The sequence below is a fragment of the Ambystoma mexicanum genome, chromosome 2q, assembly GCF_040938575.1.
Source record: "Ambystoma mexicanum isolate Mex_15411 chromosome 2q, UKY_AmexF1_1, whole genome shotgun sequence".
NCBI lineage: Eukaryota > Metazoa > Chordata > Amphibia > Caudata > Ambystomatidae > Ambystoma > Ambystoma mexicanum.
Genome location: NC_090924.1, coordinates 713,229,143 through 713,373,321, shown reverse-complemented (window position 1 = coordinate 713,373,321; position 144,179 = coordinate 713,229,143).

Genomic DNA, 144,179 nt, shown 5'->3' with positions numbered 1-144,179 from the left:
CCATAGCAAGGAAACCATCCCGTTCGTCCCCTTCGGGAATATGTTCAGCCGCTAACGCAACACAGTTCCACAGAGTGTGCGTGAAACGAGAGAAGGCACAAATGGAGTTGGCCGCCTGAAGCGCCATACCACCAGAAGAAAACACTTTCTTCGCCCAGCCATCAAAACGTTTGTTGTCCCTATCAGGAGGGATGGTAGGGTATGACGCCTGCTTTGCCGGGGCCGTGGCCGCCTGCACCACCAAACTCTCCGGAGTGGGGTGCCTGGTCAAGTAGCAGGGGTCGCTAATGGCTGGACGGTATTTTCGCGACAAGGATCTGCCCACCGCCGGGAGACTCTCCGGAGCAGTCCAAGCCGCCGCCACCCTTCTCTGTAAAGCCATATGGAACGGCAGTACCGGGTCAGTTGGGGGACCAACATCAAGGATGTCCGTCAGATCATCCTGCACAAACTCCCCTGGGGGAGCAGACCATCCCAGGTACTCAGAAACCCTAGCCATAAGGCGCCGGTACGAGGAATCGGCATGAGAGCCAGGCTCAGGCCTACAAAACTCCACCTCCGGAGAGGAGTCCAGTCCACTGGCATCATGCAGTGACTGCCTCAAATCGTCAAACTGACTATGGCCCGAGACAATTTCATCTGGAACCTGACTAGGAACCAGGCCATCAGAATCCTCATCCGCCTCTGAAATATACTCCAGGTGGCGAAAAGAAGGCCCTCGAGAGTGCTTGCTCTTAACCAGAGCCTTCCTAGGGGGTTCGCCCGTGCCACGGGGTACCTCCGACACGAAAGGCGTCGAGCGAATCGGCGCCGAGAGAACCGGCATCGGCGCCGAGAGGATCGGCGTCGAGGAAATCGGCGTCGACGTCAGATGCAGCGCCTCCAGCATCGGCGGCGTCGACACAGCCCTCGAAGCCGGAGCCCCGAGCGTGTCCCTCGACGACCTGAGCGTCGACGGCTTCGACGACTTCCTCGGAGCCGGAGCCTCGAGAAAGCCTGTTGACGCCCTCGACGCCTCAGACGTCGATGTCTTCCTCGAAGACCTCACAGGTGCACACAGTCTCGAACGCGTTGAGGACCGGGACCTGGAACGGGTGCGTTGAGAATGAGTCTCCTTGTCTGAACGGGACCTCTCCCGTGACTCGTGCCGACCACTCTTGCGAGCGGTGTCTCTCGACCTCTCATGGCCGACCCCACTCGGGGGCGCGGACGGCTTAGTACCCTGCGACTCAAGAATCGCCAGCATTTTCTTCCCAAAGGAAGCCCATTCCTCCGGCGTCGCACGGCTGGTGGGGTAAGCGACGTGCCGGGCAGAGTCCTCCGAAGAGGACCTGGAAGACGACCGATGTCGGCGCTTCCGAGAATGCCTCGAAGAGGCTGAGGAGTGGCGAGACCAACTCCTAGAAGGAGACCCACGAGACTTCCGACGATGACGCGGAGAGTCACCCCTCAAATCATCCGTCGAAAGCCCAGCAGACTTCGACTTCCGGGGCTTGGACACCCGACCTACCGACAACTTCTTCTTACGTTCGCGTAAGGCTTTGGACGTGAGCGACTGGCAGTCGATACAGTCATCCGTGTCGTGGGCCTCCCTGAGGCACCAGAGGCAGGCGTCGTGCGAGTCCGTCACCGACATCTTGGACCCACACTCCCCGCACTTCTTGAAGCCCGGACGCGGGGTCGAAGACGAAGTAGAAGACATCTTCACACGAAGGATTTTCACAAAACGAACAGGTTCGAAGAACCGAGAAGAACAGAACTCCAAAGAGTCGAGGCATTTAACCGAGAAACACGAAGCAACACGTTCGCGGAAAAAACAGAACTGAGGCTACGGGCGTCGTGCGTCCTACTTATCACATCGGATGACGTCGGACGTCGGAGGAGGTCCTCGACGACGGCGCATCGACGTCATCGACGCAGGACGCAGACGCCAGGAAAAAAGTTTCCGAAGCAGCACAGCTGTGGTGATTACATGTCATAGATATGGAATACGTCGGAGGACCCAATCCCCTCGAAATTGGAACCCCTTAACCATGAGAAATGTGGCATGAGACCTGTGGATGCAGAACATTTTAACAGAATGTGCCCAATACTACTTCAGTGCATGGAGGCTTCTCGCTATAGAATCGCAAATTTTCTTTTCATTAGCAGCAAGAAAATGTAATTATTTTCTGGATGTGGACTACATGTCCCATAATTGCATAATGTACATCCATTGAGATTGTCCACATAGAGTCTGTCCAATTTTCTTGCAGGTGCACTGAAAGAAAGTTAAGTATTTATATTTAAATGAGTACCTGGGGCAAGGAATGGCAGCGTCTCAGCCAATGAGGAGGCTCGGAACAGGGGCATTACCAGCGGTAATCCCCTCGCTCCGAGCAGCCTCACAGCAGGCCACAATCTTCCCCCACCGGGGAATGTAAGTGGTGTGGTGTCCCACTTCCCCTCCCCACCCCCTCAGAATTCTCTCCCTGCCCACCATCCCCACTTGCCTTGGTTGAAGTCCATTTCGGGAGCGGACACGCTGGGAACACTTCGCATGGGCCTTTAACTATGGGCCCCGGGGCACTACCTGACTCGGTAATGCCCCCATGGCTCTGGCTTATTGCTTAATTATTGTTCTGCTGAAAAGGTTAGACTTTGACATGTCCATTTACTGCCCATACACACGAGTGAATATGTTGCTTTGCTTTTACATGACCAGCCTTCCCCTCACATGAAGTCGTTCACCCTTTTGATTCTGAGGCCCACATCACCCAAGTCTTCTCTCGCTAAATTCTCTGGGGGATTAAGTACCCCGAGAGCATATCAAAATCCAAATTTGGTGGTGTTTGTTTTTAAAATATGAAGTAAAAAGATTTAATAAAAATTGCTGGAGATACATATCCTAGTGTTTTTCCTTTAAATATTCAAATAGGCTATCATTTATTGTTCGAAATCCAGTCCTAAAATGTTTGGGTAAACTTCTGCAAGTCAGACCTGTATACGTGGAGCTACATGAAGCTGCCGGGGTGAGAGTTGAGTGGGTTGGGGAGAAATGTGCATAGTCTGTGGGAATCACCATTTCAGAACTATCCAAAAGGTTACTGCAGTGCTCCTTGCATCGATTAATAGCCCTTTGCTAAACAACGTAGAGCAATTCAGAATTGAAGAGGAGTGCTATCTATATTACCGAAGACTGTGGCAGGCCACTGGGAGATGGAGCCTCCCCGTCCTGGACAGAGGCCATTGTTCCCTTGGAAAAAAATCAGGCATCTACAATGCCCAGGACAGTAATATGGCCACCTCGCTTTCTTCCCCCTCCACAGAGATTGGACAGTCCCGTCGCCCATAAGTGCCTTAAATTCACTTCCAAGGGACTTGAGTAAGGGCGTGGCAAGGAGGGGTGCTCACCCAGTCCACGTAAAACTACACACAACAGAAAATATGGTGATTGCACAAGGGATGGATGCAGTGTCCTCCATTCTAAGACTTCATGCCCCTGGACAATGATGATGGTAGCTCCCTCTGGAAGGGGTCCCTTCCATTCATGAGCCCCCGGCCAAGAAGCGAGACGGATGCCGGCGGCGAGAGCACAGATGCTTCCTGCTCCGATTGCATGCCTATTGGACCCTACTACAGACCTGCTGGCAGTGAGAGACATAAACCATCTGCAGATGAACCTCAAAATCCTAGTAGAGAAACGTATATGCCTGGAAAAGTGGCTTCCTGGTGGACTGGAATAATTTGCTCAATCTAAAGCCAACTAATCATGTGTGCTCATGTGTTCGCAGATGATGTATATTTGGTATATTACAGTCTCAGTTGTTAGGCTGGCTGCAGGAGTCTGGTGGGCATATTGGCTCTGCATGTGGAAGAGTGCTTTTTTAGAGGAGCCTAAAGCCTACACTAGAAGCCCCGCCCCCAACCTGCCTATACGTTGGGAACCAGAGATATTGATAAAGGCGACGCCTGTAATGATGCCAATAACACGAGCAGCCATTGAAGCAAAGTATCCATTGCGAAAGCCATTTTTATGTATCCAAGAAGAGCCGACAGCCTCTTAGGAAAGATCCCTGAAGAGCGGGAGGAGGTTAATGAAAGAGCAGACTGATGATGTCACATGATGCAACGTGACACACTGAGAAGAGATAACAGTGGAGAAAGTAAAGAGAAGATATAGAATCCATTAACCAAGTAAAGAGTCGAGTAATCTGTGAAGTGTAAGATTAAGAAGAGCACGGAAGAAAATGCATAACAGTTTTATAAATTATACAAAGCCAGCAACGCAAGTAGACCAAGTGATCATAGAAGCTAGCAATACGTAGTATATAGACTGCAGGCGGTATCGCCAAGGTAAATGTAAGCATAAAATATCTGGATGTTCCACATCGTGTTTTAGCAAACTAGGATTCCAGGAGCAGGAAGCCTGAAGTGTGTCGCAGTTCACAAACAGTAGTTGAAGAGTAAGAAAGAATCAAGGAGGCTTGTCTGGCCAAGTGTCAAGAAGGCCAGTGCAGCCAGTGCAGCCGAGAAATGGTCGTCTATTCAAAGGATACAATTAATACAAGAGACGAGCCAAGCTCCTGCAAAGGTGCAGCTGAGAGACAATGAGTGCCAAGTTCTATTTGTTTTAATAACATTTATTAGACTTAAGCAGACGCTGCAGAGACCAGAAGATAAGAGCATACACACACTCCTTAATATTCCCAGGAGTGGTGAAGCCTACAAGGCCATGTTCAAAGGCTAATTGAATGACAGAACGTAAGAGTGATGATAGATGTTGGGCTAATTGGGTGGGGAGGTACGGTCCAGAACAAACCCACCAGCACCTGGAGTACCAGCTTCTGTGCTGCTAGCGAGTGGGATATTCCAGAAGGGTACAAGTGTGCCAACCAATTATAGAGGGCCACATATCAAAGAGCCCTATAGTTTGAGATCCAATAGATCGTCGTGTATTTTGTGATGATGACTTGCACTAGAGGAGGGCTTAGTTGCCCACCTGACAGTAGAGACACAATCACAACTTAAACCCCCATATAAAGTATATGTAGATGTTCCCAGTTACCCAACCACAGCACCACATTGGTTTTTACAGTTTGCCACGTAGTATGACGTCAATGATGACAAATCTGTTTATGTAAATCGAAGAGAATTTGCTATGAGACGTCCATCGATGTCCGTTGTACTCCTTGTTTTAGATAACGGTTAATAAAACAGCGTACACCGTGCCAACTTCTTGAGTCGACCTTAGTATTGATGTTTGAGTAATTTCTGCATCCCCATCCTTCCCATAAGAGCGCCGCCTCATCTTAAAGAATCTTCTCAGGTTCAAGTGGTAGAAGGTCAGATGGTTAAATGAAAGGTCTGTTGATTTAGTAGACTCGAGATTCTCAGATAATCCGATACCCTGTGCCCTCTAGCTGGAAGGATGCAAAGTTTCCTGTGGAGAATGCGTGAAATAGTCAAGCTTGCAAGTAAAGAAGAAACAGGTGGGATGGGTCCCTCTTTGACGAAATCCCTCCTGGTTTCTACAGGCGCTGAGCGGACTAAAGGCGACAGTGGCCAGATTGCAGGAGGGGAAACGATACCGAGAGCCTTCAGCTGAAAAATAAATGGCGAGTAGACGAAGACTGGCAAAAGTGTGGGGAAAGGGATTGAAATAATATAAAGTAACAGGAGTTTGGGTTTTAGTGTGTGACGGAGAACGTCAAAAGTATATGATAAAGTGTTAAGGTGAGACGTATAGTGTCTGAAAGCTGGTAGTCCTCATTCAAGGAGCGTAGAAGTCATTTCAAAATCCGAGTGGATAAAATAGGCTACACGCAGATAGATCTGCGAAAGGAATTGACTTACGAGTAGCTTAGGGGCTAGTGAAAAGTGGCATCATGACGTGTATGTAAGAGTCAACTAAGTTTGTCTGTTTGTGGATTTTATGTTTTAAAGAAGTGTTGGAAGAGATGGCAAAGATAAACTTTGTTGAAAAGAGACAAAGGTTATTATCTATTCTAGGTCTTTGTCTGCGCCGACCGTAGAGTAAATTGAAATTATTAAGTAAAGGCTTTGAGCAGCGAGTGTGGAGCACACTCATATTTATTTATTTTAAATGTATTTTTGAATAAATACTGGTAGGTATAGACAGTCGATTGAGACTTGTCAAAATGGGAGAGGACACACCACTGATGTACATGTGCAAGACATTGCCCAAACACATGCCCAAGATCAAAAAGTACAGTGCAGAATCGGTAAGAGACACAGCAGATCAGATGTTCATGCCGTGGCCACAAGGGGGATCACTGTCGAAAGTAGTTTTGCAACACATGACCACATTCCTGCATGCAGCATTCACTGGAAAGAAATTAGAGAAAGCATTAGCTATTTTAGAGCTCTGGAAAATCTACCAGGTGGAGCAAGAGGAATGGATGCTTAACCAGAGTAAGGAGAACACTACTGAGCCTTCTGCTCCCCCTACTGCGTCAGAAATAAACAGCGATAGTACAGAAGATATAGGACTGTATCCACCAACGGAACTAAAAGCAGCGACAGGGTATACTAATCTGATATACAAACTACCTGCATATAAGCAGTGGCGATAGTTCAGAGGAAAGTAAGAGAAAGGAAGAAAACATTAAGGCCTTGCGGAACAAGGAGGAAAAAAGTGAATGATTGAGCATGACCATAGAGATAGAACGAGAGATTAAGTGATGGAAAGGGGAAAAGGATAAAGCCAACGAGATAACGCTCATACAGAACAAATGGATGGATATTGCTTAAACTTGATAGGAAAAGCATAGAGGAAGTTAAGCAAGGGGAACATCAAGCCAAACAAGATAAAAATGCAAGGACTGAGAAAGAAGGCTGAGGGAAGATGAGAACAAAAGAAATAGACAACGAGAACAGATGCATCAGGAAGAACAGCAAAGAAAGGAAGAAAGGGCAGAGCAACAAATGAAGTATGACAAAAGGCAAAGAGCACTCACAGAACAATACAGATTACAAAGGAAGAGAAGAGGAAGAAGAACAGAAATTGAGAGATAAAAGAATGCAAAGACAAAGAGATGAGGAAGCACGTAGAGCAAATGAGAAAAGGGACGAAAAACAGGAGGAGGAGGAAAGATTTAGATGGGAAGCAAAGAAACAAAAAGGGAATTAGACAAAGAAATTGAGCAAAAAAAGGACCCAGAGAGCATGTGACATCGATCGCATTCAGAAAGAGCTCATGGAACCAAGTCCAGTACTATCATGGAGTCATATAGAGAAGTTTCTCCCATAGCAGGGAGCGACAACAGAGCCACTTACAATAAACTAAGAAGAGTTTCTTCCATCAAAGGAAGCAATTCCTGGGTCATCCAGGGTAGACAGAGGAGAATTTTGATATGGCAAGTATCAGAAATAGACTTTATCGATTCTATCAAGACATGAGGACAAAGGGTGAATCGGGAAGCAGGGGAAAAGATCGATCCAAAATTGCCCAATCGCGGGCCATGGAAGGAAGACTAGTTAGTTTTGAGCACAGAGCCTTGTCTTTGGACAGGTTAACTTTGGATAAAAATGACAGGGACGAAAGTCATACTAGTTGGAGACTAGATATGTCAGACGACAAAGGGAAGCCTTTCAAGGGGAGGGGGGGGGAGAAAGCACATGTTGAAAGGGGTCCCTTACGTCTATGGAAACAAGGCGAGTCACCACACACGATAGATACTCCAGACACGAGGTTGTATTCCCAAAGCTAGGGTTTATTGCAAAGCAAAAAGTCTCAGTTGGCCAACTCGGTCTCACGCCCCGCGACGTGCATCTCTAGACCTCGAGGCACGCAAGAGAGTGAATTACGTACATCAGTTACATATATACAAAATGCATATCAAATAATCAGCTATGACATGTTTAACACCCCCCTTTATTGAGTATCTTTGAACTTGGTGTGATGATGGACACTTTCGACAATTATGACACCTTCACATATCTATTCTAGTAACAATTTGCAATTTGTAAATGCAGAGGCATCTTTCAGTTGTTGAACAGAACACAGTGCTTCTGTTCTTGGAAGCGAGCTGCATACGGGGGAAGAGTTGCATTCCAGACCTTGCTATCTATGAGGTGCTATTTGTGTCCTGGGAGCCGACACACTCTAACAGGGCTCAGTAAAGGGGGGCCGTACGAAGAGCATAATTCAAGCCTTTAGCTGCTTTATTTTAACATATTCCAAAATATAACGAGACTGTCTGGCAGCTGCGAAATGATTAAATGCCCTGCAGCTCTGCTTCAAGGCTACATTTGGGAGGGAGCCGGGCATTCTTCCTGGCGCTGCCTACATTGTGTTTCAATGAACTCTTGTTATCCTCGCGGCCCTGCCCTTTTACGTGCAGACAACAATGTTTTACAGTCGAGCAGTATACGCAGAAAATGTACTGCGAAGCAATAAGAACAGAAAGCAATGAGCAATGGTTAGAAAACAAAATGGCGATTCTTGTTACATCAAAATGGCCGTTCATTGGCAAACTCGGAAACCTATATTCTGTTATAACGTGCATGAGACGGATGGCCCACGGACATCAAAATACGTTTGCCGTTACATAAGAGAGGTATCCATTTTTCTAGACTGACAAACCCTCCTTTGGCCGTATGCCAAACGTCTCATCCATTTATTGTATCCTCCTCTAATGACGATAAGTCTGAAGTACTTATGTCTGAATTTTGCATGCTATCGTAAACATCATCATCTTCATTAATATCTATAGCCATCAATTATTTTACTGTTTTCATCTCATTTGTGTCTTGGTCAGCCCGACCATGAGTTTGTTTTCTTTTTGTCATCATATGCATACATCCCTTAGTACATCCCTCAGTTACGTCAGCGCAAACTATTGGTAGGCAGTGTATGCAACAACAGCACGTTATGAATATTCCAAACAGCACTACTAATATCGAAAACAACTTCCATCCCCAAGAACGCAGTATTCCCCAAAACCAAGACCCTATTCCCCAGCCTCCTTCTCCAGTAGGAAGTTCAGAACTTAGGACATGCATTTTCTTTATTGCTTCAAAGAGTGTAGGGGAATAGTCATCTACAAATACACAACACGCTGATCCCACTATTTTGCAAATTCCCCCACGATCAACCAGGATCACATCGAGAGCCATTCTATTTTGCAGCGTCATCAACCTAATTCCTTTTTCTTCCAACGTCATGTTAAATAGTATATCTGTCGTTGTGTTTATGGTATTTTTTAGTATCCTGGACAGCTGCCTTATATTATAGGAGTTCACTATCTGCCCCAAGAATGGAATGAATGATTTTGCTACGTCAGTCGCTATCAAAACACCATCGCTACTCCTTTTGACTCTAGATCTGGATAGTCTGGCTATGTCTGCTGTTTCCAAGAGGAACACTCCTAGGAACAGTAGACCTAGGTAACATGTACCTCCCCAGTTTCTGGGCAACCAAGGATATGCTTTCTCTCCACATATTAAATAAACTGGATCTCCCACATATACTGGTTCTATTTGCCATTTCAATACCACTGTATTCATGCATCCAGTAAATGTTCAGACGGAAAAGGAGCCTTTCTTTTTTAGACAAAAAGGGACAGTTCTTGGGTTATAATTCACCGTGTAAGAAGTGGGAATTGCATCTTTGTCCCCGTCTGTTCTTACACGAAACGTCATCACAGATGTTTTACCTGGTGGGGACAATCTATCTCGTCTATTTTGTCGTGTTATCTTTTGCGTACTTTTCCTCGTAGGCTCTGGGGTCATTACTTGTGCTTTATGAAATATGGAACAACCCACAGGCCTCATTATTATTTCCTCAAACTCATTCATGTTGGTTCTGTCTAATTGACCCGTACTACTCTCATTCCATTTCCCATAGAACATTGCACTTAAAGATGCACTACATGCAGAACTTAATGGTAATGGCTGTACATACCAACCTATTCCTTTCCCAGCATGCTGTGGTAAATGGGCACATACACAGCAATTTGTTTTCTTCAGAATTGCATGTGTCATATTCATAATTAATAACAACGTGTTGTTACCAAACCCTTCCCTTTGTCTTTCTTCCACTGGGGACAGCGTATAAGTAATCACCTGGACCGGGCTTTCAGTAGTGGATATATTAACTATTTGTAAAAACATTTCCAATGGGTGTATCGATTCCACATACCATAATACTAGTGCTGCCGTTATCGGTGCTACGACGCTCATAAAGCACATAATTATTGTCAGTACCAGCATACAATTCTTTTTACCATGCGTTTTCCTTAAGCTTACAGTCTCTACAATGGATTCATTCTCAGCAGTGGTGCAGGAGGAGACTGGAACCAGTCCCGACATGTTTCTCATCGTCCTTCTTCCTTATTACAGTTCGTCGTGGATATCTCTCTTCGTTGCACTTGCTCTGATGTCAATAAGTTCAACGGAATTGTCACAGTTCAGTTCTGCCAGTCCTTTATAGCCTGGATTTTCTTATTTATTTTTAGGCAAGATCACTTGTCCTTTCTCATACTGCTCAGAGGACTTTTGATCAGTTATCTTATTGCCTTAGTACCATGTGCGCCCAGCTTGTCCACTCTGGTTCAGGACACATGTACTTTTTATGATCGCACCGAGGAGCCGCGAGTCTTGAATTGTCCGACTTGCACAGATCTCACACTTCTCTCCTCTACACCTCTAGTTCCTTCTCCGTCCATGAGCAGAACCAGAGGTTGACATAAACACCAAAGAACTGTGGATCACTTTGTCTTTCGAGACCGCAAATTGTATCGCCTTACTCCTGGTATTGTGTAATCCGTGAACAGTGCCGGTGCACTTCCAGATTCAGGCTCAAAGTCAGCCTGTGGCGCTACTGTAGATGCTGGTATGCGCCGCGCCAGTGATGCAGATTCGGTGTTTGGCGTGCTGGTGGGCGCCAAAGGGGTACACGTTTAGTTTCTGCTGGTATTTGCAAGGCAGATTTCGTGTCGGCCAACAGTGATGTCGATTCTGCTGGGCAACGTTGGGGCACTCTTTGCTCTTTCCCCTTTTTGGCAATCGTTTCAGGCTTTGTTTCAAGTTTTACTTCTCGCTTGGGCAGATTTGGTGGCGGCTTACTGGCAACAGTTTCTTCCGTTTCTGGGACTGCTGTCTCTTTCCGGTTGTCTGGGTCAGGCAAGTCTTTTAGTGAAGTTGGAATCTTTGGCATGGGTGGCATGGATCCACGACTTCCGTCCATCCACCCGTATCGCCGTCTGCGTTGCCAAGAGTACTTGATAGGGGCCGTGCCACCTGGGTGCCAACGATGACTTTCTTTCAAAAATTTTAAGCAGCACCCAGTCTCCTGGCTCCAGCGCGTGCCCCAGACCGGTGTATCTCACTGGTAATGCCTCCCGCACCTGCTGATGAATCAAACGCAATTTCTGCATTAAAAGGCCACAATAAGTACTAAGCACAGGATGTTCTACCTCTCCAAGTCGTTTTGGCTGAGGTGCGCACCAAACATTTGCTGGCCTCCCCATTACGATTTCGTACGGGGAGAGCCCAGTTTTAGCCTGTACAGACATACGCATGCATAATAGCGCTATTGGTAATGCATCCACCCAACTCAACTTGCTTCCTGCACATATTTTGCTGATTTTTGACTTGAGAATCCCATTGTGCCTCTCCACAAGACCGGCCGAACTCGGATGCCTTGAACTATGGAATCTCTTATCAATCTGAAAACCCGCACATATATCTGTAACACCACTGCACCCACAAAATGCGGGCCATTATCTGACCATAAAACACGGGGCAAGCCAAAACGGGAAAAATATTCTTTAAGCATTACTTTTGCCGTGCTCATTGCTGTGCAGTCTTTTAAGGGATATGCCTCCACCCACTTACTGAATGCACAGATCACCACTAAGACATATTTCAAATTTTGGCATCTCTCCATTTCTATGAAATGAAAATGGATCACCTCAAAAGGCATAGAGGGCGGGCCAAAACTGCCTATTGGAGTCACTGTTCCCTTTCCTACATTGTGTTGTAAACACGTGATACAGTTCTGCACCAAACTCTGCACTCTTCTTTATGTTCACATTCTGCCATACTGTAGATAGGTGCTGTATTATCTTTTTCGCACAGATGTAAGTAGGGCTGTGGGCCATTGCGACCATTGCAGTCACATATGAATTTGGCAACATCCAGTTTCTAGTTCCCTTGTCCACCCAACAACCCTCCAGATCTAACTCAGCAGAGCCCTCTGCCCACCCTTGTATTTCATCGGTCGTAGCTTCGTCCTGCATTTCTTTGACAGTGGCAACTCCATTTTCTATCATACAGGATACTTCCTCAGTCTGCACCGTCAACATTTTGGTATTTAAATCAGTGGCAGTTTGTTTCGCAATTCTGTCTGCAAACGCGTTTCCCTCTCCTACTTTGCATGTTACCTTTTTGTGTGCCTCGCATTTCACTATTGCTAGGTGCTTTGAAAGCGTGAGTGCAGACAGCAATCGTACAATCAAAAAGGGCCATGTTGAATTCTGGCACCATGTGATGTCAAAAACCCTCTCTCAGCCCAGAGTCGACCAAAGTTATGAACCACCCCAAAAGCATACTGACTATCAGTATATATATTCACATTCAAATTTTCATAAATCTTGCAGGCTCTGGTCAATGCTATTATCTCTGCGGCTTGTGCCGAGTTGTAGGGGATTCTTTTGCTTTCTACAACACTCTCTAGGGTAGTGATCGCATATGCGGCAGTTGTTGTGTCGTCAGGCAATTTAAAACATGAGCCGTCACAAAATAACTCTCCATCTGGCTCTTTCTGTGGGGTATCACTTAAATCAACTCTCTCCTTGGTTTCTTCCTCAGTGACCCTTAAGCAATCATGGGGGGGGGTGATTCATTCTCCCCAATTTCTTTTATGGGTAGTGGCATTAATTCTGCAGGATTCAAAGCGCTACACCTCATAATTTGGATATGGGACGCGAACAAGATAATCTCATATCTTGTCAATCTAGCAGAGGTGAGGTGTTGCGTCTGTGTTCTATTTAATAGAACGTCTATGGCATGTGGCACCATCAGAATTAAAGTATGCCCCAATACCATCCCTTCCGTTTGTTTCACTGACGCAGCAGCTGCCGCAACAGATTGCAAACATCGTGGTAGTACGCGCGCTACAGGGTCCAGCGCAGAAGAAAAATAGCCGCATGGCCTATTTCTTCCACCTTGTTCCTGTGTCAAAACCGCCAATGCACATCCTTCACTTTCACACACAAACAGTCTAAAAACCTTCTCATAATTCAGCGTGCCCAAAACTGGAGCCGAACATAATGCAGTTTTCAATTGATCAAATGATTTCTGACATTCCTCATCCCACTGTAAAGGCATAACTGCATCCTTTCTAGTCAAATTCACCATCGGTTTCACAATTAACGCAAAATTACCAATTCATTGTCGGCAATATGAAGCCATGCCTATTATGTCTCTGACTCCTTTCTGTGTCTTTGGAATAGGCATACAAGAAATACTTTCTATGCGTTCTGGCGTTAGCCTTCTCCCTTCTTTCGAAAGTAGGTAGCCCAAATAGGCCACCTCCTTTCGATTATATTGAAATTTCTTCAAACTAGCTAATGGCCATGTGCTGCTATGTGTGACAGTAGTAATACAGTGCTTTCTTTACAAATCTCCTCTGTGTCAGCAGCTAATAATAGATCGTCTATGTATTGCAAGAGTCCGCAACCTACTTGTAAGTCTAGCATGTCTAGCTGCTTTTTCAATGCTCTACTGTAAATACTCGGACTTTCCGTGTAACCTTGCGGAATCCGCGTGAATGTAAATAATCGTCCTCCTAATGTGAACGCGAACAAATATCTGCTGTCCTTGTCCACCGGAATGCTAAAGAACGCATTTTTCAGATCAACTACACTAAAGTATTCTGCTGAAACAGGTATCATTGTCAATATTGTAGTGACATCTGGCACTAAAGGAAATTGTGGATCTACTACTTTGTTTAATGCACGCAAATCAATTATAAAACGGTATGGTACTTCATTGCCTCCTTTTTTATAAACTGGAAGAATCGGGCTGTTGCATGTACTGCCTGTAATTTCTTCAATTACCCCTATTTTCACCAAATCTGTAACAATACTCTTCAATCCTTTCTCACCTTCAGTTGAAATTCTGTATTGGGGAATTCGCGGTAGGGTAACACCCTCTTTCAAAATGATCTTTACTGGCTCCATTTTCAAGCATCCTACATCGTTGTCATGCATTGCCCATATACAGGCTGGCACTTTACTTCTCCTGGTAAAGTTTCAGACATGAATTCTGAGACAGGGGCATCTTGTGGCCAAATCGTTAGGAACACCCCATCTGCCGTGCAATGTATAACGGAACCTAATTTTTTCAACAAATTTAATCCCAACAAGTTCTCCCCACAATTTTCTGTTAAAAGGAAAGGACAATGTTCAGTGAATGGTCCTATAGTAACTGGAACTGGTTGGGACACTGAGTTTATGACTGGAGTACCTGCGAACCCTACGGAAACATTATTTTGCCCCGACAGTGGTACATCCGGAACCAAGTGATGGTCTATTGAACACTTTTGCGCTCCTGTATCTACAAGAAAGCGGTGCTCCTCATTCACAACACTCATTTCTACGTAGGGTGCTCTCCGATTCACGGGAAGAGAGACTGGTTCCGACCCCTGTCCTGGGCTGTCCTATTGGGGAAATAACACATCGTCCGATGTATAATCATTACTGTAATACGTGTTTAGCTGTGCATCGAAAAGGTTCCCACTCTTCCCTCTATTTCCCCCCACTCTGGTTTCCATACTGTTGGTTTTGCTGTCCCCGACTCTGGTTAGGGGCACTTTGGTTTCGGGCTTGGTTTTGATTACCTCCATTATTGTGGTGCTGCTGCATACTATTCCTATTTGGTCCATTCGCTCCTTAGTGTCCTCTACGCAGTCTCCTCTGACCAGACCCATTTCTATTCTACAGATGCGGACATTGCGCTCGCCAGTGTCCTTCCCCCTTACAATACGCACACTGATTTGGTCCCACTGTTACCCCATGCATATTCAAATTACTCCGTCCTTGTGCGTTCCCTCTCCCTCTATTGTGTCCTACTACTTGCTGCAGTAGCACCTGCGTTTTCAGTAGGCATGCTTTCAAGTCTGCCTCCATCTGTTTTAACAACGATAATTCGTCCACCATTGCCTTCTGCCCCGGCGATGGCAACTGCTGTCGTCCATTAGGTGACCCCTGCATTCCCTTCCGATGTCTCCCGATATCCTTACCCCCCTGTACCCAGGTGTAGTAATCATTTCAGCATAATCATTATCTAATTCATCTTTAAGTTCAAAAAGTCCATATACATGTTCTCTCACTTCTTCATCCCTCTCCCTACATCGTGCTAATGCATTCAAATCTAACAATCGCTGCAGTGGTAATTTCCCAATTAACTGTTTCCATTTCTTCACCAAATATTCACCCGTGCATTCCAACACTACCTGTCTTTCGTTGCTTCCTCGGAAGTCATACATCGAAGACAATGCTTCCGTCCCATCATTCCCGTCTATATACATCTCTGCCTGTTGCTGCAATTTCACCTTCCCTTCTTTGCTGATCGCACTGCGAGTTACCCTTGTGCATCCACGTTGTTCAGTCCCGCCTCTCGCCCCCGTGGTTTCAACTTTAACCCCGGGAGGAACGGACGGTACCGAGTCTGTGTCTAAGGCGGGAGGAACAGATGGGACAATGGGAACAGGGAGTGTCTATTGTAGGCCTGGTTGGCCAATAGGAAGTATTACGTGCGCAGTCTGTGGCTATGGGAGGGCTTGAGCTACAGGAGGGAGAGTTTGGGCTACAGGCGGGGTTTGGGCACTAGTTACTGACGTGTCTGGCCTCACTTCTGATCTTGGGCCTTGTTTTGTATGGGTCAATATGTTTTTTATGGGTCAATAGTATAAAACTATAGTTCCTGAAAAAAGCATCATTTGGGACAAGCTTACGGCCTGTGTCCAAGGAAAGTCTGAGGGTGCCACCGAGTTCTTCAATCGTCTTTTAACAGGTATTTTCAGATTTCAGTGGACAAGACTTAGGCGCAGAGTCAGGGAAAAGGCTGTTTGTCGACAAATTTGTACGAGGATTGCTGCCTGACATCCAGTTACAGATTATGTCCTCCGAAAGCGCTTGGCAGGCGAATTCTCAATCAGAAGTACTGCACATGGCTCAGTACTATGAAAATCATGTAAATAATGAAAAGGAAAAACTTGAGAAAAAAAAAAAAAGGGTGACCTAAAAACAAAAGTACTATTGCAGCAGATCGTTAGAAACCCTAGAGGAGGTAATCAATTTAGAGGTCAATAAATTCCACAGGGAAGTAAGCCCCTGGCGCCGGTAACCATTAACCAGTGTGCCTATTGTCGACAGGAAGGTCACTGGTGCGCACAATGTCCGACCTTGCAGCAAAGGTCATTTGGGAATATGGGTAGATGATCCAGAGGTCGTCCAGGTGCAGGGGGCCCTGGCAGAGGTCAGTTTGCACCAGAATCACAGCAACCTCCTTCACAGGATAAACAAGTGTCGAATGTGGATAATAGAAACATTTTTGATCACCCTTCTGCCGCGTACCTCTCTGAAGAGCTTCCTTTTGATAACATTCTGTTTCGTTAGGATTGCCCGAAACAGGATTTGGAACCAACGCCTATTACCATTCATCAGAAAGGCCCCTACGTTGAGATGGCGGTGGGAAATAGGTAGCATCTTGTTCCATTGACCATTCATCAGTTCCAAACATTTCCCTGTCAGGGCAGTCCAACGTTTCTGTAGGGTTTTCAGGCACACCTGTAGTTTGTCCGGTCTCTTTGCCGGTACCGATAACACTGGGCCCCTTCACGGAGCAGTGTCCATTTGTACTTACTACAAACTGTGGGGAGAATTTGCTGGGGTTGAATTTGTTGAAGGAATTGAATGCAGTAATACACTGCTCCCCGGACAGAGTTCGGTTAACAATTTCACCTCAGCAATCACTCGCCTCTCAGTTTTTGACTTGACCTTTACCGCCAGAATTTAGTAACATTCCAGAATGTTTATGGGCAATTGATGATAATGATGTGGGCATTCTTCAAATTGAACCTGTTCAAATTATTCTGAAACATGGAGTAAAATTGCCTCGCATCCCGCAGTACAAGATCTCAGTTGAAGGCGAACAGGCTTTGAAATGTATAGTTTCTGATTTTGTACATCGTGGAGTAATTGAGGAAATTACAGGCAGTGTGTGTAATAGCCCGATTTTGCCAGTATATAAAAAGGTGATAATGCGATTCCTTTTCCATTTAGAATTGATTTGCGTGCTATTAACAAAATTGTGGCTCCTCAATTTCCCATTGTACCTGATGCTACTACGATACCAACTATGATTCCGGCTTCTGCCACTCACTTTAACGTTGTTGACCTTAAAAACACGTTTTTCAGTATTCCTATACATAAGGATAGTAGGTATTTGTTCGCGTTTACCCTAGGTGGACACTCGTCCACATTCACTCGTGCACCACAAGTGTACACTGAGTCCAAGTATTTATAGTAGAGCATTGAAAGAGCAACTCGATACTCTCAAGTTGCCCACTACTTGCACGTTACTACAGTATGTAGATGATATCCTCTTGGCTGCTGATTCTGAGAGTGCCTGTAAAGTAGGCACTGTGTTGCTGCTTTGTCATCTAGCAAAACATGGCCACAAAGCTTCACTCAAGAAATTCCAATATTGTTGTCAGTAGGTCGCCTATTTAGGCTATCTCCTGTCAAAGGAGGGAAGAAGGTTGACATCTGAACGGATAAAAACTATTTCTGGCATGTCTGTCCCAAATACGCAAAAGGAAGTTAGAGCCCTGATAGGTATGGCGTTTTACTGCAGATTGTGGATCCCTAAATTTTCGTTAACGATTAAACCAATGCTGGCTTTGACAAAGAAGGGCATTTCTTTGCCATTGCCATGGACTTTGGAACACCAGACAGCATTTGATTTGCTCAAAACCATGCTGCATTCGGCACCGGTTTTAGGAACTCCAAATTATGAAAAGGCTTTCGTGTTGTATGTGCATGAACGTGATGGATGTGCTTTGGCTGTGTTAACGCAGGAACATGGAGGGAAGAATAGGCCATTTCTCATCCATCCTTGATCTTGTTGCATGCGCTTTGCCGAGATGTTTGAGAGCTGTCGCTGCTGCTGCTACGTCTGTAAAACAGAGCGAGGGAATGGTCCTGGGTCATGCATTAACCCTAATGGTACCTCACTCTGTAGATATTTTATTGAATAGAGCTCAAACGCAAGACCTCACTTCCACACGATTGACAAGATACAAATTGATCTTGTTTGCTCCCCACATTCAAATTCAGATGTGTTGTGTATTAAATCCGGCTGAACTTTTACCTGTCCCGCAAGATACTGTTGATGGTGACGAAACGTCACACGATTGCCTTTACACTACAGAACAAGAGACTAAAAAGGTAGAATTGATCTGAAAGACACGCATTTGAATAGCCCACAAGGAGAGCTATTTTGTGATGGCTCTTGTTTCAAACTTCCAAATGGTATATCCACGGCTGCTTATGCCGTCACTACTTTAAGCACGATTGTGGAAACCAAAAGAATTATGCATAATTCCACGCAGGCCGCAGAAATTAAAGCGTTAACTCGAGCTTGTGAACTTTCTGAAGGGCTTACAGTAAATATATATACACCGACAGTCAGTATGCCTTTGGGGTAGTTCACAACTTCGCTAGATGTGGAAAGAACGAGGTTTCTTGACCTCACATGGCACGGAAATACAGCAAGGCACTTTAATAGTACAATTACTTTCAGCGCTCGCACTCCCTGTTCAGTTAGCCATTATAAAATGTACAGCGCATCAAAAGGTTACAGACGATATAGGAAAAGGGAATGCTTTCGCTGATCAGATAGCTAAACAAACTGCTACTGATTTTAGTTCAGAAATGTATGCTGTAAGGGAAACTGTAAATGTTTGCACTTTTGGTGAAAGTATCGATTCTGTAAAAGACATTCAAGCAGATGCTATTGTAGAGGAGACCAAGAAATGGGTCGAGGGTGCAGGAAGATTGGATGGTGATGGGTGTTGGGTGGACAATGTTGAAGGAAAATGGTTACTCCCTGACGCCTATATTACAATGATGGTCATTATGGCTGCCCATGTCTGCGCACGTAAATTGACTAAAATGTTACACAGTGTATGGGCCATTGATAACATTTTCAAAATTGTGGAGTGCTTTTTCCAAGGGTGCATGGTCTGCTTGCAGCACAATGTAGGAAAAGGTACCTCGACTCCTAGAGGAAGTTTCGCTCCACCTTCTGTTCCGTTTGAAGTTATCCACTTTGATTTTATTGAGATGGAACGTTGCAACAATCTTAAATATGTGTTGGTTGTCATTTGTGCATTTAGCAAGTGGGTTGAGGCCTTCCCTGTCAGAGATGCAACGGCCATAACCACGGCAAAAACTCTGTTGAAAGAGTTCTTTCCTTGGTTTGGGCTGCCGAGAGTCATCTGGTCGGATAATGGGCCACACTTTATCGCTGCCGTAATCCTACAAATATGCGAAGGATTGCAGATTGATAAACGGTTCCATTCGGCCAGACATGCCGAAAGTGCCGGATTATTGGAAAGGCACAACGGCATTATAAAGAACAAGCTCGCTAAGACGTGTGCTGGCACCAAGTTAAAATGGCCGGACGCCTTACCGATCGTGTTGCTGTCGATGAGAACAACCCCTCAAACTAAGACTGGGCTCTCTCCCTTTGAGGTGGTAATGGGAGGCCTGATAATGCCTGGGGTATGCCAAAAAGTCGCTTGTTGCGGGATATAGAGAATGTGCTTCTTTCAGATTACTGTAACCAGTTGACTAAAAATCTATTTTCAATTTGACACCAGGTGCGAGAGGCATTACCTGTACGGTACGAGGGTCCTGGTCACAGTCTACAACCGGGGGACTGGATCCTCATGAAAGTTTGAGAGGTCGTCTTGCCTTGCACCTCGTTGGAGGGGTCCCTACCAGATCCTGCTAGTCACCCAGACTGCTGTGCAGGTAGCAGGGCGAAAGAACTGGATCCACGCGACACACACCAAACGGATCCCGCAGCCCGTGCCATACGATACAGAAGACACAGAATCCCTTTCCAATGATGTAACCAACACGCCCGAAACAGCAACAATCTAAAGAGATTATTGGAGACCGTTCCAGAGTTCGTAAGGCCGGACAAAACGGCCATCTTGTCTCCGCACTCTCCAACAGTGGTACTTCCGGATCAATCATTTTCTGATTCCATTTCCGTTCACTCGCCACCTCCAGTGGGAAGTGACGACATACTTTTCTCTGACCCTTCAGGATCGGAAATTGTGAAATATAATTTACGTCCAAGAAGATAGACGTACGGCACGGTTTGACTGTGTGATCGAGTAAATCATTTGAGGGCTTGCCTTTTGACACGACTGTACGAAAGGATTCTGTTGGCTAAGGGTTGTGGGAAAGACATTAGGACGAAACGCGACTGGATGTTACGCTCACTTGGCTCCCACAGGGGCGTCGGTCGGACCCGGACAGCTGTGGTCTCCACCCACGTGATGCGTAGTGCAGCGATGACTGACTGGATCTGCCCTCCTAATCTTGTCTGCTTAACCCGTAGAAATATTCTCCTGCAATTGGAGAGATGGATTTAGCCACTTGTGGATTCAGGTGATGGCACTCCCACAGTCCTCCCCAACTAATCACCTCCGAAATGCCCTCACAGCAATCTCACCTTATATTCTTGAAAGATGAGCTCTCCATCCTGCGTGGATTTGCAGGGGTGCATCGATTCCAGTTCCTTCACTGGTTTGAAGGCTCGGGAGAGTTCCGGAGAGTATTGACTCCGAGGTTCCTGGTGAGGACCAGTAAGTATTAAGTTCAATATGTCCGATGTTCACTCTTGTTCCCCCCTTCCTTTCTTATCTTGCAGCTGGCTCGTGAAAAGATGCTCTTGTGGCAGCTGGTGGCACTCAGGTAAGAGTCTGTATTACCCAGCGCTGTCCGGGAAAATGTTGCACGAGGAAAACGTGTTTTGTCTCTCTTTACAGATGCAGCACGTGAAAATATGGAGAGTCACAAAAGGATGCCTCCGGTGGTAAATCAGGTAAGTCTATGGTGGTAAGAATTATATTTGTTGGTTCCCTCGGCTCACCTTGTGGTTTTCTTTTGTCTCCTAGGTGCCGAAGTTCGGCGAAGAAATGATGAAGGCACCACCGACCCGAAGGATGCTGTGAAGACTGGTGAGTATGGCCCGGTGCTGCAGCTGGAGGTGCGGCACGTGCAGCAATGATTGTCTTTACAGGTCCGGAGACAAGATGGATCCAGAATCAGGTCCAACAAGTTTGTTTTCTAACCTTGTCCCTTTCTTTCCTCTTTGTTTTAGGAGCTCCGGTATTCGAGGCGGGCGTGGCAGAAGACTGGATGCAGGCTGCAGGCACGGTGAGTGTTACGCTGCTGGATGCAGAATAACGCGAAGCGTGTGTTGCTGGTCAGGCGTGGTTTAAATAGCCTCAAAAGTAGTCCCAGGTAAGACGTCCCTAGAACCACACCCGAGTAAAAAAATAGTCCCTGTAGAAAAATAGTCCCTTTCAGGCTTCATGTTGGATTGGAGACATTTGCAGCATGGTCTGCCTGAGGTAAGCAATGACTATGAGCCTGGCGCCTTAGGCGCCAGGATGGATTCCTACTATGAGCCTGGTGCCTAAGGCGCCAGGACTGAACCCAGATAGCCCCTAGCTGGGGCTGCTGAGGTTTTACTAAATGTCTAGATGCCTGCTCCCAGGGCTGATGGGCTTGGTCCGGATGCCTGGGGGTAGCATCATGACACTGGAGTCACCAGCAAACGAACAATTGGTGTTTTTCGATTGAAGACGACGATGCCTGCAACTGCTACCGCTCGCACTGAACTTTTAGATAAATTTGTGGCTAGCAGAGACAATGACCAAGCGTGTAAGGGGACCCCGAAAATGTATTGTTGCCTTTTAGTAATAATAACTGGGTTTGTATTAACTATTGGTTTTGGGTTATGGTATCTGGAGGAAGCATATCAGCTAGAGGACTTTTTACCTGTTGAAAATGTATCTGTTTTCCCCACTCCTTCCGTGCAATTGCATACCTTGTCGCCTAGAGATTCTTCGCATAGACGGAATTATCAGAATAATACTCTTTTGTTAATAATGAATGCCACTCATGCAATTTTGAATAGGGCCAACTGCTGGATCTGCTCACATCTACCGCAACATGGGGATAAGGGGCTAGGTTGGTACATTCATCCTTTACCTTTGACAACTGCTTCTTATGCTTCTCTTAGAGCACTATGCTTTGCCCGATGGAATGACAGCATCTTGGGGAACTTTGATGGTACAAATTTGAATAGTTTTGAAAAACGTGTTTTGATGTCCTTGGGATGCTTTCTTTTTGCAAATAGGAGTAAGCCAAACATTGCTTCTGTTAGGCCCTCTGATAGATTGTCTCGTCCTTTTCAGTCTTTGATCTCTTTCAAAATGGCTCCTATAGGCAATAAGGATGCCACGCCTCCATCTTATTCTGTTAACCATAGCCCCGATTCAGTTTCCTTCTGCATACAGAGGAATGGAACACGGTCAATGGGTAATTTTAGAAAATGTATGTAGGTGAACCTGTCTATTTCGTTTGCGGTAATGTGGCATTTCCATGGTTGCCCAGGGATTGGCAAGGAACCTGCTGTTTAGGGATTTTATTACCTGGGGTATTTATTGCCAGTACCGCAGATATTTTGAAGACTCGTCCACGACGAGATGTGAAGGGGGATACTCCAGCGCAAACTCTAGGAGACTTAATGAAATCCTTTGTGCCATTTTTTGGACAAATAACGAATTCAGATCAGGGGACTAGCAAGAGTACTGGAGAGAACCATCAACCGGACCACTGACATACTCTATAATATGATGTTAGAACAGAAAGCGATAAGATTAGTAGCTCTTCAGAACCGGATAGCATTAGATGTCATTCTGGCAGAGCGTGGAGGAGTATGTAAATTAGTGGGGTCCGCTTGCTGCGTTTACGTACCAGACTCCTCTCTAACAATCTTTAGGGTGATCCAAAATCTACATGTTCTTAGTTCGGAAGTACATGTTCCTGAGGGAAATTGGGAACTTAGTGCATGGTTTTGGGACCTCCTACGGTCATGGAGATGGAAGTTGTTTTCAGCCCTGCTGATTATCTTGGGTAGTTTTCTATTCCTTTGTTGTTGTATACAGTGTCTCCCTGGTATATGTTCGGTATTAGGGGGGTGTTGCGCGCAAGCAACAAGTGTATTAGGGCATAAAATATACACCCCAGATAAGGTTTCCAAGGAGTATGTGTTGAAAGAAACTCTAGTGTCTGATCTGATGGCAATAGATATGTCTGATAATGATTCAGGGTGTATAGAGGTTGAAATCTGGAGTTAGTCGTAAAGTGATTGGAGGTAGTTTAGCGTTTGGCATAGGCCAAAAGGAGGGTTTGTTAAAACTGATATAATATTGTTTCGTCCTCATTGTATATGTTGGCCTTTGCCCAGTCGCTATGCGAGAAAATCCACATTGCAAGGTCGTAACCTTAAGTTAATCGAGCCTCCATTTTAGGTCAAAGCCGCCATTTTAGTTATTCGTGCAAAGTCACCCTGTGACCTAAAATGGCTGAGCAGCGTTCTCTTGTTCTTACCTAACCTCTTCAACCTCTGTAAGAGAGGTAATGTCCAACCTGCCTGCAGGCTACATGTTAGGGTCATGTAGACCTTGTCCTTTGTTGACCTCGGGATCAGGGGATTATTTGAATCGGCAATGTTAACCTGCAAGTATACAAGAACAATGACGCTGTTTAAACATGTCATACGAAACATCTGTTTGACCTGCATTAAAGCAAATGTGTAAAGAGTGTAAAGTTAAACCCAGAGAATAATAGTGTTTGTTAGTAAATTCATTAAGAAATAAACCGCATGCACGAGATATGTAAATTAGGAATGAACCTGGCGCTACCCTAGCCCAGTACATGATTAACTTGTAGGAGGCTGGACATCGTTATGAAGAAATTGTATAAATACGCTGATGTCCAGCTAGCAATTCCTGTTCACTGCTCACATTGAACCTGCTGGTAGTCTCTGATGTACTGATGGCCAAATAGCTATTTGTATACTTTGTTTTGTAAATTGTACAGTATTGCAATAAAGATTCTGGGAATCTTTACAAGCCCGTGTTGGTGTATTTCTCTTTGCATGGTGTAAAAGCCTTAATATTGTATTGTCTGATTCCACAGGATGAGCATATATCCACAATAGGACAGCTCACAGGGCGACTTGATGTGTTCAGTACTATCATTAACACTGGATGCTCAAGAGGAACCGAGGGTTGATGCATTGATAGGAGGCAAATTATTTTCTTTTTTAGTAGACACTGGTGCAACTCACTCATGTATATGTGAGGGCAAATATCCAATGTCAGGAAATGTCATGAATACTCGGCGGTTCTCTGGACCTACAAGTAGAGAGTTCCTTTTACTGATGAATTGCCAATTTCTGTGGGAGAATGTGACATGACTGCGCCTTTATTGTATTCACGGCAGACACCAGTCAATATTCTAGGGTGAGATTTCATGACAAAGCTGAACATGATGATTTTGTTTACTGATGATGGCATAGTGTGTTCCACTCCTGGGATACACTATTTAAACGTGAGTGAATTTATAATGGCATATGGCTCTGCGAGGAGTGCCACTCGAAGTTTTTCTGTATGGGATACGCATTTTGCTAACATGGTTGCCTGGCTAAGTGGCGAAAACTATGATAATACCCGATGAGTTTCTGTTTAGACCACAGATACCGAGGGGGGGGGACGAGTGGTTCCTCTAGAACTAGTCGCAGCTGTAGTACAAGGGGAATTGGCCATTTTCGAAGGATGGGATCAGGGCAGGCCATGAAGAATAGCCATTGCCATTGGGGAAAGGGAATAGATTGACCGATGTCACAGATGAGGATTTGTTTAAAGACGATCCAGCAGATGAGGAGTTGATATTTGAAATGAATATTACATATTGGATTAAAATAGAAAAAAGAGAGGTCCCACAGCAGATGATGATAGTACAGCAGCATCCAGAATATTTTGACGAGGACTTAGAAAAGGTGACAACCTCGTTATGTACTACAGGCCCCTATGACGTAGGCCTATTGAAGGGGTTAAGCAAAATCCATATTAAGCTCAAACCAGGAGTAATTTTACCTCAAGCAAGGCAGTATCCCATGTCTCGAGAGGCAGATGAAGGAATATTTAAGAACATTTCCGCATTAATGGAAAAGGGTATTCTAGTGATGTCAGAGTAACCGTGCAACACCACAGCATATCCGATTCAAAAACAGAAGGGAGGATCATGGCGTTTAATCCAGGACATAAGGCCGATTAACCAGATTGTAGAGGCAGAGTTTCCTCTAGTTCCAAATCCTGCGACGATATGGTGTAGTATTCCCATTGAGCACGATATTTCACAGTGATTGACTTGCAAAATTCGTTTTTGTCAATCCCGTTGCATAAAGACTCTCAAGATCTGATGTCATTTATGTTCCGTCAGACGAAGCTGAAAAGCACAAGATTACCTCAGGGGTACTGCGAGATGCCATCGATCTTTAATATGATCCTTCAGATGGACCTAGGCAATATTGAATTAAAAAGGGAAAAGTGATTTACTGCAATACGTAGATGAGATTTTAGTTTGCAGCACGACAGAAGAGGAGTGCAGAGAAGACCCGATTCAGTTAATGATTATTCAAGCAGAAAAAGGATATAAAAGGGGGATAAGGAAAAATTACAGTATTGCCAAAAGGAGGTTTTGGACATCGGTGAGTTGATTTCACATGAGGGGGGAAAAAAAGGTCACCTGAAAGAGCAGAGGCAATTATGAAAACAGCAAAACCGTACACGATAAAGGAGATGCAACTGTTCCTGGGACTGTGCAACTATGTTAGAGCATGGGCATATGATTATAGTTCATACATAAAACCACTTTTACAGGCTCTCAAAAAGGCACAAGTAAACACAGAAAATAGAATGGACTGATGGGATGGAAGAAGGATTTGAGGAGTTAAAGAAAGCAATTTGCACAGCTCCAGTTTTAGGGATTTCCAATTATTCTGAAGAGTTTTACCTGTTTCTGCATACAAATGGGACAGTTATGACAGCAGTGTTGACAAAAAGGACTACTCTGGGATATAAACCTCTAGCATATTACAGTGGGATTTTAGACCCACTTATGAAGGGCACTTTCCTTGTGAACAATCGCTTGCTGCAGCTGCGTTCGCTATTAAGAAGGCTACAAATATAGTGATGGGATGCGCTACAACATTTGTTGAGCATGCCTTGTTTACTATTTTGGAAAAACCTAAAGGCACATTGATACACCAGAAAGCTTCTGCATATGAGGTAGTCATATCAAATCCTGCAATTAAGATAGTCAGATGCAAGATAGTGAATTTGTAGCTGATTCAGTAGCAGAGGGTGAACATGTGCATGATTGCACTAGCTATGAAGAATCATATGATGACATACCACGTGTAAGTGAAACACATTGTCGGGAGGAGAGATTCACTTTATTGATGGTTCATCAAAAATTGATCAAAATGAGAAAAGGCAGACTGGATCAGCTGTAGTGAGATACAGGGAATATTCCTAAGGCTGCCATTTCATTTTTCAGCAAAGGCTTCAGAATTGGGGGCGCTTATTATCGCGCTTGAGAAATACAAAAGGAGAGGAAGTGACGGTGTACAGTGACTGCCTAGGTGACGTTGACCATGCATGCAGGACTAGCATGTTGGAAGAGGAGGTGCAACACACAGTATTATTGGACAGGCTTATTAAGGCACTGCAGCACACAGCAGCCATTGCAATTGTTAAATGCGCAGCACATGCTAAGAGAACTTATTTTATTTCACGCAGAAATGAAGTTGCAGACCGAGAGGCCAAAAGGGTTGCAGATTCTTCAGATATTTCAAGTTTTAATACTCCAAGTGTAAGGAGGAGGGTGACTGGCTATGGTAATGCAAGAAGGATTTAATGGTTTGCCAAAAACACAGTTGATGGAAATTCAAGGAAATGCTCCACAGGATGAGAAGGAGCTATGGGAACGGCGGCGATGTTATTCCCCACCGAAGCCTTATGGCGACAATACACCACTGGAAACAAGTGATGCCAGTAGCATTGTTAAAGGTAGCGCTTGAACAGCTGCACTAGCGAGCGCATGTAACTAGGGAGAGTCTGGATGAAACTATTGCAGAAGACTTGTTTGTACCGAAACTTTTAGACATGTTGCATTTTATCTAGTAAATTGCATCATATGTCAAAGGTTTACTGCTGGGCATACACTGAACAATCAGGGGAGTAATACCTAGACCGAGCTGTTCTTTTCCGCATTTACATATTGACTATGTTGACATTCTGCAGATATGTAGTGGATACAGGTATATGATAGTGGTAGTCTGCCCCTTTTCAAGATGGATTGAGGCCGGTCCATGCACACATTCTGATGCCACTTGCGCAGCAAACTTTGTAGTCCGACAGGTATTTGCTAGATGGGGGGGTATGTGAAGTGCTGAGGTCCAACAATGGACCACATTTTTTGAATTAACTGTTTGAGCAGATAAGTGTGTTATTAAATATTAAGTACAAGTTTTCTTCTGCTTATCACCGCAAGAGAACAGGATATGAGACTCAACCGTCTTCTCAAGGAGAGAATTGCTACATTGAACTTGACACGGAAGAAGAAATGGCTGAATTGCCTAGCCCTAGCATTATGTGCATTAAGGAATCAGCCCGGGTCGTACCATCACCTCACACCCCATGAACTAGTTACTGGGAGGCGGATGAGAACGCCTCTGACTCCTCCATCAAGGAATAGAAGTGATGCCCAGAAGACAGCTGAAATGTTACGAAATGAGATAAGGGACTATTTGACATGTATGACCGCTAGTATCTCTGTCATTTCAGATCAATACAGCAGCAAGAGTTGTCGGTGTCAGGATGCAAGCAAAGACCATTCAGCAATCTGACTACCAGAATTACTACCTGTACCTAGACTATTCATGGGAGACCCAATCCTAGTTGAAATTTGACTAGGAAGTGGCATGAGCCCCGTTTTATTGGTCCCTTTATAACTGAAAATATTACCCCTTCAGCAGTAAAAGTACAGGAAAAATGAGCCTTGATACATTTGAGCGACATCAAGCCATATGTGGGGGGAGGAGACCGATCCACCCACTCGTTGATTCGGAAGCAAGTCGACACGAAGTAGTTCAGCACGTGCAGACTATCGATGACGAGGAAGAAGGACGCAGAAAGTGCCGAGTATATAAATGCAAGTGTGCATTTGGACTGTGCTCCCCTTGAACACTCCTTATAGATATTATAGCAGGCATGAAAACCCGTTGCTTCAACCACAGAGATCTTTTAGAAATATGGACTTTAGAAAAGCATTGAAGTCCTGAGAAAGTATGGCAGATCTTGAGTTTCTATTTGACGACTGCAAAAGGGAGCAGTTTCCCAATTCATTTCTCCCCGAGTTCTTGTTCGGTCTCCCTAATGGTGTTGTCTGATGTCAACACTCATCGGCTCGTATTTGCTGTTTTTCTTTTTATTCTGCGAGCGTATCCTGCACTGGTGGGGAGAAATACTGATATATATGTTTTCAAGCAAGATCCTAAAAATGATCCAATCGTAAGGAGATTGCTCTCAGTAATAATTGAACAAATTCTAAAACTTCCAGAACTTCCAGAGCATCTGACAAACTTCCCTGATTTAAAAATGTTTTTCCTTCCTTAAATAAATAGCTTACAGGCATAATGTGGAGTCCTAATAGTGATACTGTAGCAGACAACGAGAGCACAGCAACGTACAAGGAATCACTGTCAGTGGGGATTGATGTACAATATATGCATGCACCACATTCATTATGGTTTTCCTGTTTCTCGCGATACACACTGTTTATCTTGTTGGTCAGAGGAAGGCAGCAGTTCCCTTGATCCTTCCCACACAAGTGACTGTTGCAGATATAACTGTTTCACGAAGGCAAAGGCCATATGTGATTGTCACTACACCAGTGGCACATGTGAAATCACCTAGCTCTCTGACAAGTGTCCCGATGATTCCCCCTATAGAAAGGACAGAGTCTGATACGTTTCATGAGTTACTTGCACATTCTGTTCTTGCAAGGAAGAGACCCAAAAGAGGGTTAAGAGAAGAGGATTATGAGTTAAATAATTATCTTAAAAGTACAGCACATTTGGAGAACAACATGTGGTATGAGCACATGAAAGAAGTAGGCAAAAGTACATCATAGGAGAGGTGCTATGTTTGTGCTCTCCTGCCTTATGCATTGGGGAACTAACATATTTATAGTTATCGAAGTAGATGTCCAGACAGCTCACTGCCGGACTCGCCTTGCACTCTGAGATACAAGAGGTCAATTCCATGGCTGAACAGCATCTTTAGTCTGGGTAACAGAATGGTCAGCGCCAGAAGATGATTATGTTTAGGATTTGAAAAAAAAGAGCAAGATCACACCCAGGAATCATGTGACAAGATGCGAACAGCCTAGAATAAAAGGAGCAGGAATCAGATGGGAGGTAAAAAAAAAAAGAAACAAAAAAAAGCTTAATTGCCAAGGGAAGACTCAAGAGGAAATCTGAAATTGCAAAGAGAACAAATGCAGATTTGTGGAACAGTACTGTCACCAGATGGATGGGAAGAAGGCGTAGTTGTATGCAGAGCACGGCAGTAGCAGGATCTCGCAAATCTACTGTAGAGCATGTGGAAAGGATATGCAAACCTCTATGGCCGAAACTTGCCATGCTGCTAACCTGGGTTGAAGACAGAGGAGGCCCAGTGCATATAGTGCCTTGGGCAAATGCAGAACTGTATTTCAGAAACCATAGCACAAGAAAAGTTGGAGAAAATCAACAGTGCGACCGAATCTTCGATCTACCAAGAACAAAGAATGGGACAGTAGTGTTAATGGACCACTACTGGGCCTGTGGACCCAGAACATGCATGAAGTTGCCCAAGGACTGGGGTGGACTTTGTTCCATAGCAATCATTCATGTTCCAGCACTAGTAATTCCAAAAAGTGACCTGAAAATTGGAGAATTTTCCAAGGCTGATGCTCATCTAAGAAAGAAGAGATCACTTGAAAGTCTCTAACGGATGAAGAGGCCCCAATCTAAGTCAAACTCCTAGTCTCGGCCGCCCACTTGACACAATGCTTGATTAAGTCTTTTGCATAGTCACGGCCTTTGCACAGATTAATTCTCACCAGTCATTTCGACTTCCTTTTGACTTAGATTGGGGCCTCTGACATCTGCAGACTGACCCCCTCAGCCGCAATTCCTGTAGCTGCTCTTTTACTCAGACCACAGCCATGGCGCTTATCAACGTCGATATGGTAGGTCCTTCGCCTTGCTCTTCTCACCATCAGTGGACATGCTTTATTCTCACTGGTTTTAACATAGCCTCTTTTACTATAGGACGACGCCTTACTCATTCACCAAGTCTGAACTCGACCCCCAAGTCCTGAAGACAGTTCGGTATCCTCAGTGCAGCGCTGCTCCATTTCCATCAGCCACTGCCTCATGTCATCTAATCACCGAACCAGAAACACAAACTCAAGTGTCGACATCGTTAATGTGTTGTGAGAGTTAACAACACATAAAATAGACTGTCACTACTATATACTAATCCACTATAATGCAGATTTATTGTATGCATATATGCCACACAATGGCACAAAACAACTCAAAAACGTCTTCCTGTTAAATAAATGTATATTGTTTTGTTCCTCCACTGTGATTTTTTGTTCTGAGCTAGCAGCAATCTAGCTCTTTTGCAAGGCCTTAGCGACCTCCTGTCAAGCTATTGGCTTGGGAAGCCTTTGACTCAACCCCCTCGTATTTCAGCTGTGGCTGAGCAGCCAGACTTATCTCAAGAGGGAGATGAGCAGTATTCAGGGTTTACAAAATAGGACTACAATACCATGTAACAAGGAAAGACTGACCAAAGCTTTGTATCAAAAAGAATATATATATTTATTTTACACAGTTAATTCCACACATAAATCACTATCATTAAGGCAAGTTAAAAACAGTCAAGAAAAGTATACACAACTCCCTAATTAAATTGTAGACAAGTTTGAGCAAGAGTGAAAACAAGCAAAATGGCACAGTCTAAGACCAAGCAGAAATGGCACTCTGATAATTTCTTCAGAGGGAGGGAAAGGTCAAGTTATACAGGGTTAGACTCCTAAACACCCCAGCAACACTTCCCAATTGGATTGTGAACAAGTTAGGCAAGGCAGTACTTTAGCTATACTTGGTGAAAACTGAGCAAAATGGCACTTCACAATATTTAAAGGGGAAGGAAAAGGAGGTTATAAGAGTTTAGGTGCACCAACACATTTCTTTGAGAAAAAGCAATCTAGATAAGGCAGTTGTAACAGATTTAGCCAGAGTCAATAGGCCTGTGTCAGAGCCAGTGGTACAAGGCAAAGTGCCCAAGCTCAAACGGTTCTAGTAGCTGCAGTCAAGTCTTTGTTTAAAGGTTCAAAAGGAGGGTGCAGAAGGTCAAAAGACAATGTTAGACGAAAGGGGCAGCCAGCCCAGAAGGTAAGTAAAGGATTTAAAACACCTTTAGCATTACCCAACAAAATGGGAGGCCTGGCGGAACAATATAGGTGGAGGAGGCTCCTGTGGTGGCGGTAGTTCCCGGCAGTTCGGGAGATCCAGCAGAGGAACAGAGGCTCTCATCGGGGAGGAAGGTTTGAGTCACTGCACTGCCCAGGGATGAAGCCTGCCGCGGTGATGCCCAAAATGGAATAAAAGGTATGCTCCTTTAAATCGCGGTCGTGGTGGACGGGTGCCTGGCTATCTGGTCTCCGAGTGCTTGGCACTGGCGATTCGACCAAGGCAGGTCCTGGAAGACAATTTGCGAACTGGTTGGCCCCACAAGCTCAAGGGAAGAAGACTCTTGTAGGTGAAGATCTTCTCGGGTCGTTGAAGAAAAGTGGTGAGGATCTGCAGCAGAGCTTCACCGGTGGTTCAGACATTGCAGATGTCTTCGGCTTCTCTCCTCTTTGGATTTCTTAGGTCCAGTGGTGACGTCTTGTCCTCCAAGCACAGCTTTAATGCAGAAAAACCCCCATTCATACAGCATAGCTGTCACTCACACAGTGGGGTGGTCATCCTGGCGGGATAACCCCCCAGCCTATCAGGGCAGAGTGCGACTTGGGTTGCTTAGGCAACCCTGTCTAGGGTGCCTATTCCCCCTCCCACACATCCCGTCTACCCCAGACTCAGTGGCGCCGAAAGGAGGGCTTCTGTGCAGAAGCCCACCAAAAAGGACGAACAAAGGATCCCCGACCTGGGTTAGGATTTAAGAGAAAGACACGAGAAAGAAATATGATTAAAGATCTGGCAATTAAAAAAAAAACAGATTAAAGTTAATAATAAAATAAACCAGCGGTTTGTTAGAAGCTGTCAGTAGAAGTGTAAGCCTCAAACAAGAAATCCCATAGGAAAATATTTGCGGTCGAATATTTATGGTAGTAACCACTGCCACCAGCCAGAAACTTTGGAGAGAGGGACTGGACGATACTCTCTCGAAAATGAACACTAGGGAAAAACTATTAACCCTTTCCAGTACTTCCATAGTAAGATGGGTTGTACTGATTTGGTTCATAACTATTGACTAGCAAAGTCAATGGGGACTTTACATGCCCTGGGAGACAGTAGTCAGTCCTAGGGTATGGAGTCTATGTTTGGGGGTCACCATGACACCCCTGTGTTACTGCACTGATGTGATGTGTAGCACACATGTATAAAAAAAAATGATGATCCCTATGGGGGCGAGAAAAACCCCATAGACCATAAGCACAAAAATAGCCTAAAACACACATCAGCAATCTGTCTAAGAGTGGGAAAAAGAGTCTCACTCTTAGCGGAGAAAAAAAATAAACCCTTAAAATCCAGCAAAGCTGCTGGGGGACTCTATAGGTAAGGGAAATTAGCCTTTTAAGAGAATTCTCCCTAACAAGTGGTTGATGAATCAACCAGAGGGTGGTCAGGGTGGGTGTAGAGGAGGAGCCAAAAGCCACCACTAGAAGCCCCTCTGCCAACCTGGCTGTGTGTTGGGAACCAGAGATAGTGACAAAGGCGTAACCTGTAATGATGTCAATAACATAAGCAGCCTTTGAAGCAAAGTATCCATTGAGAAAGCCATTCTTTATGTATCCACGAAGAGCTGTCTGTAACGCTCACCTGATTCCCGTAGAGGCACCCGTCTTGACTGGGCGTATACCGTATCTTCAAAGGTGATGTGTAACACACGGCTGGCTCTTTGGGCTGGACCTCTGTGCACTGTATGTCTGACTCAAAGGGTAAGATGTCTGCAGATAGAAAATATGGGATTAAGGAACTGGGTTATTGAATGTCTCTCTCTTCTTCCCTTTCTCTTCTCCTGTAGAACCCCAAAGGTTAACGCTCTCACCTTAGGTAAGTGAACGCCGTGCTCTCCATCTGCCTCGGGGCAGGGTGCTGTAACCAGTTTCTTCACTGGATAAGGGGAGCAGGCCTCTTGACTTCAGAGGACTGCTGTCCGTCGTTTACTGCACGAACGGTAAGTTTCGAGTAATCCTAATGTCTTTAAAGTCTTTAGTAATGATGTCTCTTGTTTTGCAGGGTTCCGGCGATGGCGGATGACGGGCTGAAGTGAGTTGAAGATGGAGCCCGTGTGATGAATAGAAGCGCCTTGAAGCACGTAAGTAAGCGCTTGTTGCCTGCTTCACGATGCGCTCTAACTGTCTTTTTATGTTGCAGGTACAAGTTCGGAGCGGCTGCAGGGTGCCGGAATACCCACTGGGTTAGATGTGGAAAGGAGTAATGGCACGTGAGTATTAAAGTTCCCCAATGTCTTTAAACGCACCTTGTTTTGTCTTTCAGATGCGGGATGCAGCGCCGAAGGCCTCCGGAGCGTGCGAAGAGTTGGTAAGCTTTTGTCTTTCAGATGCCGGAATGCAGTGTGAAGACCTCCGGAGCGCACGAAGAGTAGGTAAGCCTTTGTCTTTCAGATGCCGGAATGCAGCGCGAGGCGTTGGTGACAGCCGATGGACCAGGTAAGTGAAGAGCTGTCACTGAAGACCGTAATGCTAACCTGTTCTTTCTTGTCTTTATAGGTGTTGCTGAAGACTGGATTCAGGATGGTAAGCCTTTTTCCTTAGGCCCAGGATCAGATGCAGAAGACACGATGAGCGTTCTGCTGCAGAGGATGCAGAATAACGCAAAGCAAGATTCATCCATCGGGTGTGGTTTAAATAGCCTCCTGTAGTGCTTAGGTGTCTCCTTCCATAGCCACGCCTAGGTAAGAAAAGAGTTCCTGCTTTCCAGAAGAGTTCCAGTGTTCTGAATCTAGGGAGTGGCTCCTGCCCCATCCAACAGGAAAAGTAGTTCCAAACAGAAGAGGATCAGAGGCTCAACTGGCAGGCAAGTAAGCAGCATGGTCTGCTGCAGGTAAGTCCACCCAAGCATTATGAGCCCGGCGCTTCCAGCGCTGGGACTGGGCATATTTATGAGCCTGGTGCCACTGGCGCCAGCACTGGGTCCAAAAGGTCCCAATTGGGACTGGATGGCACTCGGAACCTGGGTTATGGATCTGCTTCCAAGGGAGTTGGGAAAACCCTGACCTTTTGGAAGCAGAGATCATGACACTGACAGCCTCTTAAGAAAGATCCCTGAAGAGCGGGAGAAGATGAAAGAAAGAGCAGACTGGTGATGTCATATGATGTAACGTGACACACTGAGAAAGATACCAGTAGAGAAAGTAAAGAGAACATAAAGAAACCAATAACTAAGTAAAGAGTAGAGTAATCTGTTACATGTAAAAAGAAGATTACACATGTGAAGAGCATGGAAGAAAATGCAAAACCGTTCTATAATTGTACAAAGCCAGCAACACAAGTAGACCAAGTGATCATAGAAGCTAGCTATGCAGGCGATGCCGCCTAGGTATATGTAAGCAAAAGAAATCTGGATGTTCCACATCATGTTTTAGCAAACTAGGATTCCAGGAACAGGAAGCCTGAAGTGTGTCGCAGTAAACAAACAGTAGCTGAAGAGCAGGAAAGATTCAAGGAGGCTTGTCTGGCCTAGTGCAACCGAGAACTGGTTGTCTGTTCAAAGGATACAATTAATACAAGAGACAAGCCAAGCTCCTGCCAAGGTGCAGCTGATAGACAATGAGTGCCAAGTTCTATTAATTTGAATACCATTTAATATTGAAATGAAGCTCAAAACAAGGTTGTCAGTCATGTGACCTGGATGGAAATAGACTTAAGCAGACTCTGCAGAGAGCAGAAGACAATAGCATGCACACACTCCCAAATATTCCCAGGAGTTGTGAAGCCTACAAGGCCATGTTCAAAGGCTAATTGAATGACAGAAAGTAAGAGTGATGATAGATGTTGGGCTAATTGCATGGGGAGGTATGGTCAAGACCAAACCCACCAACACCTGGAATATCAGCTTGTGCGCTGCTAGCAAGTGGAATATTCCAGAAGGGTACAAGTGTGCCAATCAATTATAGAGGGCCATGTATCAAAGAGCCCTATAGTTTGAGATCCAATAGATCATTGTGTATTTTGTGATGACGAAGATGACTTGCACTAGAGGAGGGCTTAGTTGCCCACCTGACAGTAGAGACCCAAGCACAACTACACCCCCATAGAAAGTATTTGTAGATGTTCCCTGTTACCCAACCATAGCGCCACATAGGTGTTTACAGTTTGCCACGTAGTTTGAGATCAATGATGATGAATTTTTGTTATAAAAGGATGTTTATGTAAATCGGTGAGAATTTGCTATGAGACGTCTGTTGTACTCCTTGTTTTAGATCATTGGTAATAGCACAGCGCACACCTTGCCAACTTCTTGAGTCAACCTTATTATTGATGTTGGAGTAATTTCTGCATCCCCATCCTTCCCATAAAAGCGCCACCTCGTCTTAAAGAGCCCCCCCCAGGTTCACTTTGGAGAGAAGACTGTTACTAACATAAAACTTTCATATCAACCCCTCCCACTCCATCAAAGGGCATCACAATGATACAAAGCATGACAAAGAAGCCTTCCAAGTTCCTAAACACCCCCCCTGAGAACTTGTGGATTTTGTTTAGTTCTGCTAAGCTATACACTTCCCAGTGGCGTACCGAGCAGACTGAAGGGGGGTAGCTTGCCCCAATGGCTTTTTTTAGGGCGAGACCGGGACAATGAGGGTGCCGAATTGGAGCATGCTATTCCTGCTCAGAACCCTAATTGTTCTGGCGGCAGGACACCTTTCCCCGTTGGAGCTCCTCTCACAGGGCCCTGGAGCCTATGGGCATTGCCACTCAATAGATATAGAACTGACACATTGTTCTGTGTTAACAGAGCATTACAATGGGAGCCATTAGGCACAGATGGAAGGGCAGGGGGACAATTTGCGGGACTTTTGTTCCTTAAGAAATGTGAACAGGTTGGGGAGGGAGGCGACTTTGGATGCAGGATGGGGAGAATAAAACTAAAGCCATACTCATTGCTCAACGTATTTCTATGACCATGTATAGAGTGTACAGTTAGTTTATTAAAACGCTAGTTTATTATGTAATGTGGGTCCCTTCCAGGGCATTGCTATAATTAAAGTAATATTTAAATGCAAAGCAAAACCTTAATAAATGTCTATATCAACTAAAGCTGTGAAAATGTATTCAATTGCTTAAATTGTCCACATCTTGGTTTCACCATTTAACCAAAGTGTGTGATCCTGGGCAAATCGTTTAATAGCACTGCTTCTTATCTGGAGCTCCGTAGGTGATTCACTTTATAGCTTATGCTAATATATCATGCAATTACTAAATAAATGCCTAATGACTATAGAGTTGCTCCATAAAAAGAGTGCAAATTTAGGTATTTTGCACCAAAGTTATTTGCCACTTGGCTTACTTATGGCAACTTATTCTAAAGTTACTTCCACCACAGTGACTCAAAGTATCAGTCTGATGATGCTCCTTGTAATGTCCTTTTCTGTGAAGTCACTTCCGTTGGTGCAATCGATATCCAAATTAGGAGGAGTACATCTATGGTATGTGTTATTACTTGGCTAGACTGGCATTTGGGGACAGCCAGTCTAGCCCCTTCTTACTGTGGCATGCCTTTTTTTCTGTGCATCCAGCCCGGGACAGCAGTGTTACTGTGTCCTCCTGCTTGGCATGGCTGCCTGTAGAACAGCGGTCTGGAAAAGGACACGGACAGCAGTGGGGCTGTATGCTCCTGCTCTGCACCCTGCGTGCCCAATGGGGGGCATAGCAGGAGAACGCCCTCTGTCCCACTCCAGGCTGTTGACTGCACTTCATGCCCAATAAGGGGCAGGGCCAGATGCAGAGCAGGAGCACACAGATCCATGCCCCACTCTTGTCTGAATGTTGCAGGGAGAGGGGCCGGAGTCAAGTCATCAGGAATGATTATGTGCCAGTTTAGGATTCATTTTCTAAGGTGCATTTGGAGTGCAAGTAGCAGGAATGTTTTCGTGCCCCCTCCAACACCCCCGCGCACCTCTTGCAATGCACGTCCCACTGCGATGGGCAATCACCCGCACTCATCTGGGGCTACTATTCTATTTTCTCTTGAGGAACTTAATTGATTTTACAAACTCAGAACAAAACATCACAACTCTCAAAAGTTTTTTCTCCCAAAAAGTTACGTTTCCATAGTCACAAAACAATATGAAACATAGCACCTGCATTTCTCCACCGCTGTGTGAAACCGTTCTAAAAATGTGGGTTTTTTTTATACAATGCTGTCACCCCGAGTACAAACCTGAGATGCACGAGGTCATCGCAGCGATGCTGTGGCAATAGCCAAACTGTACTTTTCAAGCAGAAAGAAAAGGACATTTAAGGCAGAACAGTAGCGGCTCCACACAGAATGCCTCAGCTCCGACTTGCTTAATGAATATGCAAAGGCCTGCCCCGCGTGTCAATCTAAAAACCTATCAATCCATCCATCTGCCATAATCAATAATGACCCGGCGTGCAATCAGCAACACTTGTAGAGGTAATTACCACGAGCCCTCAAGCACCTGCAGAGGGTTTCATTAAGGAGTCAATGACGCAGGAGGAACCCGTGCGGCGTTATCTTCAAGTTATGGGGCGGCAAAAAACTGCAAATCCCAGAATGCATGTGTGATTAAATAAAAGGTAAGTGGAAAGTAGCGTCCACCTAACAAGTGATCGGGGCCAACATCATACTGAGTGGGGAATACTGCGCTTCACACATCTTACAATAGCAATATCTAGATGTTGCATTTTTGGTTTCCATGTTGAAAAAGTCACTAAAAATATATATTTTATTAATGAAAAGATGAGCTGCTATGAATGACTTAGGCGAGTTTGCAATGCCGGGTCTCCTGTGGGAAAGAAAGCAGCCTTCCTTTGTATAGGGCGCAAACAGTCGAGCCTCCAAGCGTACAGAACGACTCATTCACAAAAAACACCAGCGCCTGGCGGATTTGGCTCAGAGTCCGCACATGGAGGCACGTATTTTATTTCCAGGACCCTGAAAGACGTCAACAATTTTAGCTCGCTTTTATTCAGCGTCACGGCCAGGGGACTTCTTCCAGCATTCCAAAAATACAACCCACGCTACCCATGAACGCACGAAAACAGCCTCAGCTCTTTTGTCAGTCAACAGTTTAATGCTACAATTCACACAACCGCGCCAGTGAGAAAACCTAGAAACGCCGGTTTTTCTCGGAAGCCGCACTTGCCTGTGCTTTACCCGCTTAACAAACCGTTTAACGCACACCACCGTGCAGTGTGTTTAGAGGTCCTGCCAGTGCAGCAGCGTAGGGCCGTTCAGGACACTGTCAAACGGTCAAGTGACTTAATTCCTCGTACCATGCAGCATTTAACAAGCAGTTGACCAAATCCAAGCAGGTTACTGAGAGCCAAACGTTCACTCAAAACAGACCAGGCGCTGCAGTGCACGTGAGAGAGGGCAACGTGTTTGCAATTAAAATAACGGTTAAGGACACAACAACATTGGTGTGTTTTTTATTCCCCAGTTACCAGACAGCTGAGAACTAGTGTCGTTTCCTGCCGACCACAAAAGTTGTTCAATTACGCAGTTGTGTCCCTGCTTTTCCACGAGGCTGGGGTCGAACCTGGTTCGCAGCCCTGTGCGGTAAAGCGCCGAGAAGCGGTCAGGCTTGCATAAAGCAATATAGCATTTTGACCGATGTGCAGGGGAATAGGTCTACGCCTGCCTGCTGGCGAGTGCGGGATCTACAGAGGGTGGTGGGAGGAGGGGGTGCGGGGGGATTTGGATTCCCCCATGCGCTTCCACCTGCAATGTCAGTCTGGGGCGTGTCCCCAAACACTACAGCGCTTTGCACCCTGTCATCACCAAACCATCGCTGGAAACAATAGACGACCACATTTCTAGTGCTAATCCCAAAACCGCAACTCGTTTTCTCCTAGTTCTCCTCAGAGACGCGAGCACTGAATGCAGACACACACTGCGCTTTTGAGAAGTGGTGTGCGGGTCGTTGCTTCGGGTGCAGTGACAGGTCACACAGTCGCAGCCCCCTCCCACATTGCTGGAGTCACTCACCATTACGTTGCCCTGCATTTTCGCCGTTTTGATCATCGGCTTCTCCTTCGTGTTTGCCTTCATGTTTGCCCGAGGATGGGAGGTCCTGTCACTGCTCCGCCAATGCCTTCATCCACATGTCTTGGTGCACTCTCGCCCCTCTCCTGGGTTGTGCCAGGCAGTGTTTGGTTAGTATTGCTCCTTCACATCAAGGGGAGGGAGCCCTGGTTGCTATTTGTTCCCTCACGGTTTTTGTTTTAATTTGGTCAGTGGAAAGGTGCCCAAGTGATGTGATTGCTTTATTTCCCAAGTCCACCTTCTGAGCTGTTCCAGCCGGAGTGGTGATCCATTGGATATCCCCTCACAGCTCACTGTTTCAGGACTCCACCCACCTCCTCAAATACCTCGCAGCTCCAGCTGCTGTGGCTCTGTGTTGCCAGGTCTAGCTGGGAAAAGGAGTGTAACGAGTTGTGAAAAGAAGCCCAGAAGAGGCCACACCCACAAAACGAGTAGATAGGATAAAAATTCGATTTCCTAAACAAAAGAGCACACCAAGTGGTTTCATTGGAAGACGTCTGGAAGTTGGCAATACACATGTCATTCCAATGCTCCAAACACCAGTCTCTTAAGGGCTAGGATAGTATAAGTTGTCATCACTTACACACAACCCAACCTGCCTTTCAAGAATTTGCAACATTAAATTAATATTTTAGTGTGCCATTTGGATCTATGTCATTCTACCATTTAGTTGTTGTTCCCGAAGATCTTCACTAATCGGCCTCCGTTATTATGAGTTTTCCCTTATGGAAGGGTGCCCTCTCTCATGCATTATATATTCTCTTACTTACCTCTTCACATTCATATAGACTGCAGCACATTACCTTTCCCTGCACCCTTCCTTTTTTCACTTTTCTTAAACAGTATTTTGGTGAGCATGTGCTCGGAAAATACCATTCGTCTACATATTATTGTTAAAAAAGCAGCATCGTCTCCATTTCAATGAACATGTGCTAATTGTCAGTTAGTGTCCATAATTGCATTGTATTTTATAAAGCCTTCGACAAATATAACTCTCCTACACGCTTTTAAACGAATGCTGCTATTTCGAATCTCTACTCGAAATAGATAGTCTGGTATTGTTGCCAGATAACCACAAAGCATGTCTTTTGTCTCCAGCCAGGGCTAGCTTTGCATTCTGCGGCTCTTTGTTTCACGTTTTCCTTCTTGTTAATGGGTCTATGGCTTATGTACCAACAGGTATTGGCCGCGCAAAAGATATTTGGGGCAATTCGTTGCAGCCTCAGCCACTGCAATCCGGCTCAACCATCTAAAAAAATGCAGTGCTCCTCCCTCCTCACCCGCCACTATTCTCTATGGTGGTTCTCAGAAAACAGGACTACTGCTTGAACGTACTGTCTGGCCTTCCCCTTTATCCCTTCACGCCCCTAAAGAAAGTTCTCAACTTGATCATGTGCACCCTCTACCACCTACACAGATCATTCCCTCCCTCCCCATGCAAACCGACACCATGCGGTATGGCACTCCGTAGATAATCAATAGGAGAGACAGCAGGGTAAACCGCATGAGGAACGAGCAGGGAGCCTGGCCCTGGTCCAACCGGCTTCCGAACACCTTCTTGCCTTGATGGGCAGAATTCCCTGCAGGCCACAGAGCACAGCATCTGATCACGGTAGAAGATGTTTTGAGTTATTTCTCAGCCTGCCAACCAGTATCCTAAGCAATTCAAAATGGATGACTGTGTCCCCGAAAATCAAGAAGCCCTTTCTCTAACTTTGCCTCCCACAACCCTTAGCTGTAGTTTATGATGATCGAGTGGAGTTCCAGATGACCCTTTCCACACATCTGCTAACTCGCAGATGCTTGTTTTGTTGCACATAGGATACATTGTAACAATGTGAGAAAGGAGAGACGGATTGAGAGTGGCATTGTGAGCTAGTGAAATGGGACATGTATGCAAGAGGTCAGTGGTGGGAGTGCAAGGTTACAGGTTGTTTTGCCTTGTAAGGTCTACTTACCCATTTCCATGACTAACCATCTCCTCTCCAACACGTTCTACCCATAATCTGCTTATTTTTCAGTTAATTTCCCCGTTTGCACTTTCTAAATGCAATTTTCCTTGCCATTTTCACTGAATATATGTTATGTGTGTGTGTGGGGTAGGGGGTTAGTGGTGGTGAGTGGCGGGTAATGAGGTAGGGATGGGTGCTATAGGACAGGCTGGGAGGAATCCCCTATTTAATATAACAAACATGGTGAAAACAAGCAAAACTGCACAAAGAAAGTGCAAACAAAGAAAGTGAACATGAAAAACACAAGTAGAACCGTCCTACCACCTTACACTACGCATACTGTCATAATTTATTAGACAGTCATTTTCAGCTCAGGGATTTCCTTTCCCCCCCAAGAAAGGTGGCCCGCACCCAAAGTGCTTATATCGATTCAACTCTAGTGAGGGCTCCAACCTATTTTGCACCACCCCAGCAAATAACCTCTGCACTATCAATGAGCCAGGAACCAGGGCGGTGTATAGTAAGAATATATATTTATTTAATTTAATTTTTTGCAAAGAATAATAGGCAATCACCAAAACATCAACCACCAATGTTGTGGCACTACACACCAGCAGAAAATCAAATGGCTTGCAACAATTGACTAACCTAGATTTAAAGGACTTTCAGATTCTATAAGACATAGGTAAAATGTTGGCATTTGCAGTCAAAATATACATCAGATTTCTTGTAACTTAACCAGTAGGAAAAATACAAAACACACAGTGATTGCTTAGTTTGGCACAATATTCCTTTCTCCCAGCAACTCCCACACTCCAGGCATCAATTAGATATGAACCCTCTGTTTTGAAGGCAAGGTACAGGGAGTGGTAACACAATGGAACAATCGTTTTGGATTTTTATTTAGGTAAAATGCAATGTTTTGGGATTCTGATTTGGGATACAAGGGAATACATGGGGAATTTCGCTTTGTGTTACGTGCACAGACGTGTGCAAAGCAAGTGTGGCGTATGATAGAGTATACGCATTTGCTACTTAACCCCTTAAATGCCAAGGACGAGGTATCTCGTCCTTGACATTACGTTTGTAGTGTCAAGGACGAGATACCTCGTCCTTTTTGGCACTGCACTTTGTGCGATCCATGCAAAGCAGAGATCACACAAAAGTGTTATCCAACCCCTGGGCTATGTGAGGAGGAAGTTCCTCCTCATGGCCCGGCGGGTTGGATTTCCTTCAGTTTCACAGCAGCACATTCGTAATGCACACTGATGTGATATGATATGTTTATTTGTATCGCGCTCGTACACAAGGGTTTCAGAGCACGACAAGGCAAGGGAGGGGAACAGGGGAGAACAAAAACAACGATCTTGCCAGGCCCAGTGACATTGAGAATGTGCAAGTGCATGGGAAAGGGAAAGTGGAAAAAGTGCATGGAAGGGATAGAGTGGAAAGTACGGAGCAGAGGAGAACAGATAAATAATAATACATACAAATAAATAGATAATAGAAGCAATAAACGGTGGTAGTGCAGCCAGAAAGTGGTAAGTGCTGTGTTTAAGACAGCAGACTGGGTAAGTCTGATAAGTGCTGAAAAAGAAGAATAAAAATGGGGTGGGTGGGTGGTAGGGGACTGTATGGGTACAGATACAGTCCCCGGTGCAAGGGGTGGGCGGGAGGCAGTGCAGGAGGGTGGCAGGGTGAGCAGGTACCTGGTCCCAGGGGACAGAGGGTGGCCAGGTGCACACTGCCAAGAGAAAGCAGATCAGCAGGGGAGAGGGGGAGCGAAGGCAGAAGCAAAGAGGAAGGTCTTGAGGTGCTTCCGGAACGGAGATGGTTCTCCTCAAGTGTTAGAGCGGCATGGAGGCTGTTCCAAAGGGAGGCCCCAGCCGAAGACAGAGATCTACCCCCTGCTTGTTTCTTTGAAAAACGACGGACACATGGAGAGTTAGAGGTCGAGGAGCGCAGAGCTCGAGTGGGGAGGTATTTGCGGAGGAATAGCTGAAGGTATTTTGGACCTAGGCCCCAGAAAGCATTGTGGACAATGCAGAGGGTTTTGAATGTAATCCTTGCATCCACTGGGAGCCAATGGAGAAATTTCAGAGCTCGAGAGATACGATCCTAGGGCTTGAGGCCAAGGACAATTTTTGCAGTCCTGTTCTGGATTAGTTGAAGGGGCAGAGACTAGAGGCAGGTAGATTTAGAAAGAGGCTGTTACAATAGTCCAACCTAGAGAGAAACAGAGCTTGGGAGACAGTAAGCTTCTGGGGAAGGAGAGGAAAGGCAGAGTGCCTCTGAGGAGGTGCAGTAGGAAGTTTGACTTTTTAGAGATCTCCGAGATGTGGGCAGAGAAGGAAAGTGTGGAGTCCCGAAGTTCTTAGCCTCGCAGGTGGAGGTAGGAGGAGGGCCAAGGGAGACCGGCCAGAGAGTGAGGGGAAAGGATGGTGAAGGTGTGCCTATGAGAAGGATCTCTATCCTGCTGGCATTCAGACAAAGATCATTGGTGGCACACCAATCTTGAATGGCAGTTAGGCAATCAGAGATGAGAGAGGGAGAAGAGGTGGCTGAGGGCAACCTGAAAATTAGTTGAGTGTCGTCAGTGTAGCACTGGAAATTTGAGCAAAACATGGCAATGCAGTGGGTGAGAGTTGCCAGGTATTGGTTGAAAAGCCAGTGTGAGAGGTTAGACCCCTGGGGGACATCAGAGGTAGAGCGGAAGATAGATGATAGAAAGGACCCAAGTTGGACCTGGGAGGGTCGTTAGAGAGGAAAGAGGTCAGCCAGGCCAGAGCCTGATCAGTGATACCCAGGTTATCACGAGACAGTTGAGCAGGATGGTATGGTTGGCCGTGTCAAAGGCAGAAGAGAGATTGAGTAGGATGAGGACAGAGGGAATGTTAGAGTCAAGGTTGGAGCGCAGCTCTTCATGGATGTTCAGAAGAGCAGTTTCCGTGCTTCTGGCGACTCTGAAGCCAGACTGGTGGCCGTGAAGACATCCAACAGAATTGGAATGAAGGTTAAGCAGAGAATTGCAATTAACAAAGGGGGTCCTGAGAGACTCTCTGCCAGACATTAGTCCTGGTTACAAGTGCCTTATCCAGAGTCTTTGAGCTAAAGACTCTGGGTAAGGCTCTTGTAACCAGGACTTATGTCTGGCAGAGAGTCTCCCAGGACCCCCCTTGTTATTTGGATAAGCAGAGAATTGGCCAACTTTTCAAGGACTTTGCCCAGAAAGGGAGTAATGGAAATTGGGCGATAGTTAGCCAGACAAGAAGACCAGCTGTGGGTTTCTTGAGAAGATGATGCACAAGGGAGTGCTTCAGAGGGGAGGGGAAGGATCCAGAGGCAAATGAGAGGTTGCAAAAATTGGCAACGGCTGGAGCGAGGGTATCAATGTGGTCCTTGATGGTTTGAGAGGAGCAGAGATGAACCTGTTTTGACAAGGCTTTCATACACCGGACTTGTCTAGCGACCTCATCAGGGGAGAAAAGAGGAAAGGACGAGAAGTAGGGTGGGGGGGTGCTTGAAGGAGGGTCAGCAACCACAGCTTGAGAGAGAATAGGAGGGGGAAGCGAGGAGAGGGTGGACAGATGTCCTCGGTTTTTGAGATAAACTGAGAGGCAAGGGCATTACAGAGAGCCTGGGAGTCAAGAGGTGGGGCAGAGACTGCAGCAGGGTTGGCCAGCTCCTTGCAGATTTTAAAGAGTTCAGCCGAGTTGTTAGATGCTGCAGAGACACAGGCTTGAATGTGGACTCTCTTCTTGGTGCGGACAAAGAGTCGGTATTGCCTTTGGAGCAGGCAACAGGCCGGTTTGTCAGAGGGTGAACAAGAGGCACTCCATTTCTTCTCAGCCGCCCTACACTTATGTTTAAGTGTAACTAGGTCGGAGTCATACCGGGAATTGCACTTGACTTTGGACTTCAAGCAGATCCTCATGACAGGGGCAAGAGCATCAAGAGTATCAGAAATAGAAGAGTAGAGAAGGGACAGGGCTGTGTCGGGGTGTGAGTCAGCAAGAGGAGGAGGAAGGGAGAGAAGGTGGCAGTGAAAGCCTCAACTGACACACGCTTCATGAGCTGGATGTCAGAGAAGGTAGGTGGCAGTGTTGGGGTAGGCTTGGCTTGGGGGGGGAGAAAGTGAGAGATGAGAGGAGAGAAGGGAGTGGAGGCATGAGAAACTGTAAGTGAATTTCACTGTGGCAGCCATTTTCGGCTGCCGTAGTGAAAAGAGAAGGTGAGTGTCCACCTTCCTCTACCTTGATCTCAGGCATTATTCAGCCATTGCAAATAATTTCCCCCGGGGGAAATTCTGTAACACAGCCCAGCCCACACTCCAGGATGGTCGGGGGTGATGTCCCTGGCCTTGGGCACCCGTCTCCCACGTGGTTTGACTGTTCCCAATCCCAGCAGCAATTCCAGGGCGCCCCGGCAGGGTCCCGGACATTTCCCAGAGGGAGAAGCTGTAACGCAGGCCAGCCATAGCTCCAGGATAGTCGAGTGTAATGTGCCTGGCTTTGGGCGGCTGTTCCTCATGTGGGTTGACCATCCACAAGCCCAGCAGTGGCTTCATGGAGCCTCAGCAGGGTCCCAGTCCTTTCCCAGAGGGAGAACCTGTAACGCAACACAGCTAGCGCTCCAGGTTGGTAGGGGGTCATATCCCTGGCCATGGGCAGCTGACTCCCATGGGGATTGAACATCCCCAAGCCCAGAGGTGGTTCCAGGGAGGCCCGGGACATTCCCCGTCCTTTCCCGCAGGAAGAAGTTGTGACGCATCCCAGCCAGACCTCCAGGATGGTTGGGGGGGATGTCCCTGGCCTTGGGTACCCGTCTCCCATGCGGGTGCCTTACCCCCTGAGTATCTGGACTATCAGGATGTGTTCCAAAAGGAGCAAGTAAACACCCTGCCTCCACATAGGCCTTACGACTGCCAGATTGACCTGGTCCCTGGAGTGCAAATACCTTGCAGTCAAATTTATGCTTTAACAGAGCAAGAAAATCAACATCTCAAGACTTACCTAGATCAGTACCTAGCTAACCGATTCATCCGCCCGTCTAAGTCTCCTGCCTCCTCTGCTCTCTTCTTCGTACTCAAGAAGGAGGGCAACCTCAGAACGTGTATAGATTATAGGGCATTGAATCAAATCACTGTTAAGAACCGATACCCTCTGCCGCTCATTCCCGAATTGCTCGATCAGGTAAAGAATGCTAGAATCTATACAAAGCTAGACCTACAAGGAGCCTATCACCTTGTGAGAGTTAAATGGGGCAACAAGTGGAAAACAGCCTTCTGAACCAAATATGGGATTTTCGAATATCAGATGATGCCCTTTGGGCTATGCAATGCCCGGCAACGTTCCAGTTCTTCATGAACGATATGCTTCACGAACTGTTGGACGTCTGCGTCCTTGTTTACATCGATGATATCCTTATTTACTCAACATCCAAAGAAGACCATGTTGGCCATGTGAGGGCGGTTCTGGAAAAGCTTTGTCAGCACAGGCTGTTTGCCAAATTAGAAAAATGCTTCTTCCATGTCACAGAAGTCGAGTTTTTGGGCTTCATGCTTACCCCACAAGGAGTTCATATGGACACACGCAAGGTCAATGCTATTCTTCAGTGGCCATCCCCTACAACTACCAAAGGAGTGCAAAGCGTGCTTGGTTTGGTCATTTTTACAGATTATTTATTCCAAGATTTTCACAGATCGTCCATCCAATCACCTCTCTCCTGAGAAAGAATAAAAAATTCTTCTGGTCTTCCGAAGCAGAGAATGCCTCCAAGAATGAAAACAGGCCTTCACCTCAGCACCTGTTCTGCGACATCCCTGACCTGACCTGCCTTATGTGGTTGAAACAGATGCCTCCAGTGTTGCCATGGGGGCAGTGTTATCACAAAAGGACCCAGGACAGCTACATCCCATTGCATTTTGGTCCCGTAAAGTTTCCGCACCAGAAATGAACTATGCAATCACGGACAAGGAACTACTGGCCATTAAGGGAGCTTTCAAAACTTGGAGGCACTACCTTCTAGGGGCAAGACACATGGTCACTGTTATCACGGATCACCGTAACCTGCAATATTTGAAAACTGCTAAAGCCCAATCATTGCGTCAGCTGCGCTGGGCTCTTTTCTTTGCCGAATACGATTTCATTATTACTTACAGAGCCGGAGTGCGTAACGGCAAAGCAGACACCCTATCACATATGGGAGAGGACAAAAACACCTTCACTCCATCTGAGCCAGTAGCCATTATTCCCGAAGAACAGATTCAAAATCAGATTGCTGCAACCGCCTGCTGGGAAGACTTGAAGATCGATCTGCAATCCCGAATGGACCAGGCAGCCCAGCAGGAATGGTTGGGTAAGGGGAACCAGTACTCCATCCAGGATAACTTACTTTATTTTCAGGGAAAGCTATATATCTAAGACAAAGAAGTACAAAACAAAATAATAGCCAACCACCAAGAGTAATTAGTGGAAGGACATCCTGGAATTTCTAAGACTTGAGCCAAGTTCCAAAATAATTATTGGTGGCCAACCTGGAGAAAAGACGTTGCCCAGTTTATCACAACTTGCGGTGTTTGCACGCAACACAAATCCCATAAGTTAAGTCCCACAGGGTTGTTGCGTCCATTAACAGTACCACCAGCACCATGGCATACATTGTCTATGGATGTTATTACCGATCTGCTGCCCTGTGATGGATTTAACACAATCCTGGTCGTGGTAGACCTATTTTCCAGAATGGCACATTTTATTCCACTAAAAGGGCTTCCCTCTGCTGCTACTCTGGCCACAGTAGTCTTGGAACAAATTTTCAAATTACACGGTTTCCCGTCTGCATTGGTTTCTGACAGTGGAACTCAATTCATCTCAGCTTTCTGGAGGAGGTGTTGTAAGATAGCTCAAATCGATCTTCGTTTATCCACGAGTCACCATCCTCAAACCGATGGTCAAACTGAAAGAACCAATCAGACTCTGGAGCAATACTTGAGGTGTATGTTACAACAGATGGAAGGGTCCTGGAAAAGTATTCTCTGGTTAACTGAATTTGCCTACAATAACTCTATTCATACTAGCACAGGACAGACCCTGTTCTACACAATGAATGAACGACTTCCTCAGACATCCTCCTTTGATCCGCTTGATGAATTGGAAATGCCAGCAATCACCTCCTTACATAAAACCATTACTCAGTCCCTTAAAAAGGCTACCGAGAACTTGAACCGAGCCAAGGAACAACAAAAAAAGTTTTCAGACAGACACAAAAGGGAGGCTCTGCGTTATCAAGTCGGGGACAAAGTATGGCTGGCATCAAAAAACATTCCTTTGAAGGGATCTCGGGCCTTCCGTCCAAGATACCTTGGACCTTATCCCATAAAAGCCATCATCAACCCTGCCGCGATGAAATTGGATCTACCAGCCAATATGTGGATCCATCCAGTGTTACATGTTTCCCTTCTAAAACCAATGAAACCCGACACTCGGATTACAACACCACCTGAGCCATAGATCACAGAAGGAGAACCAGAATATGAAGTCAACAGCATTCTGGATTCCAAGATACTGCGATCAAAACTATACTACTTGATCGACTGGAAAGGTTATGGGACCCAAGATCGCACATGGGAACCTGTTGAATTTGTCCATGCTCCACGACTAGTCAAGCAATTCCATCGAGACAATCCTGCCAAACCAGGACCAGGAAGGGGAACGCCCGTGAGAAGGGCCTTGAGTGGGAGTGCTGTCATGGCCACTGGTCAAGGGCCACTACCGATATACTCCAAAAGGGTTAAAATGGACCCAATCCTGGCACCTTTGGCGCCAGGCTCATAAGAAAGTGTACTATGCACACTTTATGGTTAAGGCACATGCTTCCAGGCGAGGCGTGGCCAATGGAAAGCATTGGAAGGCATGTGCAGAAGTCTGTGGGAGTGGCAAGGTGCAGCCACAAGGTGAGGCTAAAGGGGAGTGGCTTGGGCCAGGCTATTTAAGCCAGCCCCACCCACATGCAGGCGCTTCGCGTTAGTCTGCTGTGTGCAGCGTAACGCTTACCGCCGTCTGAAGCTCTTACCTGTTTCCAGCTCAGCACGCTCCTCATCAGGTTCTGGAACATCATCTTCAGCACGCATCTTACCTGACTCCAGCCATACCCATACCATCGCTCGAGCGCAGCTTACCTGATTCCAACTCTGCATCTTCAGCGCGCATCTTACTTGACTCCAACCATACCATCGCTCGAGCGCAGCTTACCTGACTCCAACTCTGCATCTTCAGCGCACATCTTACCTGACCCCAACCATACCATCGCTCGAGCGCAGCTTACCTGAGAGCAACTCTGCATCTTCAGCACGCATTTTATCTGACTCTGCAAACCCATCGCCTGCAGCGTGTAGCTTCTTACCAGATTCCCAGAACCATTGGAGTCGGGCAGCATCCTCACCTGTTCCAGCATCCGCTCGGATCCATCCATCTGGCACCCGCTGACAAGTCCTCGGATCAGTCCCTGCCAGGTCATCCCTGCAAGAGAAAAGGAACGCTCAGGTTAGACACTGCATAAACATCTTACGCTTGGCCGCGCAACACATAAGCCTTGCATGCAACCTAAAACTGTACTTATCTTCGAGTGAGGCCCGCTCAATTCCCCTTTGGCACCGTTTGGACTCACTTCCAACACCGCGACACTACGTGCCCATCTTTACACCTATTGGGGGAGAGAAAGACATTACAAGAATTACAGACAATAATCCTTGAGAAAAGACATTGCAAAGGTTACTGACATTAATCATTGGGAAAAGTAATTGCAATTGATACAGACAATAATCATCGTTACGAACACTTACCTACAAAGTGGATTGGTCACAGCCGGACTCGGCCACCACTCACACGGACCAGTGAAGCGACTAGGTCCTCAACGGCGCCCCTGCTGATGAGAACGGAACACGGAGAGCTCTTCCTTACAAAACAATAGGTGAGATCATATGGGAAAACGTATGCTCATTTCACTCTAGAATGAAGGGTTCGAGGGGGATCGCAATTCAACGGCAGCATTTTCACTGCCTCTTACCTTCTCCCAAGGGCATTGCCAGCAACCAGAGCAATCCGCACTACAGCAGCTGGGGACAGAGACTGATCCAGGGGAGCCGATTCTAGGGAGGGCTCCAACCATGCCCCAACGTCCCCGCAGAGACCAGGTGAGCTTAACAGGTGGGTGTACTGCCAGCAGGGCTGTACTGGCGTTGAGTACGACATACTTGACATGTTGGCCTACTGCTTTGAGGGAGCAAGGTGTGTGATCTGTTATTGGGCTTATGGGGACTCACCAGCCTCATCAGATGTAGGAACTGCAGCCTCCACATCTCCAACTCCCTCGATAGCCTCCAGGTGCATGATACTGCTGCAGGTTTCTTCCTAGGCCTGGAGTTTGATGGGTGATGCTGGTCCGCCTCCTGTGGCCATGCCCTGGACGCGCTGTGTAGAAAGCAAGTTCTGCACCTAGAGTCGTAGCTCGTCCCATCTCTTGCGACAGTCCCTGACTGTTCTGGTGGCTGACCTGACCACTGACACCTTCCGGGTCACCTCCTCCCAGATGGTCTTTTTCCTTACTTGTGTTTGCTGGCATAGATCGCTGCGGAAGACTTCTCCTGAGTTCTCCACTAGCGTGTCGGCCAACATGTTCAGTTCAGCTTCACTGAAACGTGGTTTGCGCCTCCCTGCAACTGGTTGCCTTGAGGACATGTCTGGGGGACTTTGTCAGTGCTTGGGATATGGTTCTGACTCCTGTGCACTGAGGGTTGCAATGGACTGTGTTTTGTTAATGGCTGCGGTACATTTCCTGTTCTGGCGATCATATTATTTCCGGTCACAGTAATACCGGTACCGGTAACAACGTTACTGGTAGGTCTGGGGTCACGGAGCCGGAATCGCAGTCAGTGGCAGCTAGGCTGCGGGTATGTTTTTTTTGGGGTTGTTTGTTGGTGTTACCGGCATGCCAGTGCTACCGTGTCTGGCATGCCGGAAAGCACATGCACATCAACACGGAATCAACTGTTGATTTTGGCAGCAGTGCCACACGGACACGGTAGCACCGGCATGCCAGTAATTCCGATTTTCTACTGGAAAGCTTGTAATGAGGCCCATTGTCTATGAACACACTGAACATCCTCCTCCACTTCCTCTTTCTTTTCTGCTCGGCAGTGAGTTAAGTACACATTCATTTTTTCCTTATGATGTTATGACGTGCGCGCAGCGTGGGTATTGGCGGAGCATATCCGCACTAGTGAGGACAGAAACCATTGCGGCCACAACAGGGCTGGTGCTCCGGCGATCGCAACACCGCTGTGAAGCCACAGAGTGCAGCAGGGTCACGGAAGAAGGAGTGCGACGGGACAGCATAGTTCCAGCGGTTCCTTCATTCCGGCTACCGTATTCAACGCTGAGTGAGAGTCGTAGAGCAATTACTTCCTATTGAATACATATAAACTAGGAGCAGGAGAGCGCTCACGCTTTAAAGATCGCTGACATTACCAGTAGCACGACCGCGATCCGCAAGTGCTGAGAACAGCACCCCTGCAGGCCACAAAAAGCCACTGCAGCTCTTACCTCTTTTGACGGGCACAGTCCCAGGTAAAACCTGATACTATATATACATAAATAATCCTGGCTGACTTGGAAAGAGTCATATATTGGAATCTTAATGGGATTAAACCCATTAAACCTCCTGGCAATATTATAATCCCTGGTGTCTGTGTTAACATGAGCTCCTCCAGTGCTGAGGGTAAGGCTAGCATTAGCCAAAAGAGGAGCCACATGGAAATGACTCTGGTCCTGCAGAAAGCTCAAATGGATTAAAGGGGAGAGTGAAAGGGGGCAAAAAACAGCCCGTCAGGCAGATGAGGCCCCAACCCTCTCCCCCGGGCACTCCACCAAAAAAGAAGGGTGGTAAAAGAATGAAAGTGAGAGCCAGAGCAAGGCCTAGCAGGTGGCACGATGGATCATCCGATACCTCGGAAGAGGAGGATGATGGTTGGGGGGATGATTACTCTGAAGAAGAGGTTTTCTCAATATCCTCCTCGGATGAAGAAGGCTGTAAAGCGCCAAAGAAAAAGAAAGTTGACATCGAGGAGGACAGGAGATGACTTCTCCCCTGAGGCATTGATACACCCCCGGTCTTCCGATAGGCATCCGCCGAAAAAGATATCAGCCTATCTTAAAAAATGCCTCAGGGCACAGCTTGCGAAAGAAGTCAGAAACAAATTGAGGGCAGAATTTCCAAGACCATACCTCCCTGAAGGAGCTGCTGAGACTCCCGAGATAGATGAGAAAATTGTCAAATTTATGGGAAAATATGTAAAGGATGTGAGAAAGGTCTGGAAAGGTCCTGGTGCCCATGCCAGGACAAGATGTTGGATATGGTAGGACAACTCACTAAAATATTGCAGATGAGCGAAGAGGCCAGAGATAAGAGCGAGCCGGGGGACGCAATGGTATTGGTACATTTTTATGCTAGGTAAAGCAAACTGTGCTATTACCACAGAGAGGAGGAGATCACTACTTGTGAAAATAGACCAAAATTGAGTGAATTAGCCTCCTCTGAGACAGAAACTGCAACGAAGGGGAAATTCTTTGGGGATTCATTCATCAAAAAAAGAAATACATTTGCTAATTCCTACTCAGCACTGGATAAGGCACAAGCGTCTCTCAAGACAGTGTTCGGGAAACACATTTTTGAGAAGGCTGGCAGAGGAAGGGGTCGCTCTTCCAGCCGCTTCCCATACAACAGGCTCTATAGGGATAGGACACACCTGCGAGATCAAGAGGATCGGAGACAGAACCCTTTCTTTCCCTCCAGGGGTAGAGGAAGGGGCAGAGGCTGGCGACATGGAGATCGTTAACAGAATTCCACAGGTGAGGGCAAGCAACCTGATGTCCTGCCTGGAGGCAGTGGCACCGATATAGGTGGGGCGGCCATTGAATATTCCACCACGTCTGTCCTTGCTAGTTATGGTGGTGGTCTAGTCTTTTTCACTGCTTTCTGTTTGGCGTGCGGTATGCCGGGAAGTATTTAGTTTCCTTGCTCCCAGCATTCCACACGTTGCAACATCGGAGTTTTGCGTGCTGATTTTCCTGTACTTGGTTACAGCGCTCTACTCTCTTTTGTGCTTTGCACTGTTTGTGCTTTCTCACTGCTGTGCCTTTGCCCGCGGTGGCTCCTGTCACACTCTCTCTTTCTCTCTCTCTATTACCCTGCTACTCTTCGGCACTTTGCCGTGCCGGTTTTTCCCCTTGTTTTCCTCCGCTCGGCATCTTTCCTCTTCCCATTTTCTTTGGAGTTTCCGTTTACTTACTTTTCTCTGTTTCCTTGTGCTCAGATCCCACCCGAGAGGTCTACTCCATTTTTCTGGTTCCTCTTCGGTCTGCCTCTAGCGGTCGCCCATCAGCTTCCTTCCTGCCGCAGAAGGACTTTGTTTACCATTCTCCATTGTGTTCATTTGTCGGAGCTACGGATCCTCTAGTGCTGTGTACCGGAAATTGTCCTGATTCTTCCACCTGCTTCTGGAATCGCTATACCACTTCCTGCTCTTCCCAATTATCTTCAACTGCCAGACTCATCGGACTTCGGGTTTTTTTGTAGCCTAAGGCTTTTTCCCGACTTTCTTACCTGTTTCGGTGGTGTAGCCACAGGAGGCTACAGCTTACAGGTAGCAACTGTGGCTTCCCATCGAGGTAGGTTTCAGTCATCCGCTTCATATCAATATCGTGAACCAGTTGGATACAATACGGAGTCCAGTTCCACAGGTGAGGAGTCAAAGGAGGGTAGTGGATCAGAAGAAATTGAAGTGTACTGTGATAGTTGTGAGAGTTTGCAACACCCACCAGAGATGGCTTCACAAGAACAAGTCCAAGAAATCTTGAATGCAGTGCATACTCTCTCGCAGGAGGTACAAACCTTGAAAAATGAAAACCAAATGCTCCAGCAGATGTCCCAGGAAGTCCAGACCTTAAAGGCAGAGAATGTAGTACTTAAACAGATGATTACCCATCGGGAACCCCAACCTACACCTGAATTACCCGCAATGCCCTTGTCTTCGGGAAAGTTTGACAGAACCTCCAGGACGGTTAGGGAATTTCTGGATGCATGTAAGATATACTTTACCTTCAGACCCACACTATATGCCACAAATCAAGCCAAAGTAGGATTTCTCATTTCCAATATGACTGGAAACACCTTAGCATGGGCTACTCCCTTGGTTATCGGAGAAGACCCCATACTACTAGACTACAAAGGGTTTCGGACACTCATTAAACAAACCTTCGAAAGAACAGAGATCACATTCACAGCTTGTGAAGATTGTTAGACGCCCATCAAGGCTCCATGGATGTGCTGTCATATATCTTGGTCTTTAAGACCCTGGCATCTCAGGCAGGATGGCCTGAACAGGCCCAGTACGGAAATTTTAGGCGCGGTCTTAAAGAAGAGACCAAAGATGAGCTGGCCAGAATTCCAAGGCCTTTCCGAGTTATTGTCTTCAGTACTTCAAATTGAGCATCGCATCATGGAAAGACGAAGTGAACGCAGAAGACTCAAAAACAAACCAACTTTTGGACTTATACCTTACTCCCTGACTTCCTCCTTACCTGTGACGCGAGAAGAACCTTTGCAAATTGGAACTACAAGAGGACCATTGACAGCAGAGGAAAGAAGACGCTGAAGAGAAAGAGGCCTGTGTGCGTATTGCGCCTCAGAGAACCATACTATTGTGTGGGAGCGAGGGGCCAATGGGCCCCTCTCTACCATCACTTCTCAGTACAAAACTCGGACCAAGTGCCTCTAGTGGTGGGTACGCCCCTCGCCCTTATGCGATGTAACTTTGGGTTACATTCGCGTAGATGGGACCACCAAGCAGGACACAGGGCATCCATTTTTTGTACCCCCTTTCGACTCCATCTTGGTAACCAAGCCTCACTGCAATAGTACAAAATGCATCTCTCCCTTGTGCCCGCCGCAGTAGCTCGGAGCACATGGCCCCCACCCTCACCCCCACTCCAACTGGAAAACTCCACAGGTCCATTCTCACACTGAAGCCAGAGCTGCTTGCAACAAATAATAAATGTAACACATCCCTTTTACTCTGAGATCACTGTCCTGCATGTGAACCATCATGATCCAAGCACACAGCTCGTCCATCTCCACAAATGTGTCCTTGCCCTCTTACCCTCGCCAGTTGAAACTTATTGCCATTCTAACCCTGTGTCCTTGCAAGGCATTCCTTTCATGTGCCAGACTGCCAACCATGCTATGAAGGCCACCCAACAGACCCCCAACTAACATTATACCCCTGCTGCAGTATATCGTGCCCAATACTAACAAGGGCCACATACCTGAGTTTCTTGTGAAACTAACCCTATAGTTCAATGACAGTATTATAGTGGTCAAGGCCCATAAACCTGTGACCTGTATAACCCAAATGTTGTAGATCATATAAACTCTTGAGTGATTTGTACAATGACATGATACACTACTGAGGGTCTTTTGATCAACTATTATTTAGTGCATGCATCACTCAGAATGTATTTTCTTAGCTTAGATAGTGACCATCAAGTTTCACAGCGACCTGACCTTCACCCATCCGGAGCACAGATGTCTGACGTCAATCCTTCCACCAACCAAGCAAACAACCCAGAGGAAGAGATGATGCCCACATCTAAGACAGCACCCTGGCTGACCAATCCAGGTCCAACGTAGAAGCATATGTTAAAGATGTCAATGTACTATATACGTGTATTGTAACCTTGATATGGTCAGAGCGCTCTCAGAGATCTAGATAAACTTTTCCTTGAACTCTCGCACCCTGCTCTTTTGTGCCTTAATCCCTGTCCAGGGAGTGTCTGTATTATTCATTTTACACGTGTAAGACAGGGAGGGCACAAACACTATTCAAAATTGTTAGGAGTTACCATCACGTAGGTCAGGAAATGACAAATCTCGGAACTAAAAGGGACTAGTATCCGAGGGGCTGCTCATACCTCAAGTCCCTACGTTTCTTTATCTATTTCTCCTTCTACACAAACCAATACTGAAGATTCACGACTCATGGTGATAACAGTACAGGTGAAGAGCAAGGTAGATTGGATTGAGGTGCCTGCCTTACTGGACTGCGGAGCTGCTGGTAATTTTGTTGACATCCACTGGGCGGAGCTGATGGGTATACCACAAATTGAAAAGCTGGAAGACCAGAAAGTAGAAGGAGTAGATGGTTCCCCGTTGTCCTCTGGTCCCATAACTCATATGACCGACGCTCTACACATAAAGATATTTCAACATACCGAGCTCATCTCATTTGACCTGATCTGCGCCGCTCATTTCCCCATCATCCTGGGAATTACGTGGCTCCGCAAGCACAATCCCCAAATTGACTGGGCTCACAACCAGTTGGCTTTCATTTATGAGTATTGTAAAGACCATTGCTTTCTCAACCTAACGTAGCCAAAGTACAAGCCTCTAACACCCTCCAAGGTGAGTCTCTAGGAATAAATACCTTACCTGTGGAATTCTCTCACTACCAACATGTGTTCTCCGATCAACCATTCCTGGAACTCCCTCCTCATAGGTCGGAAGACTGCGAAATTGATCTTGTACCGGGGGCCTTAGTTCCTTTTGGTCGCATGTTTTCCCTATCCCAAATTGAAAAGAAGGCGCTCCGCACTTATTTGGACAACAACCTAAAGAATGGTCTCATTCAACCTTCCAAATCCCCCGCGGGGGCTTCCTTGTTTTTCATTCCCAAACGGGATTCAGCCGAATTAAGACCATGTATAGATTTCTGTGGGCTTAATCAGGTGACAATTTGAGACCGGTACCCTATGCCGCTTATCACGGATATCCTGGAGGCAGTGCAGGGAGCTAAAAAATTCACTAAGCTGGATCTTTTCAGTGCATACCACCTTCTACGAATTCTTCAGGGAGATTAATGGAAGACAGCGTTTCGCACCCCCTTCTGACTATTTGAATATCGAGTGATGCCCTTTGGCCTAGTCAATGCTCCAGCCATCATCCAGAGGGTTATGGACCAAGTTTTCTCTGACCTGATGTTCATTACAGTAATCATATATCAAGATGATATTTTGGTATTCTCCAAGGACCCATCTCAAAATTTGCAACATGTTTTGGAAGTACTTCAACGCCTCCAGTCTCACCATCTTCTGGCTAAATTGGAAAAGTGCGAATTTGGAGTCACTAAAGTACAATACCTAGGTTTTGTCCTTTCCGAAGAGGGGAACGCTATGGACAAAAGGAAGGTTACGGCCATTCTTGACTGGAAGTCTCTTACATCTGTAAAAGAGATTCAAAGATTCTTGGGCCTGGTGAATTTTTATCGCAGATTTATCCCCAATAATTCAGAGGAAGTGCTGCCCATTACCTCCCTATTAAAGAAGACCTCAGGACCATTCCATTGGACCGAAGAAGCTGAAAGAAGTTTCCAGCATCTCAAAACATTGTTCTGCTCAGCACTAATTCTCAATCAACCGGATCAATCTCAACGCTTTATCATAGAGACAGATGCTTCAGCCGCAGCCATTGGAGCGGTTTTACTTCAGGAAGAGAATAGGATCGAACATCCAATCGCCTACCTCTCCAAGACTTTAAATCCCAGCCAAAGAAATTATTCCGTATTGGAAAAGGTGTTGCTTGCTATGAAGCAAGCTTGTGAAGAATGGCGACATCTACTTCAAGGAAGTATTCAACCCTTTACAATACATACAGACCACCACAATCTCAAGGTGCTAGAATCAATGGAGTGCATCAATTCCCATCAGGCTAGATGGACTCACTTCTTTGCGCAATATGACTTTTATATCAGTCACTACCCTGGTAGTAGGAATGTGTTGGCTGACGCGCTCTCCAGGAGAGAGACTTCAGGAGAATCACCTAAGTTTGTTCCAGAACGCATGTTCCCCAAACCTCTGGTTATAGCTTCGGTAGATACCTTCTTACAACAGATAAAACAAGCCACTGCTCAGGAGCACCAAGATCAAAGTTCAGTACCAGCAGGCATCAAGGAAGAAGATGGGCTCTGGTTCAGGAATGGCCTTCTTTACATTCCTAAGGGCAACCTCCGCAAATTGGTGCTAAACTGGTGCCATGATCTGCCGGCGGCAGGGCATCGAGGAGTAGCAGGTACCTTGGACTTACTTCAGCGTTCCTATTATTGGCCCAATTTCAGAAAGGAGGTGACCGAATATGTCAAAAGATGTCCAACTTGTGCCAAGAGCAAATATCCATCCGGCAAACCTATTGGACTTTGGGAACAATCTTCCCCCCCCTACTTGTCCGTGGAGTATTATCACTACAGACTTCATAGTGGAATTACCACCCTCCAACTCATGTACCTGTATCATGGTCACCGTAGATATGTACACTAAGATGGCACACTTTTATCTTTTACCTCAGCTTCCAACGGCAGAAGAGATGGCAAGTGTTTTCCTTCGAGACATATTCCGCCTACATGGCTTACCGGATAAAATAATATCAGACAGAGGAACACAATATACCTCTCGGTTTTGGAAGGCGGTGTGCCAACAACTGGGAATAGAAAGAGCGCTGTCGTCGGGATTCCACCCATAGACCAACGGGCAAACTGAGAGGGTGAATGCCACTCTGGAACAGTATCTCCGCTGCTACTGCAATCGGCAACAAGATAACTGGGTGCCGTTACTTCCAACAGCTGAATTTCCGTATAGCAATGCAAAACACTCCACCATTAACATGTCCCCCTTCTATTGTACTTATGGGATGCATCCTAAAAACCTTAACCCAGTACCAAGAAGACCAACGAATTTGCCTGCCATTGAGACTATCATTGACAGGATCAAAGAAGCACATCGAACAGCCTGGGCTAGCCTTGATTCTACAGCACAAACCTACAAAAGACAAGCAGACACTCATTGTCAAAAAGGACCTGATTGGAATGTAGGTTCCAAAGTTTGGCTCTCAACCAAATGCCTTCCAAGATGAGCTCACCCTTCTAAACTGTCACCTCGGTTTTTGGGTCCTTTTCCTATTCTCACTAAGATAAATCCAGTGGCCTATAAACTGGGGTTACCTCACAATCTGAGGCCGATTCACACTGTCTTTCATTCCTCTTGGCTCAAACCTTGTTTTTCCCATTCAAATGGCTGCTCAACAACCAATTACAAATGCCTATTGGCTGATCCAGAAGAGGAGTATGAGGTGTCTCACATCTATGACTCCGATACCACAAAGGAAGAATAAAATATCTCATTGGTTGGAAGGGGTTTCCCCGATCTGAAGATTCGTGGGAACCATTGTCCCATGTGCATGCTCCAATTTTGCTTGCAGGGTTTCATAGGAACCATCAGGGGAAGCCTGGGGAAGCAGGTATAAGACGGGGACATACTGTCATGTGTGCCGGCTCCTGGAGGCAGTGGCAGCGATATAGGTGGGGGGGCCATTGAATATTCCACCACGTCTGTCCTTGCTAGTTATGGTGGCAGTCTAGTCTTTTTCACTGCTTTCTGTTTGGCATGCGGTATGCCGGGAAGTATTTAGTTTCCTTGCTCCCAGCATTCCACACGTTGCAATGTCAGAGTTCCGCATGCCGATTTTCCTGTGCTTGGTTACAACGCTCTCCTCTCTTTCGTGCTTTGCACTGTTCGTGCTTTCTCACCGCCGTGCCTTTGCCCGCTGCAGCTCCTTCCACGCTCTCTCTCTCTCTCTCTCTTACCCTGCAACTCTTCGGCACTTTGCTGTGCGGGTTTGTCCCCTTGTTTTCCTCCACTCGGCATCTTTCCTCTTCCCATTTTCTTTGGAGTTTCCGTTTACTTACTTTTCTCTGTTTCCTTGTGCTCAGATCGCATCCGAGAGGTCTAATCAATTTTTCTCATTCCTCTTCTGTATGCCTCTAGCGGTCGCCCATCGGCTTCCTTCCTGCTGCAGAAGGACTTTGTTTAACATTCTCCATTGTAGTCATTTTTCGGAGGTACCGATCCTGCAGTGCAGTGTACCGGAAATTGTCCTGATTCTTCCACCTGCTTCTGGAATCGCTACACCACTCCCTGCTCTTCCCAATTATCTTCAACTGCCGGACTCATCAGACTTCAGGGTTTTTTGTAGCCTAAGGCTTTTTCCCCCGACTTTCTTACCTGTTTCGGTGGTGGAACCACAGGAGGCTATAGCTTACAGTAGCAACTGTGGCTTCCCATCGAGGTAGGTTTCAGTCATCCGCTTCATATCAATATTGTGAACCAGTTGGATACAATACAGAGTCCAGTTCCTCAGGTGAGGAGTCGGAGGAGGGTAGTGGATTAGAAGAAATTGAAGTGTAATGTGATAGTTGTGACACCTGCTCTTATTTACCCCATCAGTAGACGGGAGACTAGCAGAACATATAGAAAACTGGTGTGTTATATCCAGAGATACCTGGGTGCTAGAGACGGTGCAGGGCTTCCACATAGAATTCCACATGATACTACACCAGCGAACCCCCAAGGAGCTTATGTCTAAACAAGGAAGACATACAGTTGTTAGAGGAAGAGCCAAAAAATCTATAAAACAGGTGACTCCTCATTAGGTTTCATAAGCAATATGTTCCTAGCGAGGGGGAAACACTAAGTAAGACCAATCATAAACCTGAGCGGTTTTAACGATATTGCAGTGTACAGCCATTTCAAAATGGAAGGGATACACCTACTAAGGGATACTTTAATTCAAGGCGACTGGCTTTCCTGTAAGATGCATATCTGACAGTGCCCATAGCGACAGAACACCGGAAATTTCTAAGATTTATCTGGGGAGAGTCAACGTGGGAATTTCGGTGCCTACCTTTCGGACTGGCATCCACACCATGATGTTTCACCAAGGTAATGAAACCAGGTGTGACCCATCTTGGGGGTCAGTGGATCTGACTCAGAATCTATCTGGACGATATATGTATAATGTGCCAGGAAAGGGAGACACTCCGAATACAGGTGCAGACGACAGGAGACCTACTTCAGAATCTAGGCTTCCTAATAAATTGGGAGAAACCCAAGTACAATCAGCACGAATCATGGAATTTATGGTTTTCGTAGTAGACTCAATACAGGGATCTCTCAGCGTACCGATTACCAAAGTGAATAACATCAAGAAACAGATAAGACATACTTTATCAAGGACAGAGATGTCGCTGAGAGACATTGCGAGGCTGGTAGGATGATTAGAGTCATCGATCCAAGCTATGTTCCCGGGGCCTCTACATTACAGAACCCTACAAATATTAAAGATCAGACACCCCAAGATGGGCGCATCTTACGAATCAAGCATTACAATCTCCCAGGAGGTAAGGGAGGAGTTGGAATGGTGGCTGCATCACATGAATGCCTGAAATGGGAGAGCTTAATTTGGCTCGTCCTGGACTTGGTCATCGAATCCAATGCCAGCAGATGGGGCTGGGGAGCCTGATACAGGAACCTGTCGACAGGTGGCGGTGGTCGGAACAAGAGACATCTCTGCACATCAACTGTCTGGAATTACCAGCAGGGTCCTTTGCAGTGAAATGCTGGACTCAGGAGAGAGCACATTGTTGTGTTCTACAGATGGACAATGTCTCAGCAGGCAGATATATAAACAGACTGGGAGGGACGAGGTCCAGGTAATTGGCAGAAATGGCGAAGGAATTTTTGAAACTTTGCCTTCAGAGACAGGTGTCGCTGACAGCAATGTACTTACCAGGCCATCAGAACGAAGTGATTGACTGGAACTCCAGATATCTCAGGGACGTCAGCGATTGGAAGTTGGATGAAGAGGTATTCCAAGACCTGATGGTTTGGTGGGGCCTATGCCAAGTTGATCTTTTTGCATCGAAATTGAACAGCTAGCTACCTCAGTCTTTCAGCTGGAGGCCGGACCCAGGAGCAGAAGCAACATATTCTTTTCTCCAAGCATGGGGTCAGCAAACCAACTATGCGTTTCCCCGCTTCACCATGATTGCAAGGACGCTAGCTCAAGTGAGGAGGCAGAAAGCATCCCTAGTTCTGATTATTCCAGACTGGAGGGGCCAGGTGTGGTTCCCCAGTCTCCTGGAACTACCATACCATGACCTGGTAGCTCTACCCAGGTACGAGTTCATAGTAAGGGATCCCAAAGGCCTCAGCCATCCACTAGTGATAACAGGCAAACTCAACCTGATCATATGGGCAATTTTAGGGGAGCATGGGTTAGGCCAGGATTATCGAATGAGGCTGAGCTCATTATTAATGAATCCAGGGCACCAGGAACACCCAGTACTTCCAAATCTGCATGGGCTAGCTGAAATAGCTGGTGTATGGAGAGGGACATTCATCCCAATTGAACAGATGTTGTCCACATAGCCAATCTCTTAGCCCAGATGGCAGCTCAAGGGAAAGCATACAGGACCATCAATAAGGCCAGGTCTGCAATATCAGCAGGGCACCCCAGGATTGAAGGGGTCGCTATGAGTGAACACCCGTTGATTTGCAGACCTTTAAGAGGAGTGAAAATGTCCAGACCTCCCTGAGAAAAATGCACTCAACTGTGGGATGTTGACACAGTATTGAAACTATTCTTATCATGGCCGGACAATCAGGAATTATCCAGGAAGGTCATTTCAGCCAAACTATCCATGCTTCTATGTCTGTTATCTTGTAAGAGATCTTCGGACATTAGAGTGTTGGAGGTCAACAGGAAAAGTATGTCACCAAATGTGGTGACCTTCTTCACAGCGAGATGGACTAAGACAGGATTTAAATGTATATCATACGATTCTTTTTCCAGGGCAGCCCAAATTATGCCCGATTAGATGTTTGACAGCATATGAAGATATTACGAGGGAAGTGAGACCCCCAGGGGTATCCCAATTGTTCCTAGCACTATGCAAGCCATACAAGGCCGTAACACCTGCAACAATAGCCAGATGGCTGAGATGAGTAATGGTACAGTCAGGCATTGACATAGAGAGCTACGGTGCTCCCTCTGTGAGGGGAGCGATGGCCACCAAGGCCTTTGACATAGGAGCCAGATTAGAAGACATCATGAGATCAGCAGATTGGTCAACTGAATCAACTTTTAAGACCTTCTATTTCAAACCAATGGAAATTATGGCTTCGTTAGTGGTGAGTAAGCTTTGAACAAGCATAACCGAGCCTCCGGTCTTGAAATAGAATTCAGATTTTCAACACATTTGTTCCAGAAAATCATAATTCTATTAAAAACTCAGATGCAAAGGATTATCCCACCCTTACAATCGCATGTTCAATGAGGAATGTTGAACATGGTATTTAGCTGTTATAAATGTATATAAATGCATAAATATGTATTGATGATATAATTGATATAAATGTACAAAAGTATACATTTTGAATTGTTGGTAATATACGATTGTCCCACGCTCTTTCGACTTATGTCATGCTTGGTACGGTGGTGGACTTCAATCCATTGGAGAGTTGAGGAACAACACTAATCATGCAACAGCATTGTGGTTAACGGTGGATGCAATTTCGATGAAGCAAAGAAAGAGGAAGTGAAGGATGATGTTCAGTGTGTTTATGGGCATATACTGGGTTGATTGGTTATGTTGGTCACGTGGTCAGTTAAGAGACCAATAATATTGGGACTGCCACAGACTCTATCTTCACTGGAAGTTGTAGTTTTGATCTTGGTTATCATTCATATTATTGGTTTGTTCATTGCTGCTTGAGTAGTAAATATGAAAGAGAAGCATAATCCTTGGCCTCTGTCTTTAATAGAATGATCAGCTAACCAGAGCTGTCTTGTCCTCTTTTTAGGGGCCGTATGGGAAAGGACTACAAAATATTCCACAAAAGAACACCCCATTGATACTGCTTCCTCCCTTTTGGGTTATAGACCTGTCTATAACATCAAGTTAATATATACACACAAATCGCCCTTTTTGCATTCAGGTAGACACACAAGGTAATTCAAAAAATATACATATTTTAATCTCTATCACTTAAAAAACATAAAAAAACACACACCTTATTCCTTATGAAAGGGGAATACTATAAATGTTGTGGATAGAACCAACTTGTGAAGATTTGTATACGTCATAAATGTGTTAAAATGCATACCTGTTTCAATGAAATATTGTCCATTATAGAGGAACACAACATTTGTGTTTCTTTATGTTTTTTATGTGATAGAGATTAAAATATGTATATTTTTTGAATTACCTTGTGTGTCTACCTGAATGCAAAAAGGGTGGTTTGTGTGTTTATATCAACTTGATGTTATAGACAGGTCTATAACCCAAAAGGGAGGAAGCCGTATCAATGGGGTGTTCTTTTGTTTAATAGAATGATGACATTCTGGAACGAATGTGTTGAAAATCTGAATTACCACTCTGCAGATAAGCCCAGCCAGGCTACAACGAGATGCAACAGAAGGCTTTTACCTGTCTAAAATAGCTGCCGCCATTTCCAGCACTTGCTGGCACCAAGCGGCTCACACAAAGCCCACCCCAATCCACCTCTGTTGACTGCATCTCCTTGTAAGAAACCAATACAGGGATCTGGCAGACAAAGCCGCCCCCTGCCCAAGTCCCCCTATAATGCCCTTGTTCCTGTCTGGACTGGCGGCCATGGCCGTAGTGCCGTGCTGCAACCCCCTTTCATCCATCGTGCTCTGTGCTGATCATTCTCCGACCGCTGCTTGCCAGGATCATTACCCGATTCATTGTCCACAAGGTAAGCGTAGCTGCCTCTTACTGATTCTTGGTTGTTTGCCTTTTACTTTGAATCCCACTGCCTGGCTAGCCGCTCCTAAGGCACCTCCATGATTCCTTCTATGGCCTGTTGTGTATTCTCTTGGGTCCAGTGCTACTCCATTACCGTGCTCAATTCCTCTTCTATGCTTCTGCCTGCACGTCGTTCACCCCTTCCACCATTATACTCCAACCTCAAACTGCCTGGCTAGCCCACACGCACACTTTTTGGCTTCCATTGTAACCCTCCTGCCTGCTGTGGCACTGGTCTCACACCTACTTCTACACCACATTGAGGTGAGGCATTTTGGCAAACCTGCACTCAGTTCAATACCTCTGCTACCTCTGCTTCCTTCTGTACCTACTGTGTTATGCTCTTTTCTCACACTAACCTCCAGATTGACATTCTTAGCCCTGCGCTGCACTTGCCTCAATTTACCTGTATCACCGGATTGACACTCGCAGCCCTGTACTCTACTAACTATAACCTGCCTATTTGACGTAGCCCCATGACAAAGTGGAAAGGCTTTCCCAAATTATGCACCCTTCCTAATGTTGCATTTTACCATATTGTAAATGCATGTTTGATGTAGCCCCCCCCCCTTACCATGAGAAGTGGCTTTCCCATTTTGTGCACCCGACCTTATGTTGCATTTTAAATTGTTGTACCTGCATATTTGATATAGCCAACCCTCACCAAGAAAGACTTTCCCATTTTGTGCACCCAAGCTAATGTTGCATTTTACCATATTGTACCAGCATATATGATGCAGCCTCCATACCACGTGTTGAGGCTTTTCCAAATTGTGCCCCCACTACAATTGCTGTTTTTCATTTTCAGCCTTTCGCTGCGCTGTGTTTGAACCTGTCTATGTGAACCTGATGTACCCTTCTCCTCCCTCCTGAGCCTTATCCCTTCCTCCCTGTCCCCCCTTCTCTCATTATGTTCTGCACTTGCATGCTCCGAATTGTCTCACAACCTAGTAGAAGTTTTTGTGTTTGTCTTCTACAATGTTTCTCCCCTTCCTACTTATTGGCTTAGGTATGCCAGCGGTCTGGGGGTTACTACAAGCGTACCCGTTCAGCTTCCAGGGCCCAACAACCCTCCCCCAGTAACAAACGGAGGAGTCAGCCAAGGGCAAATTAGAACTGTTGTTTATTAAACAAACCGACAGGGATCATAGAAGACAATCGAAAATTTCCCGGAATCACCGCTCCCGAGCCTGTGTCAGACCATTTTGTTGCCCCCTTGCGTCACAACATGGGCCCTTCCCCAAAAACCTATCAGTCCTTATAGTTTGGTGATCAGAGTCGTATCCCTTAAAGATTACACCTTGTTATTGTCTTGTTATTGGCCCTTACATGTCAGGTGGCTGGCTTGCACCTTCCCCAAGAAACTATCTAGTACATTGTTGCAGGGTCGCTGGATTGCCATTGGCCCTTGCCCTCTGTCATCCACCCCTGGATTTCTGTTCCCTGATTGAACGGAACTGGTCTCCCCAGGCCGGGGACCCAGCTCAGTTCTCAGCGCTCTGTGCACCTCTTCAAGGTGATGAGAATGACTATGCGTTCCCAATGTATCTGTTAGCAGTACCACTTTTGCCTGTGAGAGTGCCCTCAACGTTGCAACTTTGTTAGCGATTCATTGTTTCAGTTCATGTCTGTGTTGCTGAGAACTGCTCGTCTTCCAACCACAGGTGAATAACCATTGTCCAGCTCGGCTGCATCACGTGGGTGAGGACCACGAAATCGAGCTCTTCTGAGCTGCAATTTATGAGGATTTATTCAGTTTTCCTGCAGATGTCCCTCCGTCGTTTTAGGTTTGGAATGTCTTCTTGTCTCTGAACCTGGCTGCGAACCCTGGCCTGCTGTTCTGTGCAGCCTAGTTTTGCTTTCCCTCATCTCTTGTCTTGTGGGTTGTGGCCTCATGTGATCCTCATTATACTTATACTATGATTTCTACATCTCTGTACCATGCTATGTTTTCCATAGGTTAGTTGAATTCGGTCCTTCCAAACTATTTATGTGATCCTGTTCTTCCATAGGGTTAGTTACCATAAGGATCTGCAAGCTTGCTCTGCATCTCTTCATTCGCCTTGCGTTCAGCGTTTCTGCCCTTGGCTAATGAGAAATGTCACTGGCCCTCCTGGGGGCTGCCCGAATAACGAATGGCTTTGTGTGTTTTTAACTCTTCGGGCCCTCATGTTCATGGGGGTGAGGAGGGGAATTCCAGGGACCCTCTCATCACTACCGTTCACCTCCTCCCCCTCTTCCTCGCAATCCTAATACTGCACTTGCACAATCCGAATTGTCTCACCACCTAGTAGGAAATGCATTGTTTTTCTTCTCCCCTGTTCCTTCCCTTGCTACTTTCCCATCCTCCCCCTCTCCACTTCAATCTTGAAGCGGCACTTGCATGATCCGATCATCTCAAGACCTAGTAGGGAAATTATTTTTTGTTTTCTACCCTACACCACCCTCCCTTGTCTTGTCGCGCCTTGAAAAACTATTATGCTGTAAAGGTGCATTATAAATACCCAATACATAAAATAAAATAACATGTTACATGGGCTTGGGACAGTCCTCTGGAAAAAAGTGAGGAAGCAGCAATACAGGTGTGTGGCATACTGGGGGGATGGGATAAAAATGGGAGCAAGGAAAAGGCAAAAAAAAGTCATAGAACAGTGCAACATAGTCAGCATAGAGACTACTATCTGACAATATGTTGGACACCTATCTTTTTATAACCTCAGGAATTGGAAGTACTGCACCAGCCAGCTGGGGCAAAGAATACAATCAAATGACGTAACCAATCTGAGATTCCCGTGCAATTATTGAATGATCAGTATCCATGAGATAGGCGATCATAACCACGGCATGAAAGAATGTGCTGTAAAAGATCAGAAATGCATGCAAGAAGAGAAGCAGTCCTTCAGGAGCCAGTAGATCAAAAAGGAAGGGGACAAGAGATCCCAGGTGCAACTCAAGGTGAGGCTGACATGGGATTATAGAAGCAGTAGGAGAAAGGCCTTGAAAGTGCTTAGATAAAAACACTGGTTGGCAAAACTGCTCATGCTCAGAAGGGTGAGTGTTCCTTGAAGTTCAATTCCCTAAGAATTGTAAAGGAACAAAGTTGCTTGCAAGTGAGATGGACCCTACATCCCTTAGTATTGAGAAGGGCATGAGATCGATTATTTGTGGGAAGGACCATATACCCCTTAGTAGTTACAAGGGCATGATATCCCTTATTATTGGGAAGGGCACTATAGCCTGGACAGTGTGAAAGACATAAAAACATTTATTAATAGGAAGTGCATTTTACCCCTTGAGAGGAAGACATTAATGATATCTGTTATTATCTGCACGGTACTAGGTCCCTTGAGATGGCGACATGGACAATATCCCTTATGAAAGAGAGAGGAATTGTATGCCTTTTTATTGAGCTAGACACTATGCCCAGAACAAGAAGAAGTAGGCCGAGCACTAACCTCCTGGCTGGATTACAAAAAGCAAGATAAGAACTATATATGTGAAGAGGTTGCTGGGCGCTGCACCCTTGTGATTGTGAAATGATTCTGGATACTACATTCTCTGTGACTATTATTTTTAGTAAGAAAAGACTCAGAACACACTATAACCCTGTGGCTGAGAATTGAGGCAAGAAGTGAATGGATGATCCATCCCTGAGATTGCATTGATCTTGGAGAAGCTGGGGGGAGACCATTATCAGAGAGATACATGACGATGCATATTTTGAGCAAACCTGACATTTCTTTTTCCTCAGATCAGTCCCAAGGAGAAAATCCATAGGGCACCCATAGGAGAGTAGCATCATATAGGTCCCATAGGCATTTCCCCCTTTGCCCAATTCCCCATTCCCTTTTCACCGGGAAAGCAAACTGAAGAACCCTGGAATGAATTACTTCTAAGAGAGAGAATTATGAGAGGTATGACATCCATTTGCAGAAGAAGTGTAGACTTGGCTAACTAAAGGCACTATCGACGTTTGTGTAAAACATTTTCCAGGACGAACTTTCAGTTTAGTCATAGATGAACAGCTGTTCCCTTTAATTGTTTGTCTCAACCAATTTCTACTTACAAATAAACTGATTTGAAAAACATACTTCTTTTGTAATGTGTTTTGCCAGTCCGCACATACCTTGATAATATTATTCTAAATAGTTTCCAATGCTAACAATATTTTGATATACTTGTAAATAATTTACAAACATTCATAGCTCAGCAAAACAAATAGAATGACTCTGATACTAAAGGGGGTTCCTAAAGTATATGCATTTTATCGGTTTGCTGTAGAGGATCCACGTGATGCTACACCAGGACATAGTGGATTATGTCAAGTATGGGTCTAGGGGGGAGGGCAATCAACAGAGAACATTTTTGTCACTAGGGGCTAATGGCAGGGGTGCATCCTGACCCCCCTATTGGTCTTCCTGTAAAGCAACTGCCTGACAAATGGGTTGGTGGACTGCCATTTCAATGTTCTAACTAGGGTGGGGCACTAGTTCCCCTGCTTAGTTACAATGACCATATATTCCTCCTAAAATGAGCCCCAACACTCTTCGAAAGGCAAATCCCATTTGTATGGAGCATTATTGCGGGATCAAGGCAGCCACATAAATATTTGAAAATCAACATTTCTAGTAATTGGAGGAATGAGAGGACATTCCCAACCCTTCAGCATGTTCGATTTAGACTGGAGCTGGTCAAAGAGTTCATGTACTTTAGAGCAATCTGTGGTCATGGCACAGGAAAATGGGGCAATCAGCAAGTCAATGAATTACCTGCGTATACACTCAATGATAACCATATTGTGCATTTACTTTGCTATATAGTGAGATTTTTTTTCTTACAAGAGGATTAGACTTACCAACTTCTGCCGCTTATTTTGAAGTGCACAACAAACTTGCATGAGATGTTACCTCTGATTGCTCTGTTATCTTTTGGTTGTCATTGAGTTAATCCACCTTCAGTGCTATCTTGAAGGATCCTACAGGACATTGCAATGAGGATGTTTCTTTTACAAGAATGTAATGGCTTCTTTATATTCGTTGCTCTCTGTTGCTGGTGCAATGTTATGATTTCTTCTCACATCCAGCATCGATTGCTGGGAGTAAGAGATTAAGGGTGCTCATTATGGGCCTGCTTATTGGTTTGGCAGTATTGCCATAGGTAGTACTACTAAACTAAATTACCATTACCACATGCAGTAAATACCTAGTTCTTCAAAAGATCTGTATCACTCCAAGCCAAGCGTACCTTTCTGTTTATACTCGTTTTGGGGGTCTCTTATGAATCTATGGTGTTCCGGATTTACTGCATGTGATAATTACCACATGCAGTGATGTTGTGTGGATGAAATTAATTTCAAACAAAAGCTTGCAGAAAAATGTGTTTAGATAATGAAATTCAGAGTGTGGCGGTGTGGCAAAGCATCCAGAAGTTGTGATTATCAGCTGTTTTACCACTACCACTAAATTCGTAATCAGGCCCTAAGAGAGTATGGTTATGGGAAAATGGTAAGCTCAGGAAGAAACCTAAGGGCTAATGTAAGATTATTTATTAGCACCCTTGGCATGTGCGGCAGTCAATCAAGTTGCTCCAAACCAGAGCTGAATCTAACGATGCAAGCCCAGACTCTGAGCAACCCAAGTGGTGTGTGCACCCACCCTCCAGCCAGCACTGCTGTTTCCCCCCTCTTCTGCCCCCAAATCCAGCCCCTCAACACCCCCCACACCACCCCAAACTATGGTATGCTTGGCTTCCCGTTCAAGCCATAGAAATAGAAGACTGGATCAGAGCGGAGTACCGCCTTCAATTTTCATGGCAATCCTGACTCTCCCCAACCATTGCTTTGGAACGAAGTTGCCCAGGCATTTGTTTTTTTTCCAATTGCTATTAGTACCTGAATGGTTTGCCTCTGGGTTGAAATAGCAATAATAATGTGTTCTGCAGGCTTCACTGGCCCGGTAACGGTTCTTAGGTCTCGGGCCATTACCGGCCGATGAAGCCAGCAGAACATTTTATTGTTGGTTAAGTATTAGCTAGTGTGGATCCCTGAAGCTTCAGCCAGTATCTAGTGAGGCCATACCTATTTGCCCCGTCTATTAATGCTTTGAGGAGACCAAGATCCAATTGTTATTATTATGGCAAACATATGCACCAATTTGTTCCACACGATTGTTGCGACTGCTAAAGTCATGAGGGTTCAGTTCCTGTCACCCGGTGCTCTTCCATCTTAAATCAATTCTAGATCAAGCATTAGCAGTGAAGTTCAAACATTTTCTCAAAATTGTCTTGAAACAAGCTAGACAATGTTGTATTTGCTTGCTTCTTATAGTATTATAGAATAATGTTATAGTGTGTTTGATTAGGCTTTTTTAATCGTTTATGTATATCTATGGACTCTCAGTGCACATATGTATTTCTTTTACTTAATTTGTACCATGGTTGGTATAGTGTTTTTCACTGCAATATAGTTTTTAAAATCCTAATTAAGTTTGTAGTGTTCAAAGATAAAGATGGCTATGGAGTTTGTGCATTTCAATGCATTGTACTGTGAATGGGATGAAGGAAATGGTGAATGCCCTGCATTAAGGAGATGAGGCCGCCATAATGGGAACCTTCTAATTTAAATGCAAGGGGACAGCATGATGAACATATTCATTTTATTTTTTGCAGGAATTGAGGCATCTCATTGCCCTCTGCACATTTCCATCTGGGTTATGGGTATGTTACAGATATGGGATTTTCAGAGAAGCAAAATTATGCTATTAAAATTGTCTAGACATATTGACCATGGGATGAGGAAATTGAGACCATAGACTAATGTTCACCATCACCAATGAATATGGGCAATTGCATCATAACATTGACCATATTGTAAAGGAAATGTACCGTTTATCTATAATTGTAAGCTTATCATTCAAAAAGTGTCAATAAACATGGTTCTAATAGTTCTTGACTAAGTCATATTTCAAATTAATTAATGGTACTTTAAGGGGTTATGTGTAAGACTCAGACACAGTGGCATCGGGGGTGTGAGTTATAAAATTCTATTTATCACAAAAGGAAAAGGGGGTCAGAGAAATCCTATCAGTCCCTAACACTGATAGGGGTTTCCCTACCACAACACAACTAAGGACCATCTTTGACAGGATGTACATCAAATAAAGCATCCTCTGTCCTGTCCAAAACCCTAAACTGGCTGTTACATGCTAAATTAAATACAATGTGCAGATGAGTATCTAAGCAAAGTTCAACAACATAGGTTAATAAAGAAAAGGAATAAAGTTCCACTAGGAAAGGGGCTTCCCTTCCCCTAGATTTCTTCCAGTAGTTTTGATAAGATTATAACACAGTTCCAATTTGCTGAAGGGTGGAGAACCCTTCCCTTGAACCTCCTCAAAAGTATACAGTTCTCTTGAATCCTTAAAGTGGGATGAGTCTTCCCTTTTCTGCTACACACTTACATATATGGGAGTTTTGACCCCTCTGCTTTCTCAATCAGTTTCCCTTTGCCTGGTATACTCTCCTGCCAGGGTATTTTATCTTGTTCCTCAAAAAGGCATATTGACCTTCCCTTCTTATCACGGTTTATTCTTATCCCTGGTTTACTCCCCTGCCATGGTATTGTCAATTACTTATCACTGTTTCTTCTTACAACTGGTTTACTCGCCTTCAAGGGTATCCTCACTTTCTTGCTTGAGTGTGAGTCTCAGACTTAAGGCTTTCCTGGTTCCCTAACCTGCCAGGGATTCTTCTCTCTTTGTTCACTTCCTCTTTCATCCAGCTTACAACACTTCTCCAGTATTGGGTAAACAACACTGTTTTATTAATTCCACTGCCTTTCTTTAGGCTCTTGCTCTCAATAATGTTTGTGTCTTCAATAGTTCCATGTCCTTTGCTCAGGCTCTTGTTCTCAACAAGGTTCGCACTTGTAATAATTCCACTGCCTTTACTTGGGCTCTTTCTCTTGACATTGTTCGTATGAATAATGATTGCATTCATTTTACCTAGGCTCTTTCTCTCAATAATATCTATATCGGTAATGATTGCACTGACTTTAATTAGGCACCTTTTCTCAATAATGTCCATAAGGATTGCCCAGCCTTCACTTAGGCTTTCTCGCAGTATGCGGTACACAGAATTCGACCAGAAGTGCCCCGGATAACTCGCTCACTCTCCCTGGGCTTACCGGCTATTTGTTGTGTCTTCAGCGTTCCTTGTGTTTCGCTGGTGTCTGTGCTCCCGGTCCATTGACTGGCAGTGTGCCTTTCGAGTTGTTTGCTTCCCGCTTTGCCTCCCTCTGTGGTTGCCAGCTCTGGCTGCCCATTACAGAAAAGCAGTGAACTTCTCCTGACCTGGTTTTTTGCTACACTTTGTCCGGTGGCCTCCACACTGCTTTCTACAGTCTCCTCACTCTCGGTGTCCTTCACAGTGTCCGAACCAGTCAGGTGCCTCTCCAATCTCTGGCTCTCTCATAGTCCATTTGGTTTACCTGTATTCCTTTTAAATGTCCTGGGCTTTCTCTGCAGCTTACAATGACTACAACGCAGCGTTGGCTTCCTGTGTCTAGTCATCCACATTATTCCATCCCTCTTCCTCGTATCAGTACCAAAAAAGGTGGGGGGGATAAATGAGGTTCTGGGCTGAAAAAACCTGGAAAGGTAGTGTTTATGCCACAATAAGTCTTGTACAAGTGTTGCAAAGGCACATGGCTGTCACTAAAAGTGTGGACTGAAGGGTTGTCATGACTCAGTCTTTTTCTGTCTCCCTGGAGCTTGTCCTCTCGAACATGGGCTCCAACAAATAACCAGGGTTAGTGTCAGGTAGCTTCTGCTCTTCCATGGCCACATAACAAAGGCTTCCTTCCAAAAATCAGTGACATAGTTGTTAGATTTGTCACATACGCTTTCCCTAATGCTGCTGGTTTCTTCAGTTTCTATTGGAAAACGAGAAATGTAGTCTATGTTCCCTCGCTCTACTCCTTTGTTCTATAGTAAAAGAAATAAGGTTATAGATCTAGAAACCAGCGCTTTCCTTGGCATTAGTATCTTTCCGGAGACTGATCCATGTCAGGGGGGAATGGTCAGTGATCAGTCTGAACTCTCTTCCCGTAAGGTAGTATCGTAAATAAGTTACCACTGTAGAAAAGCAGATGTATACGTCATTAGACCCCACCCCCTCACCTCCATCATAATGGCAGAACAACAGGAAGACAATTAGGCTGACCCTGGGTATGATCCCAATATCCCATCATAGGTCTGAGAGATGTTATGTGCCCAGACAACCGTACCGAATGTACCATCGAACTGATGTGGTAGAACGAAGTCTGCAGACGCCAGGGGACATAGAAGAACAAAAAATAAAGTCTGACAGGTGTAACGTGACATCATGAAAAGAAGAGATGCGGACGCACTGAAACGATGTACGAATACTTAAAGAATGAAGATGTGACGGAAGTAACAAAGTGAACATACATGCGAATAGGAGGAATCATATACTGAGAAGATAAGTAAGAAGAGATAGAGTAGATGTATCTATGCAGAAACGCAAGATAGATGAGACATATAGAAGCTTGCTAAACATAGGAAATATATCATGGGTTAGCAGCCATGTTGAAAAAATGGATGTTGGTTTCGTATAATAGTAAGCAAGACGCCTCAAGGAGAAAGATCAAGGCTGCAAAGCTTACAAGCACTGGAATACAAATTCACGCAAGAACAAAGAATATTTGTTTGTCTTAGGATCAAGGATACCACAGCAAGAGTTAACTACAAGTCACAAAAGGAGTTGAAAAGGATAAGCCATGTACGCAGGACGTATTTCTCTTATATTAAGTAAAGGAGTGGACATTTGCCAGTGCCAAGTATTGTACAATGAAAGCTGCAGAAAGCACATGCAGAGAGGAGGAACCCAGTCTCTAGAGGCCGAGGAAAGTAATAACACCCAATATAATTTAGTCAAATATCACTAAATAAAAGGACAGAATGGGTGAAATCATGGTTTCCTCACACGTGGTGCAAGACCAGAAAACCAGGCCTATTCATAAGGCTCCAGGCAAAGATATTAATGTACCTTCACTCCCTTTAAAGCTCCGGAGAAGAGAACAGTCAGCAAGGTCTACTACAAAGAAGAAGCCTTGGTTTAGGGCCTAACTGATGAGAGATAGTAGGCTAATTAGCCAAGTGGCAGATGTCTGACATTGTTCCTTGCACATGGGTTTTGGTTTGCTTACGTGCTGCTAACGAGCTGAATGTCCAAGGATGGAGTAGAGTGCCAACCAATCATGAGGGCCTATGTAGTGGTGGACTAAACATTGTTGCAGAAGCCAATCCGCTGCTATTATTCTGCTATTCTCTTTATTATGAGTAGTTTGAGGTAGTTCAAGGTGTGCCTACCTGATAAGAGGCAGCGAATGCTGTTACTAACAGCTAAATGAACTATAGGTATATATGTTTCCTTAACCAATCCCTCCTCCCGATGGGGTTTTACTGTTTGCCACCTAGGATGACATCATGGCTGACATACATCGAGGTATAAAGCCTTTTATGTAATTGAAATGCGATTAGAGCGTGTGAGCTGTGATTTGTTTTGCTCACCAAGTTTGAGCTGATAATAATGTAGTATTTTGCCATATTCTTTGAGCCTCTGCAGTTATTTGGGCCTGAGATCAGTTATTGTGGTAATCTCATCCAGCACTTGGAACGCTCCAGGTGCTACTGCACACCACCAATTTAATAGCCAGTGTTTCCAGTTCAGTTGTGGTGTAGTTCTTCCTTGGAAAGAGATTCCGACTGATGCACATAATCAGATGTTCAATCCCATCATATTCCTGGGAGAGGACTGCTCCCAGTCCAACATGAGATGCATCTGTCTGTAAGATGAAATCTTTGCTAAAATGGGATATCTTCAGGATTGTTTCATTACAGGAGATGTGCTTGAGTATGGAAAAACAAGCTTGGTCTTCTTTGGTCCCTTTCCATTTCTGTGGTTCAGCATTTTTAAGTTTGTCGGTAAGGAAGGCTGTTATTGAGGAATAGTTGGATATACATCTTCTGTAATAACCTACAAAAACGAGAATGGCCCTTTAGGCTCTTTATATTTTGGGGGTTGGTGTTTCTAGCAATGATCTCACATTTTTCATCCTCTGGGGTTGTACAATACCATTTCCAACATATAAACCTAAGCATTTCACTGCCGATCGGGCAAGATGACAATTTCTGGGGTTAGCTGTGATACCGGATCTCCTTAGGGATTTTGTCACTTGGTAATGATGGAACCTATGCTCATCCAACGTTTTGATGTGAAAGATGATATCATCAATGTAAACCCCACAAAATGCTGAGAATGGATGGAGTACCTGATCCATCAGTCTTTGAAATGTGGATGGTGCCCCATGAAGACCAAAGGGGAGTACTTTGAATTGATATAACCCTATTGGAGTGGAGAAAGCAGTTTATTCTTCATCATCTGGATTTACTGGCACTTGCCAATAGCCTTTTGTTAGGTCAATTGTAGAAAGGTAAACAGCAGAAGAAGTAGGTCGATCAAATTATCAATCCGCTGAATGAGATAATTGTCAAATTGCGAGAAAGTGTTTACCTTTCGAGAATCTATACAAAATCTCAGCTGTTATCAGATTTTGTAACAAGAACTATTGAGGAGGACCAGGGGCTTTGGGATGGTTCATTTATGTCTGAGTCTTACACATTTTCAATCTCCTGCATAATTATGCTTCTTTGGGTCTGAGGGATCCTGTAAGGTTTTAATGATCACCTTCCCAGGATGAGTATGGATTTAATTTTTTTTTTAATTTTTTTAAAAAAAAAGTATTCTTCCTGGCTCATTACGAAGGTCATCTGGAAATTGTTCTATCAAATAATGAGGATTATTTTTTTGATTTTGGGACAGACAAGAAGGAATTAAGTTGTTCTCACCTAGACTGGAGGGTTTAAATTTGAAGGATTTGTTTTGTCTCAGTCATTATTTTACTCATGAAAGTAGTCCCTTAATCAGCAAGGCTTTCCTTGGGGAATACAACTCGGGAGAAAAAAGGTATCGACTGTTTTAATATCTGTTGCAATGTATTGTTTCTAAAAGGAAAAGCCTCGGGATACCTAGTTGAATAATCCAGAAGTACTAGAATGTTTCTATTCCCTAATTTGGGAGGCTCAAGTGGTCCCACGATATCCATTCTGATGCGTGAGAAGGGTAGGTCAATAATAGGCAAAGGTTGGAACAGGGTTGGAGGTGATGTGTGGGCAATGGTCTTCTGGCATAGGACCCCAGGTAAGAACAACATTTTTCTCATCCGCATATATACCAGGTGTGGCGAGTGATATCGCCACTGGATCTCTGGAGGGAAGCTTCTCCTATGTGGCCAGGGAAAGGCAAAAGCTACCTGACCCTGACCCTGGGGGTGGCTATCTGAGGGAGGACCAGGTGGGAGAAAACCAACTTCAGGGTTTTAAGGAATTGTTAAAACAGAATTACCTCTCAAACATGATTTAAAATAACACTCATGTTCGCTTACAACATGCCTGCATGACTTACTGTAGCATAGACATTTGTGCTCTGAAACACTTGTGTATGAGCACGATACAAATATCATAGATGAAGAATTCCCAAGTCTGCATAATCAACCTCCCAGTTTGCCTGCCCCTGCCCGTTGTAGTACCGAGACAAGGAAGAGAGATAGAGCAATGATGATCACTAGAGGCGGGAAGCAAACACAGCGCTATAGTCTTTGGAAAGTAATCATGAGGACTGGGAAGTTTAAAACACACACAGCAGATCAAGCACACAAAAAGAAACCGACTCTGTAGGAGAATGCAGCTTGTGCTGGCGCTTGTTGGAATGCTGAGCCTGAGAATTTTGAGAGAGGCGACATAGAAAAGCAGACAAGGAGAAGTGTGCCGCGTTGGTGCGAGAGGCAACCAGAGCTGTTTGAAGCCACAGACAAGAAGGTGGGAGCCGAGCAACTAACCTGTTGCACTCCCAGTCAGTGTGGAGAAGTCAAGAAGGATGGAAGAACAGGGACACTGGAGGCTTCCGGTAAGTCCAAAGAGAGAGCGTGGATTACCGGATCGCTCAGCAGTGGGGCTAGCATGGTATTGACGGCATGTGACAGAGTGATTGAACCCCATGAAGAGACGGATACGAATGAAAATGAGAGAGGTGCTGCAACCTGTTGTCTGGGGAGAAAGCCTAAACGATTTATGGACAATGTCAAGAAAGGTTCAATGACCCATTATTGGGGAACAGAGGCTGATAGTAACCCTAACAGTGTGGGAAAAGGGTCAGGAACCCAAAACATGAAAACGGCAATTCATATAATTGTGAACTTTGCTAATAAAGAGTTGGTAAGCCAATATTGGAAGAACTTTCTTTGTGGAGGAGAAGGAAAGAGATTAAAGATTGGAAAAGTCCTGGCAGGCTAGTGAACCAGGCAAATAGTGAGTCTGGGACTCACATGAAGGATAAGAGTGAAACATCATTGCAGGAGAGTAAACCAGGTGTAAAAGAAAGAAAGTGAAACTGTATGTGTGAATAAAAAGTGAAATATCCTTGCAGGAGTGTAAACCAGGAGCAAGGAAAGAAAGTGAGCTATATTTGTGAAACAAAGAGTGTGATACCATGGTAGAAGGGTAAACCAGAAAGAAGCAGAACAATATTGTGAAAACTGTGGTAAATGATTGGAAACAGGAAGAACCCTAACCTGTTAAGAAATTGGTGAGAAAGTGACAAACACCCTGGCAGGAGAGTACACCAGGTTAAAAGGGAGGCGCTATTAACAGAGAGGGGAAGTGTCAAACCCCTTTTAAATTTAATTAATATACAAAGTGAAATACGACAAAGATATTCAAGAAGCTTTGCATATGAAGATGACTCAAGGGAAGAGTTCTCCTGCTTGAACTGTGATAACAGAACATTTAACACACCAGAGGAAATCCAGGGGAAGGGAAGACCCCTTTAGCGAGTGGAACTTTATGTCTTCTTTTTTGGACAATTTAGAACTTTTTGCTTTTCACCATTGCGAGAAAGCTACATCCATATAACTTGCAGATACCACTTGTGCACATTATTCGAGTTTAGCATGTAAGGGACAGTTTTGAGTTTGGACACAGGACAGAGGATGCTCTTTGAATTAACATCCTGGCACAGACGTTCCTTAGTTTTGTTGAGGTAAGGAAATCCCTCATAGTCATAGGCACAGGTAAGGTTCACCCCAACCCTCTTATTATTTTCATAATAATTGTCCTGTTGGACATTAAAACATATTGCTGTGTCCAAGTCTTACTCTTGATCCCTTACACAGGCCAATAAAATCTATTTACTGCTTGTCCCTGGGTCTTAGCTGCACCCAAGTGTTCACCGGTCAGATGTGAATGGGTGATTCCTAGTGCCATTCTTTGATGAGACTGGGGGACTACAATTTGTGAGCTAGGATACCTTCTGAATTAATGTCACCTCTGTACAAGAGCCCTTGATTTATAAAGATGAACGGTCCCTCTTTCTTCCTTGCCTCTTCTTCCAAGACTGTGGTCCTCATTACGACCCAGGCGGTATGGGGTTAACGGTGCCGGTAGAGCTGCCGGCACCGTTAACCCCCTACCGCCTCATTACAAGGTCTGCTCGCGGGTCCTGCTAAGGATCTCTATGGGGGCTCAAATGGGAATGGGGATGTAACTGGTCCGGGTTCCTTGAATGTGGAAATACCGGGCCCTCCAAGGTCAGAATGGCCCAGTATTTCCCCATTCAAGGAACCCGGACCCGGTACCCACTATGGGGGTAGCCATGCCACTAAAAGCGGCATGGCTACCTCCATACTCGGAATGAGGCCCTGTGTGTAGAAAGGCCTAGGCCAGCATGGGATATTTGCGTTGGGCAAGCCGGAGGTCAGGAATTATTTCAGCTTCCTCCCCTTGGGTTTTGGGTTTTAGCACGTCAGATGACATTGCAGGGTCTTAATCTGCCTTCTCAGATCCCTTTTTACATCTTTCTGTTTCACTAGCTTGAGTGCACTCCACAATCCTAGGAAATAGGGCTTGTTCTAAAATTCCCTGGGCTATCTTTTGTCCTACCTTAACAGTGTAGGGGGCTTTTCCATTGTTCTGCATTCAAATGTTATCATCACCCCTATTGTCAGGGTCCACTACTCCTGCCAACACATCTAGGCCATGTCTTCATTCTAGTCCTGACTTAGATGTTAACCTACCATAGGTCCCTTTTGGGGGTATCAACACTAGATCTGTATCGAGTACCAACTGATCTCCTGGTTGTAGGATTTCTTCTCGACTGCTATCTGGATCACAGCTGAAATATTCTTTAGTAGCTATATTCAGAATGGTGGCCGATCGCTCACTTTCGTAAATTTCAGGGCCCCCCAGTTTGTATCAGCTGATCCGGATCCCACCCCTCACACTATATTTAAGAGGTCATGAGAAAGACTTGGACACAGTGGCATCTTGGAAGTGGGTTACACACCTTTATTTATCACAAAAGGAAAAGGGGTTGGAGCAATCCTATCTGTTCCTAACTCTAAGAGGGGGTTCCCTGCCTCTACACAGCTAAGGAGTGTCTTTGTCAGAATGAACATTAAATAAAGCATATTTTGTCCTGTGTTCAAACACCCTGAACTGACCCTTACATGCTAAACTAAGTACAATGTGAAAATGGGGATCTCAGCAAAGTTAAAAAACTTAGGTTACTAAAGTGCCAACAAGAAAAGGAATACAGTTCGACTAGAAAAAGGTCTTCCATTCCCCTAGATTTCTTCCAGTTGTTTTGATAAGATTTTAACACAGTTTCAATTTGCTGAAGGGGGGAATGCTCCTCCCTTGTACCTCCTCAAAAGTATACAGTTCTCTTGAATCCAACACAGTTCTTTTGAATCACAGCATAGTTCACAACAGCGTTCTCTTCAATCCTTAAAGGGGGATGACAATGTTAATGTTAAAGGTTTTTAAACCGTACACAGGTGCCACTTGTGTGGTCTTTCTGTGGTCCGGCGGTTCTGTGAAAATAAGAGGGGGTGTGAGGTTAGTTGGAGGAGCAGGAGCAGGTGCAAGGGAGCTGTGATGTGCTGTTGGCAGCTTCAGTTTGGATGCACTGTTCATTGAGCTTGGGTGCGAGGTTTGGGAGGCGAATGTTGTATGGTGTTGTGCAAGGTTGTGTGTGCTATGTCTTGTTGATGTGTTGTGAAGTATTTGTGGTCTGCTGTGCTGAGGAGTTCTTATTGTTTTTAGTGCAGTATGTGAGAGGTGTGTGCTGTAAGCAAGGCATGGTATCTAAACCTTAAATCTAAGATGGGAGCAAGCTATGACCATTAAATAATAATAATACAGTGCAGGTGGAGTCTAGTTAAATAAAAAGGGCCTATACTATAAAAAAGAAAACGATTGCCAATCCTTACTTCTATGCTAAAAAATAGTGTGGGACAATGTTCACAAGAAAATAAAGAAGTGTTCACGAAATGATAAGTCAGGATGGTATAGCGGGGATCTCCTTTCCCCACGTTTTTACCATGAGACAAGGCGGGACTCCTGAGCACAGCACACTCCTGGGCTTCTTCCGGACGACGTTACAGTTCCTTTAAAGAAGCTCAGGACCTTCTCGGGCCAAGTCTCTTTTATGCAAAAGTCTCTTGCCGCATAGGACCTAATGAAAAATGACAAAAAGTTCCTCTGGTAATCTTTTACGATGGCCTCCCTCAGTCAGTTTCACTACAGCCTTTCATTCACAGTATCAGCAACTTGCAACATTCAAGAGACTCAATGTCTTTTTAAACAATCATTCACTGTGGACATCCCTCATTCGGGTTTCCTCTTGTCTACGCGTTGTTCACAGGTGGGTTATGGTCCACCTCTGATTTACAGGCATCCCTCGATCGATCAGGTTCTCATTTGCCAAATACACAGTTCACATTGCTTTATCACAATGTGGGACTCACTTCCCCTAGCTTTCCTCTTGACAACGTGTCAGATCCTTTCAATTGTACAAGAGGTTTGACTCGACCCTTGTAAAACCACTCTGACACCTTATGCCGGCCTCTCATAGGGCCTTCAGGTGATTGCATTTTCAACAAAGGGGACCAGACAGAGTCTTTCAAATGAGCGCTCACGTGGCGCCTGACCACTCTGCAGCTTATCCTTCACTGGGCTTTCTTCAAAAGTTCAAACACACACGCGTTCTTTGTTCACAAGATCTTTGCTCATTTAATGTTGCCTTTTCAACTTTGGCTCAACACAGTCCGGGTTAGAATCAGCTCTGTCCGACTCACTGGCTGTGCTGAACTCATTGGTGTTTCTTGTCTCTGGATACAAGGATGGTACCACAGTAGCAAGTGCATCTCCTCGCCCTGTCTATCAGTTAAAAATTAGCTAAAAGTGTGCTCTCGTGCTCCAACTTTTTATCTCTGTGGGGAAGGGAAAGGGACGTCAAGTGTGTGTAGTTATTGTCAATTGCCTGACCCTTGTGTTGGGGCATGTCAGGTAAACAGCTCTTATGTTAGCCTGTTATCTTTCAAGGTGTAAGAAAGTGTTCATGCCGGAAAAAGGCGGGTAGAGCTTCTAAATATCCTATGGGGTAGGATGGGGAAAAGGTGTTATGAGGAAAGGGATACCGCATCTCACCCGTCAGTGTCCCACGTCCACTCCCACTCCCCGAAGACCCCTCATCCAGGTGATCCTCCCGCACTGGTCCACCCCCAGAAACAGGATGCAATAGTGATGGCCAACAGATCTCCGGGGAGGGGACTAGCAGGTGAGACACCTTCAGGTTTCTCACAATGCAGAGGGTTAATTGCTAGTATGAGATTGGGTTGTTTTGGCAGTAGCTGATAATCTTAACATTTCTGGTTGATTAGCTGTGGCTTCCCTTCTTCTGTATGCCCTTTCTAGTTATATCAGTAAGGTTGCCTCTGTGGTGATGGGTTCCTGCACTACACTGCAACTCTGTCGGTTGCCTGAAATCTGAGCGTAGGCCCTATTTCTGACTCGTTCCCAGCCCAGAGGTTGATCAGCAGAGGTGGGAAATTGCCCTTACTCGTGACATACCTCGGGTTGACCCTCCCATTCCCATTTCTTCACTGGGATTCCCTTGGCCTTCTTCCTTGTCCCTAGCATTACTAGGTTATCACCCTTTCTTTTCCTGGTGCTCTCTGTTGGGTTGGGGTGGAGGGATGGGGGTTGCAGTGCCTTGCTCACCGGTCCTATCCCTCATTCTTGTTTATCCTGGTAACTTCTACATTTTCCCGTGCTTGGTCAGTCGTGAGGTGTGCGGACCTCGTTCAGTTGGCTTTGTTGTGTTCGGAAATGAAGAGCCAGGCTTTCAGCTATTCCCTCAATTTTGTATGGTCTTCAATGTTTCGTATTCCTTGGGAAGGGGTTCCATAGATTCGTGGCTAAGCAGGAGAATGCTGAACCGCTCAGTTTTTTATTCTGGTGCCGTTTGGGTTCAAGACGGATGTCATTGCAGGATCTCGGGGTTCTGGCTGGTGTGTAGATGGGGAATTTCTTTTGGATAAAGTCTGCTCCCTGGCCGTGTATTGTTGTGTGCATTATGCACAGGGTTTTGAAAGAGATTCTCTTTTTGAGGGGGAGCCTATGTAGCATCCTGAGATCTGGAGTGATTCGATTGCTTCTGCTGAGTTTGAGGAGGAGTCTGGCTGACATATTTTGTATTCTTTGAAGTTTCCTCATTAGGTATTCTGGCCTTCCGAGGTATATGCTGTTAGCATAGTCAATCCTGGACATAATGAGGGATATGATGGCCAGTGTTTTGTGCGTGAAGGAGAGGAACGGTAGGATCGTTTTTATAGTTTGTAGGAGGAAGAAGCATTTCCAGTTTATTTCACTGATTTAGGGCTCAAGTGTTAACTCATTGGGTCTCATTACGAGGCTGGTGGAATGGGTTTAATGGCACTGGTAATGGTGCTGGTGCCGTTAAACCCACTCTGCCCCATTACGAGGTTCCCTTGTGGGACCCGGAAACCATACGTCCTTTCCGGGGCTGTCATGATTCCTGCCCCTCATGTCCCCAGCCCTCCAAGATGTCAGGCTGGAGCCAGGCCACAATCATCTACATGGCCCTCAAGGGCCTCTCCATCCCTCCAAAGACCCACTTGGAGTCAGACTTGGAGCTTGTGGAACCAGACTCACTCACTCCCATAGGATAACATTGGGGATTGGACTTGTAGTGCATTGATGGGGACAAGATGGATGCCCCCACATATTTCGGTTCCCAGAACTGCATGTGCGGTCTAGTCTTTTGGGTGTGGTTCAGCCCAGAGACACCTGGGATACCCAGAGACTATGTAAGCCACACCCAGGCTGAGAAACATGCTTTGTGTTTTCTGCACCTGCAGTGCGACACTCACCGTGTTCGGATCGGTCTCCAGTAGGCCTGCATCTTTCTTCTGGGCTCAGCTCCTGCAAGAACAGGAACACCGTTAGGAACACCCTTACCTTGCGGCGCTTCTGCCCATCATTCATCGCTCCTTCTGTTCTGCGGGCATCTGCGGTGGTGTCATTTCCATCCCGCACGCCGCTTCCTAAGGAAAAGGGAAAAGAACAGAAAAAAGGCATTAGTAAGCATCCCGCAAATCTTTGCTTATGTTTAAATACGGTACAAGCTTCAAACGCTTACCTGAATCCCAGCCGCTCTGGGGGAACTCTGTCTCTGGAACTTCTCATCCATCTGCAAGAGGGAAAAGACACTCCAGGTTAGTGTGGAAATATCTAGAGGCGCCGCATACCACGCTTACCCACCGCATTTGTTCTTCATAACCGGCATCCATGCTGAAAACGTTGCGGCACCTAAAAGACACAGAAAAAGAAATCAGTTCAATGCAAATAAGAAAGGGGTGCATCACGCATCGCGCTCTCACTCACCTTCAGCGCTACTCATCTCAGCAGCACGCCGCCATCCCCGGACGCCAACCATCATCTAAGGAAGGAAAGGAACGAAGTTAGAGAACTGTTCAAAAGACTCATTATACTTAGCTGTCGGACTCTTGCTAGTAAAGTAACTAGGCAGCAACGAGCCCACATCAATCAACGCGCCCCTGCGCTGAAAGCAGGATGGAGAGCACACTATCCAAGAAAACAAGGTGAGCTGTGGATCAAAGGGAAGGGTTGGACCCCGGGGAAGAAGGGGTTCAAGCACACAGAGACAATAGGGAGTTAAACTCTACCAATCCTGTATTTCAGGCCCAGTCTCCAGTCAAATAGCCTCCAGGGAAGGGTTTGAGGCCGTAAGAGGTCAGAACAGGCTGAGTGACGTCCCCATGGATACCAGGTGAGCGCTACAGGGTCCCGCAAGGGGACCAGGGAGCTAACAACAGGCCTGTTATTAACAGGCCTGTTGTTAGCTCCCTCCCCATTCCCATTGAGCCTTATGGGGCTCAAATAGGAATGGGGATCAATTTTAACTGGGCCCATGGCATGGGCAATTACCGGGTCCGCCAAGGTCAGCAGGACCAGGTAATTGCCCATTCTATGGGCCCAGTAAAAAATCATTACCGGCGGCCGTCGTGCCCTTAATGAGGCCCATTGTCCATGAGGATTCCAAGGTTTTTTTACAGCTTTGGATGGCGTTGGTTGGTTTCACAATTCTATCGGCCATGGAATGTGCTGGTTGTTTTCTCTGTCTTCCGGTGTAATCATGATTTCAGTTTTGTCTGGATTGATTTTGAGTTAGTTACTGTTCATACATTGGGAGACACGATCCTATGGGTGAATTGTCTTCTTGTATGTCGCTGAATTCGTATCATCTGCGTCGTTGTGGCATGTTCGTCCATGTCTTTCGTTGAGGTTGATTAGAGGCGTCATGTAAATGTTGAAGAGAAGCAGGGATAGTGAGGAGACTTGTGGTACTCCAAAGGAGGATTCCTGTGGTGTGGACTTGAATAGCTTTAACCATATTGTTTCTGTCCTTTCTGCAAGGAATGTTTTGATCAAGAGCAGTGCTGTGTCAGTGAGCCCTATTTATTCCAATCTTTATTTCAATATTTTCTGTTACAAACTTTCATATATGGGGTTTTTAACCCTGTGCTTTCACAATCCATCTTCCTTTCCCTGGTATACTCTCCTGCCAGGGTTTTTTATCTTGTTGCTCAAAAGGGGTTATTTACCTTACCTTCTTGTCACTGTTTCTTCTTATCCCTGGCTTATTCACCTGCTAGGGTATCGTCACTTACTTATCACTGTTTCTTCTTACCCCTGAGGTATTCACCTGCCAAGGTATTGTCACTTTCTTGCTTGGGTTTGAGTCCCAGACTCACTGTTTGCTTGGCTCACTAACCTGTCAGGGCTTCTCTTCTCTTTGTTCACATTATCTTTTATCCAGCTTACAACACTTCTCCAGTATTGGGTCAGCAACACTTTCTTATTAATTCCACTGCCTTTCTTTAGGCTCTTGCTCTCAATACTGTTTGTGTCTGCAATGGTTCAGCTGCCTTTTCTTAGGCTTTTTCTCTTGACAATGTTCGTATTGGTAATGATGTCACTGCCTTCACTTGGGCTCTTTCTGTCAGCAATGTCCATATCAATAATGATTGCATTGCTTTTACTTAGGCTCTTTCTCTCAATAATGTCCCTATCAGTAATGATTGTACTGCCTTTACTTGGGCACTTTCTCTCAATAATGTCTGTAATGACTGCACAGCCTTTACTTAGGCTTTCTCGCAATAGTGCACAGTACATGGCATTCGCCCAGTAGCACCCCGGTAACCCAATCACTCTCCCTGGGCTTACTGGCTGTTTCTGGCATCTTCGGCATTCCTCGTGTTTCACCAGTGGCTGCACTTCCGGTCCATTGACTGGCAGTGAGTGCACCTTTCAAGTTGTTTGCTTCACGCTTTGCCTTCCTCTGTGTTTGGCAGCTACGGCTGCCTGTTGCAGAAAAGCGGTGAATTTCTCCCAACCTGGTTCTTTGGTACACCATGTCCGCTAGCCTTTGCAGTGTGCTCTGCAGTCTGCTCTCTCTTGGCATCCTTCACAGCGGCCGAAGCAGTCAGGTGCCTCACCAGTCTCCGGCTCTCTTGTCCCCCATTTGGTTCACCTATGTTCCTTTTAAATGTCTTGGGCTTTCGCTGCAGCTTCCAATAACTAGAATTCAGCGTTGGCTTCCCGTGTCTAGGCGTCCAGATTATCCCATTTATCTTCCTTGTCTCAGTACCAAAAAAGTGGTGCGGGGGGACATAAATGAGGTTCTGGGCTGGAAAAACCTAGAAAGTTAGTGCCTATATCACAATAAGCCATGTAAGAGTGTTCAATGGGACATGGCTATCACTAAAAGTGTGGACTGAAGGGTTGTCTTTTTCTGTTTCTCTGGACCTTGTCCTCCCCCACGTGGTCCTCCCGGAGATAGCAAACCCCAGGTATTGAACAATTTTATGTTAATCTATTCCCTCTTTGTATTTCTGTCAAGAAATATTATCTTTACCTTTAGGGACAGGTATTGTGAACAAAATGTGCTGGCCTTAAATGCTCACCATAGCACAATACTTGATTCTCTCTGTCCCTGGGGAGGAAGGATAGCTCAGGGGCAACATGTTTGTCTTGGAAGCAAGACAACATAGCGCAACACAGGTTTAAATCCCAATAACCTGCTTAGAACCTGCTTAAACGCATTTTAAAAGAACAATTATTATTATAGCATTCAAAACATCCCTGCCTCAATTCACTATTCATGTCATATAATTATAATGCATAATATTTCATAAGCGTGTTCACCACGTTCTGGAATCAGAAACAGTGCAGCAAAGTTTATATATTCATTAACCCAGTAACCGTTTCAGTCCGTGGAGCTTCAATTACCATAGAAAGTCAATGGGTCTCATTACGAGTTAGGCAGTAAAAATCTGTTATTACCGGCATGCCGGTATGAATGTGTCCGTGCAGTACCCACTCTGCAAATAACATATGATTACGAGTCTGCGTGCATGCGCGTTCCTGCATGCCGGTACCGGATGCACCGCCTTGCCGGTAAAGTCCCCCACCCCCTGATAGCGGCATCAAGGAATGCGTTGAAACCTCCCCCGCCACCGTTGGCACCCTAAATAATGGTACAGCTAATAACGGTACTGTCATTACCGGCACTGGAAGTAACGTCATTGCGCCGGAACAGAAAAAGCACCAACGGCCATCTTAAAAAAACACAATCTATTGCAATACTTCGCAGATAGGACCTGAGCACCCAACTTCCCAATCCCTACTGGTGGACAATGTCAAAAGTCACCAAGAAAGGCACAGCACATTTGCGAAAACTGCTTTTCATTGATGATGAGCTGAATATGCTCGCTGATACGCTAGTGGAGCAGGCAGATGTAGTTTTTAGTGCAGACCTGCGCCGTCCAGCACAGCTACAGAAAAAAAGAATATGGGAGAAGGTTGCCAGAAAGGTGAGTGCGGTTGGAACCACTGCACGCTCTGTAAAGGACTGCAGGAAGCGGTGGGATGACCTGCGCCTGCGAATCCGTAACATGTTATTGGCCAACCACAGCCAGGGGCAGGCAACAGGCGGTGGTCCAAACTCCCCCATAAAGCTGTCGAGGTGGGAGGGAATCTGTAGCTCCACCATCGCCATTGGAGGCCACTGAAGGAGTTGGTAGAGCGGAGTATGGAGTCCCATAATCGGCTGATGAAGGTGAGTGACCCTTTGCACACCACACAAGTCCCCACAAACACCTGACATCCAAACTACAATGTAGGCCAACAAATGAGATTTTGATGAGGGTAAATACATGGACCATCATACACACATACACACATCCCTGTTGAGATGCTGGACCCACCACTGTCACATCAAAATGCATGCTGCTTGCGGCTCCTATACCCAATACACACCGGATACACAAACAAAAATCACATGTCACACAGCACGTAAGCCACAACACACCTGTTGGCCACACAGCAGACACAATGGAAAACATGTCCACTCCTGAGGGATGCCAATAATACCCCCCCCAATCTTTCAAGCACCCTGTCCCCCACGCCAACAAGCATGCAACGAACCACAAGGCCCAAACTGAACAAACACCAATGCATGCATGATGCAAGTACTCCCATCACTGATGCCCTGCCTCTCTGTCCCCCACAGGCATGGATGCAGACAGCAACGAGGATGATGCAGCAGCGGCACAGCCCAGGACGCCTGCCAAGAGGTCCAGGTGTCAGGACGATGGCACCAGGCCATCCACGTCCAGGGCCACACAGATGAGCCAAGGGGCTTACAAGGCACACACCAGTGCCCAACCGGCTGCAGAGTCCCCAAAATGGGTCCATCAAACAGCTGCCCCTGCCCTCCTGGAGACACAGATTTCACTGGATGTGCCCACATCCTTGGCAAGTGACCTGACGGCACGCAGTCGGCAGCCACGAGTTCAGTTGGGGAGGTTGCTGCATCCGCCCAACATAGTGCCGATGAGGACGAGGGGCATGAGGAAGACACCTATGAAGGAGGCAGCATGTTGAGGGATGGTGGACAAATGCCCAGGCCACAGGATGTGCCACAGGGCACCCCTCAGCATGAGCCTGAAGGCCAGGGCAGTCAGGAGGAGTGGTATCCGTGCGATGAGAGAAAACACTGCGGCCATCATCAAGGCTGTGAATTGAAATTCAAAGCGGGTCCATGAGGGCTTTGCAACTGTGGCCCAGATACTGGAGAGAAAGGCCAACACCATGGAGCAGCGGCGTCCTGCGGCATCCGAGCCACATCCATCCACTTCCTCGACTACCAGGCCTGCCAGCTCAACACAGACACACCCCGTGTGCAGGTCCCTGTGCAGCATGCGGTGCACAGACATGCAACCCCCTCCATCGAAAAGGGGGCCGAAGTAGCAGGGGTACCCTGCACTTGTTGACTGTCAGTGCATCTGGACACATGTTGTGCTCTTGATGTGCAGGGGTGTAGAGGGATGTAGGGTGGAGGGTGGGGGGAGGGTCTGTGTGGGGATTTTGGGGGTGGGGGGAGGCGGGAGGGGCTGTGTGGGGGTGTTAGTGTTGGGGGAGAGGGGATGGGATTTGTGAGGGTGTTGGGGGCGGAGGGAGTTGGGAGGGGGTGTGTGCGGGTGGAGGGGGTGTGTAGGGGTGGAGGGTTCATTCTTGTTAAAAATACTATCTGTTCAATACACCCGTTGTGTTCAGAAATTCACATGACTGGACATTGCTTCTTCAGCGTGTGTCAATTTATTGCATGACAGTGTCCAGTGCCCATTTCTCCCCTAACCCAGTGCCCTTATTCCCCCAATCACAGTGCCCAGGGTCCAACATCCATATCACCCTCTGCATCCCAGTGCATCAGAAACTATGGTCTATCACTAATTGGCACACAGCACGTCCCTCATGTGCATGGGGACCTGGCCGATGTGCAACATCTTCTCCTTCCTCATCTTCATCTTCACCTGGTGGTGGCTGGTCCATGTCAGGTGGCAGAGGTGCGTTCCACCAGATGCACATGTTGTGCAGCATGGCACATACCATGATGATCTTGCCCACCTTTTCAGGCCCTTAATGAGTGCTCCACCCGACCTGCTGAGGCAGCGAAACCGTGCCTTCAACAGGCCAAATGTCTGCTCTATCACCACACAAGTGCGTGTATGGGCATGATTGAAGTCCTCTTCTTGCCTGTTCTGCGGGTTCCTGACAGGGGTGAGGAGCCACGGCTTCAAGGGATAGCCAGCATCACCTGCATGGGAGTACAAAAAGGTATGTGTAAGGATATTTCTTAAATTCTATTTGTCCTCACCCTGTACATCGTTCATGCTCATATGCAGTATATCGTCAAAGGCAGCTACTGACTTCACATCCGTGCAACTGTCTGCCCTGTACACAATTTGGCAATCCAGGGTGCTGGACTTGGGTGACGTACACAATTTAGGGGCCTTGACATTGGAATCACCAACCACCCAGATGGAGTGACAAGGTCCATGATGTACTCACATGTGAGGGTTGTTTGACAGGGGATGAGACCAAATGCATGTTGGGCAATGTTTGATGCATTAGGCTGATGCCCAACATGATAAAGCTTGTTTAGACCATCATGCTTTTGGATAATGGTTCACGCAATGCCCATGTCTCTCGACGTCTTAACACTAGTCACAATGGCACAATGTGATTGTTAGTAGGGTCCGCCAGTGTAGGGATGTGTTCCTTGGATGATGCAGGGTGTCGGCGTGCATGCTGGTACTCATGTGCTGTGGGTGATTCCCGCACCAATCGCACCCATGTAGGTGTTGTTCACTACTTGATGGGTCCAATTTGAAGCGTCCTTGTCACATGTGTTTTCCCATTTATATTCCTCTGCACATGTTGCCATGGTGTTATGCAGTGTTAATGTTGGGGGGGGCAGTGACGGGATTTCCCTGAGTGGGAATTCATACTGCGCACTCATGGATGCATGACCTGCGAGATGCTTCGATGCGGTCATGTGTATTCAACTTTGTGACTGCATGATGGTGTATTGTGGTGCTGTGGGTACGGTCAGGTGATGTTCAGTGGACAAGTTCAGGGGTGTGCGCCAATTGTGAGTCTGACATTTACACATTGGTGTGCAGCCAGAGTATGTCAGCCTCCATTGTCTGTGTCATGCATCTTATTTGAATGATTATGGGCACGGTGTTTGCCAGCATGGACAGTGTCCAGACACCACATTGAGGAGACTCCAATGGGCCAGGGAGCAGGCAGGTTGCATATGCATGTACCCCCCCCCCCCCCAAATGCACTCCCATGGCCCAGGGAGCAGACAGGTTGCATATGCATCTACTCCCCCCGCCCAAAATACACTCCCATGGCCCAGGGAGCAGACAGGTTGCATATGCATGTACCCCCTAAAACACACTCCCATGGCCCAGAGTGAAGACTCACCCAGCAGCCAGGCCCGTCGGGCAGCATCTCATTCCATATAGCGGTGTAGCAAGGAGTTCTGCAGCACCATTGCATCATGTGTGGATCCTAGGAATCTTTCACAGCAATGTGTTATCATCTTGCTGGCATCACACACCATCTGCACATTGATGGAGTGATATAGCTTTCGATTGCTGTACACCACCTCCACGGCATGCGGGACTGCCAACTCCACATGGGTTGAGGGTACCAATGACATTGGGCATGCCAGCCAGTGCATGAAATGCTATTTCGGTGTCATTCACCTCCTGTACTGTCCGTGATAGGGATATGTAGGCCCTTGTGTGCTTTAGGAGTGCATCCAGCACTTGGTTTAGCACACCAGAGAAACATGGTTGCGAGATGCCATGCAGCTGGCCCACTGTGTGCTGGTAGGTGCCTGTGGCCAGCAAGTGGAGCACAGATGCCACCTTCAGCAGAGGGGGGATGGCGGTGCGGATGTTGATCAGGCTGACCAAGTCTTCATGTATTAGATTCACTATGGTGGTGATGGTTTCCCTGTCCAGGCGGTACAGGGTGTGGATCTGTGCTGGGGTCAAGTTGAATGGCCTGGCCCTTATTCAAGGGATTGGTGGCTGCCTGCGGGGAACCACTGCCTGCACTGGTGGAATTTGCTGGGGCTATCTCACCCTCCTCCTCCTACATCTCCTCTGTAATCCTTGGTGTACTGCCTGCTCAATGAGTAGCAGTGCAGGCATGTCCTCCAGCTCCAGTATCGCAACTGCAAGTGGAATCATTTTGGTCTTGGAAGGGGTGTGGTGTGTGGGTGTGGTCCTTTTGTGCAGGGCCAGGCTCCATTGCCTCCACCTGTTATGATTGTGTGCACCTGTGGCAGTTGGGAACACGGCAGTTTACTATTAATGGGTGATTCGCGATGCCGGTATTGCCACCATCATGGTGGCCCTTCTTACTGGAATCTGGATGCCGGTATTTGCATGTCCGTGCGACTCGTAATGTCCTCTTCCTTGCGGCATGCCGGTGTTACTGGCACGGCGCCCCGCGCGCATGCCGGTATGGTGATGCATGGCCACAGCAGGTCCCTGTCGATGCCGGTAGGACCGGCATTGCAGGTCGTGATGGGCCGGTCCAGTAAACGATGGCAGTGATGCCTTACCGGTATCGTTATTACCGGACCGCCAACCTTGTAATGAGGCCCAATATTTCCTTAAAGAAAGACAAAATAACTGTGAGAAATCCTGCAAATATTTCTGTTTTTAATCTGCCTAATTGTTCTATTTTGATGTGTCTTCGTGGTACTTTTGCTTTAAATTGTACAAATGAAAGGCAGTGCCTTTTTCAGCCAACTATTAAGAACAAAGCTACATTTTCAGAATTAGAAATAATACCATAGATAGAAATTTAGGAATTATCATGCAAATTTTAGCCATAAAAATAGCAATGTGCCCTTTTCAATATGCTTATTTCCCCGGATTTGAGTCCATGTTTGTGCATATTTAATACATTGGCGAACAACTTGAAAGATCTATTAAGAAGCATTTCAAAGGGATATCGAGCTCACAATATCTGCAACATCAAATCCTTCTTTTCCAAAGCAAAGCTAAGGCAGTTTCAATATGGATCTATTGGGGGTGCACTGGGGTGCAGTATTACGTTGTTGATAAATGTAATTACCCACGCTCTACATTTTATATTGTACTGGTGCTCTGCTAACTTTCGGGATTCAGTAGCATTACGCCCAGTTCATGCACATTGCACCTTTATCACTTTGTCTATGAGCCTGGTATACCATTACAAAATGTGTGTGCTGTCCCTCAACCTTGGGTACTCCAGGGTGACAAGTAGGAAAATGCACTAGAGAACATACTGTTACAATAGATATACATATAATATCGTCAACATTTCTTCATGCAGAGATGCCCTTTGACCAAGTATGCTGTGACTTTCTTTGGAAAACTATTTATAATGTCAGCATACCACAAACATGTATTGATCTGTGAAGAATCTGTATCCAATGACAAAAAAGCAGAGAGTCTCTCGAAGACAGTTCAAGGGGGTTTATTGTTTGCTTTGTCAAAAAGGAGGCTCTTTTTCCCCTAGCCAAGGCATCCCTCAACACAAAGCTTTTCACTACAGATCGAGTACTGCTACTCGATAACTTTGATGGCCTAAAGGCAAACGTCTTATCTCTCTAACTGCCTCTGGGAACAATCTAGATGGTGCCTGACCTACGGGCCACAACATTATTAATCTGCATTAGTACCTGGCGCAATTTTTTTTTATGCTTACAAGTGAACCGATTGGTTCGTTTGCAAGCCCTACTTAACGGTAAGCCTGCTCACTCTATTGGTGACCCTCGTGCTGCTTGTTTTTTTTTTTCAGGCCACCATGGAAAGTGAGAAGGGACTTTATGTAGTGCCTTTTCCCTGTTCCATGGCGGGCATTATTTTTGTTGACTTTTTTTTCAATTTACTTCAATGGACATCATGGAAAGGGAGAAGGGACTCTGTGTAGTGCCTTCTCCTCTTCAATGATGGCCATTTTCTTTGTTTACTATGGGCGCTATCGTAAGAGAAAACGGACTACGTTTTCCTGTCCGCGGGAGCCATTTTTTAAATATTTATTTTCTGCCTGCCTTGCTCAGGCCTGTAAGTATGGGCCCGGGGGCATTACCTTATGCAGTAATGGCCGTAGTCTCGTGGCTCATTGCCTTAATAATAGTTGCCTTTCAGATACTCATGCCTCACTTGGTGTCTTACTTCCACACTCACCTGTTCCTCTCCCTCCATCTTTATGTCTCTCACCCTTTTCTCCTCCTTCTTGCCTACCATCTACTCCACCTACCATCTGTCCTTTCTCTACATTGCAAAATCTACATTCTCCCTCTGATTTGCCTCTCTCTTCCTCTCTACAACCTACCCTCACCCTCTGGTCTTAATTCCTCCTAATATGCTCTGTTCTCCACAATACACCTTCCTTATCCTTCCTATACTACTACATCCTCTCCCCACGCTACTTCCCCTCTCTCCATGATTACTGTTTCCCTCTCCACACTGCGACTCTCTCTGCCACACTACTACTAGTTCCTCCACATTACTACTACCCCTCTTCCACATAACTCCTCCTCCTTCACACTACTTCTACTAATACAGTTACAAATGGAAGAGTCTTCCTCACCTGAATCTTAATTGCTAGATGGATTAGGTGATCTTTCCTGAAGTGGAGGTGTTTCTTTCTTTCTGGAGGATCATCTGTCCTTATAGAGATACAGTCGTTCTCAAGGGGATGCCACAATACCAGCTGTAGAACCAGCAAACGCACAAGACTCCCACTCAAAAATATCCAAGTGAAGGGAAAAAGCCCAAAGGCACCAAAAACCCCTTGAGTCTGAAGCAAGATTAGCAAGCTGGTGTTCCGCCAATAGCAGAGTCGATTTGGGATGTGGACACACCCTGATGTTCCTTGTATTTCAAATAAGAGAATGCCGGAAGCAGAGAACACAAGGCAATGAAAGGCTACTGTATCCACTGCAAGAGGAATGGAAGTCCTGGAAGCCGCAAAGTAGTATCCCAACAAAGAAGGAAAGGAAAAAAGCGAGTAAGGTAGGAGGCATGGCAAAGCAGCAGAGTGCCAGCGAGGATATGGATCAAAGGTAAAAGAGTAGAAAGAAGCCGAGCAAGGCAAAGAGAGAGAGAGCAAGCTGCAAAGGAAGGAAAGAAAGACCAAAGGACCCACAATGACGAAAACTGCATCTTACCCCAACGATCCAAGAGCAAGGGTTGCAACGCACGGTGCAAATGCCAGAAGTGAAATGTATAGGGTGTAGCGGCCTCCGTGATTGAAATAGACTAGACCGGTGATGACATTCTGGAGAAAAGTAATGGAATGTTAATGTAGCCTTAATCATCATTTACTCCATAAGCTACAGGAGGAATGGCCGGTGACATTATGCCCCCTCTTATGTCTGGTGGTACCTAGTTTGCCGGGGTGAAGGCAATGGAATCTTCACAGCAATAATGGTGCCTTGATATGTGAAACAGGTTCCCAAGAATGTTTTGATTGTGAATACCCCTTTCATTGCATCAGGTATTGAAGACTCCCGTCTGTGACAATGGAAATCACAAATGTGAGACACCTTATACTATCAGGTTCTTTGAATGAATTAAGAAAACATATTTCTCTTTCTTTTGCAGGAAAATGGATCAGGAGTAAACAGAGCCAGTAGAAAAGAATGGAATACTGGATGTAGTCTATGTAATGACATAGGTAACTTTAACCAGAATGCCACAGGATTTATCCGAATGAGAACCTCAAAGGGACCGATGAATCTAGGAGAAGGTTTGGAGGGTCATACCTATCTGGGTAGGTATTTGGTGGAGAGCCAGACCTTGGAACACACGTCCCAATCAGAGGTGGGGCTTCACTGAGCATTGGCCTGATTCTTATAGATGCCTCTGTTTCGCTTGAGATGTTCATAGGTGTCCTTATGTGCTTGGTTGATATCTTGCAAAAGGCAGTCAATAGAGGGAATGGATGTTGCAGGAAGTACAGAACTAGGAAGGGCTTGTGGATGGAGACCGTAGGTGCAGTAGAAGGGGCTCATGCCAATGGCTGTGTGTGTGGTATTGTTATAGACAAATTCCGCTGTGGGTAATAGGTCTACCCAGTTATCTTGCCTTGGGTTGATAAAACAACAAAGGTACTGTTCCATTGTGCTTTTCAACCTTTCCATCTGGCCGTTAGTTTTGGGGTGGTTTCCCAATGAGAGAGCCTGTTCAATACCGAGTAGACTGCATAGTCTTTTCCTGAAAATTGAGGTAAGCTGGGTTCCTCTGTCGGATGTTATAGATTACAGAATTCTGTGTAGACCGAAAATCTCCAGAAAAAATAAGACAGCCGTCTCGGAAGCTGTAGGCACCCTTTTAAGTGGTATGAAATTAGCCATCTTACTAAATGAGTCTGTAGCCACCATGATAGCAGTGCACCCTTTAGAGAGGGGAAAATCCATGACAAAATCTGTAGAGATATGACTCTAGGGCCTGGTGGGAGTCGATCTCTCTTCCAGAAAGCCGACTGGTCTGTTGGTTTTGTATTTTCTTTGGGAACAAATGGGACATGTCTGAATGTAGGACTTGACATCTTTCCACATAGTAGGCCACCAGAAGGAGCGACGAGTGAGGTCTAGAGTGGCATTGTATCCCCGGTGTCCCGCTGTCTTACTGTCATGACACCAAGACATCACTCTTCTTTGTAGGGTGTCTTCAGGAACAACCAGGAGCTTATTGCAAAAGATGATCCCATCTCTTGTGGTGAATTCTCTGCTAGTCCAGTTAGGCTGACTCTTAGCGGAAGCATCTCTGACCTCTTGTAAAAAGGAAGACACAGAACGAAGGAACGTATTCCTGTGAAAGAGGGGTTCTTTCCAGGATTTGGTAGAGGGTCCTGTGTGGAAGCTCTGTGACAGGCCGTTGGCTATAGAGTTTTCATAGATCATCTGAAAATCGAACTGGGAAAAATAAATATGCCCATTGTGTGTGCCTAGGATTGATGCAGTCCATCTGTTGCAAGACCCATAGATTTGTATGGTCAGTTTGAATGATGAAAGCACTGGTGCTCCCTGTAATACGTGTCACCACTCGACGCAAGCCTGCTTCATAGCCATGAGTTCCTTTTCGATGACTGAATAGTTAAGTTCACTTGGACTAAAGGTTTTTCGAGAGGTGGGTGATGGGATGTTCCTTCCCTTCAGGCTCTTATTTGAGTACTGTTCTGAGATCACCAGCGGAAGCATCAATCTCCACAATTAAGGGAAGTGTCTGATCAGGTTGCTTACGGATGGGAGCAGAACAGAACATATTTTTAAGGAGACAAAAAGCCTCTGCAGCAGCTGGACTCCACATAAACAGAGTATTTTTCTTCTGAAAAGCTGTGATGGGAAGCACAGTTGTGGAAATATCCGAGATAAACCTCAGATAAAAATTGGCCAGCCCCAAAAATTGCTAGACCTCCTTTACCAAAGTGGGTGTTGGCCATTGAAGTACTGCTGTCACCTTGAGTTGGTCCATGGCAATTCCTTTATCTCACAGAATGAATCCCGAATAAGGGACCGAAGTTGCCTCGAAGAGACATTTCTCTGGTTTAACAAGTAATTGTTTTTTTCTTAGTCTATCTAGAACCTCAGAAAGGTGCTGTTGGTGGAGCACCCTAAACCGTGAGAACACCAGGATGTTGTCTAGGTAGATGATGACAGCTCTAGACAACAGATCTTAAAACAATCCATCCATGAACAGTTGGAAAATTACGGGGGCATTGACCAGACCAAACAGCATGACCCATTAGCCTCCAGGACCCCTTATGGTCATTTTGACTATCTTCCATTCATCCCAGAGTTAATGCGCAGGAAATGATAAGCGCCTTGTAGATCTAATTTGGTAAAGATGACAGCACCTTGGAAAGCCTCCAGGATCTCCCTTATAAGGGGCATGGGATTTCTATCCCGTATAGTCACTTTATTTAAGCCATTGTAATCTATACATGGCCTCAGTTCTTAAGTGTCTTTCTTGGGGTTAAAGAATAACAAGGCTCCAGCAGGAGACTTAGAGGGGCAGATGAGTCCATTCTGCAGGTTTTCCTCCAAGTACTCCTCTAGCACCTTCTTATCGAGGATAGTCAAGGAACAAATAAGACCGAAGGGTACCAGGGCAACAGGTATCAACTCAATCGTGCAGTCCTCTCGGCAGTGAGGGGGGAGTTCTTTGGGAACCTTGTCCAGAAAGACCTTGCCAAAATGTTGGTAGGGTGCGGGTATACAATGAACTTCTGGAATTGAAGACCAAGAAATCATACATTCAGCCGAAGATGGTTGTTCCACAGAGGCTGGAAGACAATGTGTTGGGCAAAATCCAGAACAAAAGCGGAGTGTATTCTCCTTCCAATCAATATGAGGGTTGTGCTTCCTCAGCCAGGGTATACCCAGAATCACCGGAAAGTGAGCGGCTCTGATGAGGTCAAAGGAGAGAGTCTCCATGTGGTCAAATATCGACAATTGTAAGGGCACAGACATATGGGTCCTGAACTCTGGGGTTTACCATCCACCCCTTCAACAGCTTGATTTTCGTTGTGTTCATTTTGGGGAATCCTTCCTTTCCTTCCCCTGAATACATCCTTAAAATTGCCCGCTGCTCCACTGTCTATCAAAGCCAAGATTTCAATCTTTCTTCGGGTGACGTGTAGAAGTAAGCGAACAACCAACAAGCGAGTATATTGTTGGACAAAGTGGTAATCACTGGACCTTCCTTGTTACCCTGGCCTGAGGCCCATTCTAGGGCCGGGGTCTTTGGTTTCCCGTTCTCCTCTGTGGGACTTCAGGACAATCACTGAGAAAATGACTCAGTGTTCCACATTATATGCAGAGACCGAGGTCTCATCTTCTTTTCCTTTCAGAGGTCGACAACGGTCCTCTCGCGGACCCAATCTTCATGGGTGTCTCCTTGGCGATTTATCAAGTCCATGAGGGAGTCACAGTTGCATGGGAGGAAACGTTGTGCTTGCCTTGTTGCCTCTTTTGTTACATTTGAAGATGATATTATCACCTACAGGCCAGACCCATTGAATGAACTTCAGCAATCAATCTGAAAGCACAATCAACTGAAAACTAAGAACTTGATAATAATCTAGTACCTATATAAATCAAAATTTAGATAGGAGAATGCTGAATATATTGGTATTATTGTAACTACTGACTTTATGACAAAATGTCAACTTACTATTGAAAATGACACATCTAATATAACTAACACTCTCTGTAAATGGCAAAGTCATCCCATACCTGTAATTGGAAGGACCAATCTTATCAAAATAGTTTTTTGTCCACCTACTCTTTTCTACAGTGTTAACGTTTGTACCATTTGTCTTATTCATAAAACTCAGCTCTATGATATTGAGATTTATTTGTCAAGGATAAACACCAAGACATGCTCATAAGTATCCATCATAAGTATTCATGCTTAATGAAACATATGGGCAGATATGGTCTGCCAGACTCTCTTTACCCTGGCATTCCATACTGACCAGATAGTGCATGATTAGCAGGTTAACAAAAGCTACTAAGGTAACATTTGACATATACTCTTGTACTACGATTGACTTTTTAGCACAAACATCAGTCATAGTCGCTACAAGTTTGAAAACTGTACATTTTTCAAAAAGGTCAAATGAAGGTATTTCGGTCAATTTAGAACATGTAGACTTTTATTGTATTGTCAAATTTCTGTTAAAATATCCTAAAGAAATCTCAATCTGGAATAACTCCATCCCACCAAGCCCATTACAAAACAACAAATGCCAGTATTGGGAAACTGCCTTAATGTTGCAATTTGCACGATTAAAACTGGGTGGCTGTTTAAAAATAAAATGCATTCCTAGATTTATAGGAAGAAGGTGCTAATTATTTTTTCAAGTATCTACAACCAAAGGAATTCTTCATGACTCAAACTTTAGTGGCTGTCTACTGTCCAAATCCAAATGCTGTCCAAATATGTGTAGATAGTAATCAATATTCAATCAAAAGAACACACCAATGTTACTCATATAACCTAGGAAATATTGTGAATTTCATGACTGAAAAGTTGCAAACTGAGCTTGATTCTCCAAATGTGCTGCTGTGCGAAACTAGGCATAAAAGAGATTCAATGATAAATCTTTGTTAAAGGGATGTTATGGTTAAGTTGCACTACTAAAAACCTATGAAATTCAATGAGAAAACCTTGTTAAAGGGACGTTATGGTTACAAGTAAAACCAAAAACCCCCAGAAATTCGCCAGTTATGGTAAGCTAAGCACCGATAACTCGTGCCACCACCTGGCACTGCTAAGACTAACACCCAGGACATCAAAGATGACATCACAAATGTCACTGATGACATAACTGATGACATCACATATCTGGGCCACTTGATTTTTGTTCACTAACATATATAGGCCAGGTGGTTTTGTTCACTAACAGTCAGAATATTAAAACTGAAAAGGTGCTATATATGTAGCCGTTAAGCTTGTCATGCATTCTTAAAGTACTTTCCTTAGGGTTTGGTCTCAGCTCATGGTGCACATACATGGGGAAATGAGCAGGCCTCAAACACACAATTCATTTGTATACATGAAGATAACGTTTAATGTTATTAACATTTTCTGATGATGCTGTTTCTTTCTCCCATACTTTAGTTTTTTTGTATGTGCCTCTGATTAGTATGCATCGTGGTTCTTCAGATGTATTGTTTGTACGAGCACAAGTGTTGTAAGTCTTGAATTGTTAGCTAGTTATTACATGTTTAACATTACTCAAAGCTCTGATAAGGTAGCATTCATAATTATACTATCCGAAATTACCAGATTATAAATATTGTACTTCTATGGTGCATGCTGCAGTCATTGCCTATGTTTATATATAATTAGGTTTCTGTATTAAAAACAACACTCCAATACAATGAATTTAGATGAGTACATTCTTTAATAGATTAAGTAGTTCATGATAGGTCTCCCGATCACCCCTGACACCTTGTTACCAACAATATAAACACAACCCCTTGTAGGTTTTTATTAGTGCAATTTAACCATAACATCCCTATAACAAAGTTTTTTCAGTGAATTTCATGGGTTTTTACCAGTGTATGCTCTTTACCTACAACTTACTAATATCATACTTACCCAATATAGCAATATTTGTGTCCAATTTACAAAGTGTTACCTTAAAACTCTGCCATTTTCCACCTTCTAGCATCATTTTTAACTTTTCTATAAACGTTTTGCAACTATTTCAACTGATTTTGCATCCATAGACATCTACAACCATCTGAATTCATTGCGGACTTTCCAGACAGTGCCACATGACCATACGCTGGCGCGCGACTGATGACATGTCCGAGAACCCGTCTGCACTTCACAATAAGATCTGTTCTCCGCGGATAGTTCGGAACTGCAGTTTCTACTGATCTAGGAACTTTAAACTTCAAAATTTCCCTTGCACAGCTCCTACACCTATTCCTACTCATTATCCATTAACAATATAGTACACAGTACACACTTGGAAACATTTTATCAAAACAGCTATTTATTTTAAAAATAGCATCAACTAATGCCATCCCTCCTCCCCAAGAGCCACTACCACCATCAGCTGGAGGACCTTCAAAACAAAAAAAGTGCAGTACTTCCTAGACTTTGAAGAGGACAAAGAAGATGCGGTAAAGGAAGTGCCTACCTCTAGCACCCAGAGAGAATCATGGGTGTGCCAGTTCTTTACCACTGTTGGGAATGTACCAAAGGCTAAAGCTACCAAAGTAAAATGCACTGACTGCAACTTTGTATTCAGTCGTGGACTCCCCGGACAGTAATCCTACGGGACCACCTCCATGTGTTGCCACACCAAATACAATGACCGCAATGCTCTCAGAAAGGTTGTTCCTTTCTTAGCAAGTAGGAGGCTGTCTTCCTCCACCTCATCTTCCTCAACCAATACTGTAACCACACAGCCTACGTCTGTGGACACAAAATCCCACCAGCTAAAACATTCTTCAGAGGGAACCACTTTCAAAGCTGTAATCAAGGAGCATGCGAACCACTGCCCCCTACCTTAGAAATAACACACGCACAACATTTTCCCATGTCCACCTGTCCCTCCATATTGGTGTTTGGTGCCTCTTCCCTCATTAGTCTCCCTATCTTCCGTTCTAAGCTCTCCTGCCAAAAAAAAAAAAATACATCCGAAAACAACAAAAGAAATGTTCCTTTAGCAACCACTGTTCACAGTTAAAAAATAGAACTAAAAAACACGTATAGACTCCATCTACTTTACATTTCTCAGTAAAGTACATAGACTCAATAAGATTTTCAACATTTCCATTTGCATTTTGTGTTATGCTAATGGAAATATTGTGGCATTCATCCCTGTGGATACCGGCCCAGCAGCCCAAGTTATCAGCCTAAGCAAAAGCAAGGGTGGATAACGAGGTCTCCGGACCATTATCCCCCCATTCCAGCCCCTGTAATGAGGGATGAAGGCCATTAGCACCCTAGGTTCCCAATGCAGGAACCCGGGGTGCTAAAAAAGGATCTTTCTTCCTACACCGGGATGCCTGTGGCATCCCGGTTTAGGAAGGAAAATCCTTTTCCAAGATGGCCACCATGGAAAGGGAAGGTGGGGTTCCATACAGGGCCCCTCTTCGCTTTCCATGGCAGCCTGCAGAAGGCGAAGTGAGAACCCTATGACCATATTAATATGAGCTAATTTTTCTTCCCTTTCAAACTTATTCCAATTTTGAACAACTTTACCACAAAGCCTGTCCCAGGTGGACATGGCCACTTTAACCCAATGTGTTGTCCCTGGTGGTCATGGCCAGATTGTCCAGATCATGACCTTATTCCATGACCCGGACAATCTGGCCACTGCCCATGGCTACCAGCTATACCGCAGTCACTAAAAAGGTACATCACTATTTTTTGTACCTACATTATGACACTTGTTCAAAAATAAAACACGGGCACATTTCCAAAACCATGCTTTCAGATCCTTGCCAATGCTCCTTGCACAAGTTTGCTGGAAATCCACCCATGTTTTATTTTTTCAAAAGTGCCTAATTTATGCACATACAATAGTCATATAACCTAGCCCCTGCTTGACAAAATCCATTTAAAACATTTATATCTAGATCTAAAATCCTTTTGCAAACTTTTGTGTAGATTTGTCAAATTGCACCACATTTATAAGCCTTTACAATATTTTGGGGCCCTCCTCTAATTTTGCCCCCTCTTGACAAATCCCACCAAACATTGCAAAAACAAGTATATCTAGATCTATAATGTTTTTGCATACCGATGTCCGCAGACACCACGTTGTTCACTAAGCCAATCAGAGTCCTGTCCGCGGACTGAACAGGGAAATGGGTCTGTAGACAGGACACAGATATCATTTTTTTACTTACATTTTGGTTGTTTAAAAAAAAAAAAAACTGCTGGATGGATATACACCAAATTAAACAAAATGTGGGACCCCACTTTCAACTTTGCCCCCCTTAATGAAACCTCACCAAATTCCGAGTGGGCCATATACTTTTTTTGCAAAGTTTAGTGAGGATTCGTCCACGGGGAGCAAAGCTATAAGCCACCCAAAAAGTGCTCTTCCTATGGGTTTAGCAACTTAACCATAACTACTGGGCTGCTAACGCAGGCCCAGTAATTGACAAATTCCTAACACCAGAAAAAACACAAACTACAATAGTACTAATTTACATTCAGGTTGTTACAACAGCTCACATGGTAAGTAAAACCCATTTGCTTTTTTTGTTGTTGTCCAAAGAAAGGTTTGGCACCATGTTAGTCACGCTTCAAAACGACACAGAATGCAAGTGTGTATAACTTTTATTGGACTAACTGGAAGTAACATACTGAGGTGGAACAATGTATAAGCTTTCAAACTCTCTTAGACTTGCTAATCAAATGGTGCAGAGGAAATGAGTAGCAAAGAAACTCACAGTGAAGAGTTCATTCCACAAGGTGAATGAATGGTCCAATGTGTCTTTCTTTCCAGTTAGTCTAACAAAAGACCAATGAAAGCTATCACAATCTGCATTCTCGGTTCCTTGTTATCCATGATGTTGCAGCCTGAAATTAAATAATCTTGAATGTGTGCTCTATACCCAGAAGTCCTTAAATATTGACATGTCCCTATGGGGGAGCTAGCTATCCCTCAGGACTCAAGCTGTAGGCATAACTTGTTTTAAGAAAATAGATTCTGCTCGTGATGTGGTAATAGTTAGAGGGGAGGAGACAGAATCCAGGAACCCTAACAACTCTATTTGTATTGACTGTCCTTAAATATTGGTCATATGTCATCAATTAAATAGCTTATATTGCTGTACAGAAAGTGTAATTAGGTACAACCAATTTTTCAGTTGGAAACCAAGTAATCATGTAGAAGTCAACCCTCTCATGTTTAGAGCCTTCATCAAGGTTATTTAGCAACATTTCCCTAAAATAAATATCTGAGACCTTTTATGTTAATTAGGATCAATCTGCTTCTTACACTCCCAGCATCGGGTCCTAGAATGAACGGCTACTGCCTTCTTGATGATTTATTTGATGTTTATTGATTGATTTGTTTATTGATTGATTGAAGTGCTTCCACCAACACACTGTACAATGGGATTAATTAAGCAGGAGTATTAATAACAAAGGTTAGTCTGCATGTGACCTACAGAAAGGGAAGATGACCTATAGTTTATGTGTCAGGCTGAAACTCTTTAGCATGTATTGACTCAATACCCTATTGCTCGTTGGATCAACATTTATTTTGGTAATTTTGTCCATCAGATAGACTTTGTTTTAAATGATTTTATTTGCAGAAGATGTATGATAAATACCAAGGTTTATTGGGAGTTTATGGCTAATGGTGGAAGCTTTGCTTTATACTACCACCAATAAAAATGCGTGTTTGTTTGAGTCAGTGAATGTAATGATGTTCTTTCTTTATGTTTTAATTAAATGACACTTGTTAAATAATTGATTATATGATTTATAACTTTTGATTAGTAGAGACATCTATATAGGTGATGATTATATATGTTCATGCTATTCTGGATTGAATATTAATTTATTTGATTTTTGTATTTTACAGTGGGGAACATTTGTTACAACTTATGCACACTACAATAAAACAAATAATAGCCTGTCCAATAATAGGACAATAGTTATTTGCAAAGGAATGCATCTCTCAATAATTCCCAACAGTAGAAGCTGGGTTTTATTAATTTACTAATGTTCTCTTGCGAGGAAACTATGCATTGTGAGATAACCCCATTTCTATTTAACTTGGAACATTGAATTATTGCTCCAATCCTGACGAAGGACTTGACCATACATGTAATTCCTACACATCTAACGGCTCATGTACGTGATTTCCTGTCAAGTAGTCTTTTTATGCTTCCTTTTTTAATGTTTGTATGTGGATATTTTTAATAACAAATACGCCAAATGCATTGCATAAACAGTGATGAAATCACAAGACTATAACACCCAGACAAAGGAAGAATGAGAAGGTCACAACGTAGCCAGGAGGTTGTAGATGTTAACACTGCTAAGTTTATTCTGACAAGTATAGAAGAGTAGCAGAAAAGCATGATTACATTTTCTGAAACGATTGCAGCTATCAGGGGCAATATATGACAATGTTCCCGGATTCTTTAATACCCATGGAGGAAAGGTCAGCTCGGGTACAAAGGAGGTGTGTCATGTCATCCTGGCCTGACAAGCAGATATCTTGCAGAATCTCAAAAACTGAGAGGAAGAGCCTAGACTTTCTGAAACAGCCAGTCCATTGGCTGACATCCTGAGCCATGCACCCCTGGTCAATCCCATGTCTTTTGGCATTGCCAGCAGGACTGTTGCACCCATATCGCACCTGTGCTGTAAATCACATTTGCAGAAATATTTCTAGTCTCTTATCCCCACACACTGTATACTGTATATTGTATGTTTAGGTGGGTAGATACTTCATTCCTCCAGGGTTTAGAAAAGGACATGAGGCAACTACTAACTGGCACATTGTCTTTAAGTCAATCTGTGGAATACCTTTGTTTCCAATCGACCTGTCTAAGAATGCACAAAAGAGAGACTGGACCCTTATTGGATTTCCATAGCATCACAGACAACCATGCCAGCCACCCAGGAAGATGACACTAGTATCCTTAACCAGGATGCATAATGAACTACATTTCAGAAGTGGTGCAAACCTCACATGCCTATATTGCATACACATTATAGGATCACACCACAGTGAAATGAGGTGCGCCCTGTGCTTGCTGGGACTCCCCTCTTTACCTTTTTGATATCTAGAGAAATCAGCTATACATGAAATGCACGCTTTACGTTACCATGGTTAAATGAAATGATATTTTATTTATATCGCACTCGAACACAAGTGTTTCAGAGCGCGACCAGGCAAAAAGGGAGGGGAACAAGGAAGAGAGAAAAAAAACAGAAAAAACAGTGATCTTACTAGGTCTAGTGACATTTAAGAAAGCACAAGTGCATGGGAAAGGAAAATGGGGGAAAAGTGCAAGGAAGGGGGGGAGTGGAAAGTGCGAAGCAGAGGAGAGAAAAATTACATAAATATTAAATAGAATAAATAATAAATAAGGGCTTTAAACCATGGTAGTGCAGCCAGCAAGTGGCAGGTGAAAGTTAGTCAGAAAGGTATATCTGAACCCTAGTGCAGATGGTGGCCTGGAGGCAGTGCAGGGGGGTGGCAGGGTGAGCAGGTACCTGGACCTGAAAGAACAGAGGATGGCCAGGTGCACAATGCCAAGAGAAGAAACAGATCAACAGGGGAGAATGGGGCAAAAGCAGAGGCAAAGAAGAAGGTCTTGAGAAGTTTCCGGAACCAAAGATGTTTTTCCTCAAGTTTCAAGGTGGCCAGGAGGCTGTTCCAAAGGGAGGCACCAGCTGAAAACAGGGATCTATCCCGAGCTCGTTTTTTTGCAAAACGACTAACCCTGAGGGAGTTAGAAGTAGAGGAGCGAAGGGCTCGAGAGGGGAGGTATTTACGGAGGGATAGTTGAAGGTATTTTGGACCCAGGACCCAGAAAGCCTTGTGTACATTGCAGAGGGTTTTACATTTAATCGTTGCATCCACTAGGAGCCAATGAAGGGATTTCAAGGCTGGAGAGATACGATCCCAGGGCTTGAGGCCAAGGACAAGACTCACAGTCCTGTTCTGGATTAGTTGTAGAGGGTGGAGAGTAGAGGCAGGTAGATTTAGGAAGAGGCTCTTACAGTAATCCAGTCTGGAAAGAACTAGAGCTTGGGAGACAGTGAGCTTTTGAAGGAAGGAGAGGAAAGGCAGAGTACCTCTAAGGAGGTGAAGTAAAAAGTCAGATTTTTTGGAGACATCAGAGAAGTGCACAGAGAAGGAAAGTGTAGAGTCAAAGATAACCCCAATGTTCTTAGCCGCGCAAGTGGGGGTGGGAGGAGGGCCAAGGGAGGCCGGCCAGAGAGTGAGAGGAAAGGATGGAGATGGTGTACCAATAAGGAGGATCTCAGTCTTGTTGGCATTTAGACATAGATCATTGGCGGCACACCAATTTTGAATGGCGATTAGACAATCGGAGATGAGGGAAGGAGAGGAGGAGGCTGTAGGAAGCCTGAAAATTAGTTGGGTATCATCAGCATAGCACTGGAAAGTTGGGCAGAACATTGAGATGCAGTAAGCGAGAGTTGCCAGGTATTGGTTGAAAGGCCAGGGTGAGAGGATAGACCCCTGGGGGACACCACATGTGGAGAGGGAGATAGAAGATAGGAAGGACCCAGGTTGTACCTGGGAGGGTCAATCAGAGAGAAAAGAGGTCAACCAGGCCAGAGCCTGATCAGTCATACCAAGGTTGTCACGAAGACGATTGAGCAGGGTGGTATGGTTGACCGTGTCGAATGCAGAGGAGAGGTCAAGTAGGATAAGGACAGAGGGAATGTAAGAATCGAGGTTGGAGAGCAGGTTTTCACGGATGCTCAGGAGAGCAGTTTCCATACTTCTGGCAGCTCTGAAGCCAGATAGGTGGTCATGGAGGGAGCCAACAGAATGGAGATTAAGAAGAGAGATGGCCAGCTTTTCCAGGAGCTCACCAATAAAGAAAGTAATGGAAACTGGGCGGTAGTTTGCCATGGTTAGTTACAAAATGGTGCACCAGATGTTTCCAGACTGACATTCACACAGAGCACAGACCTTTGCTGATTTGCCACTTATCATGCAGAAACTGTGGCAACATGATAACAATGTTGTTAAATTCTAGGATGTGTGATGTTTGAGGCTTGCTGTGTCTTGTGTCCTGTTTGGAGAGTGGACATATATACTATGGCACAGGAGAGAGATATTAAGAGGGAGAATAATGTACACCAGGCAGGAGGGGTATTGATGGTTCTTTGAAGGAGACACAAACCGCCGTAAACATAGCTATGTATGTGTAATAAGCCATTTGTAGAATAATTGTCGATTATTCTGCAGGGCCAAAAATATGTACCGTGGTTGTCATCGAGAATTTTAATTTCAGGTTGTATTTTATATTTGGATTTCTTTTTAAGTCATACAGCACTTAAAACCTAAGCTAGTAACAAAATGTTACAACAATAGGATATGACAGTGAATCAATTAGCAAGCAGGCACATGCTCTTTTGAATTCGTTTTTCAAAGAGAGAGTGAGGTCAGAGATCAAATAGAAAGAGGGTGGTCATTCCACTGATTCGGGGCAAGAAGGGAAAAAGAACAAAACACGAGAAGGGGCACAGGAAGGATGAGGACAACCAGAAGAAAGAGAGACTGGGCGCAAAGGGAACAAGAAGGAGGCTAGAAAGAAGCTAAGGCGCATAGATAGAGGGGAGCAAGACCATAGAGACACTTAAATACTAAACAGAGAAATGAAAAAAGGAGTCAGGTTTCAAAGATCAGCCACCACAGACAAAACAAAGCACAGGAAATGGAATTATAAAGAGAAAGAGTGCAATGAACACGGACCCAAGGGTGATAAATAGAGCAAAATGGATCAAGACGGTGAACAGTAATACCAAGTAATAGACAAGAACAGTAGAATAGGCAAGAGAAAACTAGGGACGCAAAATGTTTTGGAAGCATGAAAAGTTGAAAACCAGTGAGCTTTGCGGATATTGAAGATTTGAAATCGACAGGAGTGGGAGATAGAAGAAATGTGAAATGAAAATGAAAGGGAGAAGTCAAAATGACTCCAAGATTACTTGCCAAGGCAAAGATTGGGGGTAAGGAAGGGGAAAAGAGAAAGAAAATGGAGGAAGAGGGATAGGGATGGTGAGAGCAGGAAAGAAAATGACTTCTGTTTTGGATGGATTCAGATGTAGATAATGAAAAGACATGCAGGATTGGATAGCTAGCATTCAGGTTGAAAGAGAGGAGTGAATGGAGTCAGAGAAGGTCGACAATGAAAGAAAGATCTGCAAGTCATCCCTGCAGAGGTGATAAGAAAAGTAAAAGGAAGTAATAATAGAACCAATAGGGAGTGTATAGATAGAAACTAGAAGAGGACCAAGGACAGATCCCCGGGGCACATTGTAAGAGAATGGGACGAAAGACCAGCCCAAGAGACAGAACAAGTGCAGTTGGCGCGATAAGATAATATTGAAACCAATTCAAAACAAAGCCCTGTACACCAAGATGAGAAAGATGAAAGAGCAGAATAGTGTGGCCTACAGTATTGAAAGCCACAAACAGATCAAGGAGTACCAAGAGGGAGGAGTGTTTGTCATAGTACAAAGAAAGAAGTTGATTCAGAGACGGCCAAGTGAGGGGTCTTGGTAGAATGACAGGGACGAAACCCAGATTGAAAGGAAGTAAGAAGAGAATGTTGCTCAACAAAAGAGGAGACTTGGGACTAAACAGCACCTTTTAATAGTTTAGATTAGAAGGACAGTAGGGACATGGGATGGCAATTGGAGGGAAGAGAGGGATCAAGAGTAGGTTTTTAAGAATAGGAAGGAATGAGGTGTGCTTAAAGAAGCCAGGAAAAGTGGCAATGGAGTGTGGCAGATTGAAGAGGACAGTGAGGTAGGGAACAAGGAAGGAGTAAATGGATAGAAGTAAATAAAAAGGTTTGGGGTTATGAAGGTCAGCAGTGGGGTGAGCCTTAGCAAGAAAAGTGGTGATATCACATCTAGAAAGAGGGAGAAAAGAGGCCATCACTTCAGCACAGGAAGTAGAAAGTGAAGGTAGAAAAAAAAAACATCCAGAAGAAGTAGTAGAAGATGAAATCGAAGACCTAAAGTGGCAGATTTTTTAAACAAAATTGTTAGCAAAATCAGAGGCTGAAAGCGAAGAAAGCAAGGCAGGTTCTGAAGTGGTGGAGCAATAATGTGTTTAAGATTCATAAAAAGACATGGATGAGAAGAAAGAGAATCAAAGAGAGTGTTAAAGTGCTGTTGTTTAGCAGGGAAAGGTAGGGAATTGTAGGTTGAATGACAAGTAGACATAGGGCCTCATTACGACCCCGGCGGTAGCCGTGCTGGTAAAAATGCCACGGCTGCCGCAGGAGTCATGTTTTTTCTGGTGCCTGGCAATGGGGAATTACCGAGGCATTACAGCCCCGGTGGGCCTGGTAATTCCCCAAAGCCAGGTGCTGGGAAAAATGACTCCCTATTCGAGCCCCATAGGACTCAATAGGAGGGACGGAAACACTGGTGCTTCCGTCAAAGTCTGCGGGCAGGTGCCGTTCCGCCTGCTGGGTCTGAGCTGGCAGGCGGGTCGGCACCCGCCCCTAGAACTCAGAGTGTGCCGGTCTGGTTACAACGGTGAGGATAGCTTACCGGCACTGTTGTACGTGTGTTGCCTCCCACCCTGTTCTGCCAAAAACAGAATGAACAACAAGTTATAGAATAGTAGCACCAGCTATACACACTGTTTTTATAGTATATGCAAAAGTAATTACTACATCTGCGGTCTCACCCTGCCTATGTTTTTCCACTCCTGTGGGCGTCCTTGTCCTGGGTGTGCCATTGAAAGGGTGACCACCTGCACTGTCTTTCCCTGTTTCCCTGTTTGCCCCTGATCATGCGGTCCCATATCCATCAGTTACTTACTTTACTTACTTTATCTAAACACTTTCTTTCCTTTTCTAATAGCTATCATGCATTCCCCACGACTTCCCCATCGTTTCTTTCCCTCTCCCTCCAACCATACCCATAACATTTCAAATCCCTCTTACCCCATCTGTTATCTCCTATGGTTCCCCCTCTATTAAACTGAGCTTCTTAATACCTATTATGTTAATTAACAATAAATCCATTCTGTGCTTGATCTCTTTTCTTCAATTAAACCTACATTTCCTTTGTCTTACTGAGACCTGGTTCACTCTCAGAAATACCTCCACTCCTGATTCTTTTGTTACTTTATCTATTACCTTTTCCCACACACCTCCTGGTCATGGTGGTGGTACAGGAATTCTCTATAATTCATCTTGGGCTGTGGCCCCCATTCCTTCTGATCTTCCTACTTCCTCATCTTTTGAGTTTCATTTCTCTTCTTTTTCCAAACCTTTTCCTTTTTCCTTTCTTATGATTTATTGACCTCTTAGTTCTTCTACTGATTCTGCTGACCATCTTGACTCTCTGCTTTCCTTTTAACTTCCTTCCCATTCTCCCTTTTTTCTTCTTGGTGACTTTAATCTTCCGCTTCTTACCGCTCCCCTACTCACCGATCTGGGTTTTGTCTTGAATTTATATTCTCTTCACTCCCTTCCACAAGTAATTATTACTGCCTGTACTAATAATTAATCTGATCACTTTTTACTTTCTCTTTCTAGTTCCTTCCTTTTCCACCCCCTCTTCATTTCCAACCCCTATTTTCATTTGGCAGAATATTCGTTCCTTCAACTCTTATACTTATTTATGTTTGCTCTATTGTTTTCTTTCGTCTATTCTTGTTTTTTCATCTCTCTCTTTCCAGATGATACTGCAAACTACCTTCACTCTTCCCTCTGACCTACTCTTGATTTCAGTCACCCCTCTCACCTCTTCTTCCCTTCTTGCCGTCCCCCGCCTTGGCTTGCTCCTGCTCTCACCTCCCTCTAGTCTTGTCTTCACAGGGCTAAATGGCATTGAAAAAAGTCCCAGTCCCTCTCTGACCTTTCAACTCTCTCCTCTCTCCACTCTTCCTATTATCAAGCTTTGCTCATTGCAAAAAAAGACTACTTCTGTGAACTCACACTCGCCCTGTCCCACCACCCCCACTGTCTCTTCCAGCTCCTGCACACAATCCTATCCCCTCAACCTTCTGACTCTGCTCTTCTCTCATCTCTCGCTCTCACCCTCTGATTTTGCCAATTACTTTACTTCTAAAGTTGTCGCTCTTTGCTCCTCCTTCCCTCGTACTGTTATCCCTCGCCATTTCTCTCCCTCCACTTTGCCTCCCCACTAATTATCTTTCTTCACCCCTCTTTCTGACCTTGATACCTCTGCCCTTCTTGTACATGCCAATCCAACTGCTTCCCTTTCTGAGCCTCTCTTCTCTGCACTAATTCCACACATCTATCCTCCTCTTATCCCTTATCTCATTTCCTTTATCAACTCTTCTCTTGATGATTCTTGCTTTCTCTCCCTTTTCAAACATACACTAATTTTTCCTATCTTGAAAAAACGTTCCCTTAATCCTTCTTTTCCAGGCAATTTGTGCCCTATTTCTCTTCTTTGTTTCCTGTCTAAACCTCTAGAGTGTGCTGTGTACTCACAGGTCTCTACATATCTTAACTTTCACTACCTTCTGCTTCCACTTCAATCTGGTTTTTGTCCCTCACACTACACCGAGACTAAACTTCTACATGTTTCCAACACTCCTCACAGCGCCCTGCATCCTAAGCTTTCCTCCCTTCTCGTTCTCCATGATATTCCTGCAGCATTTGATACCGTTGATCACTCGCTTCTTCTTTCCACCCTCTCTTCTCTCTACTTTTCTGGATGTGCTCTCAAGATGTTCCACTCCTATCTCTCGAACCGTTCTTCCCCTGTTACCTGTGCTGGCCAAATATCTCCATCTTGTTCCCTCCTCTTCGGGGTCCCTCAAGGGACTGTCCTGGGTCCTCTACTTCTCTCTCTCTAAACTATCCTGCTTTCTGCCCTCATTTCTTTTTAACATCTCTTTCCATCTTCATGCGGATGACACCCACACCTTCTTCTCATTTTCCTCTTTCTTTAGTACATTACACTCTATTGTCTATAACTGTCTGTCTGCAGTCCAATCTTGGATGTCGTCCCATTTCCTTCATATCTTAATCCATCAAAAATGGAGGTTCATTTCTCACCTGGTGCCTCCATTCCCCACTCCCCCTGTTTCCTTTCCTCCCTCCCTGTTCCCCTTTTCCAATGTGCCCATTACCCTGGTGTCATTTGTGGCCCCTTCCTTGTGTTTTCCCTTCACATTTCTCACTCCTGCCACTATGCTCTTTTCAACATCTCACGTGCCTCACCTTGCCTCTCCTTTCACACAACTAAGCTTCTTCTTTTCTGTTTGGTCTTTTCTCACATTGGCTACTGTTTTGCTGATCTTCTTGGCCCCCCTGCTGCGACACCTTCGATCTGTGTATAACTCATCTGTTTGTCTTCTTTTATCCTTTCTCCTCGTTCTTCTATCTCTTTCTTACTATGTTCCTTGTCTCTTCTTCCCTTTGAATCCCGTCTTCTCTCCCCTGCCTGTGCTTTATGTTCCCAGCACCAGTTCCTCCTCTCTGCCCCCAAAACCCCCAGCGCTTTTTTACGCTTTCAGTCCTTCGCATTCCTTGCTCCTAAGCATTGGAACTCCCTGGCTCTATCTATTTGTTCCTCTTCCTCTCTCCGTATCTTTCAAACTAATCTTAAAACCTAATTCCTATCCCAGCTTCCTAATGAACTGCTTTGTGTTCACCTTTTTTTTCCTGGAATGTATTACTCATTTCTTTGATGTACCGTTTTTTTCTTTTATTTTGTTCAGCGCTTGGCGTGAAGCGCTAAACAAATAAATAAATACAATACCATATCAAATCCTGAATTACCTTATGTGCATTTATTTTTATTTTCAAGAGTGTTTTATATGATGTTGGATTTCCTTTTTTTAAATGAGCAATTATGTTTTAATATCAGTATTGAATAAAAAATGTAAAAAAGAAAAATGTGCCTGCTTTGTGTTCTCATTCAAAAATGTTATATTTGTATTATGTAAATGATCACAGTAATGCAAGATTTCCAGTCAGAAATTAAAGTTGACATTTTCTTTTCTGATTGCAACATGTTGAGGATTTGAACGTGGTACTTTTAATAAGGGCCTCTGAATAGCTAAATTTCTTGGCCTGAACATGGCTGCCATTTTTTTCTTTCTGGAATTGCTTTCTGAGGCAAGCATTTCCAGCAAGGCAAAGAGCAGCATGTCCAAATGGTGCTTTCAAGTACAGTCAAATAATGAGTCTGCCATCATTTCTAACGTTCCTCCACTGATCATCAATGACGATTGTTGGACCCAATTAGGTCTACAACATATCTACGGCTTTACAACATTGCAGCAAGTCGCCTTTGCACACTTTCTGCTTTACTAAACAACTTTGCAAAAGTTGACAAAGTAGCGCATTGTTCACAGGTCCTGAAAAACAAACTCTGCTAACCTTTAGACCCATTGACCCAAGGAAGTGGGTGTGGAGAAATATTGCAGACAAACACAATTTTCAGAAATTATTTCTCACAAACCAATTGCTTCCAGGCCATAATGATAGAGACAAGCTGTGCATTGCACACAACAAGCAGGATAGAAAACACTTACACCTCCTGATTTCCCGAGCTGTGATTGGCTACAACCGCGTGACTGGACGAATACGGGTGCATCCTTTGGACAGTTTTTTATCCTCATATTTCTTTCATACTAAAACACAGGTAATTGCTAATTAATTGATTAAAACTAATATGTTTATTCTTTATGAACTTTTTTTGTAACTTTTTTTTACTTTCCTGAGAGATATGGATGGTTAAGTAGGGAGGATGTGGTTCGGGCCACACAAAAATGTGTATGTAAACGTATCCTGTCTTTCAAAAATCTGTGTGGATTTTTCGGTTTTATTTTGCACAAGATGTACTTTAGCTAGTATTAAAGTTTGCAAATTGGGTCATGCTTTTTTTTATTTTCTGCTGAACGTAGCCAGGGTTGGACTGGGTCAAGGAATAGGCCTGGTCACCCAAAAAAAAGTGGCAGGCCAGTCGCCTCACGATCTTGACTTCTGATGACATCACCGGAAGTGATGTCATTTGACCCCACACCAATGTGACATCCCGGGAAGCTATGAAACACGACCTTTCACCCTTTGACAAAACAGGAAGTGGCATCAAATAGCATTGTTCCTAAGTACACTAAATTACTGTGAATCCAAGCAGACGTACAAGGCCAAATGATGTTACTGTATAGCACTTATGCTTAAGCTCTTTTTTATAGAGCTAATATGCATACAATATCACCCAACCTTTGTTGGTACTCAGTTATCGACCTAAGAAGAATGACTGGCTTTTTGAAAAAAAAAGAAAAGTGAAAAAAAAAATATTTTTTTCTTTTTCTTTCTTTTTTTTTTTGTAGAAGCTGTGCGATCTGGAGCCACACCCCCCACCCTCGCAGTAGCGTGCAAACTAGCTACTCGAGCAGGGCTTCTCGCGCACGGCGCACGCGCACGAAGTAAGCTCTAAGTCAGCTGTTGAGCTGTTTGGCTGTGAGGTCGTGAGGAGGTGGTGGATCCCGGTACGTGCTATGTGTTGCTAATAAGCTTTGACCTCTGATTCTGAAGTGAAGGGATATTATGTTTGTTTAAAGGCTGACGTATTGCTGGGTTACTTTAACATCAAGGTTTACCTTAACATCAAAGTCAGTCCGTCGATCATAGTCAGTGTGGTGTTCATCTATACGGCTGGCCTAATTGGAGTGTAATATCATATTATGGGGAAAAATAAGCTTTCTGCTCTTCGCAAAGACCATAGGGCGGATTTTTTCACAGCTGTCAGCACACGCAGAGCTAGCCTGGCACGAGCGGTGGCGCTTCCTCTTCCGCCTCCTTGTGATGACGAAGAGGAACTGCTCCAATGTGTGCAGGACTGCTCAGCAGAATTAAGGAACGTGGACGATAATATGGACCCTTCTCAACCTATGTTTGGAGAGGATGCAAATGAAGCCCCTCATAATAACTCATCTCAGGTGGATATTGTGGCTGAATTGGAAGATCTTACTAACACGCCTGCTATCTTTATTTCTGAGGATCTTCTTTCGGACCCCATTTATGACATTAATATGGAGGCTCCAAATGACTTCCCTCCTGGTGAAGATCTGTCAATGATGCTAGGTATTTTCAACCGGGCTATTTTGACAGAACTACGAAAACAGAATACTTTTCTAGCCACAATTGTAAAATCAGTTGATCATTTTCCGAATGCTTTATCGGCTTCACTTATAACTGTTATTCAATGTATTGAGGCATTGCCTAAAGGCATATCCGATATAATAATTCCAACTGTTAGGGAGGATATGGCTGTGTGGGGAGCGGATTTGAAAATCTTATGTAAGTCGGATAAGCATAGGACGAGTAATGATATCTCTACAAGCACGGTTATTGAACCAACAATCGAAGATAAAAATCTAAGCCTATAATTTTTTGACGATTGTGGCCAATTCATCAAAAAAAGATCTGCAGGTCTCTAGTGACCTTAAGCCGGATGTGCTGTCGGAAGGTATTGATATAGCCGATGGTTTGGTGATGCCCAGGCCACAATCCAGAGCAGCGAAAAAAAAACTGGCAAAAAAAAATAATAATAATAATAAAACCAAGAAAGTTGACTCAAAAAATAAAACTTCCAGAAAATTCATGAGGGATTTGGATATGAAACATATGATTGAGGAGGATGCCTTGGATGCTGTGATCTATGTGGCATCTGAAAAAACTGATTTGGAATCTATTGCTGTAGCTAATGAGAGTGCCCCGGCTATGCAAGAGCCTTTGAATGAATATGAGGATGGGATGAATGGAATGTATGAGGTTATGAAAAAGAAAAGAAAGGGGGTCTCTGCGATAGAGAATTCAAGCGTACTGGAAAAGGGTCTGAATGATATCTTTAAGATATTCAAAGGTTCTGGGGGGAATTCGGTGCAGGTTTCGATTCCTCAGGTGACAAAGGAGGTTCTTACTAAAGACATAAAGGATATGGTTATTGAGCAAGAAAAAACGCAAGTCCCTCTAAAAGATGTGGGGTGCTCTGTTAAGCCACGTACTAGACCTATTGCACATTCTGTGAATACGGGTCTATACCATAAAGACCCACCTACTGGAAATACCTTTCCATTTAGTAATTTTATGGGAGGCAGAGATACCCGGAGGGATAATGACAAGTGCGTTATGCTACAGGAGGGTAAAGAGGGAATACATATCCCCAAACTCAATGAATCTCAGGCTACGGTGGAGGGTATTCTTAGAAATGTGCAGGAATTGATGAATGAAAATCTAAGGCTGAAAGAAAAAGAGAGAATAACGGATCAAAGTGATCAAAAGTTGTGGTATCAAAGATACAGGAATAAGAGTATGTACTGACACTTTCAAGGCTAAGGCCACGGACGATGTAACTTTGCCTAATGATTCAATGGATCAAGACAAGTATTTGAAGGGCAATGAAGATGGTCTTGTGGGTGGATTAATGATAAATGTGAATGAGAAGTTGGAAGATAATAAAAAGGATACAGGATCTAGAGTATGTACTGATACTCTCAAGGTTAAGGCCACGAATGATATAACCTTACCTTACTATTCAATGGATCCTGGCAAGGAATCGAAGTTCAATGAACATGGTCTTATGGGTGAATTATTGAGAAATGTGAATGAGATGCTGGAAGAAAATAGAAAACTAAGGAATAAAGACTGTTTGGTCAGGGGGCATAAAGAAGATAAAGGAACTTTGAACGATGAGATGAATGAACTGGCTTACCGAGCCTATGTTAGGGGTGAGGTAAAAGAGTGTAATGAAAATGTCTTGTATGATACTAATTATGCACATGAGCTCAGAGCCCCAGTGTTTTCGAATCTACCAGGTCTGATTTTGTGCTCTGTATTTAAAGATGATAGAAATCAGCCTTTGAACAGACCGTACATTTTATCTTTATTTTCTACAATACCTGAACTAAAACTTATCACATCGGCCGATATCCACCTTGTGGATTTTATCCACAAGGAAAGGCTTGATTTTGTAAGATTGGTAATTCCATCGCCCCTGGTTAGATCAATGCTATTGAAGGAGGTTGAATCACTTCAACATATGGGCTTTGACCTTTTCGCCTTCAAAAATCAATCTAATTTGATAAACATACCAGAGAGAGGTGGGTTAATAGCTGAAGATAGTAATGGGCAGGTTATACCTCCTTCTTTCCATAGATCGGAAGAAACGTCAGAGAAACAAGACTGGAGATGGCTGGCTTTGTCCTTGAGAGATGCTATTAATAACCTAAAAGAACTTGGTAAACCTGCATAGTTACCTCTCACAATTTGAAGTTGATATGTTGGAATACTCGTGGTAATTTCAATCTTTTTAATAACGAGTCTCTTATCAACGAGTTACAGTCGTTTGATTTAGTACTACTACAGGAAACATGGTTAACTGCACCGATGGGTTGGGAAGGCTCTGTTGTGGAAGATCTATGCGCTACTAAAGGACCGAGGGGTAGACCCAAAGGGGGTTTGCTCACGGCCACCAAAGAAGCCTCGGGATTGTTAATGCTAAATAAGTGGAAACAAGGCCAATCGTTCCTTGTTGCTGCTTATATGGTGGGAAATGTTGAGCCGAGCTTTCCTCTATTGGTAATAAACGTTTACTGGAATTCTAATGAATACTCTGACCACGAGTTGGAAATTGAGCTTGTGACCTAAACGCCGATTGTAGCGTGGACAAGCTATCAGGAGAAATGCTGTACCTTAAGATAGCCACCTACAGTAGCGGCAGCGCGAAGCTAAGAGGTTTTTTATGGCTTCGTTTTGCCAACCTGTGGGGGCTTAAATTGATCTCAAACAATCACCATACCTGGTACGCAAGGGGGAGCGGGTCTATTATAGACTATATTTTCTTAACTGCCGAATTAAGTTTCGCCATGTTAAACTTTGAAGTGAAAACAGCTAACACAAGTGACCATTGTATGTTGATGGTAGAGTTGAAATTTAAAATCATTGTGAAGACCCCTAAGAGGTACAACAAAGAACTGGTGGTAAACACTGCAAAGAGCAGACTAAAATGGACATTTAACTTAACTACGAAATTTACTTTACACATGATTGTGGAATATGAAAAAACCAAGTTGGAACAACGCCTGTGCATGTTCTCAGTAAAAGAGTTTGATAACACAATAACATCTAGAATTAAGCATCTCTCGGAAAAAAGGTCTGGTAGAGTTGCCCAATCAACACATTATAAGCACTCTATGGACATGGAAGTTTATTATAGAAAAAGAGAGCTTAATAGAGAGCTACGTAAATTGCGAAAAATGTGTTCGCTAGAATCTGGTATTGGGGATAGAATTAGACAACTAAAGCAATCCTTTAAAAATTGGCTGATAAGTCATAGAGGTTTCATGGCTCAACGCGACGGTGAAAGGATTTTGGGGGCCATGAGAGGGGCCTCATGCAAAAATTTTTGGCAATTGATCAATAATGTGGACTCGACTCAAATCGTTGATATGGTAAATCCCATTCCTGAAGCATCCTGGGCCGGTCATTTTGCTAAGGTTTATAAGTTAAATCATTGAGGTTCTTTACCTTGTGCCGAGTCTTCCACTTCTTGGTCATTGTCTTGTGAGGTAGATTTAATCAGAAATCTGATAATTAAATCCAGAAATACGGGAGCTCCTGGCCTAAATAACCTCACGAATAAGGTATTAAAGTCTAACCCCCTCGCATGGGCAAAAATACTATGTATACTATTTAAAGATGTGTGCATTTCCAAAACTATCCCACAATCCTGGAGGGTGTCAGTAGTGATTCCCGTATTTAAAAAGGGCTCCAGATTAATGCCCTGTAATTATCGACCCATAGCCATTGCAGATTCCGAGTCTAAAATCTTTGCATCTCTGCTATTGCTTGATGTACAGAAATGGATGGTGGATAATCAGATCCTTAGTATTAACCAATTGGGCTTTAGAAAAAATTGTGGTACAGACTGTGGTGGATTAGTCCTTAGATGCCTGCAAAGCAAAACCCTGATTGGGGGTACGCGATCTACTTTTGTGGCATTGATGGATCTTAGTAATGCATTTGACTTAGTCGATAGACCTACTCTGTGGTACAAATTAAAATCCTTAAATATCCCAAATCACCTTCTAGATATTATGATTGAGTTATATACGGACACTAAATTAGTCATACGTATGAATTCAATGGGCGATCTCTCTTCACAGATTTCTACCATTAATGGGCTATGTCAAGGCTGCATGTTGGCCCCAACGATTTTTAATCTCTATGTTAGCGGTGCTCATCTTGCTTTTCAGAAGGGGGGTCTGGTGTCTCCTAAATTGAATGGAAGGGCCATCTCTTGGCTGGCCTATGCCGATGATTTTTTACTCTTGGATAATACAAAGGTGGGTCTTCAGCGTTTAATTAAGATTTTTGAACAGTTTGTAAGTAACTTATATTTGAAAATCAACCCGGCTAAGACAATTATAATACGTATGGGATGTGCAAACAAGAAGCAGGACTCATTTACCTGGTTCTGTGAGGGTAAACATATTAGGTCTGAGAAAGCCTTGAAATACTTGGGATACTGCTTCTTTGGTTTTGAATCTGTTATATTATTTAAAAATCAACTCAGGAACAAAGCAGAAGTTGCTCTAAGACAGAGGAGAATCCTTGAAAAGAAGTTTGGAGGCTTCACTGTGATTCCCTTAAGGGAATTTTATCTAAGAAAAGTGGTCCCCAGGATAACTTATGGTTTAGAGATCTGTCCATTTGACATTTCGGATTTTTTGAAATCATTGGAAGGTATTATATGGAGGGGGCTGTTATTCTTTCTGCCCAACTGTATCCCTATTGAAGTATTGAGGTATGAACTGGAGCTCCAATCTCTCCACGCGGTGGTGGCAGTGAAGAGACTGAGGCTGTGGAGAAAATGCAAAGCACTCTGGATTTCTAATTTTAATGTTGAAGCAGGACTTGATTTAACTTGCCCTTTTATGATTTTTTTAAACAATGAAATGGATAAGACGATGGAAGAGATAGGGATTGCCAAGTGTACCGCTATTAACAAGCCTAATAGATGCAAACAGATTATCTATGGAATGGACTGGTCACTGACTAAAAGTAAAGTATTTTCTTCGAAACTGTATAACCATGTTCATTCCTTTTGGAAAATTTCACCGGTCATAGAGCACTATCTGATAAAATATCCGTCAAGGACCTTCAGAAATAGCTTTATGAGGTTCAGGTTGAATGTTTTGCATACACATTTTATACTAAATATAAGAAATCCTGTGGATGATAAAAAAAATGGTGTAGATTTTGTATGGTTTTGGAAACACATCATGGTAAGATGTCCTTCGTTGATCAATCAACGTACTGAATACTTTTTAGAATTTTTTGATAATATTTTATGTACTGACCCTAAATATATCTGGTACAAGATGAGAAATGGTTATTCGCCCAGATTGATTATGTGTGTTATTTCCTTTTTAAAAATAATCTGTGAACTAAATTAATTAAATTAATCTATTAATGGGTTAGGATGTTTTTCTATTTTGCTCTATTTCAATGTACACACTTTTTTTATTTTTATTTTATGTGTATGTTATATCATGAAATGTTTACATTTTGTTAGTATTATTTCTCAAAGATTTTAATGTTCTTGTCTTGTTTGGTGATAATTTTGTAAAGGTTTATGATAAACCATGTACAAATAAACAAATAAAAAAAATTAAAAATAAAATATTTTTTTCCTCTTTTTTTTCCCCAAACCGGCCCAGGCATGGGCAGAAACCGGCCCCCACTCCACAGGGACGATTTCGGCCCGGCCATGGGCCGAAAGGCAGAGAGGCCAATCCGACCCTGAACACAGCTTCGCAAATAATAAAGTTAGCAAATGGGGAGATACTCCTTAGCTCTCCCTCAGCGCAGCGCAATAGTTTTTAGCCACAATAAGGTTTGGTGGAACATACCATCATCCAGGGGTGTTGCTAGTCTGGAAAAGATCTGGGGCTATGCTAATGTGTGGACTCGGGGCTAGCTATAGCCTTTTGGTTTTAGCTCCTGAGCTTCTATCCGGGGCACACACCAAAAGACCAGGTGCTATAGCCCACTCAGACCCTCCAAGCAATGCCTCTCTCATTAGCTAATGTAGTTGTGCTCACAAAAAACGTCCCTGTCAGCATAGCCAGAAAAAGGTGGTAAACTTCACCACTCTGCAAAGTTGTAAAGTTGGGAACTTTGCAAAACAGATCAGCAGAAACAGATAACTTAGCACACCCCTACATCTTCCGATCTTGATGTTTTTGTCGCTAGTGAAAAAGTTTTTGGATGCTATAGATTGTGAAGAAATCGGTTTGTGCCATTCTGCATTCTCTAAACATTTGCAAAGTTTTTAACACCGGTGCAAATGCCAGATAATCTGACCCGTATCGGGTACGATCTTAGTGAAGGGAAGGAGGAGAAGTGCAAAAGGATATAGAGCAATATGCATGGGGCGCAGCACGAGAATTTACAACAGATACATAATGCGGCAAGTGCCACGCGGTAAGCAGGATGAGGAGGGACGGGAAAGACAAGAACTGTAGGCCAGTGCAGCAGAAGTCAAGAAGGGCACCAGCAATGCCTCATTATGCCATCATGTAAACCAGGAGGAGCAGGAAGATGGCAAGGGCAGTTCTTAAGGAGTATTGTATTTCTGAATTATTTTGCTACCATTTGCTCAAATTTGTAACATGGAGTATCACACATGGTAATAGTATATTGCACAAGACATCATGTTCCTCTTGCCAGTTTTTTTTTTTAGTGTGTAGGCCATGTGAGCACACACCCCCTACAGAAAAATAAAAAGGAAGAAGATGGAAACATAAACAAAAAGTCGAACCAATGAAGTCGTATATTTTACAACCACTCTGTGCCATTATCCCACTTGCGACTTAGCACCAGTGGAGGATGAAAACCCAGTAAGGCCTTTAATAAAACTATCTGAAATAGCGCCACCCAACACAATGTATGTCATTCAGCCTTGGCACACAACCCGGGCCTAAAAAAATAATTAAAAAAAACAGGTAACAGACTTTCTTACCTTGTAAAATAAAATTCCGGCTGCACAGAGAATGCTAAGAGGATTCGCTGAAATGGCAAACAAAGGAACGATTGAACTTGTATTCATCGTAGCCGTGAATGAGAAACTCGCGCGGTGTAGAAGGGAGCGTGACACCAACACCCTGACCTTCTGTGAAGGCGAGAAGAGTAACTGAGCAGTAACCGCAAGGACTCTTCTTCTTAAGAAGCGAGGCCGCAGGAAAAGGCAGCAGCCGTTTCTAAGGGAAGAGAGTGCCCAGGTGTAGCTGCCTTGACACGCAACACCGGAACACAATGGCTGTCTGGAGCCGCATTGAAACATTCCATGAAAAGCGATGTGCTGTCACATCTGCGTTACTGGTGTAGTCTCTACAACACATAGTTGTGCTATGCCAGTGGCATCACTTTCCGAAAACAACTTCAGCATGTTACATGAATTCCGTTGAGTGTTCTACCTCCAAAGGTTCGATGTAGAGATTTTAAAACACGTGCATTTTATTTCCGGTATATGGACTCGGGCCTTTAATACCAAAACACTTAGATATGGGCGTGCCTGGTTCTCATAAGGCCAGGAAAGTCCAAATCGTTCTCTACATGAATACATAGTGCCGTACTTTCCGTCATATTCATTCGGTTATATAATAACATACTTCACCATCAAGCAATCCGTGCAGTTGACACCATCGTGTCAACTGCACGGCGTTGTAGGCCAAGAAATAAAGACCACTCAGTTCCTTTATTCAAAGGCTAGATAGGCCTCAATACAGGAGAGACGCCTGCAATATGTGTCACGTTCAAACGACATCAATCAATTCCACATAGAAGGTGAGGAAGAAACTCGAGAAGCCTAGAGCCATGGTCGAATAACTGAACTGTAGAATACCAAAGCCGGTGCTCGGCCTTTCCTCTGAAAGACGTGTCTTTTAAGGGAAAGCTGATCATTGGCGTAGGTTTTTGAAGCCTTGTAGAGTGCACTGGGGGGGGGGGGGGGTGGAGGAGCGTTATTATTGCAGGAGTCTCTTTCTGGGTTCAAAAGCCAATCCGTAAATAAAGGTTAACACCTTTTATTCTGCAGTTTTTTTTAAATAATATATGTTATGCTGGTTCTATAGTGGAAGTAATGCATGCAATAAAATGTGCACGATGGTAGCATATTAACCTTAGTATTGTATTACCAAATGTCAAGGCATTTAATGATTTAACCCAGAAGGGTGAAGCACTGTGTCATTCCCCAGGGAACCCAAATATCTGGCATGCAGAACGCACACACATTTCTACAGAAGGCATCCAGTGCTCAGAGCTATCTTAAAGGCAACGACCATGCCATTCCATGTCACTCTGGTGAATGCTACAAATGAGCGGACTCAATGCCTCCTTATAAGAAGAGTTTGAATACTTAACCTTTGCAATAATTTTGATTTTCTTGTTGTAGTTCCTATCCATGCATAGAAGCAGTTCACTCTGCCCTGTACGTGACAGTTATATGCTCTACAAATAAGTCAAATGAAATTAAATCAAATCCTACACAACGCCCAACCTCTCACAACCCTCATGAGTGGGAAACATCCCATAGAACAGGTTATTTAAGCCATGTTGACACGGACACATCGCTGCACAGTTCACTGATGCCTACTTGTTGTAATGAGAAACAGAATGGATGCCTCTGAGTTGGTTGATTTCTGTTTACATTGTGTTCGGATAACGTGAAAGTGTCCTCTTTGTGATGTTGGGTAGAGTATCACTTTTGTGGCTATGAGACCTAGTCGAAAAATCAACTTTTAAGAGCTGAATGGCTGTCAGTAGACTTCCCATTAAGCCATTACATAGTCGCTGATGGAGAAAAATCCCTTTCCTAATATGTTGTCAGATTCCTTTAATGAGGCCTGATGTTTCTTGGGAAGCAAGTCGCATCCAATTGCTGGTATAAATATGCAGGAATTCAGTTCTAACGCAAAGTAAAAAGACTGTTTTCCGATCCCAGTGGTGGAGGAGACAAGCAAAGCAAAGAGTAGCAGGTGAAAAGCAATTCGGGAGACGACCCAAGGATCAGCAGAAAGGAAGGCAGCAGAGAGTGTAATGGAGCGAGGCAGGAGCTAACAGTGAAAGAGTCCAAGAATAATGCAGAAAGGAGGGAATACACAAAAGAACTAATACCTGACAGTGTACTGATCAAAGAGCTAATCTTAGTGTTGAGACGCGAAAAACTGGTCTCCGTTGCTATCGTATGAAGCACAGAGACTGGAAGTGCAAATGCCGGTATTTCGAACTTCTTGACAGCTAGATCGCTGCAAGGACTTCTGACACACCATGATGTTAGTCAAGAAATTATGTAAATGTGGGGATAAACAACACGTAGACCAGAGGGTCCATGTGCATCTAGTCTTGACAGTATACACCTTCCGATACCCGGCTTGCCAGGATGTAAATGATGAAAGTGTCTTAGGAGTATAGGAGCATTGATGCTACTCAGAGGTTCCCATGTTCTTTCACTGGGTGGATAACCCTTCCATACGACCAGATAGTATAAGCGACCATGTCGATATTTGGAATCGCAGATCCTGGAGACACCAAACTCCACTTGTTGATCTGTAGAAAGAACTGGAAGTGGTACAGGTTCGTAAAAGAGTTTGAAGGTATGTATGGTTTCAGTAAGGACAAGTGAAACACTGGATGAATTGTTTTCCACAATGTAGGCAACAACAAATGATAAGCCACTGGATGACACGTTGAACTGAGAAGGGCTTAGAAAAACGTGGTGAAAACTTGGTGGGACATAGATGTTTAGGTCGATATTTAAAGGAAAGCCACATCAAGTCTCTGACAGAATACACTAGTCCTGGAGTTCGTTTTTTGTCAGCAAAGTGTTTAGTAGATTGTTGGGCTCTTTCCCAGTGTTCTTTTGTTGCTTTATGGACTAGACAAAGATCATTGATCCATTGGTCAGCTGAAGGAAGAGTGGAAGTTCCAAACTCTATAGAAGGAAAGACTGCTGGGTGAAATCCATAAGTACAATGAAACTGAGAGGTTTTGAGTGATGTATGGAGTTATTGTAAGCACATTTTTCTATGGGTAATAGGATTACCCAATCATTATGTACTTGTGAGGAAAAGCAACAGAGATATTGTTCCAGTGTTTGGTTCATTCTTTCTGTGATTCTGTTAGTTTGTGGATGATATCTGGAAGAAATAGCCCATTGGATACCTAATATCTTGCAGAGTTGTGTCCAGAATTTTGATACATATTGAGAACCTCTATCAGAAATGATTGTAGTCGGGAGTCCATGTAACTGCAATATATTGGTTAGAAAAACCATTGCTATTTGTGTCACCAAGGGTAGTTGGGACAGAAGGGAGAAGTGTGCCATTCTGGTAAAGAGATCAATGTTACCATTATGGCTGTGTATCCCCTTGATGGTTGGAGATCCTTCATATAATCAGTGGCGATCGTTTGCCATGGTCTTTTAGAGTGGTCAGGTTCTTGTAATAGACTGATCGGTTACTCAGGAGAGGTTTTTTACTGGACACAAACATGGCAAGTTGTCACATAGTGCCTGACATCTTCAGACATAGTCGGCCACCAAAAATGTCACTTAAGTGTCACAAGGGTGGTTTTAATGCCTCTATATCCTGCCGGCAATGAATGGCAGAATGTCAAAGCCATGTCCTGGATTTGTGTTGATGGTAGATACAACAGATTACTCTTGAAGATTAGATCATCCTTCCTTATTAACTGCCAAGGGTTATTCTGAAGTGTCTGTTGCCAGCCGGGTGATCCAAGTGTTTCTTTCTTGACTAGTTCTAAGAATTGATCTGCATGGCAAAGAAAATCTTTGTCCTGAAAAAGTTTCGGTGGCGACTGCTTTCAAGGTATGCAGTGACCCCGTCTTCTGGAAAGGGCATTGGTGATGTGCTTTTGTGTACCTGGAATGTATCTTATAGTAAATTGATATTGTGCAAAAAAGTACACCCACCTTGCCTGGCCTCCCTGCTGTTTCTGCATTCCAGAAACTGGAGAACTTACGCCATTCACAAAATGCATGATAGGTGGCCACGAAGGACAGAGTAATGTCTTTCACTGATGCTGAGGGTCATAGAAAGGTAGGCCAATGGATGATCCTGGCCATGATCGTGTTGTTGTTTAAGGACAGACCGCAAGGAAGCATCCGAAGTGTCTGTTTCCGCTATGAAAGGTTTGTAAGTGTTAGGTTGTATAAAAATCGGGCCTCACTAAATAGTTGTTTTAATTGTTGAAAGGCTTTTTCTTGTTTTTCAGTCTGAACAAACGGTATGCCTTTCCTTAAGAGATGAATGATGGGTACCATGAGTTTGGAAAAACCAGGTATATATTTTCTGTAGAGGTTGGCCATACCTAGGAATGATTGGATCTGTTTCATAGAATTAGGTTGTGGCCACTCAATAATGGCAATCACATTTTGGAGATACCAGAGCTACTTAATAATTATCTGAGATACTGGATTTCTGGGTGATTGAACTTACATTTTTCTGGTTTAGCAAGTAGATTATGTTGCCAAAGTTGAGAGACTATTGTTCAAACATGTTTGGGGTGATCATCTTCGCAGGCTGAGAATACCAGAATATCATCCAGATATACTATTACAAACTGGAAATTTATGTCTGAGAACACCCGGTCCATGATCCTTTGAAATATAGCTGGGGCGTTCATTACCCTGAAGGGCATTACAAGATATTCAAATTGCCCAAACAGTGATCTAAACACCCTTTTCCACTCAACCCTAATCTGTACACAAACCAATGATAGGCCCCCCTGAGGTCTAGCTTGGAGAGGATGACAGCTCCTTGTAGGACCTCCAAGATGCCAGTGATAAGGGGTAAGGGGAACTTATCTTTTAGAGTAACTTGTGTCAATCCACAATAATCCAGGCAGGGAAAGAGTTCTGAGGTGTCTTTTTCAGGCTAAAAAAAACAAAGAGGCTCCTGCTGGTGACTTGGAAGGTCTAATGAAACCATTCTTTAGATTGTGGTCCAACTATTGTCATAGTGCTATCTTTTCAGGAGCATACAATACAAACATTCTACCAAATGGAATGGTGGCTTTTAGGATGGTTTCGATCACACAATCTTCAGGTCGATGTGGAGGTAATTCTTTTTCTTGAGATGGAGAAAAGACAAACATATACTCAGAGTATTCCTATGGTACTTGATGTACATGAGCCAAAGGTTTTTGATTCTGATAATTATCGGACTCAGTTGTATCTAGAAGTACCTTATTGGAATTTTGTAAACGATGTGTGGTAGAGAACTCACATCCGAGAAAAGTGTTCCTGCCGTCCAATTGATATAGTGATTGTGGCAATGTAGCCATGATAATCATAGAACAACCGGGTAATGAGCAGCCTTGATTATATCAAAATGTAATTGCTCAGAGTGGTGATCTATAAGCATACCAATGTGTTTGGTCTCTTCTGTTACGGGACCGGAGGATAATGGCTGACTGTCCTTCCACAGTCTGTCCAATTGATTTAGACCGACGTAGTATGTTATGTTTTAAGGCCCACTCATCATCCATAAATAGGCCCATAACACCAGAATCGACCAACGCTAAAGCCAGAATGGGTTTTGAATCTTGTAAGAGAATGTGGATCTTAAGAATCATAAGAGAAGTTCTGGCTTGAATGTTGGTTATTTGAATACTGGAGCTGATGTTATCCTCCCGCTTCCTTGCTTCATTCAGGAATGGGAGCTTGCGTTTCCCAACCTGCAGGGTGGTGTTATTGGGCAATTATGAACCAGATGATTTGGAGTAGCACAAGATAGACACAATCCCTTTTCAATCCTCTGATTCCTTTCTTCTTTGGAGAGAGGACCTTTGAGATTCCCCAATTGCATAGGTGCCATGTCAGTGGAACTTACCTGGTGCAGACGTTGAAGGAACTGCAGAAGAACGAAAAGGGTATCTAGGAGACATACCATGTGTCTTTCTTCTTTTTGACCTTCTCTCCTGTCAGCAGAAGTCTATCTGCAGTGCCATATCAAGTAGGGCTTGAAAACTGGGAGGTCAAGGAATTCTGGCCAGTGCATTGTTTAAATCTTCATGAATGCCTCTTCGAGACAACCTGAAACATGCCTCTTGAGACCAGTCCACTTCCTTGGCCAGTTGCGTAATTTGGTTACATATGTGAGCATGTCTAGTGATCCTTGTTGATAACCCAATAGCTTTTCCTGAGCGGAAAAGGGAATATATGTGTGGTCGAACATTGCCTTAAAGGCTGTAACAAACCCAGCATAGATGTCCAATAATTAATCTGTTGCCGATACTATCGAAGTACCCCATGTTAAAGTATTGCCTATCAGGTGAGTCACCAAGAATCCCACCTTTGCTCTGTCTGTGGCATAAAAGTGAGGCTTGAAGATGAATTGAATCATACATGAGTCCAAAAAGGAATGCAATTGATTTGGTGCACCATTGTATTTCTCTATCACAGTACCTAGTGAAGGTATTTCCTAGGCTAGGGCATCTCTGGAAAGTACCATTTGTAGAAGTGTAGCATTTTCTGCTTTCAAGTTTTGTACTTCAGTGTTTCATTTTTGCATGCCCCTTAACAGCTCCTGAATAGGTTCCATCCTGGATTGTCTTTGTGGCGCCTCAGTCTGTCAGATTCCTCTAAAGAAGGGCTCCCCTAATGTTTCTTGGGAAGCAAGTTGCATCCAATTGCTGGTATAGATATGCAGGGGTCCAGTTCCAATGCAAAGTAGAAAAAGACTGTGTCCTGATCCCAATGCTGGAGGAGATAAGTAAAGCAAGGAGTATCAGGTGAAAAGCAATTCCAATGAAACATTTAACAAAAAAGCAGGAGAGCAATGGATTGTACAAGACGCAAGACGACCCAAGGATCAGCAGAAAGGAATGCAGTGCAGAGTGGAACGGAGCGAGGCAGGCGCTAACCGTGACAGAGTCTAAGAATAATGCAGATCGGAGGGGATACACGAAACAACTAATACCTGGAAGCACACTGAGCTTAGAGCTAATTTTAGCGTTGAGACGCGAGGAACCGGTCTTCTCTGCTATCTATGAAGCATGAGACCAGAAGTGGAAATGCCGGTATTCCGAACATCTTGACAGCAGACGTCTGACACACCATGTTGGTAGTAGTCAAAGAATGCTCTAAACGTGGGGATAAACGCCACATAGACCAGAGCTTCCATGAGCATCTAATCTTGACAGATGTCTGCAAAATAGAAGATGGTTATCTATTGTTGGAAGTGCAAGAGAACTTTGCTTCCACAAGCATTGAAACCCTTTCTGACATTCTAAATTGGTGAACAATTAGATGTACCCTTGAACGTATGCTTAATGTCTGATGGGGGTGTATCAGTTGAACCTCTTAATGAATAACGGATGGCCTGTACTGTGTAAAATGGCGGCACAGCAGCACCAGGTGCTCCTTGTGATTCACACACACCCTCTTGGTTCCATTGTGGTCCCAATTGTGTGTGCACCTGACTTTCATTGGCAATAATAGCCAAGCATATTGCTACTTGAGCAATGGCAGGGTGTACATATGAGGTGCCATATCATTTAAGTACATAAGGTGGCATTTCATGGAAATACATGGCAATCGATGATATGACCTGGTCATAAAATGGGCACATCAGTGCAGTTCCAACCAAATATCTATACAATAGTAAGTCAAAACTGTTGGATTGCCAACATTGCCATTTTTCTTTCTCATTATAAATGTCACATTCTCAATCTAACACAATTCTTGGAGAATACAACACACAGCATCATAGATTATCAACTAAACCATTTGATGGATCACAGCACTTGTCTCTTCTCTCCACTAGGACTCTCACCCCACTGATAGCACAGAGACTGCCTTTGTGCATTTCCAACAATATGCCTTTGCAGCAGTTGATAAAGGAAAGAGTCCCAATACGGCTCGCATGGATTTCTGAATGGCTGTTTCTACCTTTCAACACATTGTTGCTCTTCAGAGGATGCCTTCAGTCATCCACATGACCCCTTTCACATTCCCTGTCGCGCACTGTCCCAGGTTCTTTAACATTATCTTGGAAATCTCCCACCCCCATATTGCCTATATGTTGGAAACCAGAAATTGCGACATGCACGACGCCAATAATGGTCCCTATGCCGCGAAGAATCATTGAAACAAGGTATCCATTAAGACAGCCCTATATGATGTACCCGCAGAGAAATTACAGACTTTTAAATGACGTTCCTGAAGAAGTGTGAAGATGAGTGAAAGAGAAGACCGGTGATGTCGCATGAAGCAGAAATGACGCACCCAGAAGAGATGCCAATGAAGAGAATATATAGACCTTATAGAATGTGATGGCGAAGTGAAGAATTGAGTAACATTTCATGTGCGGAATGAAGATTGTACATGTGGAGAGAACTGAAGAAAATGCAAAGTGTTTTATAATTGAAGGCTGGCTATACGTAGTGAATAGACTGCAGGCAGTGCCGCCAAATATATATATATATGTATAGAATCTGGATGCTCCACAACGTGTTTTAGCAAACTAGGACCCCATGCACAGAAGAGCTGAAAGAGTGGCACAGATGAAGGAAACAGCTGGCGATGAGGGAAGATTTGAGAGAGGCTGTCTGGCCCAGTGTTAACAGTTGGGGCAGCAAAGAAACTGCTTATCTATTCAAGAAGAAAAAAGCAAGGCGAGCTCCTGTTGAGGTGTGATGGAAAAACACTAGAAGTGCCAGGTTTTATTCATTTAATAGTATTCAATGCGAAGAATGAGCTGAAAAGACAGTCTCCTGTCACATGGTCAAGATGAAAATAGACTTTGGGCAAGCTACACCGAGACTTGAAGATAAGACCATGCTCACACTCCCTTCTATTCTCAAGGGCAATGATACTTTCCAAGGCCGAGTTCAAAGACTAATTAGAATGCCAGACAGCAGGAGTGATGATGGATGATGGGCTAATTGGATGGGAAGGCATGGTCACGTCTAACCCTCCAGCAACTGGGGTAACCAGTTTGTGTGCTGCTAGCAAGTGGAATATTCCAGAATGGTACAAGCATGCAAACCAATTGTAGAGGTCCACTTAGCAAAGATCCCTATAGTTTGAAATCCAATGAAACATTGTGTATTTCATAAGAGTGAAGATGACTTACACTAAGGGTGGGCATACCTGTCAACCTGACCTTAGAAACCTAATTAGAATCCTATCTCCCATAGAAAGTATACCTAGATGTTCCCGGTAGACCAACCACAATGTCACTTAGGTTTTCTTATTTTGCCATGTAATATTACGTCAATGATGATGAGTTTTTACTATAAACAGTTTTTTTTAATGAAATGCTTTGAGAGTGTGTTGGAAAGACTTGAGCGAACATCTATTGACATCTGTTGTGCACCCTGTTTTAGACAATTGTAATTATAACAGTTATGTTTTGCTAACTTCCTGAGTTGGTCATAATTGGTATAAGAGTAAAATCTGCATCCCCATCCATCCCATAGACTGCTACCTCGCTTAAATGGCTTATGGGGTGATGTGGTAGTAGAGGTATATTGGTTTTATAAAAGACCCATTGATTAGTAGGTCTCAAAATTTTCAGATAATTGGACACCCTCCGCCATCTAGCCGAAAGATCGCAAAGTTTCCTGTGGAGAGCAGCCGATTATAGAATTGTTGCAAGAAGATTGATACAGATGGTATGGGTCCCTCTTTGACAAAATCCCTCCTGGTTTCCCTCTAGCGCTTAGTGGACTGAAGGCGACGGTGGTCGGTTAGAGTAGGAATCGATATCGAGGGCCTTGAGCTTGTCAGGGGTGTGGGCAGGCAAAGACACAGACAGGGCAGGAAAAGACACAGACAGGCCTCTTATAGGGGTTTTGTGGGGACTATTGTGGCTGGATCAGCTGCACACACATTGTGGGGAAAGCTGCAACCATATAAAAGTCTGCTTTGTCCTATGTGCAGGAGAGCAGCTCTACAAAACTACATTGCCCAGCAGCCGGCGCCACACAACTACAACTCCCAGCCTGCCTCAGGCTGGCCCGGGCCAATCAGGTGCCAGGACGGGCGTGGCACCCCAATGCGTATGCGCAGAGTCCCAGGCACGGGGCTTGCACTCGAGACTCCACGGCGAGAAGACGTGCGCACCGGAGCTCCAGCAAAATCACACGCGAGGGGCCCAGCCCCACCCGAGCAGCAGCCCGGCCCCTCGCTTCAGCAAGATAAGTACCTGTTCATGCCAGAACCTAAGGGGATCCATGGGAAACTGCAGGGGCCATAGTTTGCCCATCCAGAGCTCCTGCACCTTCGAGTAAAAGCTAAGTGGGCAAAACTTTGGCGCCATAGTGCGTGGGCTGTATATATTGGGGAAATTAACCCGCACAGGGGTCCGTGTTGTTGTTGGAGTGTTTCCGCCTCTTGGAGCCCAAGAAAGACCCACGAGGCGAAAACATCATTGATGCTCATCCATGTCTTAAATGCGCACGCGTTTATGAGGGTCTGAGGGAAGGTCGCTTGTGAGAACTCGGTGAAAGCTAGTTACGCCCACAGGGGTCTGCAGGAAGACTGCTTGTTACTTGTTGTGCACCTTGGTGTATACCACTGTTCTTTGGGCGCATTTACCTTGCGCAATTCGCGCCTTGAGAAGAAAACAAAAACTGTATGTGTGTGAGTGTGGCATGGTGTGAATGCTGACGACTCTGAAGGGCACATTTTAATAGTTTTCATTTCTTTTAGCTTGGACCATTGCTGAGAGAACCTCATAGACGTGTCAAAGAACTATTCCGCCCTTCATGGACAGGACTCTAAAGACCAGAGCTAAGTTTGCAAGCAAAATGTACTGTCTTACAACTGTGTACTGGTCTGTTGACATAGGGCTAGATAGTTGAGGGGTGAGCTCATGTACTAATTGGTGCTTATGTGAAGAATAGCTAGTAAGGACTGAGGACACCTGAACAAAAGTGCGCAACAATCAGCCTTTCCCTATGTTCCCCCTGTCCTGCCCATAACCTCTACCTTACCCTCAATCCAGTTTACCTAACTCCCTCCTACCTATCCAACCATCGAGACCCTAACCCTCCTTACCTGCTCTGGTCCAGGAAACCCATGAAAGTTTCGACTTGCGGGCTCCATGACCATAGTGGGGGTGGTTTGTACAACGTCACTCCTGCGCCTTGGATCTGGACTTCGTTACAGAGCTGAAGAGCGAATGGTGGGTAGTTTGAGGGGACTGGCAAAAAAAGGGGATGGGATTGTGGTAACAGAGAAAAGTAACAGGGGTTGTCTAGTATAAACGAGGAGCGTTTAAACGAGGAGCGTTTTATAGAGCCCGGATTCCTACCTCAAGGCAAGTATAGAAGGAGTCATTTCAAAACCCCAAGAGGGTTAATAGGCGGCACATAAACAGGTTTATGATAGGGAATTACTCAAACTCTAATTGGGGTGTTTTAGGGGCTAGTAGAAAAGGAGTATCATGGTATATATGTGAAAAGTCGACTGGTCTGTCTGTTTGCATATTTTGTAATTGAAAAGAGGTGTCGAAGAGCGATGAAAATGAACTCTGAGGTTAAAGAAGAGATAAAAAGTTATCTACTTTAGGTAATTGTCGGTGCTGACTGAAAAGATAGATTGAGATAATTCAGGAGTAGAGGCTTTGAGTGGTGAAGGCTCTTGCGCGCTCATATGCTTTTCAGAAGCGCATTCTGTGCAATCAACGGTAAGTATTGACAGTCAATTAAGACTTGTCACAACGTGGGATGTTAATTCACTGATGAACCTGTGCAAGATGCTGCCAAAACACACACCTAAGCTCAAACAGCATAGTGCGCAGTAGGTAAAGGGGACAGCAGACAAAACGTTCATGCCATGGCCACAAGGGGGATCGCTGTCAAAGGTGGTTTTGAAGCACATGACCACATACTTGCATGCTGCATACACAGGAAAGAAATTGGAGAAGAGGCTCGCTATTTTAGAACCATCAAAGATGTACCAAGAGGAGTGGGAGGATCCACCTCCTGAGTATTGGATGCTTAATAAGTGTAGGGAGGAAGGTGTTGAGCCTTCTGCTCCCCTTACCTTGCCCGTAGTAAATGGCGATAATACAGACGATGTAGGATTTTTTCCGTTAAAGGAACAGAAAGCGGCAACAGGATATAGTAATCCGATATATGAACCATCAGCCTATACCAGTGATGATAGTCCAGAAGAGACTAAAAGATCTTACAGGACAAGGAGGAGAAAATCAAACTATCGAATGTGACCACAGATATAAAACGAGTGATTAAGAGATGGAAAGGAGAAAAGGATAAATCTGATGAGGTAACGCTTGTGCAGAACAAATGGATGGATGGACAGATATTGCTCAAGCTCGTTGGAAAAAGTATCGAGGAAGTTAGGCAAAGGGAAGATCCAGATGAACAGGATAGAAAAGACAGCGAACAAGAAAAGAGACTGAAAGAGGACAAACATAAGAGAAAGAGCATGCAGAGGCGAGAACACATGTATCAAGAGGAGCAGCAAAAGAAAGAATAAAAGGGCGGAGGAACAACGGAAGTATGACAACTAGCAGAGAGCAACCGAAGAACAAGACAGGCAAGAAAGGCGGGAAGAGGAGGAAGCACAGAAATTAAGGCATAAAAGATTACAAAGAAAAAGGAAAGAAGAAGATCATAGAGCGAATGAAAGAAGGGAAGAGAAAATACAAGAAGAGGAAAGGGTAAGATGGGAAGTGAGAAAGCAAAGTGAATTAGACAAAGAAATGGAGCGAAAAAGAAGACAAAGGGAATGCGATATTGATCGCATTCAGGAAGAGTTAATGGAACCGAGTCCAGTAATATCATGGGGCAATATAGAGGAGCTCCTCCCATCACAGGGACCAACATCAGGACCATATAGGATAACCCCAGAGGAGAATTTTAACATAGGGATCATCAGGGAGAGGATCGATAAAGCCTATCAAGACTTAAGAGAAAGAAGTAAATTGGGAAGCTGAGGGAAGGAAGAACAATCCCTGGCCACCCAATCACGAAACAAAGAAGGAGACCTGTTCATTCTCGAGCATAGAGCCTTGTCCTTAGGCAGACTGACTTTAAATAAGGATGATGGGGACAAAAGCCATACTAGTTGGGGACAGATATGTCAGACGTGAGAGAGAAAGCTGCCGTGGGGAGGAGGTAGGAAGTGCATGCGGTCACAAAGAATATCTGCAGATGGACAAGGAAGTGAGATGGTCTGATCTAGAGCAGCCTAAGGATAGGACGCCAGATCCTATAGCATATCCGGAGCGACCTAAAGGACGGTTGAATAGTGAGAAACGAGGTTCACCACCATATGTGAGCAGGCTGAGGTCATTGCCAGGCAGAAGGTGATCAGGAAACATTGTCCCCACTATGGATAGGCAAACAATGGGAGCTGATTGTGGTTTTGGGTTTGCACAGTTCCCTTTATTGGAGAAAGGAGGGTCCAGAATGCAGTATATTCCCTGGCCAAAAATGGATAGGATACTTTAAGGTGCAACCTTCCCAGTTTAACAGCAGGTGCCGGGAAATGGATTTATGAGTTAGAAAAGATGACAGGGGGAAATACTCTGGCAATAGGGACATTAAGGGTCTCCTAGCAGCCATTCTTGGGGAAAGAGCTTATGACGTTTGGGCGAGAGCAGGGTATTCAAGTGTCACGGCACAGAACAAATAATCATTTTGCGAATGACAGGGACAACGAGACATGGCAAGGGAAGTTTTATTCTGGTGAATGGTATATTTGAGTACTTCAGTACCACTCACATATGCGTATATATGCCCCTCTTACCCACTCCACACATTTTTTTAAGGGAAACGCTGGATCGTCTGTTAGATGCTCTGTCAGGACAGATGATCCTGCAAGAGGGGGGAACATTGGAATGATGAATGATGAACAAGGCCACTCCCACTGTAGGCCCCATATCAGAGGACATCATTTGCCTCTATGCACATTTGCATTTGCCACGGATATGGAAGATGTCTGGCAATACATGAATGTAACTCTCTTTTGCAAATATTTACCATTCCTCGCTTTTATTTTTATAGTTACTTGTTTTAATTGAAAATCAATTTTTACAAGAATCAAATTTTTGTTTTTCATTTCTGTAAATCACTCAATTTTTAAAAGAAAATCACAGTCCTACGTAAGGGGCGAGGGTTAGAAGGAAACAGGAGGGAAGGAAGGAGGGAAGGATCGAAAGAAGGAAGGAAGGACGGAGGGGGGTACTCCAAGGGTACGCTGCCCGAGTTGCTGAAACAAATAGTCTTTTGGACTGAAGCCCAACAAATCCCATTTCTCATTTCTCTTTCCTGGTGTAAGCTCCACTTAATCGCTTTCAAGGCCTCCTTCTCTCCGGCCCCTTGTGCAGTCTTTTACCTTAGCTTTCACTCCGTGTCAGTGGTCTCTAATTTCAAATTCTCAAAGAATTTGGTGACCGCAATCACAAATGTGGTTCTTTCTCCACTCAGTAGACGTGACCTCCATTAATTTTCATCCTAAGAGTGGAGGCCAAAAAGAATATGTCCAAAATAAGTTTTTCGCTGCTATTCTAATGTTTGCCAGTTTAATAGTAGGTGTCTTAGATTTTCGGTTGACTCCTTGTTTTGGCAGAAACAACAGGATTTTTCATTTTGTTTACTCCTTATGGCTTTCACCTCTTTGTTCTTTAATAAGTTTAATCTTATTCTCACAAAGTTTTCTCTTAAGGTTTTATTTGGAAATGTTTGAAGATAGTTTGGTGGCTGATTGAACTTATTTAATATTAAAGGGATGTCTTTTGTCAGTTTATTTCTGTTAGCCCGATCTTGAGTTAATATCCTATCCTGGATAAGTAGCTTTTTTTTTTATTTTGGTCGGATTTTCCAAGAGATCTTCCTCTATGCAGCCGAATTGATCAAGTTTCTCTTGTATGTCAGTAACCCATCTTGTCATGATTTTGGTGCTGTTTCCCTGAAGTTCTTTTTTGATTAAGCTGAATATTTGAGGGCTTGCAGGGTCAATTATCTTCCTGTATAACATGATTCTATTGCGAACTACTATCGATGAAATCGATTGGATGCTTAGCTCCCTCCGAATCGATGCTATAGGTGTTGATTGAGGGAGTGATCCTTCTCCAAAACATTCCTTCTAGCTTGTCCCACACATATTCTGGAAGGTTTGGCATGGCTTCTACACCATAGATCATACTTGGTATGATTTTGGCCTTATAGAAATTTAGGACCGGTAGGAGGGAAAATCTTCCATATGTTTTTGTTTACGGCTTTGTTCTGAACAATCAGGGATTTCAGTTTTTCCTGTAATTCCTCTTGCATTGATAAATCCCTTCCACTTGAACTAAGGGTCACACCTAAGTATTTGAAGCTGGTGACAGTGTCTAGTTTTTTCCCTTCAATGAACCACTTCGAATTTTCGCTTTTCTTTTTTGCGAGTTCAAAATACATTGGGCCTCATTACAACCCAGGCGGAAAACCATGGTGCTAATAGCACAATGGTCCATGCCGGTAACTTACCGACTCCGTCATGGAGAAAGGGGGAATTACCACCCCATTACAAGGTTGGCGGGGCGGTAATTCCCCCTTCCTCCATGGCCCTTCCCCATTCCCATTTTTGCCCCATAGGGCATAATGGGAATGGGGAAGGCGGTAATTACGGTACTGCAAATTGCGGTACCGTAATTAGCACCAAGGTCCCTTTGCGGGTCCATTCCTTAACGGCTGGTAAAACTAGCCGTTAAGGTGGGAACCCGCAAAGGGACCTCGTAATCAGGTGCTAAGGGATTACCGGTATGGGTACCCTTACCGGTACCGGTAATCCCTTAGCGCCAGGGTCGTAATGAGGCCCATTATCTTTGTTTTGGCGTTGTTAATTTCCAAATAATTTTCTCTGATGCAGTTGGCCAAGTTGTTCAATTTTCTTTGGAGGCCTACTTGTGTTTGGTCGATAATGATAATGTTGTCTGCATAAGTATTTTGTGCCTTGAAACACTTGTGTATAGGCGCAATATAAATGCCATATCATATCATATCATAACATATCATATCATATCATATCATAAATTAGTCGCGGCAGTGGTTCACCGACAAAGGTTGGAGGAAATGCTGGGACGTTAAGTTCGCTGATCTTGTAATCTGCGATGTAAGCGTTGCATAACACTGGTGCTAAGGGGCAACCTTGTTTCACCCCTCGGGCCATTTCTATAGGTTTTGTTAGTTGGCCAGCTCTGCTGAGGTGCACTTGAATCGTGGTTCCAGAGTATAATGCTCTGATTTGTGCCAATAGCTGTGATGGGCATTTCCAAGAGGCAAGTTTGTTCCACAGTTTGGACCGATTGACGTGGTCAAATGCCTCTACGAGGTCAATGAACCCCATGAATATTCTTGGCTTGCCTTCCAGCACTTTGTTCTTAAGTATACTAAGCAAGAGGATGTTTGCTGTTGTTCCTGTAGCCTTGACGAATCCAGTTTGGAGAGGATCATTGATTTTTTTGTTGCTAGTCCAGATTTGAAATTGATCCAATACAAAAGAAGCAAAGATCTTTCTTATTGTGTCAAGCAGTGCAATAGGGCGGTAATGTTTAGGGTTGTCCCTTGCTCCCTTCTTGAATATTGGTACGATGTGTGCACATTTCCATGACACAGGGATTGATCTAGGTCTCTGAAAATTTGCAAATACTTTGCTAATGAACAACAACCATGCATCTGCCTGTTTTTTCAGATCAAAATTGGTCACCCCGTCTGGACCTGGGGCTCTAGATTGGTTACATTTTTTTATTTTGACAATATTTGATCTGGATTGTGCGGGATGGTCCATGGCTCAGATTCCTCTTCCGACATTAATTGGGTGCATATGTTTCTGGCCTGGTACAGTTGACCGAAATGATTAATCCACTTCGCTTCCCCCACGCTGTTCTGTAGTGCCTCATTTGCTGATCGTGTAGTGGTTTTTACTAAGGTCCAGAAAGTGCTTGTTTTTCTCCCGGAGAGAGTTTTCAACATCTCCTCAGAGTCAATCTGATACATTTTGCTTCTATGATTTCTCACCAAAGCTTTGTATTCTTTTTCCGCTTTCCTATTATAATGGGATAGGCTGTTTGTTTTGCTTGCCTCTTTATTGTGCGCATCCATCTGCGCTTTGCAACTAATTCTTGGTCATATGTGTGATTTTCAGGTCTTTCATGATTCTTTGATTTTCTGTTTGGTTTCTTGAATGCCAAGAGGAGTGGGTGATAGTCTATTGTTTTGTCAATCATTCCCGTATCAGAATATCGTTTTGTTAGCTGCATAATCCCTGTTTCAGTTATTCTGAGGCAGACTGCACTGCAATCCGCTTCTAAGTCAAGGTGTATTGTCTGAGTTGATGGTTTTGGAGAAATCCATTGCATCTGAAGCATGTTATGATCGCTATGAGTTGTTCTTACTACGTTGAAGGATTTGATTTCCATAAGCAGGATTTGTGAGACGTAGATATGATCTATAGTTCCTGATTGATTTTCTCTCTCCCATGTAGGTATCTTTTCAGTTGTTGCTTCAAATATTACATGGAGGTTATGCAGGTCATTGATCTTCATAAGTGACTCCCATATGTGAGCTCTTCTTATCATATCCGTGTGTTGCGGGTATGTTGTTTTTTGGCTACCAATCCCTTCCAGGTTGTATTCAAGTCACCCCCGATCAATATATGGTCAATCTTATTTTTCTCAGACTCTGTTTCGATGACTTTTTCCAAAGCGTTCAGGATGCCCTCGTCCGAAGTTGCATTTGGGTTCCAATAAGTGTTTATAAACATCAGCTTCCTTTTTGTCGCTTCTGAATTTGCGGTATGTGATTTCCATAAGACCAGGGAAGCTTGTAGGAATTTTGTTGATGTCAATGATGACATCAAATGGAACCCACTGCTGGAACGAAAGCTGTTAATAGGCCCAACATCGGGCGACCTTTGATGACTTTATACGCAGGAGAAAAGTGGATTTCAAAGCCATCCAATGACGGTTTGTTTAGCAACCAGGTTTCTTGTAACATTATTACATCGTGTAGTCCCAGATTAATATCGCTTTCCCTAGTCAGGTGAGCGAAACCTCTAGTGTTCCACGAAATGATGGATAAATTATCTCTTGGATCTTTGTTGGATGTTGCACTTGATTGATGTGTTATGACAAATTTTGCTGATTGCTAAACATTTTTGCCTGCTAAAGTAGGTGCTATCCAGGCCCACTTTTCCACGCTCTTATCTTCATTTGATTTGTATTCAGTTGGATTTTTATTTTCGTTCAATGCTAGTTTTTGGTCAAAGGTGATTTTCATTGTTGCTATTAGGCCCTCTGGGAATCGATCAGGTCTCTGGATTCAGTTCGTGAATCATGATCACTAGAAATAGAGTGATCAAGACCTAGAGATTTTTCCATTGAGGGGTATTTGTACTGTGTTCTTACTCTGTCTGATCGAGATTTCGATGAGTGGTCACTTTTCCTTGCCGATCTGTCAACAGGTTCAGTTTCCAAGATGTGCCTGGTGGTCGAGGGGTGGCTGGACCCACCAGAGCGCAAACCTCTTCTACCTTCAGATCTGGGTTCATAAGATGGTCGATGCGATCTGTCCGTTGATCTACCAGGGTTACTGTGAGCAGAGAGACGTTTGTATGTCTTCTGACTAAGATCTTCAAGTATGTATCCCCAGTGGTATAGGTCCTCAGTTGCATTTCTCATCCAATCTTTTCCCGTAGGGGATTCAATGTAGAGGCAAGCTGAATCATCGCACCCGTTAAGTCCAGGCTCCACTATTTTTAAATCACTCGATCTTAGTCGTAGTTATTGCATCAGGGTCCATCGGTTCAGTATCAGATTATCCCTTTTATGAGCAATTCTTCCTATGTTGAAAGATTTTTCTAATCCCGTCTTGTTTTCCTGATGAGTTCAGTTTGACTTTCGTTTCAGAGCTTTTGTAGTATTTACTGTTGAAAAAGATTTTATTTGTTGCAGCAATCTTCTTTCTCTGTGATTATCCTGCACCGTGGATCTATAGTTTAATTTTTTTGGGGAGACCGTCGTATCGGTGGCTTCATGTTTCCAATATACCGTTTTGTTTCCATTCTCATGCCTCTCATTTGATCTGTGTCTAGAGGCTTGTGGCATGAGAGTGGCAGAATCAGTGTTCTTATGCCTTTCATTCAGTTTTCTCTTCAATTGAATGTTTCTTTTCTCTTCAAGCGTAAGGAACTTAGGTGCCAGAGAGTTTTTTTGTTATTTTCTTTTTATCTTGTGACGGTAAATCTATGTCCTCGTTTACAAACACTGCCGCTTTCCTTTTCCTTCCTTCTGACGATAAATGGCTCTGGTCAGGGTCATTTTCAAGGTGTACACTCATGTTCAGTAACTCTACTAAGTCATCTGGAGTTGTAATGTTAGATGGAAGCTGAGTGCTTTTTGGTTTTATTGCAGAGTCTTTAGACTGACCCTTCGATGTATGTGGAGAGTTTGGTTTTTGAATGTTCAACAAAACCACTCTGCTGCTGTTTTTTTTGGGTGGCTTTTCCAAGCACTGTTTGTCTGTAGTGGGTTTTGGCTTTAAATTTGAATGCCACACAATATCCGTAATTGTTGATGCCTTTTTTGAGAATATACAAAAAGACGCCACCTCGTCCCGCTGTTTATTCACCTTGCTTTCATACGAGCGAGGCCTGTCTGTGGTTGGTTCAGAACTTGTTACAGAGGTGTTTATCTGAGTTATGCATCCGTTTATGACTATGTCTCCTTTGAGAGGGGCCTTTGTTGCTGAGTTTTGTTTAGTCCCCAACCCGGCAGGGGGTGGATTTACTGTGGCTGTCATCTTCTCTGATCTTAGTGCTTTTCGGATTTCGCCACCCTCGGTCAGGTCAATAGGACCATTTTCTGAGTCTGGGATTAAGATAAGGGAATCCATTGGGCACTCATTCGTTTGCGTTCCCTGGACGCTAAATCGTTGCCCCCCCTGCATAGTTGTTCTTTTCTTGACTGATTTTGAGGAGAAGAGATTGG